The following is a 138,393-nucleotide window of genomic DNA, read 5'->3' as shown; positions in this document are numbered from 1 at the left end:
GGTGCCGGTTTCACCCATTCTCAGTGTGCTCTCTCCACAAAGGAAGAAGATTCAGTGAGGGGTTCAGACCACAGTCAGACCCTCACTGAAATAATACAGATGACAAACACACCTTTCATCACTGGAAGTCCTGGCTGCTAGGCTAGTTGCATTCTCCACATGCACCATCGTATTTACAATCCGCCTCTCTTCATGCGGAACAGACATGCCCAACAGACCCACCAGCCCTGGCAGCCTCGGAGTCTTCCTTTCCCATGTGAATCCTCGAATAAACATACCTTCCCAGGTTCACATGCTCGTGCAGCAACTTCCACCTGCCACCCACATTGTCTCTGGGACTTGCTTTGACCCATGAGCCTTAGCAACTACAGCACAAACATGCCTGGTCCGTCTGTGCACGCCGGGGCTGCATACCGGGGCGTTCTCTCCTCGCCCACTCCCTCCTGGGAGTCAGTCTCCATGTTGTAAGAAACTCAGGCTGGACACTGAAGTTGAGAGGGGACAAGGACAGAGACCGGGGTTTCTTTACAGAGTCTACCCCAATCGAGCTCCCAGCTGCGGGGGACCTCGATAGAACCCAGTCAACCCACAGAATCACAAGAAGGAATAAACTGCTGTTGTTTTGGGCACCTGGGTGGCTCAGTTGGTTAAGCGACTGCCTTCAGCTCAGTTTGTGATCCCAGACCCCTGGATTGGATCGGGTCCCATGTCCGGCTCCCTGCTCAGTGGGGAGTTGGCTTCTCTCTCTGCCCCTCCCCCTCTTGCGCACCCCCCCTCTTGCACACTTGGCGTACTTGCACACTCATTCACTCAAATAAATGAAATCTTAAAAAAAAAAAAAACAGAGCTGTTATTTTATCTCCTAAGCCAAGGGATGGGGTGGCTTGTTATACAGAAATAGATCATTAAATTAGTGCCTCCTTACTGGTGGTTTTAAAGGTCCCTCTGTATCTTCTATATGAGAGCAGATATGGAACAGGGAAATTCAGGCTTAAAATAACACCCACTGATTAATGGTTCTACCACTAACTCATGCAGAGCTCCTTACTTAGCCAGTTAGTCCTTTTGTTTCTCTAATAAATGAGGACAATAGCAACCAATCCGATACACGCTCCCCATGGGAGGTATGAGGTTAGAAGAGATGTATTCAATTTTCCATTCATAACATTGGTCAGGAGAAGATTTAGGCAGGTTACAGTAATAGGTAAAATATTTTACATGCTCAATATGTGAAGGTCGCTCATAAATTTCAGTTCTCTCTTATAAACCCATTCTGTTTCCTGAGCTCCTCTACCAACATCTGTGTAAGAAAATTTTGAACTGTTTTATCTAAATAATTCTTTTTTTGTCAATAGATGCAACTTCATTGTCTTTATTTCAGTTATCTCAACAAATCATTTATCTTTAATGTTATTTTTAAGGATTATATAATTATTTCATTTCCCATTACAAAGTAGTATTTTTTTTCTTTTTTTTTATTTATTTTCAGTGTAACAGTATTTATTGTTTTTGCAGCACACCCAGTGCTCCATGCAATCCGTGCCCTAATACCCACCACCTGGTTCCCCCAATAATAATTGATTCCCTCCACTTTTTCCCTTTTGATACAGAAACCCCTGACTTTCAACAACAGGCAATCGGTTTTGAGGATAAAGGTGAGGTGGTTTCAATTAAGGCCTGGTGACACAGGACACAGGAGAGTATCTAACTCTCGGTGAGCCCTCGGCAATACGATCTTAATAATTATTGAAGGTTGTTACAAAGGCAATTATTACTCACCCAATGGCCCCAACCTCACTTTCATCCCTTAGATCCTGAATAAAATGACAAAGGAAGTAAATTTTGTGGATCAAATATACGGGTTGGAAATCCCCTTATCTGTCTGGTTGAGAGCAGGAAGAGGCAACCAGAGCCTGTGTCCAGCCCTTCCAGCTCTGTGATCTGTCCAGAGATGTCATTACAGAATGACAAGTAGTAAGCTGAGGGAGAAACAAGAAGATCAAAGCGGAGGGAGACGTCTGGGGTTCGGTAACTTGGTGTCGGTGTGATTTCTCTGAATGTTTACCAAGAAAACACTTGCTAAATAAGTAAGGCAAGCCAAACTTGTTCCATTGTTCCTGCTGGGGGTGATGATGTTTTAGGTGTCAGAGTTCTAAGTTCCTAAAAAACACCTCTTTAGACAGTGGAACAGACTCAAAGTGGAACTGAGCCTCCACCGGCTGGGTCAGCTATGTTCTAAATCCATGACAAGCAGGAGTAGTCAGGCTTCCTGATGTCCACGGTAAACCATCAGTTTTGATATTTACTCCTGAAGCACACGACTTTCTCTTCCACCAGCCACGTACAATACAGCACTTGTCTTAAGTTAAGCCCTAACCGATGATTATCCAGCATCTGTCAAGGTATGACTGAGGCCCGCGCCACTCCCAAAAGCTTCTGTGCTAAGGGCTATTCTCAAATGTCTAAGTCCCTTTTGTGCTTTCAGTTTAAACCCTCCAAAGCAGTGTGCTTGGACTATCAGAACCCACACCCTTTTGAAAATGCTTTCCACAGTCACAGCCACCGGACCCAAATGAACATTACCCTTCCCACTGTTGGAGGGAGAGGAAATGCTAGAAACAGCTCTGCAAAAATGGAGCCTGTTTCTGCAAAACTAGGCAAATACGGAAAATAGTCCCATTGCCATTTTTACTACATTTTCTCCCCAGTTCAGGCCAAATCCTAATCAGAAACCACTCTGTTAAGGTAATGGGAGAGAACGCGGTCTTGGGAAGAGAGATTGAGGCCCTTGGGTGTGATCACTGCGTTCCCTCCCTTTGGGGACCTCCCCGAGATGCAAAATCATAACAAAGCTGCTTATGGTGCAGAATAAAGAGAGACAGGAGATTTGCATGTTTAATGATATCAAGGTAAGAAAAGATTTCTACCATGTCACATGATGGGTGTTTTCGCCAATGGGACCAGAAATAGTCGGTAACTCTACCCTCACGAGGGATGACCTAAGACTTCAGCAGCCAGCTACATCCCGGGGGGGCCTGCCAACGCTGCACACATCTGACTATGACAGCCACTGACTGCTGTGTTCTGAACATTCCCAAAGAAAACGAATACAGAGGCGCCAGTGATCTGGGGAGCACTGAACTAACCTCCGGGCCATGAGTATGGTCAGGAGAATGGCCCCCAAGGATGCCCATTCACATCCTACACTTTAGATCCTGGGATGGGGTGCGTTATGCAGCAAAGCAGAACTGAGGTTGCAAATGGAATTAAAATTGTTAACCCATGGACCTTGACAGGGAGAAATTACCCTGACTCTCCAAATCATATAATATACATAACCCATATAATAATAAGGGTCCCAAAGTGGGGGGTGGGAGAGAAGAAGAGGTGGCAGAGTGTCAGTGGGATGCCCTCGAAGAAAGACTTGACCAGCCATGGCTGGCTTTGAAAGTGGGGGAGGCTCTGAGCCAAGGAATGGAGGCAGGCTCGAGAGCCAAGGGAAGCAAGAAGATGGCTCCCTGAGAGTCTCCAGGAAGGAACGCAGGCCTGTCATCACATTGACTGCAGCCCAGCCAGACCCATTTCAGATTTCTCACTTCCACAACTGTAAGGTAAGAAATCCAATCATGTTAAGCCACTAAGTTTGTGGGATTCGCTGCAGTCGCGAATGGAAACTCACAGAAGGCATCACATTTGGAAGTATCTGTGGGACCCTCGGGAGGCGAATGAATGGAAAAGGGATATTCTGCTCTGGAACGCAGCTTCCCCTTAGATGACAGACATCAGGTTGGAGATCAACATCAGGTTCTCGACCACATGCCTCTTCCACACGCGGACTGGGTCTCCTCGGGACTCAGTTGTACTGGCAGGACTGCAGGGGGGAAACTGGTTGGCTGAGCTGGCCTGATCAACAAGGATTCTAAAAATGGCTCTAGATTCACATAGCTGCTCATGCTCATCTGAAGCAAAAACTTCTTGCATGAAAAGAGTCAAGGGCCAGACGCCCTGGACGCATGATCCCTGACTTTCACACAAATCTTATTTCGTTGTGTCAGTCCAACTCAGCACACCACCTTCAGAAGCTCAATTCCACCTTCCCCTTCGGAGGGAGTTGGCCCAGGGCCCTCCCCACCCATGGCCAGCCCCCAACAGTCCCTGCAGCATCTCCATTCCAGAGTCAGCCTGTGCAACTGCTGGAGTAATTCTTGTTTTGCTCTTATTACATAAAAATGAGTGGAAATGAAAAATAAAGGTGCTATCATCCATATAAAGCATAAGGCTGACAAAAATTAGTAGGGCTGAAGACAAGAGCCATTGGGGGCCAGTCATATGTAAATCACCTAGGCAGCCTACTGTGAGAGAGGTGAACAGAACTGGGCAACAAGACCTATCAGAGCAGACACTGACTGAGCAGCTCACATTTGCAGCCCCATCAGACCACTGAGGCAGGAGCCGGGCCTATTCCCTTTATAGATTCTCAAGTTTAGACACAGAAATCTAAGTTGTTTAAGGAATCACAACCAGTAAGTGACAGAGCTAAGATTCAAGTTCAAAGGGTCTGACTCTGGAGCTCAGCCCTCTCCTCCCGGGCCCTTCCACCACACCATCCCCTCCCTGATGTCAGGGGCCTCTCTAACCTCATCCTTTCCCTGACCTTCTCCCCTCCTCTAGGTCATCTCCTGCTCCTCTCCCTGCACTACTTTAGTCTTGTCCACACTGGCCTCCAGGACATAACAGACACTTGCTCTGCCTCAAGGTCTTTGCGCCTGCTGTTTCCCCTTCAGAACACTTTCCTCTCAGATACTAGTCATTCTCTCACCTCCCTCGGGTCTTGGAAATGTCGCCATGAAGCATTCCCTGACCCCTTCTAAAGGGACTGGGGCTCTGTCCATGTATCCTGGGAAGGCAAGCAGGGTGTGGTTGAAGAGAAACTTCCGGGTCCTCTGAGCTGGGATTAGGCTGCCAGTGGAGGCCAAGGACGGTGAGCTGGGTATCAGCAGCAGTAATTTTAGCTGCTCTCTTCACAGCACAGTGGTTGAATGTTCGGTGGATACGAGAGGCAAGGCCTGGCCACAGAGGCACCATGGGGAATGAGGGCAACAGGCCCATCCTTTCCTAGATGACCAGGAGCCCTTCACCCTTGAGGCTTAAGGGCGGAAGCATGATGACATCTGGCCTCTCAGAATGGTCCTGCCATCAGCGCCACATTCCCTGGGGTAAGGGCCACATTCTGGTGGTGTGATGAGAAGGCTGACCGCAAGTTCACATATACCGCACGGGCACTCCCTAGCCCTCAGGGACCGAGACGTCTGAGCCTTGCTGGCCTTGCTGGCCTTGCTGATAAAGCTGGCGAGGCTCATGGCCTAATCCCTTCCATCACCTTTAGAGATCTCAGACACTGACCCCACATGTGCCCATGGATTCTCATTCAGGATTCAAGTAGCCTGGAAAGAAAAGCAGTACTTTCACACATAAGGAAACTGAGGCTCAGATCTAGTGACCTACCCATCATCACACTCTAAGTGCTTCTCTGGGCCCCCGTGTTTGGCTCCAAGAACAGCATTCCTGCCAGGGACACACGTGGGCCACCAGCACACAATCCACTACAGACCCAGAGTCGGAGAGGGCTTATGTCAGACTGTGACCCCCAATTCTCAAAACCCCATATTCAGGAAGCGTTTAACGTTGGTCAGGGATGTTTCCCCAAACGCCTCTGGTGGCTGCCATGACGCTTCCCAACCAGGCTGCTTTTGATGCGGCTAAGCTTTTATTCACTCCCACTGACATTCCTTGGTAGAAAAAGCAAGTGCAGTTATATCCATAGGTCAGAATTTATTTCATACCACCTCACTTATAGCATCTTCAAGGTCAACATTCTACTCAACATCATTTACACTTGAAAACAGAGATGCACAACTTGGTAAGGCACCAGGTTACGACAGCCTGGGAAGAAGACCTTGCCTTCGTTTTGGCTCATGTCATACCTGGATGGCTTCTCCTGAAGTCTGTCAAGCACAGAGAATAATATTGCAAAGGGCTCATTGCCACATACTTGGTAAAAAGTGATAAAACAGGTTGGGAGTCTATTGGTTTTTTCAATTATGACTGGCCTACACTGTAGGAGGTGAGCTAGAGTGGCGTTTCCTAAAGCACCACTCATAAAACTGTCTGCAAAACCAAGCTGCAAGTTTAACAGTGTTTGCACCTTGAAGTGAATCAACTTCATGTTTAACTCAAGCACATACTTTTAAGAACTTTTCTGCCCAATCACACAAAGAAAGATAAATGGAGGAAAGCCTCAAGTACAACCAATCATACCTTTACTAGTCTAGAAAATGCAGCAACATGCTAAAAATGGCTGTGTTTAAAGGTCAACCCTCTAGATTTTTTGCGCTAATGGTACGGGGTTCTATCGAGTTGGGTTAAAAATAAACCACTTAAGTAACGCTTAACATAGGCATGTTCCCTGCCAGCTTTCCCCCAGTGGCCCACCCCACGGGGGGACCAACAGCAGCCCCATATGCTGTCGCGTGCATGAAATGTCTTTCAAGTCTTGTGTTCTATCTTAAAAATTAATTTGCATGGTACTCCATGACCTTTGCTTAAATACAAAAGTACTATTTATTTATTTATTTATTTAAGACTTTATTTATTTATATGGCAGAGAGAAATCACAAGCAGGCAGAGAGGCAGGCAGAGAGAGAGAGGAGGAAGCAGGCTCCCCACTGAGCAGAGAGCCCAATGCGGGACTCGATCCCAGGACCCTGAGATCATGACCTGAGCCGAAGGCAGCGGCTTAACCCACTGAGCCACCCAGGCGCCCCACAAAAGTACTATTTAAAATTACTCACCCAGTAGCTCTCCCGCCACTCCTATCGCTGCACCCAGAGCAGGCAGAGCCCAGCCTGGGAAGCAGGTGAGCCGGGCAGCCCAGCTTAGCATCTGTTTGGAGCATTTCGGCACATGACGTCATCTTACTCACTCAGGCTAGAACTAGACGCTTCGGGAAACTAGGATGGCTAGCCGAAGAAAAATAAATAGTGACCAATACAAGTATTTTTGTTTTTCAACAGAGAAACCAGTTAATTTTATTTACTAACAGAAATCAAAGAAGCCCCGAACTCAATCTTTTACTTCTTCTATAGGAAAACACAAATTTGCTTTTTTAAATATAAAAAAGACAACACAAGACCGACAGAAAGGTAAGACTTCTATCCACCGGCTCTACGGAAGTTTCCCTAGTTGCCAAGTTGATTTTGGTAACTCTGCTTGACCCAGCGCAACCAGACGTTGTAAGTCACAGGTTAAGTCACCTTTTGGCATCTCAGAATCACAGCGGTCATGAAGTAAAGAAAAACTTACTCTGCTGATAGGGGATTTTTTTTTCTCTGAAAGATGAAGCCCTAGAAACTGTCACCTTGAAGAACACAAATGTTTCACAAGTACATGGTTTCCTGGCTGTCCCCCAGCAAGGAGGCAGCCAAGAAGGGGAGCTGTGATCCCCCGCCCCCTGGGGGGCCCTCTGACTCCTAGCCCTGGTCTCTGCCAGGTCCTTCAAAGGCATCTGTGGCTTTAACTGGTGGTTTTAACAGGTTTCAAGAGACATTCAGGTTTAAAACGGGTTTTAAGAGATGTTCGTGTTTTAAGATGGTCTCAAAACTGTGTCAAGGTATACTTAAAATCATATCTGAAAGGGATACAATCAGAAAGAGATCTGTTCAAAAAAGTAAGAAAAAGAGGAAGCTGAGCTTCCCTTACATCTGTTTTTGTGGCTGGGTTTTTTTCATTAACTGTTTAAAAGTCTGAATCAGCAGCAAATACAGCCATATGCATGTATGTGTGTGTGTGTGTGTGTGTGTGTGTACATTTCAGCTGACTTAAGGGGAAAAAAGTATACCTTGTCTCTTAAAATGCTTGCTGCAGGCCTTTCAAGCATGTCCACATCCCTGCAGGTGGGCTAAGTTAAACAGTATGGAAGTTTTAAGACAATTCCGATAGATGTTCCCTAGTGTTCTAACCACCAGGGATTCAGGCAGTTTGGTGCACGCACACAAACAAGCAAATATCACATTCTGATCTCAACACGAGTCACTCCCCACAGGAAACATAAGAGCTTCTAATACTTGCTTTACTCCACAAGGCATGTTGGCTATGTTAGTATGATGTCAACACGACTGGTCTAAGAATGAAAAATCCCAACGAACAACTTTTTCTTTCTGGTGTATCCAGTGCCAGAGTCCAGTAGCACATTCTCTGCAGGTTGATATTCAATTGGAAGCAATCAGGTATTCACCTATGACAAAAGTGACTGGTTTGAGGTCTTGGAGGCAGAGGTCTCTCTTTTTTTTTCCCCCCTCAGATTTTAGTTCCTTAAAAAAGTTTTTTAAAAGTGTGTGGAGTCTCAGAGCTAAGAGTGATTTTCACCATAGTTGGCCAGGGGCCGTAACGCACTCACAGGAAGGAGCCCTTGGTCAAGGGACGAGGGTTAACCACACCATTTTCTTCTTGTGTTCTTCGGTCCATTATAACACAGCAAAAAAAAAAAAAAAAAAGATTTCATTCTTGACACCCAGATTTGAGGCATCTTTTTCAAATTAGATATAAATTAATGCAGAGGTCTAGAGCTCTATGTTTCCAGAGTTAACAAAAAATGCTCCACTAAAAAAAAAAAAAAAAATGCTCCACTGACTTCAAAAACATCTTGCGTAATTAATGATTAGCTCGTCCCTAAGCTCAAACACACAAGAATATCAAAGACAAGAGAGAAGACATAAATTGAGACTCCAGCTATGATACACACGCGTGCACACACACACACGCATACACACACGCATACACACACGTGCGTGCGCACGTTGTCTCTACGGCTCCTACACGATGACAGGGGTCCTTCAGCTAATATAGCTTCTACCGCGGACGCCGTCTAAGTCCACCCGTCAGGTGCCCGGCCGGCATCATACGAAACAGCAGTACTTTTTCCACCAGGACTTGGAGAGGTTTTTCATTTTGTCTGGAGTCCTGCTTTTGGACTTCTTTGGCTGCTGCTGAGTGTCCGAGTACTGGATACCTGCGACGATGGCAGCATCAAAGACCTCCTTGAGGTTTTTCTGAGTCAAGGCTGAACACTCAATGTAAGAGGCAGCTTTGATTTCCTCGGCACACAGCTTGGCCGCCTCTTCGGGCACTGGCTTCTCTTTGCATTTGTCCAGCTCGATGAGGACCTTGACGTCTTCTCGGAGATCCGACTGAGTCCCCACGAGGATGATGGGGGCTTTGGGACAGTGGCATCGAATCTCTGGCACCCACTTCTCACTGACGTTCTGGAAGGAGGAGGGGCTCACCACACTGAAGCACAGAAGAAAGATGTCCGTGTTGGTGTAGCAAAGAGGCCTGAGTTTGTCGAACTCATCCTGCAACCAATCAGAGCAGCCGAGAGTTACCTCTTCAATCGAATCTCATCGGCAAAGAGACCACTTTACTGTTTTTTCTTGAAAGGGTCTGCCAGGTCCGATTATGGAGGGACAGGCCAGGGCCTCAGAAGGCGATGCTGCTGCTTACCTGTGCAGGGCTCCTGCACCGCCAGGCCCCCAAACCTGTCCCAGGCGTTCGACATTTGCACCAGTGCCACGGCCCTCTGGCAACTTACCACAGAAAAAGCACTGATAGTAGGTGAATTATGAAAATCAAATTTCCTTTCTCGAGGCTTCAGCTTAGAGTAACCTAGCTTTACTCTTCCAAATCTGGAATCTAGCTACTCTTCTAAAATCAAGGCAGCAGTCACAAGGATCCCCAAGTCTCCGTCTGACCCCAGATCCCCAGACTAACCCAGCTCTCTCTTGAAGAATCCAGCCCTGCCTGTCCTCACGGCAGCCTTGTCCCATCTGCACCACACACACTTAGGGCAGGCACAGACCACTGAATGATGTCAATCAGACACAAGGACAGACCCAGAATTGGAGCTGACAACCTCTGATGGGCTTCTCCTTGGCAGTGCAGAGAGCCTATGCCTCTCAAAGTCACCTAAGACAATGTGACTTGCAATGTCACATTGGCTGACACATTCTCATTCTTGCTCGATATACCTCTTTGTTTTTGCTTGATCTCTTGTTCTCCCTCCTTTCTTCTTTTGTGAACTTCCTTTCCCTTCTTTTTTCCCCGCAAATAGCAGGGGCCTCCATGCAGCGTGCTTTGGGCTGATAAAGGACCCAAGAACGGGCATACCCACCCTACTCTGGGTATCGAGAACTGGATGGAATAATGACAGTTCATCCTAACAACGAAGCATCATTTTGCTAAATACCTGCCAAGGTCATCCACTCAACAGAGATGCATGCTGGCCTCTGGGCACTGTGTAGGCCCTGGGGATTTGGCCACAGACAGACAAACCTGCTGTCCTCAGTCCCTGTAGGAATGTGTGTCTCCAAATCAGCATTTCTTCATAGTCGCCTACCATGACCCAATCATTGAACTGAAAGTTTTCACTCAACTCTCTCATAGGAAAATATTTACATCATCTCATCCCTATTTAAAATTTCTATCAGGGACTAGGGGGAACTGGTTGGCTCAGTCAGAAGACATACTATGCTTGATCTCAAGGTTGTGAGTTCAAGCCCTACATCAGGTACAAATATTATTTTTTAAAAAGTTAAAAAATAAAACTTTTAGGGGCATCTGGGTGGCTCAATGGGTTAAAGACTCTGCCTTTGGCTCAGGTCATGATCCCAGGGTCTTGGGATCCAGCCCCACATCAGGCTCTCTGCTCAGTGGGGAGCCTGCTTCCCCCTCTCTCTCTGCCTGCCTCTCTGCCTACTTGTGATCTCTGTCAAATAAATAAATAAAACCTTTAAAATTAAATAAATAAAATAAAACTTTAAAAAAATAAAAAATGAATAAAGTAAAATATAATTTCTACCTGTGGGTGCCAGCCTCACACAAGTGTCCTATGACAGGTATCTTCCTAATGACATGAAAAAGTGGAATGTCATCCAGGTCTCAGAACACCATTGGCATACTCTGATCATTTACCAACTCCTAGTTAAGTGCAGAGGATTCTGCATCTGTGGCTGTTCTGCAGGTACAAAGGAAACCTGGATCTGTTTTACTTGAAGGCATTTTCTTTCTTGGAGGCTCCGTTTTTCCACTGTACAGTAACAACGGACTAACAGCACTAAAGTCAACCAGCTCAAAGGCTCAGGTGTTTTGTCTATGCCACTTGTCAGACTTCGATGCACAATGGTTAAAAAGATAGTGCCAACTTCGTGCTGAAAGAATCAACACAGAAACTCCACCAGGTCAATGATGGCCCAGCAAAGAAGATCTTGCTATAAAACATTGCCTCTGTTCTCTGAGGCCTCAGAGAAAGCACAAAACCGAGCCCTGCGGAAGGTCAACTCCCTCGGGCAGCAGCAGCTCACTGTTGGAAGCCAGTCACCCTTGGCCCTGCCCAGCGAGCTAGGGTTACATTACCAATAAAAAAAAAAAGGCAAGCTCAGGGGCTGGGCCTTGTGACAGGGCTTTGGAAATCAGGCTCCCTGGACCTCTAAGATTCTGGCTAAAGGGTTCAGGGAGCCCAGCAGAAATCAAGCCGTCCTCCTCACTGCCTGACCAGAAACCTTAGCTATTTGCTGAAATCAACACAGCAAGCACGTGCATGACAAGGCCCACTGGAATGTCCCCTCCAGGAGAGGTATTCTGTGGCCCAGGGATCAGCAGGCACCTGCCAGGTCTGTGGGGACGACATACGGAATTCAGTCAGGGACAGGGCATGGCAGACAAGCCACTGGATGGTAGTGTTGGTCAAGCTCCAATATGAGTTTTTGGTTTTTTTAGCATGGATTTTTCCAAGTGCCTCATGGGTCAAAAGGTGGAAGAATTTTCAGCTTCTCCTGGCAATGCCATAGTCACCTTCTCCTATTTCAGTGATGGTCCCCTTCTCTTATGCCAAAGGTATGTTCTCCAAGTCCTCAGTCTCTGATCTATTTTCACTTGAGTAAGACTGTGAGTCCAGTGTTAAAAACTCCTTTTAAAATTTTCTGGGCTCACCTACCTCCCTAACAAGAAAACCTAAAGGCACAAAAAGCAATTTCTAGTGTGTATGTGTGTGTGTGTGTGTACACACACACACACACACACACACACGGAAGCTCGGAGCAATTTCTAGTTTATACACACACACACATATATATGGAAGTTCAGAGCAAGAATATGGCTCTACTGGCTATATTTAAATATATATGTATATATAAATATATATATATTTATATAAATATAAAAATAAAATAAATATAAATATATATGTATATATATATTATAAAATATAATAAATATAAATGAATATAATATATAAACATATATAAGTATAAATATTTACATATATATATTTAAATATAGCCAGTAGAGCCATATTCTTGCTCTGATCTTCCATCTGAAATCTGCAATTGGGCCCCAGTGAGGACTACCTGTGCTCATGCTCCCCTGGAGCTGGAAACAAGTTACAAAAGTCACTTTAAGCCCACAAGGCTATCCAGAGGACTGCCCAGAGACTGCCCGGAGGAGGAGGGTGTTTCACTGAGTGAGTCAACATTAGGGAAATATAACAGGTGTCCAATCAAGTCCCTTAAAAGGCTGTTTATCAGATCTGGGCTAAGGAATAAGGAAGGTAGGAAAGAACTACTACTCTGACTGGCTTTGCTATTAGTCGAAATAAGTCCTAATGGATACTTGGGGAGTAGAGGAAAAAAACAATCTTATCTTACCAGTTGTATACTTTTCATAGTTCTTGAAATTGGTTTATTCATTCATTACATAGTAAGGTATACTTTACTAATACAGCAGTTTAAAAATACAGTAAAACTCAATGAGAACATCACCAGGAGGCCAGAAGAATAATTTCCAAATAAACTAAAACTTAACAACTTGCACCAAAGTCCTTTTATTTCCCTATTATAAACTTTTTTCATGGAAGTATCTCCAAAATTCTTCCTGTGCTTCCCAACTTTTAAACAGACCATCTTAAGGAAAAAATCGAACTCTGCCTCAATAATTCAGGATCATTTCCACAAAGTTTTTCTGGTGATAGTCCTATGCCCTTTCAAAATGGCCCAGTGGTTTTTCTCCCAGACCCTGTCTTGCACCCCAAGTCCACACTGCCTTCCTCCTTATGGCACTTCCCTGCTTTCTTTCACAAGTTCTACCAACTGGCTTATGTTCCCTACAAACTTTAAGTCTCCTGAGGGGCAGGCCAGGGCATAAGGTGGCATTCCCCAGGACCCAGCACTCCATTACATGTCTGCATTATAAACCCTGATTTAGCCCTGCTCAGTGCCAGGCACCATGCAGGCCCTAGGCCTCGAAGCCCAAATCAGGAAGCCATGTCTGTGACAGGAGTCAACCACTAACAGGGGAACCCCCATTCATGGGCAGGGTATGCACTGATCTGCCTGCTTCTTCTCTCAAGGGTCCCCAGGAACCATGCCTCCTGGGCTTCCTGTCCACGGTCTTATTCTTGGGCTGCTCAGCTACCCCTTCTTGCATTAGCAGGAACACCTACATTTATCGACAGGGGACTCTGACCTCATTTCCAAGATCAGAAAGTCAGACACGTGGTAGGAAAAAGATTCTTACTTTATACAAAGCAGTTAAGTTTTCATAACAAATACCAGAAGGGTATTCGGAAAGATTCCATATTAGAAGAGCAGTGTTCTTTTTAAGTTTTCCCTCCCACAGGCAGGAAGATACACAGTGTGTTTGCTTTTCTCTGCTGCCGCTGAAGGGGCAAGTGGAGATGCTCCGGGACAGAGGGGACAGGACACGCAAGGCCACCACTCACCGCCAAACCAGCACGGAGATGGGCACCAAAGCTTCCCAGTCTTGTGGCACCTTGAGTTCTGAGAAATAAACCTGTGAATTTGCTATCCCAGGGTAGGGAAGCCATCTGGATGAGACGCTTGGGAATCCTGGAAAGCCGGCTTTTTACACACAGACGGCCACGTGACAATGCCTCAGAAAGTGAGGTGGCTTCACGCGCCTACAGAGGGCCCCTCCACATTTGCTCTAACTCTAGTGCGGACAGGAAAGACTCCATGCTGACCAACTGACAAACTCAAGACACGGCACCCTGGGTTCTCCCAGAGAACAAGGAAACCTCAGCGACCAGCACCGTGCCAGGGGACAATTGGCCAATGAGGAGTCCTTGGAGCTCATCAGGGCACACCCCAGGACCCATCCCTCCCTGGGTGAGTCATCCAAGTGCCTGACCCTTGAGACAAGATTTGGAGAGACTGCGTCCAGGCTCATTCACTCCCCCGGCTCAGGGAGCTTCAACCACTCCTTCTCTGCTTCAAAGGAAGGGGGTGGCCCTAGTGATTCCAACCACGGCTTAGGGAGGGAAATAGTTACCCAGTGACATCAATCCATTTCTCTTGCAGGTGGACGGGGTGGGGGGCAGGTGCCTGGATGGTGCAGTTGGCTGAGTGTCTGGCTCCTGATTTCAGCTCAGGGTCATGATCTCAGGGTTCTGGGATTGACCCCCATGTCCAGCTCCATGCTCACTGTGGGGTCTGCTTAAGATTCTCTCTCCCTCTCCCTCTGCCCCCCCCACCATGCTCTTTTTCTCTCTCTCTCTAAAATAAATAAATAAAATCTTTTTTTAAAAAAAACTCCATCTTTTTCTTGAGTAAATTTAATAGTTTTCTTGTTGACCTCTAATAAAATGATCCTAATCACCAGCTTACTTTGAGAAATGAACACAAAGCATCATTGACACTCTTTAATAAAAACAAGGCAGTAATTAAGATCAGAAACTCCTTTAAGAACTCCTGATCTTGACCTTGTTGTCCCCCAGTCCTGACCATGCAAAGCTGAGCCAAAAGCTGCTTTAGGAGCTCAGAGCTCTCGCCCCCTGCCCACCACCCTCTGAGAAGGGCAGGGCTGGAACCACTTCATGAGGCTTTAGAACAACCCAGTTATGGATGGAGGTTATTCTGAGGCCTCTCAAAGGCCACTTCCCTTCCCAGCACTGAGCCATGATGAGCCACTAACCTGTCCAGCCGTGTCGCAGAGCTGGAGTCTCACAGGCCGCCCATCCACAGACACCACAGCTGAAAAACAAGACAAAAATAAGGATCAGGGGGTGTCTTTTAACCCCTTTCAGGAAAATAATGGTTTCAGCTGCAACTACCCTTCAGCTATTCTGGGTCCCCTCATGAATTAAAGACTTGCCTAAAACAAGGAGACCCCCATGGAGGCATTTTTGTTTACAAACCCTCCAGGACTAGCAATTCACTGCCTGGCTAGGGTTGAAGCTGCAATCCCTGAGCCGTTTGAGGGCGCACCCCAGAAAGGCCTACCCTTTTTGCCCAGCCCCGGAAGATTTATTTTCCTATCACACTTGTTTCAAAAAGCCTAAAAACAACACGGGGGGGGTGTAAATAGGAACCAATCTTGCCGTTTTAATTCAGTGGAAAACCTCACAAATAATTCTGTTTTCCCTTGGGAAACGTTCCAAGACTTCATGGTTTATGATAAAATTGTAGCTTGTTTTGAGAACATGAGCAACACAGGCTGCCTGCATTGTCCTGTTTATAGAAGAGGGCACTGCTTATCTCACAGTGTCAGCTCAAAGGGAGGATTAACACAGAAAAGAAAGCCTGCCCACCTTTCCACTGGGATGGGGTAAGGGGCAGAGGCCTGCATCTGGGCACAGCCTGGAGGTTTCTAGTTGAATTAATCACGCAGGTGGGTCTCAGCACAACTTTCTAAGTGGCTTTTAATATTTACACTAGTCAGCTGGGAGGGGGAAAAAAAAAAACTGCGTGGAAACCCATTAGTGTAGCAGTTTCATGAAGGGTACCTTAGACACAGTGGAAGAAAGCAAGCCCTTGCCATGGGATTTTCGAGGTCAAGAAGTTGGGTTTGTGTTTTGTTTTTTTTTTTTGTTTTTTTTTTTTTTTTGGTTCTTTAAGAGCAAGACAGAGTGCTTCGCATTAGCCTCTGTGGGTTTTAACTTTAGGAAATTTCAAAAAGACCTGAAAAATCCTTTATCTTTGTTTCCACCAACCAAAAAATAACAGCACACCATACATAAGAGCTGTAAACAGCTCAGAGAGACTCGGAAAAGACAGTAAGAATCAGAAACGGAGCCAATGGGGGACATGGAAGTGGGAGCACGGGAGGGGGACCCAGAAGAAATCGCGTGTACTCTCCAGCTGGAATCCAAACCTGAGCCCTGGGTGCTGTTCTCACTAAATCAACTATTTCCTGCCCTCTCTGTGGCTCTTCAAAGCGGAGACGCCCCCTGTGAGGGAAGCCACGGAAAGGAAAAGCACTGGCTCTCAGGGGCCCCAGGTAATGGCACCTGCGGGGCACCTTCCCACTGAAACTCGGCAGCGGCGCCAGCAACGACGACCTGACGAAACTTTCCTACGCAGCCCACTGACCGGGCCACCTGAACTCCACCTGATTGTTACTAAATTGCCGTCTCGTTTCTTTCCGCACAGGCTCTGGTCTCCCGTCCCCCGCCCCCTCCGCCGGGCTCCGGTCCCGGGATTCCCGTTGCCCCGCGCTCCCTCGGGTGGCCCCGCGCGCGGCCCGTCCCCGAGGCTCGGGAAAGGTCCTGCGCTCCGCGCCGGGTCCGCGTCCCACAGCCGGAACCCGGCCGACCCCGCAGCCTCCTCGGGGACCCGCGACCCCCGCGCCGCGCTCCCTCCTCGCGGCGCCCCGGCCCTCGGCTCCGCGCCGGCCGACTCTGCGGCCACGCGCCCCCGCGCCGGGAGCGCCACCCGGCCCGGCTCACCCGAGAAGTTGTCGAAGGCGGTGGGGATGTACTCGGTGGGGTAGCCGTTGGTGGTGTAGCTCACCACCAGGCTGGTCTTGCCCACAGCGCCGTCGCCGACAAGCACGCACTTGACGCCGCGCCCCTCGGCACCGCCCGCGCGCCCCCGGCCCCCCGGCGCCCCGGGCCCGCGCCCCCCGCGCGCCCCGCGCTCCCGGCGCGGCGGAACCGGCGGCGCCTCGCAGCTGCCGGGGAATGCGGGGTCCCTCTGCTGCGGGGGCATCGGGGCGCGCGCTCGGGCGTGCAGGCGCGGGCGAGCAGGGCCCGACCCCACCGCCCCTCCGTCCCGGAGCCCTCCGGGAGGGAAGAGCTGTCACCGGGCGCTGTGGCCGCGGGCCGGGACCCCGAGAGCCGCGCTTCCAGGCCGCACGCTCCCAGACAAAGGCGGTCGGGGACGGTCGCGGCTCCGGGCTCGGGCGGCGCCACCTGGCTCTGCTCAGCGCGGGCAGAGGACTGCGGGCCGAGCGCCGTGGAGCTCGAGCGCTCGGTCTCCTCCCGGCTTCCCGGCGACACTATGCGTGGGGGGCGGGCGGGGAGGGGAAAGAGGCGGGGCCGGCCCATCCGCTCCGTCCCCGCGCCGAGGCCACAGCGCCCCCAGCCTGCGCGCCGGGCCCCTGCAGCCCCGGGCGGGAGGCGGTGCTACGCGGGACTAGAGGGGAGCGCGGACGGCGGCTGCGGGCGGTCGCAAGGGCAGCGGACGCCCGCTCCGGGGAAGGACCCCAAACACCCGTCCTGGGGCGTGGCGCCTGGAGGAGCTGGGTGGCCGAGGGCGGCATCCCCACCCCCACCCCCAGCGCCGGGACCGACTCCACCGCCAGTTCCGCCTTGTTGCGCCCACGCGGGCAGGGAAGCCTGAGCTTCCTCCTGCTCCCCTCGCTCCCCGCCTCCTCTTCTCGGTCGCAGCCTGTGCTCCGGGGCCCCTTGCTGACCAGAGTGCTCCACCCAAGGGGAAACGAAGTGTGCTGGGGACGTGTCTGCAGGAGACTGAATTAAAAGGCAACTTTTAAAGTCGGCCTACAGCCCGTCCTGTGATTTTTCTGCTAAAATAATTTATCTGCTATCATCTGGGAGCACAATGATGTCAGGTCCAGTGTTAATGCTCGTTTGGTTTGCCATGAGCCAGCAAATTAATTTATAGAACAAATTTCTTCTTTTCCTTAAATAAATTTGGTGACATTAATATTAATGGAGCGGGGTCGGGAATTCCATTTACTTCTGACTTCTTCCTCTCTGCCTTCCTCCTACATTTAGCAAACAGTCCATTCAGAAGACAGTGAAGCCTCTCTAGGTCTAGTTGGTCTCATCGGGGTTCACAGTGTGGTTTGAGAAGCAGCACATATTACTAACTTGAATACTAATGCTAAACAACAGTAGCAGTAACAGCAATAGCCAATACATCTTGAGCCTTTATGGGCCAGACACTTTGCTGTAAGCATTCTGCCTGAACTAATTCCTCTTGTCTTAACATTACTTATATCCATTTTGCAGATGAGAAAATCTCAGGCACGGACAAATTGAAAAAGTGCTCAGGGTTCACCAACACATAAAGTGGCAGTGACAAGATGCAAACCCAAATAGTCTAGCTCCAGAGATCCAGTTCTTTTTCTTTTCTTTTCTTTTCTTTTTTCTTCCAGTTTTTAATTTAAATTCCAGTTAGTTAACATACAGTGTAAAAACACACACACACACACATACAGTGTAATATTACTTTCAGATGTAGAATTTAGTGATCAGAGACTAAGCTCTTAACTGATTTCCTGAAAGCAAAAATAAGCTGGTGTGATAAACTCAGTCTTGGAAGTATGACCACGTGGGAATGGGGAAGTCAATTTATCAAGAGGCTAGGTACATGAACTCAGGGCCCCTCACTTGCAGAGAGCCCCTTCCAAGGCCCTAAGGGCCCTGGCAATGTGAATTGTAAATTTTGCAAAATAACATTTTTAAAATATTTTTCATTTATTTATTTGAGAGAGCAAGAGCACGAGCAACAGAGAAGAACAGAGGGGGAGGGAGAAGCAGACTCCCAAAGGGATCTGCTTTCTGGGATCCCAAATCCGGGCTCCAAAGGACCCTGAGATTATGACCTGAGCTAAAGGCAGATGCTTAACTGACTGAACCACATGGGTGCCCCAAAATAACATATTTTGATCACTACCAGTTAAGTCCATTGTCTCAACTCTAACTCCCCATTATACTGAGCAGCTTTGAAGTGGCTGTGAACTTTTTAATCAAGGAAAGTGAAGTTGGAGACATATTTTGTTTGTGATTAATGGACACAGAGCCAGGATGAGGGTGAGGTAAGGAAAGTACCAAGGGAGCAAAATTTAGGGAGGCCAACCTTGCATTTGCATGACCTTAAAAATGGGTATCCTTTTATGTTTTAGCCCTCAGGCCCCTGGCTAGCTCTGACCCCATGGGATATATTTATGTGGTTTGATAGTTCCTATGTATAACGTTATTCCTAGCCGTCCAGCAGTACAAAGGGCTACCAATGACACACCTACACCGTCTGTCGGGTTGGTGTCCACCTGAACAGTCCTCCCTTCCCCAGCACTAGAAGCATTCCAGTAGCAAAGGAGTAACAACAGGTTTTGAGATGGACAGAGCTAGAAGCTAGTCTGTGGCAATTTTTTACATCATAAAACACCGTCTTGGGAGTGTTGAGTCCTAGAGAGCCTTTGAATCTCTCCACTACACCCCATCAAAATGGGAGTTCTCTCCTATCAGGAATGTACTCTAAATGCAGCACAGATGATTACAAATGCATCATACCTTTCTGGAGGAAATCACATTAAATAGAATAGATAGGATTTCCTATGTCTGTGAGGACAAAAACCTGTACCGGGATCGCAAACAGCAAGTTCACCTGCAACGTGTAGTACATTCCCATTCCTCTGTGGAAGATATATCACCTAATTACAAAAGTGAAGGGTATGCTGGTAGTGGGGAAAAGGGGAGATGTTGCTCAAGGGGCACAAAGTTTCAGTTACACAAGATAAGTTAAGTTCCACAGATCTCCTGTACAACTATGTAACTATAATTAACAACATTGTATCATATACTTGAAATTTGCTAAGAGGGTAGAGCTTCAATTTCTCGCCACAGGCACCACACCAGGGTAACTGTGTGAGATGATGAATGATGTTAATTGCCTTGATGGGGGTGAATATTTCACAATGTATCTATGTATCAAATTATCAGGTTGTATACCTTAGATATACACAATTTTTAATTGTCAACTCTACCTCAGTAAAATTGGAAGAAAAGGATATGCAGCTAAAAAATGTTGGAAAACAGTGTGGGGAGGTATGTCAGACAGTTTATTAAAATGTTTTCTTGTGAGGGGCACCTGGGTGGCTCAGTGGGTTAAAGCCTCTGCCTTTGGCTTAGGCCATGATCCCAGGGTCCTGGGATCAAGCCCCACATCGGGGTCTCTGCTTGGCAGGGAGCCTGCTTCCCTTCCTCCCTCTCTGCCTAGTTATAATCTCTGTCTGTCAAATAAATAAATAAATAATCTTTAAAAAAATGTTTTCTTGTGGATTTTTCTTGAAGTTTATGGTATATGTTGACCTTTTAAGATTTATAGTTTGTGATGCATTTCTCTTTTCAAATAAATATTTATTTTTATACCTAATTTTCTAATAGGTTATTTTTTCTCTAAAGAAGGCCCTCAAATTTAGTAAGATTTAGGCTATACAAAATTTTGCTCTACCCCTACATCTGGCCATATGTTAGTTTTTGTATCCTATAGCCCGTTAAAAAAAAAAAAAAAAAAAAAAAGGTTTTATTCAATTTATTTAAACTGAAAAAAAATTCACCCTTTTCTCCCAACCCACCCCACCCCCACCTCTTGCAACCACCAATCTGTTTTCTGTATCTGTGAACTTGTTTGTTTTTTGTTTGTTTGGGTTTGTTTGTTTGTTTGTTTAGATTCCACATCTAAGTGAGATCACACAATATTTGTCTTTCACTGTCTGACTTATTTCACTTAGCAAAATGCCCTCTAAGTCCACCCATGCTGTCACAAAGATTTCATTCTTTCTGACCGCTGAGTAATATTTAATTGTGTGTATATATGACACATTTCTTTTTTTTTAAGATTTTATGTATTTATTTGACAGAGAGAAATCACAAGTAGATGGAGAGGCAGGCAGAGAGAGAGAGGGACGCAGGCTCCCTGCAGAGCAGAGAGCCCGATGCGGGACTCGATCCTAGGACCCTGAGCCGAAGGCAGCGGCTTAACCCACTGAGCCACCCAGGCGCCCGGATATGACACATTTTCTTTATCCATTCACTCACCAAGGGACACCTAACTTGCTTCCATGTCTCAATTATTATAAATAATGCCGCAATGAATATGGAGACACAGTTATCTTTTTGCACTGTGTTTTCATTTTCTTTGGATAAACACTCACCAGTAAGATTGCCAGATATATGGAAGTTCTATAATTTTTTGAGGGAACTCTGTATTGATTTCATAATGGCTGCACCAAGGCAGCTCCTTCCAAGTGGTGACTCAAGGATCCAATGTGCTTGCATCTTATAACTTTACCAACTTTGCCAGAACTTTGCCAACTTTGCATCTTATAACTTTGCCATCTTATAACTTTGCCATGGGGACACATGGTTCCCAGGAAAGACAATAAGGAGGGTGCTTTGTCTTGGATTCAACTCCCAGAGCTTACAGCTCTCCGTTTGTACCATGCATTTCTGGGCATGTACCCGTGCATGCAATAGCCATTTTATAAGAACTCAAAACTGGAAACAATCTAAGTGTTAAAACTGTAAAATGGATGAGTTGATTTTGGAATTTATGTTACACTATTCAGCCAAGAAAATGAATGAACTGCAGATAAATACAACACTAACAAACCTCACTAACATAATGAGGAGTGAAAGAAGCCAGATACAAAAAAGCATAAACTATCTGATTTGATGTATAAAAGGTTAAAAGCAAGAAAAACTAAACAGTACTAGATGTCAGGGTAATTGAGGATTATTGTTACATTTGGGAAGGAGAAGGGCCATAGGGGTTTCTGATGTTCAGGTATGTTCTGAGTGGTGGTTACACAGGTGTTCACTTTACACTAATTAATTATACCATTTATTTGTTTTATTCCCTTTAATGTATTTCATTATATTATAATGATTGAAAATATTCAAACCTGAGACACCCAGGGTGGCTCAGATGGTTATCTGCCTTCTGCTCAGGTCATGATCTCTGAGTCCTGGAGTTGAGTCCCACATCAGACTCCCTGCTCTGAGCCCTGCTTTGCAGGGAGTCTGCTTCTCCCTCTCACTCTGCCTCTCCCCCTGCTTGTGCTCTCTCTCTCTCTCTGTGTCTGTATCTTTCTCAAATGAATAAACAGAATCTTAAAAATATATATATTTACACCTACAAATTGTAGGTGTAATAAGACTGACAGTTATTTGCATTTTCAAAAACTGTTTGCTTTAGCCTGGCACGGTGCTTCTACATATCGTAGACCTTTTGAATGAAATAGCAAACTCTTATAGGAAAATTTCAATGTGGTTTGATTGGCCGAAACCCTATTTATACAAAACTTTTGCACATAGCATGAAGTACTACTGTACATTATTTACATCCCTAATAGTTATTTTTAATAAAGGCGTCATCTTCTACCAGTGCTGTTTGTGGGTGTTTTTGTATTTTTAACAAACTGAACTGGTCCAGCAGGATTGTTGTGAAAGAGGTGAATGGCATTTTATAGACATAAGTTCCTGGAGGGAAATGAGAGCACCAGGAAGGGCTAGAGGGATGACAGGCAACTTGGCACCAAGAGCTTCCTAGAGAAGAAAGGCTGGAAGAGCCACCTGTGTCCTAAACAGATGCCACGCAAGGCAGGCTGAGATATGCCACAGGCACCTTTCCCCCCACTTGGTCTTGGTTTCTCTTCCTCTTTAAAACCCCCAGTTCTGGGTCTTCCCAGCTGTTGCAACTCTGCCATTGATGAGCAACACCAATTCCCTCAGACCTAGGGCAACATTCTGGATTTGCCCTCCCAGCTGTTCTGACCCTCTAGGTAGAAAAAGCCTCCTTCCCAGACCTTTGCAGCAACTGATACACTTCCACCTTGCCTCCACAAACACATATCACAGAGCCTCCCCAGGTCAAACATTTTCCAGCTGTCCAAATCCTTAGAAATGATAAGAACTCTTTAGAAACTCCTCTTAGCTATTGCAAAACCTTGACCTCCTCTAATTTTTTTTATTTTTTATAAACATGTATTTTTATGACATCCTCTAATTTTTTAGCCACCCCGAAGATAAGAACTGACCATGTCACCATTTCCCGACAAGTGTAATCACCCAGGCCAGCAATTCTGAAATAAAAGGACTGTCCTATTGTGAATTTAAAACTACTTTTTATCTATTCATTAAATTAATTCCATAAACATTGATTGAGTCCCTTTGTTAACTTAAGGACTTGATCAAATATTTTGATCAAGTATTATATGTGATATTATAATATATATTATATGTATGGTATATTAAATATTATATATCTTTAATATATGGTACATTATATTATATACTATATAAAATATATATTTTATACATCATATAAAATTATATATTATGTTTATTGTAATATATGATCAAATATTTTGTTTTAAAATTTTTTCTGTAATTCTAAAATTTCATTAATTCAGATGGCTTTCTAATCAGTCAAAATTGGAAAGTTTTAAGTCACATTAAAAATATTTTAGGGGTTGGGTCACCTGGGTGGCTCAGTGGATTAAAGTCCCTGCCTTTGGCTCAGGTCATGATCCCAGGGTCCTGGGATGGAGCCCCATATTAGGCTCTCTGCTCAGCGGGGAGCCTGCTTCCTCCTCTGTCTCTGCCTGCCTCTCTGCCTACTTGTGATCTCTGTCCATCACATAAATAAATAAAATTTTTAAAAAAATATTTTAGGGGCATCTGGGTGGCTCAGTCAGTTAAACTTAGGACTTTGCCTCAGGCCATGATCTCAGGGTCCTGGAATGGAGCCCATCCATGGGCTCTGTGCTCAGTGAGGGGTCTACTTGTCCCTCTGACCCTTCCCTCCTGCTTGTGCTCCCTCCTCTCAAATAAAAAATAAATTTTTTACAAAAATGTATTTTATAGAGTTATCCCTGTCTGGAGAGCCCTTTCCACTAATTAAATCTTTACCTAATTAAATCATAAGGTTCTTTGTAGGTACAGCTCGAGGTGTTGCTATAATTCTGGCCTCTGAGCTCACCACCTTGGGAAGAGCCTTCCTTGGTATTCTCATCCCTCACAGATAGCTCTTAGCTCCCACGGGCTCCACAGACATAAAGGGCAAAGAAAGGTGCACAGTTTCACTGGGAAGGATTCCAAATCTGACTCCCAGAGCTCTGCACCTGCCCAAGCATAGCAGTGAACCGGATTTGGGGAGAACTAGGTGAGAAAGGCTTCTGGGCTCTTCCTTCCTAGGAATACAGACTGGGCCCAGTTGCTGTTGGGAATCTCCTTTCTAAAGAATTTGAACTCTGCCCTTAGGGACTTGAGAATGCAGAGTGAATTCCTATCACATATCCTAAGGGAGTGTCTTCAAAGTCATCAATCTGAAATAACCCAAAAGATGGATAGGAGCAGCAGGAAGGATTTGACTGATTAAAAATATTAGTTTTCTTTTCCCTTAATCCTTATAATGGTAGTCCTGAGAGTTCAAAAGCAACTAAAATAAAATAAAATGAAATCAAATAAAATGCAGAGAAAGACTATCAAAGAAGAAGAGACTCAAAAACTACCAACCAAAAATGGGTAACTTTGCTTTGTTCCGGGAAAGGAAATGAAGGCAATCAATTTGGTTTGGTGGACTTTGGTCTCTATCTGCTGAATGCTTCCATGTATCAAGGGGTATATTTAATGTCTAAAAGAATGGAGATCAACCTAGTGAAGGAAGAGCCTCCAAATCATACATATTTGATAGAAATGAAAACTTTACCTTATCTTCAGAGGGAACTTCAAAAACAACACCCACTAGATTTAGATGAATTCAAAGGGAATTTTCTCAAGCCACCATGGGTGTATCCTTTCTTCCCAGGCAGTTGGGACTTTCCTATCTAAGAGAAATTGCATAGGTGGAATTGCATTAATTCGCTCATGTAGCAAGTATTTATCAAGCACCCACTGCATGCAAGGCTTATAGTGGTTGAGGATATGTCAATCAGCACAAGAGACACAAACCACTCCTTCACAGAGCTGCAACCAAAATAGGTGAATTGTGTATCATGTCAGAGGATGAGAAGCACCGTAGAGGTGGAAAAACAGGGAAAGGGAATGGGACGGGGAGTGTTTTAATCAGGTAGTCAGAAAATGCCTCACACAGGTTATATCTGAGCAGACTTTGAAGGATGGATGTCACTAAGTGTTTGGGTGTCTGGGGAAGGAACATTTTATCGTGTGAGTCATAGTGAGCTAGTTTGAGTCATCATGGAATGGGGAAGGAGAATTCTAGGCAAAGGAACAACAAAGAGCAAAACCCCTGCTACCAGGGACTCTGTCAGCCGGACAGAGAAGCAGCAAGGAGCTTCATGTGCCTAGGAAAATGTTAGCGATCATCTTCCATGACCAGGACATAGAAGAAATGAAAAAAGGGAAACACACATGGGCCATAGTAGATGTGGTATCAAGTCTGCATGAGCCTGGGAGCTCCTGGAACTGAGATGGGTAGTAGCCTCATCTGACTTAGGCTCCCAGGACCCCTGGGGCTACAGATGAAAAGCAACTGTCAAAGGCAAAGGGAGTGGGGAGACCAATTAGGAGATGAAGGACTTGACCAGAAGTGCAGAGGCAGTGGAGGGAAGGTTTTGGACATGCCTTGAACGTAGGGCCAGCATGATCTTCCTGGTGCATTGGGTCTTGGGTTTGAGGGTACACAAGGAGGCAAGACAATTTCAAGGATCATAGCCTGATGAACTGAAGTTGTCATTAACTAAGATAAGGAGACTCCATGTGGCTGGTTCAAGGAGAAAGATTAGGAATTTGATTTGTACCTATGACGTTGAGTTGCTTATGAGATGTCCGAGCACACATATTAAGTAGACTGTTGAATATGTAAGGCTGGAGTTCAGAGAGAAGTGCTGTCTAGAGATGTTGGAGAGTTTCAACAGCACATGGATGAAGGATAAGAGGGCATTAGGCAATCAATTTGGTTTGGTGGTTTTTTTTTTTAAAAAAAAAAAAAGATGAATTTTAAAAGCTATAAATATTAAGTAAGACCAAATACCAGAAGCTGGGAAGGGAGAAATGGAAAAGTAAATGCTAAGGGCACCACCTACATGAGTAAGAGCTTATCTACATGGGTGCCTACCATCTCCTTGCATGGGAAATCATTTGGCCCCTTTTGAATTTGAAACACTCCTTGTCTCCTTTATTTATAAGGTGGCCAATAATAAACACAATATGGCACTGTGGCTACCTACCCTATTTACAATCTAATTGCTTCATTGATTTCTGGTTCTGGGTTGAATGTCAGGGAAGGAAGGGATTACCAACTTTGAGACAAAGTCTGGGCCAATCATGGGGGAGTGTCCTCAACACACAGCCTGGAACCAAACAGTCTGCTTTTCTTTGTCCAGCACACCCGCTGGATCAGCACATTGATCTGGTTGTTCCAGTAAACAGACCTGCCCAGAGTTCATTCTGCCTGATAAAATCCATGTGCGTTCCAAGCTCATTAAAGGCATGGCAATAGGGAGTTTGGGGCTCCACTTTCACTAAAAATGAAACTCCAGTCAACATGTTTGTTTATCTTGGGAACAAAAATGTTCTCTTGGATCCTCTGAAATGTGTGAAGCTTTTATAGTCATGTTTTGGAAACAAGGTAACAAATTCTCATAGTCCATAGTGGAAGTTGGAAACCATGGAGGCATCCGTTACTTGCTCTGCAAAGGACTGTGGAGAACATTTGGGTGGCAGGGGATGGAGGGATGTAAAGTTACTTCATTAGTGGGGAGCAATAGTTACTATTTATTATTTCCCCAGAGCATGTTCTGTTGGGGGTGGGGTGCAGGAGACAGCTTTCTGGTCAGATGAACCCACATTTGAGCCCAATAGTGTCACACACCTGTGCACGTCATTTTACTTCTCCAACTTTGAATCCCCTGGTTTGTGAAATGTGTGGATTATTTTGCTGGAGTTGCTATAACAAAGTACCACAGACTGGGCGACTTCAATAACAGGAATATATTTTCTCACAGATCTGGAGGCTAGAGGGCCAAGATCAAGGTATCAACAGAGTTATTCCTTCAGAGGCTTCTCGACTCCCCTCTGGCTGTTTCTTCCTGTCTTCACATGGTCTTCCCTTTGCACCTGCCCTTGTCCTCCTCTCCTCTTCTTGTAAGGACAATAATTGTATTGGATTAGGGCTCTCCCTAATGACCTCATTTCCTCTAGTTACCTCTTTAAAGAACTTATCTTCAAATACTGTCACATTCTGAGGTGCATGGGGTTAGGGCTTCAGCATATGAATTTGGGAGACACAATCCAGCCCATAACAATGCGGACAATCTACTTGTAGACAGTATTATATTCTGTTTTGAGTATATATTATATATACATAACAACATATATTATCTTACTGAGAATTATGTCTGATAATCAAAGCTCTGTCTTTTAACTGGTTTTTTTGTGTACACAAAAAATTTTTTTTTGCTTAAGTACCCACAATCTACTAGGAAGCCTCACTATTACAATGTAACACCAGAATAGATGTTTACAAAAGCAGACTTAAGTCTAACTTTTGTAAGGTATGGTAATATTTTAATGTAATTTTCTTTAGGGTTACTTCAGGTGTCCTTTGGAACAATAAGGCTCTTCTCAAAAGACACAATAACTGGGGCACCTGGATGGCTCAGTCAGTTAAACATCTGACTCTTGGTTTTGGATTAGGTCATGATCTCAGCAGCATGAGAAGAGGCCCATATCAAGCTTCATGCTGGGCATGGAGGCTGCTTAAGATTCTCTCTCCCTTTCTCCTTCTGCCCCTAACACCCCTCCCCCTGCCCTCTTGCACTCTCTCTCTCTCTCTCTCTCAAAACAAAACAAAGCAAAGCAGAAACTAATAGCCAAAGTTTCTTGGTGAGGCATTAGAGGAGAGAGTACTATCATTTTAAGAAAAATTAGGATAAATCATTTTTTGGAGATGTGATCCAAAGGGCATAAACAGACTGGTCAACCTGAAAAATTTAGTTGCAGTTTTACCATTTGTTAACTGTGTGACTTTCATTCCCAGCAAATTTTAGCTCCCTTCTCTTTGACTAGTGTGGTAACTTGCTCCAGAGGCACAGTATTGTGATAATGATTTTTGGGAAACATATAATTTTATGAATTAAAAATTCAACAATTTTGTTTTTTCTCTAGCGAATCAAGGCATAAAGTAAGCGATCAATAAATATTGGGTGGATAGATAAGTAAAATAATACAAGACCTATGAAGATTTTTTTGAGTCTTACTTGACCTAAACTCTAGCCAAATACTGACATCACACATGAGGCCAGCAGGAGATCTCACTCCTCCCCCTGCTACTCTCCCTTATCCCCTCAAAGTAGATGCTGTGGAACTGATGCTATTAAAGGCTATATTTTGGAGTTTCTGGCTGGATCAGTTGGAAGAACATGCAACTCTTGATCTCAGGGTTGTGAGTTTGAGCCCCACTTTGGGTGCAGAAATTATATACGTATGTACCTACATACGTACATAAAGTTATACTTCGTTTTAAAATCACGCTGCCTTTTGTTCTCTTAGCCACCTAGCTGAAGCTGATTTAGGTTGGCCTTGCTACCAGGTCTGGTATAATGCTTGCTCCCTCTCAAAACCTGCTTCCCCATCTAGTAAAAGACTCAATCCCAGAGCACAGTGGGTTAAAGCCTCTGCCTTCCGCTCCGGTCATGATCCCAGGGTCAAGCCCCGCATTGGGCTCTCTGCTCGGCAGGGAACCTGCTTCCTCCTCTCTGTCTGCCTGCCTTTCTGCCTACTTGTGATCTCTGTCAAATAAATAAAATCTTAAAAAGAAAAAAGACTCAATCACTCTCACATTAGGCTTCCAAGGTCTTCTGCAGTATGGTCATTCCTGGGGCATGTCCCAGGAAGAGATGTTCACATCCCACTACGACCATTCTAATCTTCCCCAAGTATACTTTAGTTTCTAGGTTTCCGGTAAGAAAGGCAGTTTTCTAACATCTCCCAAATATTCTACATCTGAGATTTAAGACCCCTTTGCATATTCTGCCCTTCCCTCCACTCCTAATGTTCCCTAAGACCATCTAATACTTGTCCCAAGCCATTTCTTCATCCAATTGATAAGTCATTTCTTACTTTCAATGAAGTGCAGCTTGTTCTACACTCTCCTAAGCTGGGACCTGGCATAACTTCTTGTGGTAGTTGGTCCCCAGTGGTGTCACACTCTGTGCAGTCCTTTCCCACACTGAGTAGGGATGACTCATAGTCATACTATTCATAGGCTATTGCAGAAATGAAGGAGTGTCTTACACTGTCTTACAAAACTGGCTACCATGTCATGACAGCACCAAGCAGACACACAGAGAGGGCCACATGACAAAGAATGGCGGCCTCCTGTCAACAACCATGGGAGTGCACCATCTTAAAATCAAGGAAACCTTCTGAAGACTGCAGCCTCAGCCAATACCTCAACCACAATCTCACAAGCAAGAATCATCCAACTAAGCTGCTCCCAAATTCTTGTCCTTAGACTAGGAGATAATAAATGTTTTAAGCTATGTTCTGGGTTAATTTGTTAGCTGGCAATAGATAACTGGTAAACCTCTTAAACTGCTTCAGGCCTTAACCATCTGTCCTTGAAACTTATTTGCATCACCCTGACATTTCCTCATGTCTAGAAGAAAACTCTTGACTGTTTCTGTTTCAAAGTTCTGTTTCCTCTTAGCCCATTTATTAGAAACTCGTGAATGCATAAACATTTTTGTAGAAGGTGAGGGAGCCCGCTGTACTTCACTGTCCCAGGTTCATGTGTCAATTTTTATGTAAATGACCTCAAGAAAATGGTCTTTGGGAATACCATTTTTTGAATGCCAAATCACCTTTACTGTAGTATACAGTCAATATTTTACATATAGAATAAGAACAAACATAATTTCACAAAGGAAGTCCATCCAGGTGAAATGATCTATAGGGGGACCCCTGGATGGCTCAGTGGGTTAAGCCTCTGCCTTCAGCTTGGGTCGTGATCTCAGGGTCCTGGGATCCAGCTCCGCATTGGGCTCTCTGCTCAGCGGGAAACCTGTTTCCCCCCTCTCTCTGCCTGCCTCTCTGTCTGCTTGTGATCTTTCTCTCTCTCAGTCAAATAAATAAAATCTTTTTTAAAAACGGGGAAAAAAAAAAAGAAAAGATCTATAGGTATGTCCTATGTTCAGACATGACACTATCCTGTTAATCAAATGTGTTCATGAGGGGCTTGGAGTGATCCTGATCCTTCACTTGTCTCTTCTTCTCTTTTTTTTTTTTTGTCAGAGAGAGAGCGAGCGAGAGTGAGCACAGGCAGACAGAGTGGAAGGCAGAGTCAGAGGGAGAAGCAGGCTCCCCGCGGAGCAAGGAGCCCGATGCGGGACTCGATCCCAGGACGCTGGGATCATGACCTGAGCCGAAGGCAGCTGCTTAACCAACTGAGCCACCCAGGCGTCCCACTTGTCTCTTCTTCTGATCCAGAATAAATTTTTTCAATAACTCGCTGGATTCAAGGGTGCTGTGTTGGGTCCCAGAACACAAAATGGACTACACTGACAAGAGACTAGGACACTTCTCTCATTAATGGAGATTGCTGGCCAGCAAGCAAATATCATTTCCGATAAGATCATTTCACTAAAGTTGATCTCAACTTTCTCCTATACCAAGATGCCAGAAGGCATGTGTCCAGCATCATTCTATAACAGTAGCTCACCTTGGCAAAGGTTTTTCACAATAATGGATCAGGGTGGTAAATGATAAAGATACCCTTCTCCCTACTCTACCTGGCCCCCTCCATGATGGAACTAAATATATCCTCAGGGGGTATATGGTCACAGGTGGCAGATATGCTCCCTAACCTCTAGGAATCTGCACTGGAGTGATGCTAAATACCACAGGGGCCCAGAGGCAGAAAGAGGTCATTTCAGTTCTGAGGAAGCTGCTGCTTATACAGACTGAGTTCTGAGACCCTCTGCCTCTGTCCTTGTGAAGTGCTCTGTGCTTTTCGGCAGACAGGTGACCGACCCACAATGTTATTACAAGAACAAAGAACAAGGGGAGTGATTCCAGGCATCCTTTCAAAGTAGGTATATCAAAAATACCCTTTTAGATGGTTTTAAAGATGTGAAATGTTTTGTTCTTCTAAAATCCTCCTGGGGAAAGACAATGCTTTTGTTTCAGTGTCATGAAAAGCCTAACCCTTAACTCTAGTTCTTTCCATCGCTGTTGCAGACTCCAATAGCACGTCCTCAGCACAGGACCCCTAATGGGCCACAGGCCAGCCATGTGAAAGTACCTGCTTTCAAGCTTTCTAATCCCAAGATATGAAAATAAAAAGTAACTCACTTGGGGCGCCTGGGTGGCTCAGTGGATTAAAGCCTCTGCCTTTGGCTCAGGTCATGATCCCAGGGTCCTGGGATGCAGCCCCCCATCAGGCTCTCTGCTCAATGGGGATCCTGCTTCCCTCTCATTCTCTGCCTGCCTCTCTGCCTACTTGTGATCTGTCTGTCAAATAAATAATAAAAAAAACTCTTTAGGGAAAAAAAGTAACTCACTTATTCAAAAGTTAAAAACCTGAAATGTGTGCCTGAATAGGATATGAAGCCCTCCCTATCTTTCATGATATTCCCTCACAATGGATTTCAGACAACACCTGTGTGAAAAAGAATTTACAGTTGAACTGGAAAAAAAAGTTTTTACGTGTATAATAATAACTAATTTCCATTACTCTGGAGTATAAAATATAAAAATAAATATAGATGGATCTGTAGACTCATTTAATATATACTTATTGACTGCCAGCAGTATGATAGCTGCTGTATTAAGTGCTGAAGGGTTCAACAGTGAACAAAACTAACATGGTCCTTTTGTTCATGAATAAATATGGACAATAAACAGTCATACAGGGGCACCTGGGTGGCTCAGTAGATTAAAACCTCTGCCATTGGCTCAAGTCATGATCCCAGGGTCCTTGGATTGAGCCCCGCATCTGGGTCCCTGCTCAGCGGGGAGTCTGCTTCCTCCTCTCTCTCTGCCTACCTCTCTGCCTACTTATGGTCTCTGTCAAGTAAATAAATAAAAATCTTAAAAAGAAAAATCCAGACAATATTATACTACAAATGTTGAATATCATTAAACATGTGTTAAAGAGTATTAAATGTTAGGAAAGAAAGATACATGGTGACAGTTCCTGGCTTTCTTATTTACAACAGCTTCCCTAATACATGACCTCATGGTTGGCACAGAGTAGAAGCTTACTGTGTATACAGTAATGGGTTTGATGGGTTTGTATATTATTCATGAAGAATTTATAATAGATAGAAAGCTTAAACTGTGGAGGAGAGTCAGGGAAAGGTATGACATATAAATACTAATGAGAAAGGTAAAGCTGGAATTACCCACATGAAGTGGATGGGATACAGAAAAGCATTGCAGAAAGAAAGTTAAATGGGCTTTAAGAAAGTCTACACAGTTTTTTTTAAGGTTTTACTTTCATTCCAGTTACCATACAGTGCAACCTTAGTTTCATTTGTATAATATGGTGATTCAACACTTCCAAACAACACCTTGTCCTCAATTATCATGAGCACTCGGTGTTATGTGTAAGTGTGAATCACTAAATTCTACTCCTGAAACCAGTATCATGCTATATGTTAACTAACTAGAATTTAAATAAAAATTTGGAATGAAAAAACATATAATTAATTACTAAAAGAAACCAAGTATACTTGGAAAAATAGCTAATTCTCCATTTAAATTTTAAATGTTTCAATTTTGAGTGTCTGGGTGGCTCAGTCAGTTAGGTGTCTACTTTTGGTTCAAGTCATGTTCCTGGTGTCCTGGGTTCGAGCCCTACACTGGGCACCCTGCTCCATGGAGAATCTGCTTCTTCCTCTTCCTCTGCGCCTCCCCATCCCACTCATACTCTTACTCTCTCTCGTGCTCTCCCTCTCTCTCTCTCAAATAAATAAAAAAATCATTAACAAATAACAACAACAAAAATGTTTCAGTTCATGAGGACTGATGGAGGAAGATGGGTGGGGGATGGGCTAAATGGCTAGATGGGTGATGGGTATTAAAAAGAGCACCTGTTGTGATGAACACTAGATGTTATAAGTGATAAGTGATCGATCTACTCCATAAACCAATATACGTTAACTAACAAAATTTAAAACCTAAATTTAAAAATTTTTTTTTAATTTTTTCTAAATTTTAAAAAAGTAAAATGAATGTTTCAGTTAAAACATTTTCACAAAAAGCTATTTAAGAAAATATGGCAAATGTGGATAATTATTAAGTCTAGGTGATGAGTATACAACAATTCCTTATTTGTTATTCAGCATATTTTTTAAGCTTTTCTTTAAAACATTAAAAATAAAATATAATACCATCCATAACAACAAAAATAATAACAATGGATTCTTGTGTACATATGATACATTTTCTTACTTAAAAGTTGAAGAAATTGTGTGTATTAAACATAGACTCTCTCTGTGCCAATGTTAACTCATCTCCAAGAAAAATTTTATGTGCCCACAAAACCTACCTCAAAAACTATCTTGAACTTTATAGTTCTTACTCTAAGAGTATTTCTAGTCAGAGTATTTTTTCCTATTACTCAAACAGAATAAAGAGGAAATTATTCTTCCAAAAGTAAGAGATCTAACTATCTAAATTTGGAACCCCTGAGCAGGTTATACTTCTTATCTGAATGTGGGAATGCAGAAGCCCAGAAAGTAACAAAAAAAAAAAATAAATGCAGAAAATAGATCCTTTTCTTTATGATGGGTTTTGCCTAGATTTCAAATCTGTAACAAATTTGTATAGGGTGAGATTTTCTCTTTACCTGTGCTCAAAAGACCTAACCCAGTGCCTGACCCTCAGAGACCTCAATATAGTCTCAGGCTTGCTCAGCCATGGCCTGGAGCTTGAGGGGGAGGCTGTACTGACCATGGGCAGGGTGTCACCCAGACTCCAAAATTAGTGGATCAGTGACAGTGACACTGGACTGGAGTTTCAACTTCTCAGGTGGCCAAGGCTGAATTAGAGGAAATGTCTCTATCTGCTTGTCTATGAGCGCTAGTAGGAGCATGACCTAGTCTATGAACTTCACCTAGGACATTTGAAGATCTTCTGACATTCTTCACCTTAGGAGGTAAGCTCCATGTCCCAGCCCCTTGGAACTGGACATATTTTTCAGTCTTGACTACAGAATATACTAAAATGGTCCACATGACAAGTTCTAGGTTCAGGTCTTAAGACACTGGCAGCTTCTACTTTGTTTCTTGGAACATTTGCTCAGGAGGAAACCAGAAACCATATAAAAAATGCAACTACCCTAGATCCCCCAGAAAACCCAAACTAGCCATGTTAAGGAGTTATATAAAAGGGTCAGTGCCTGGAAACTCCTACTGTTGTGGTGATCCCAACTCCATGCCAGACACATGAGGGAAGAAGCCCTGATCCCTGCAGCTACCTGAGAGACTCCAGGAAGAACTACCACATTCATACCCATTAGTATGGCTACTCTGAGAGAAAGAGAGAAAGAAAGAAATACACAAACAAATGGAGAAAGAAGTTAAAGAAAGGGATGAAGGAAAAAAGGAAGGAAGGAAGGAAGGAAAATAAATTTTTTGAAACTGAAAATAGCAGGTGCTGGTGAGAATATGGAGAAATTACAACCAAGGTGCCTGCTGGTGGGAATGTAAAATGGTTCAGCTGCTGTGGAAAATAGTATGGTGAGTCTTCAAAAAATTTAAGCATAGAGTTACCATATCAGCCAGTAATTCCACTCCTAGGTATTACCCAAAAGAACTGAAAGCGGAGACTCCAATAAATATTTGTACACCAATATGCACAGCAGAATGATTTACAATAGCCAGAAGGTGGAAACAACCCAAAGGCCTATCAAAAGATGAACAGAGAGACAAAATGAGGTATAGTCCTACAATGGAATATTATTCAGCCTTAGAAAGGAAGGAAATTCTGAACCCTGAGACAACATGGATGAAACTTGAAGATGAAAGGAAATACTCCAGTCACTAAAGGACAAATATTGTGTGATTCCACTTATATGAGGTACCTAGACTAACGAAATTCAAAGAGACAGAAAGAATTGGGGTCACAAGTGGCTCAGAGGAGGAGGAATAGGGAGCCATTGCTTAATGAGGACAGAGTTCTGTTTAGAAAGGTGACAAAGTTCTGGAGATGGATGCTGGATTCACACACAGAGTGTGTGAATGTACTTAATGCCACTGAACTCTACACTCGAGAATGATTAAAATAGTAAATTTTATGTCATGCACATTTTACTACAATAAAAAAAAGGAAACAACCCTAGGACTGTGAGAGATGATTAATCATTGTTTTAATCTATTAAATATGGTAAGAAGACCTATCATTGTTGCTGTTATATAAATCAAGCACAGACTGCCAATCCATTTCATTCCTAAGGGCATTGTGACCCATTAGCCTCCCTCAAATATGCTGCGGTTCAAAACATCCTGATTACTACTTAGTCCCAACTAGTCATAAAAGTCACCTGCTCAGGAGGCCTTTTGGAGGTTTCATACCGCCACTGGGTCTCAGTCTCCCTGGGACTTCATGCCCCTCACTGCGGTTCTGCCTGGGATCTTGCCCCCCTCTCTGAAATCAGAGAATGTGTCTCAATGGTAGCATTTCCCAGCAATCTTGGCCCCAAGGGACAGCAACTACAGAGCTCTTCAAGGATATTGCTGTCTCCCTCACCGACACATTCCTCAACATCTTAACTAAGGGGTGTCCTCTGGGTCCCCAGGCAGATGCAGCAGGGGGGTACAAGTCAACACAGTAAGCCTCTTCTAGCATTTCTATCTCCCTATCTCCCTGTCCATTAGGTTCCTCCCTCTCACGATGCCAGGAAAGTATTTAGCGTCTCGGCCTTGCTGACAGTTGGTCAATCATGCAAACAGCTCCTGAACTTCCCCCTGATAATCCAAAGCACACATCCCATCCACACCCTGTACCAGCTCCAGAGGCCGGGATGGCAGGCCTTCATCTGTGTCTCTACACCTACCTCTCTTTAGAAAAGGAAACAAATGGAAATAAAATGAAGGGGTTTTTTTGCCTTACACAAGATAAAACTTCATGGCAGAATATACAACTTGATCTTCTGGGAGAGGACTGAAGCTGGAAGTAAATATGAACGTGTTGACACATTTCTGTGTTTTAAAAAGGCTTGATCACTGTTGCCATGGCTTTTGAAAGACAAGAACGTGATGTGGAAGAAGACAGACAAAAGGTCTGTTTTCATTGCATCCAATTGTGCGGCATTTTCACTGGTCCTGGCAGTTCTATGACTGGCAATATGATCCCACGCCAGCCTGGGGTCCTTACAGCATCTAGTCAGTGTTTGTGGGAATACAGACACCCAGAATATATAGAACTAAGAATGAAAACTTCAAGGGGATTTTTGGCTCCCCCTCATTTCTTAAGAGTTATTATTTCTCACGTGCCAACTTCTTTCAGTTATTAATCTCATCAATATCAGTCATTATTTTTAGCATACAATGAAAATAATCAAAAATAAAATCTAAAAACATGTGAGTCAGACAATAAACTATTAAGAGGAGAAAGATAGGAAGTAAAGAAAAGAACACAAGGGAAGGAAATAGAAAAGAAGACAAGCCTAATCAAAATGAGTTTTTAGATATGAGCAAATAATATATCATGAAACACCTTCCTTCCACAGGGAGGGAAAAAAACACTTAGTAGGAATTTTCTCATCAGTTTTCCCAACCATCATGGTGCAGCTGTCTGCTAATGAATAAGAAGTGGTAAAAAAAAAAAAAAAAAAAAAAAAAAAAAAGAGAGAGAGAAAGAGAGAAACCAAGAAAGAAACTACAGAGCACAAACATGGTTTACCAGAGGGGAAGGGGTGGGGTGATGGGTGAAAAGGGGGATAGTTGAAATAGATAATGGGAATAAAGAGTGCACTTCTTGTGATGAGAGCACTGTGTGATGCATGGAATTGTTGAATCACTCTATTTTATACCTGAGACTAATATAACACTGTATGTTACCTATACTGGAATTAAAATGAAATTAAATTTAAAAGAAATGGAAAAAGCAAAAACAAACAAACAAACAAACAAACCACAGGGCCTAATAATTTGGCACTTTACTAAGCACTCATTTCCTCAGATGTGAATCAGCCCCAGAATATATGTTTCTAAAAAACTGTCCTTTTTAAAAACATATTTGTATAGCTTTCTATACAAAGTACATGAAATAATGCAGAAAATTTGAGAAATAAAGACAAGCAAGGGAAAACATTAACCCTGTTGCAACCTCTAACAAAACCACTGTAGTTTTTATAAAACAGCCATTATTGTTATTACTATTTTTATTATTCTTATTATTCTCTATGATCTTAGATTCCAGTGTCTGCTCTTGGCACATCCCTTACTTTTATTTATTACAACATATACTTCTCCTATTACTTCTATACATTTCTGAGAAACCAAAATGCAAAATAATTATCATAATACTGCAACTCACAACTAAGACAAAATAAATTAAAAAGAGGAGCTTCTGGGGAAGATGGCAGAATAGGAAGACCCTGAGTTCATTTCCTATCATGGATACAACAAGGCAATACTCACATCAGAGCAAATAACCCAGAAAATGACCTGAAGATTGGCACAAAAAACTCCACAACTAAGGGTGAGAAGAGACCACATCAAAGAGGGTAGGAAGGACAAAGATGCAGTCAGGGCTAAATGGACCTGATGACTGTCCCAGAGAAGGAGGAACACTGTGAGCCTGGGAAAAGGACAAAAATAGACCCCAACACCAGGGAGCCCACACAAGGAATATGAATCCCCATAACATTTGGTTTTGAACACCAGCAGGGCCAAATTTCATGAGTTCTTACAACCAGAGGGACTTAAAACTTGGAATTTTAAAAATCAGCAGGTTCAGGGGCCCTGGGAGGCTCAGTGGGTTAAGCCTCTGCTTCAGCTCAGGTCTGCTTGATCTCAGGGTCCTGGGATCAAGCCCTGAGTTGGGCTCTCTGCTCAGCAGGGAGTCTGCTTTCTACTCTCTCTTCCTGCCTCTCTGCCTACTTGTGATCTCTGCCTGTCAAATAAATAAATAAAATCTTTAAAAAAAAAAAAAAATCAGCAGGTTCCACTCTGGGATAGTTGCGAAGGTGAGGGGAAACTGAGTCCCTACCCTTAAAAAGCACAAAAACAGTTGTTATTTCCCTCCCCTCCCCCTATCATAAACACACAGCCACCTGCAGGAACCAGTGCATGGACCACCCTGCTAACACTGCATCTCCCACCCTCATGCACTTTGTGGATCCGCCCCTCCAATAGGTCCCTGGCTAGAACCCATCCGTCGTCATGTCACAAGCTTGGCAGTTCACAGGTAGCCCCAACAGGGGCCAGCAACGTGCCAAAGTAACTCCTGCCCTACCAAGAGGGAAAGAAAACCACACAAACCAGTAAGACTGCAATGGGCTACAGGAAGACAGTGGTCTGACTGCAGGCCCCACCCAACAATGAAAGCTTTCCAGAGGACCCCTCAGTTCAGTGCTACTGCATCTCTGGCAAATGCCCAGTCTGATTCAGCTCAAGCCTAGTGTGGCCCCAGACTGGTCCAAACACTGGAAGAAGGAGAAGAATGGATCTGTGACTAGGAGGACAGAGTAATGGAAAGCAATTAAACTGAGAAGATGAAAGAAAAAAAAACAATACAAAATGAGAATGGACTTAGGGAACTCAGCCACACCACAAAGTGTAATAACATTTGCATCACAGGAATACCAGAAGGAGATTTCCCCTGCTTGCTCTCTCTCCCTCTGCCTTTCTCTCCAATAAATAAATGAAATATTTTAAATAAACAAATAAAAATAAAAAGTTCTTGCACAGCAAAGGAAATAATCAGTACAACTAAAAGACAACCTACTGACAGGGATATTTATAAATATTATATTTAACAAGGAGTTGGTATCCAAAATATATAAAGAAATTACATAATGCAACACCAAAAAACAAATAATCCATTTAAAAATGGGCAGAAGATATGAACAGACATATCGCCAAAGAAGAGACCCACATGACCCAACAAACACATGAAAAGGTGCTCAACATCACTCATCATCAGGGAAATGCACATCAAACCTACAAGGAGACAAGGAGATATCACCTTATACTTGTCAGAATGACTAAAATCAAAAACACAAAAATAAATAAATAAATAAATAAACAAACAAACAAACCTGGGGGCTGTAATGTGGCGCATGGTAACTATAGTTAATAATACCATGTAGGATATTTGAAAGTTGCCAAGAGAGTAAACATTAAAAGTTCTCACCACAAGAAAAGCATGTTCATAACCAGGTAATCATGACGGATGTTAACCAGTCTTATTGTGGTGATCATTTTGCAATAGATGCAAATAGTAAATTATTATTTCTATCACCAGAAACTAATATAATGTATGATAATTATATTGTAATAAACAAATATTTAAAAATTATCTTTGGGGGTGCCTGGGTGGCTCAGTGGGTTAACCATCTGGCTTCAGCTTGGGTCATGATCTCAGGCTCCTGGGATGGAGCCCTGCATCAGGCTCCCTGCTTGGTGGAGAGTCTGCTTCTCCTGCTCCCTTTGACCCTCCTCCCCACTGTTCTCTCTCTGTCACAAATAAATAAATAAAATCTTTTTAAAAAAATCATCTTGGTTTAGCTTCACAGCTGTCCATGTGACAAGTCAAATTTAATTAAGTTGAAGTAGGGATGTGACTTCTATATTTGAGCTAGACAAGAGTGTCTTTTCCCTTAAATGTTTCTTAATATCTTCCTTATGACAATTTGAGCCAATTAAATTTTATCTGGGGATCAAATTAAAATTCTGAGGTGCTTTAAGTTTGCCAGCCTAGGAAGCCACTGCTCAGGGCAGACAGACAGGATGAGGCCAGTTCCCACGGAGTGAATACTGCCACCACACGTAATCCAAGTTACGAGTGAACACAAATTGTAAATGAAAATACCTTCCCTTTGGGGTGCCTGGGTGGCCTGGTCAGTTGGTTAACCATCTGCCTTCCGCTCACGTCATGATCCCAGGGTTCTGGGATCAAGCCCCATGTTGGGTTCTCTGCTCAGCGGGGGCCTGCTTCTCCCTCTTTCTTCCACTTCCCCTGGTTGTGCTCGCTCTCTCTCTGTCAAATAAATAAATAAAATCTTAAACCTATTTTGTTTTTATTGAAAAGCTTTGATTCACCATTTTCTTTTTTAAGTCATGGATTGATTATCCCATAAGGTTAGTTATTGCTGAAGAGAAAGATTGTTTATCTTGGTGAACTTCCCTTATTTAACAAGGCCATGCCTGAACTCTCTCTACTGAAAGCCAAGTAGGACTTACATTAGTAATTTGGGGGCATCTGTTAGATGTGTCCTAGGGGTGTTGCCACAAAGTTATCTATAAATCATATTTTTGTGAATACAATTATATATAATAACATATAAAGTGAGCTTGATATTTTAAAGGAGTTGTTGAACAAAAATTTCAACAATACTCTTGTTATATAAACACTCTGTTCCTAATTGCTTTGCTTTTGAAGTTTTGATTTTTAAAAATATCAGATTTTTATTAATCAGGCACATCCACAAATGTAGTAAAAACTGATTTCAGAATCACCAGGAAAAAACAAAACAAAACAGAGAAGCAACAACTGCAACACAAGAAGCTGAAGACTAAACAAGAAATGAAAATCTCTAATCTCTGGGCCCAAGTAGATTCTTCGTTGGGTACAGGGGAGGGGAGGGGATGAGGGGCAGGTGAAATGACAAAGTTTTCTCTTTTTTAAAGATTGTATTTATTTATTTGAGAGAGAGAGAGTGAGAGAGATCATGAGGGGGAGAAGGTCAGAGGAAGAAGTAGACTCCCTGCAGAGCTGGGAGCCGGATGTGGGACTTCATCCCAGAATGTGACCTGAACTGAAGGCAGTTGCTTAACCAACTAAGCCACCCCGATGCTCCAAGACAAAGTTTTCTATGATATTTTGATCTGGGGTAGCAGTAGCATGTGGATAATTATATAATAAAAGATTTCATATAGTCGTTGAGTAGTTAACATTTTTTAACTTTTAATAATAACCATTGCAGGGGCACCTGGGTGGCTCAGTTGTTAAGCGTCTGCTTCTGCTCAGGTCATGATCCTGGGGTGCTGGAATCAAGCCCCGCATCAGGCTCCCTACTCTATGGGAAGCCTGCTTTCTCCCTCTTCCACTCCCCCTCCTTGTGTTCCCTCTCACACTGTGTCTCACCCTGTCAAATAAATACATAAAATTTTAAATAATAATAATAATAATGACCATTGTAGGGTGATTTTTTTGTGTTATATAGAAATATATATTATAATTCTTTTCCAGGTATCTGTGGGCTTTAGTTCTACTAATTTGCTAATCTCGGGTCTTCAGTGCTCACTTGTTACCAGGATCTCAACTAAGAACATTTATCATGTGGTTCAGTTGTCATAACCTTTCTGAAAGTGTCTGTGCAAGACATTTACACTTTGCTCCTTCATAATTACAGCCTAAACTTTTTATGGTTAAAAGCAACCACAGGACTTTTGAAGATCTTATGAAATCAAAAGGAAGTTTGTGATAGCATTGAACTTGCTTTTACTTCATATAATCTAACCATTCCCAAATACAATAAACTCTAGATTATGTGATTAAATACTTCCACCTCAGTTTTTTTTTCAACTTTCCTATTGACTTAGCTAACATTTGGAATTGTTACCTTGGTGAGAAGGCATAGCAGGAACTAGATTTATAGCTCTACTGTCTGGGTCAAATTTTATCAGCCAACTCTTCACAGATACTGAAAACTTTGAAAAATTACAGCCTGGAAAATATATGTCCACATGAAAACCTTCACAAGGATATTTAAGGCAACTTACTCATATTGCCAAGACTTGAGGCAACCAAGATATCCTTCAGTAGGCAAACGGATAAATAAACTGTGGTCCATCTAGACAATGGAACATTGTTCAACACTAAAAGGAAGTGAGCTATCAAACCATGAAAAGACATGGAAGAAACCTAAATGCATATTGTCAAAAGAAGCCAGTCTGAAAAGTCTACATACTCTGTGATCCTAACAATAATCACATTCTGGAAAAGGCAACTATGGTGACAATTAAAAAAACAAATTAGTGATTTCCAGGGATTGGTAGGAGTGAGAGATAAATGGAGCACAGAGGATTTTTATAGTATGATACTATAATGGCAGTAACACGCCATTACACGTTTACCATAGAATGTACAACACCAAGAGTGTATGTAATGTAACCATGGTCTTCAGTTGATAATAATGTGTCCATGCAGATTTACCAATTGTAACAAATGTCCCCCTCCAGTGGGGGCTGCTGGTAGTGGTAAAGCTGTGCGTGTGGAAGGCAGGGGGCATATGGGAAATATACTGTCTGATCAGTTCTGCTGGGAATTTAAAACTACTTTAAAAAATAAAATATATTTTTTTAAAAAATGTAGTTTGGGGTGCCTGGGTGGCTTAGTCAGTTAAGTATCTGACTCTTGGTTTCAGCTCAGGTTAAGATCTCAGGGTCATGAGATTGAGTCCCATACCAAGCAGGAACTCAGCAGCATCAGCTTGAGATTCTCTCCCTCTGCCTCTTCCCTGTGTGTGCTCTCTCCTTCACCCTCAAATAAATAAGAGATAAGGTATTTTTTTTAAGTTTTGCCTAAATTGTCACAGTAAATCTAGTTTTCTTCACAACCAAAATTTTACAAGTGATTTAAATCACTTTCTTCATGTCTCCCTCCTTCAGTGCCAGTGAGCAAAAATGACACAAGCCAATGTCCCCCCTCCTATGCTTCCCTGCTTCCTCATGAGCAAAGTGTCTCACTTAAATAACAGAAAATCAGTTGTATGTACTCTCTTTCTTATTAGTCAGCAGGGTATCTTTTCTTAAATTCTCCTTCACTTTTTGATCCTGATTATCAAACCCCCAAAAATTAGAAACTTGGGATTTTAAGAGCAGATCCTGCTGCCAGTGCCTTGTTTAATGCATCTGTGGTTGCATGATATATGCTAGCCATTGGAAGGCACTACACTCATAAATCAAGAGTTCCAGGCTTTTCTGTAGCTGATCTGCTAAAAAAGTACAAGTGCTCGTGGTGGTTTGGATTACTAAACACCACAGCTGTCACATAATGTAGGAATAAAGCTGCCACTGGAGCTCTGAAACTGAAATTCAGAAATATATTTATTTATTTAAATATATATGTGCTGCAAGTATGCAATTATTATATTTCATATTTTTATACATAAACATCACTTTTAAAATTATTTTTATTAACATATAATGTATTATTTGCTGCAGGGTACAGGTCTGTGAATCATCAGGCTTACACATTTCACAGCACTCATCATAGCACATAGTCTCCCCAGTGTCCATAACCCAGCCATCCTATCCCTTCCCTTCCATTTGCCAGCAACCCTCAGTTTGTTTTCTGAGATAAAGAGTCTCTTATGGTTTGTCTCCCACCCATCTTGTTTCATTTTTTCCTTCCCTACCACCCACAACCCCCTGCCTTACCTTTCAAATTCCTCATATCAGAGAGATCATATGATAATTATCTTTCTCTGACTTATTTAATTCAGTTAATACCCTCTAGTTCTATCCACATCATTGCAAATGGCAGGATTTCATTTCTTTTGATGGCTGCATAGTATTCCATTGTATATATAGATACAGATTCTTTGTCTCTTTAGTTAGGTTTATTCCTAAGTATCTTATGGTTTTGGGTGCAATTGTAAATGGAATTGACTCCTTAATTTCTCTTTCTTCTGTCTTTCTGTTGATATATAGAAATGCAACTTATTTATGTGCATTGATTTTATATCCTGACACTTTACTGAATTCCTGTATGAATTCTAGCAGTTTTGGGATGAAGTCTTTGGAGCTTTCCACATAAAATATCATATCCTATGCAAAGAGTGAGAGTTTGACTTCTTCTTTTCCAATGCAAATGTCTTTTATTCATTTTTGTTGTCTGATTGCTGAGGTTAGGACTTCTAGTATTATGTTGAATAGCAGCAGAGATAGTGGACATCCCTGCCATGTTCCTGAACTTAGGGGGAAAGCTCTCAGTTTTTCCCCCATTGAGAATGATATTCACTGTGGGTTTTTCATAGATTGCTTTGATAATATTGAGGTATGTACCCTCTATTCCTACACTATGAAGAGTTTTGATCAAGAAAGGATGCTGTACTTTATCAAATGCCTTTTCTGCATCTATTGAGAGAATCATATGGGTTCTTTTTCTTTCTTTAATTAATGTATTGTATCACACTGATTGATTTGCAGATATTGACTCAACCTTGCAGTCAGGAATAAATCCCACTTGGTCATGGTGAATAATCCTTTTAATGTACTGTTGGATCCTATTGGCTAGTATTTGGATGAGAATTTTTGCATCCGTGTTCATTAAGGATATTGGTCTGTAATTCTCCTTTTTGATGGGGTCTTTGTCTGGTTTGGGGATCGAGGTAATGCTGACCTCATAAAATGAGTCTGGAAATTTTCCTTCCATTTCTATTTTTTTTAATAGTTTCAGGAGAATAGGTATTAATTCTTCTTTAAATGTTTGGTAGAATTCCCCTGAGAACCTGTCTGGCTCTGGGCTCCTGTTTGTTGAGAGATTTTTGATGACTGCTTCAATCTCCTTATTAGTTATGGGTCTGTTCAGGTTTTCTATTTCTTCCTGGTTCAGGTTTGGTAGTTTATATGTCTCTAGGAATGCATCCATTTCTTCCTGATTGTCAAATTTTCTGGCATATAGTTGCTAATTATATGTTCTTATAATTGTTTGTATTTCTTTGGTGTTGATTGTGATCTCTACTCTTTCATTCATGATTTTATTAATTTGGGTCCTTTCTCCTTTCTTTTTGATAAGTCTGGCCAGGGGTTTATCAATTCTTTCAAAGAACCATCTCCTAATTTTATTGATTTGTTCTACTGTTCTTCCGGTTTCTATTTCATTGATTTCTGCTCTGATCTTTATTATTTCTCTTCTCCTGCTGGGTTTAGACTTTCTTTGCTGTTCTTTCTCCAGCTCCTTTAGGTGTAGGGTTAGGTTGTGTACTTGAGACATTTCTTCTTTCTTGAGTAAGGCTTGTATTGCTATATGCTTTCCTCTCAGGACTGCCTTTGCTGTGTCCCAAAGATTTTGAACAGTTGTGGTTTCACTTTCATTTGTTTCCATGATTTTTTTCAATTCTTAATTTCCTGGTTGACCCATTCATTCTTTAGTAGGACACTCTTTAGCCTCCATGTATTTGAGCTCTTTCCAACTTTCCTCTTGTGATTGAGTTCTAGTTTCAGAGCATTGTGGTCTGAAAATATGCAGGAAATGATCCCAATCTTTTGATACTGCTTGAGACCTGATTTGTGACCCAGATGTGATCTATTCTGGAGAATGTTCCATGTGCACTAGAGAAGAATGTGTATTCTGTTGCTTTGGGGTGGAATGTTTTGAATATATCTGTGATGTCCATCTGGTCCAGTGTGTCATTTAAAGCCTTTATTTCCTTGTTGATCTTTTGCTTGGATGATCTGTCCATTTCAGTGAGGGGGTGGTAAAATCCCCTACTACTATTGTATTATTTTCAATGTATTTGACTTTGTTATTAATTGATTTATATAACTGGCTGCTCCCATGTTAGGGGCATAGATATTTAAAATTGTTGGATCTTCTTGTTGGACAGACACTTTAAGTATGATATAGTGTCCTTCCTCATCTCTTTGGCTTAAAGTCTAATTTATCTGATATAAAGATGCCACACCAGCTTTCTTTTGATGTCCATTAGCATAGTAAATTGTTTTCCACCACCTCACTTTAAATCTGGAGGTGTCTTTGGGTCTAAAATGAGTTTTTTGTAGACAGCATATTGATGGGTTTTGTTTTTTTATCCATTCGGATGACCTGTGTCTTTCGATTAGGGCATTTAGCCCATTTACATTCAGGGTAACTATTGAAAGATATGAATTTAGTGCCATTGTACTTCCTGTAAGGTGACTGTTACTGTATATTATCTCTTATCCTTTCTGGTCTATTACTTTTAAGCTCTCTCTTTGCTTAGAGGACCCATTTCAATATTTCCTATAGGGCTGGTTTGATCTTTGCAAATTCTTTTAATTTTTGTTTGTCTTGGAAGCTTTTTATCTCTCCTTCTGTTTTCAACAACAGCCTAGCTGAATATAGTATTCTTGGCTGCATATTTTTCTTGTTTAGTGCTCTGAATATATCATGGAGTCCTTTCTGGCCTGCCAGGTCTCTGTGGATAGGTCTGCTGCCAATCTAATATTTCTACCATTGTATGTTATAGACCTCTTGTCCCAAGCTGCTTTCAGGATTTTCTCTTTGTCACTGAGTCTTGTAATTTTTACTGTTAGATGATGGGTTGTGGACCTATTATTGATTTTGAAGAGGGTTCTCTGTGCCTCCTGGATTTTGATCTTTTTTTTCCCTTTGCCATATTAGGGAAATTATCCACTATAATTTGCTCCAATATACCTTCTGCTCCTCTCTCTCTCTCTTCTTCTCCTGGGTTCCCAATTATTCTAATATTGTTTCATCTTTTGGTATCACCTATCTCTCAAATTCTCCCCTCGTGGTCCAGTAGTTATTTGTCCCTCTTTTGCTTAGCTTCTTTACTTTCTGTCATTTGGTCTTCTATATCACTAATTCTCTCTTCTACCTCATTTATCCTAGCAGTGAAAGCCTCCATTTTTTATTGCACCTCATTAATATCTTTTTTTTTATTTCAACTTGATTAGATTTTAGTTCTTTTATTTCTCCAGAAAGGGATTTTATTTCTCCAGAAAGGGATTCTCTAATATCTTCCATGCCTTTTTCAAGCCCGGCTAACACTTTGATAATCATCATTATGAACTCTAGTTCTGATATATTACCAATGTATGTATTGATTAGGTCCCTAGCCATCAGTACTACCTCTTGTTCTTTTTTTGTGTGTGTGGCGAGTTTTCCCACCTTGTCATTTTATCCAGATAAGGATATATAAATGAGAGAATAAAATACTAAAAGGTTGGCAAAGACCCTGGAAAAATATATGCTAGCCAAATCAGTAGGGATCCAAAACCAGGGGGAGAAGAAAGGAGAAAATAAAAAATAAAAATTATATGTATATTAGACTGGTGAATAAATAGAGCCACCCACTTGATTTGGGGTATATTCTGGTCTCTTAGAAAAAATTACTTCCCAAAATTTTAAAGAAAGAAAAACTTATGCATATCTACAAAAATAAGGGTAAATACAATGAAAGGATGGAATATGACTGTAATGATGAAAATTTAAAAAGGTTATAAAAAAGGAATTGATAAAATAAGTTGTTGGAAAAAGAAAGAAAAAAGAGAAGAGAATGTGATCAGACTGGAGACTAGAACAAGGCCATGTGCTAGATTTAGGGTATATTTTGCTGCATTAGAAGAAATTGTATCCCAAAGTTTTAAAGAAAAAAAACCTATATGTATACAAAAAATAAGGTTAAATACAATGAAGGGATAAAATATGACTATAACAATGAAAATTTTAAAAGATCTTTTAAAAAGGTATTGATACGATAAAATAGTTTAAAAAACACTAAAAGAGGAAAGAGGAAAAGTTAAAAAATAGAATAAGAAAAAAATTTAACTTTGCAAGATTAAAGAGTCATGGGGAAAAGCCATGAATTCTATATGTTGCTTTGAAGTTCATCATCTCATTGACTGGTGAACTTGGTCTTGGCTGGATGTTCTTGCTGATCTTCTGGGGGAGGGGGCCTGTTGCCATGATTCTCAAATGTCTTAGCCTTGGGCAGAATTGCACCACCTTTGCCAGGGACCGGACTAAGTAATCTGCTCGAGTTTGCACTCCAGAGCTTTTGTTCCCTGAACACTTTCCCTATGGCTTTGGAGGACGGGAATGAAGATAGCAGCTTCCAAATATCACAACTGGAGGAGCCAAGAGCTCAGGCCCCACTCTTCAGTGTACCCTTAGAAAAAAGCAGTGAAGCCCTCCCGTGTTCCTGGTCTCCAGCAGCACTCTGTGCTCACCCAGTCTGTGACTGAGCATTTCTATCTCTGGTGCACAACCCTGTTTGGAGTCTCCAAACCCATCAGGTGCCTGCCATGCTTCTATACCACTCGTCCCAGAGGAGGAAGGTGAGTCTCTCCAGATCTGCCACTTGTGGGGTCCCTGCTCAAAGAGCAGTGGCCTGACTGTGCCACAGATCATGGTTTAAGGTAACCCTGAGCTGAAAGCTCACTCCTTGGCTCCATCTCCACAGCCAGCATCCCTGCTCCAATACCTGGGAGCTCCACCACCCTCAGGCACCCCCCACTCTTACTGTGACCCTATGGGTCCTGAGACCACACTGTCCCCACAGGACCTCCCCCCTTACCCCCCTCCCCTGCTAAGCCTCTGGAGCGATGTCCCCCTGTGGAGCAGACTTCTAAAAGTTCCAATTTTGTGCTCCACTGCTCCACCACTTGCCAGAAGCCTGCCCCTCCCCCTGCAGTCTCTCCTCCTGTATGTCACCTCGGATTCACTTAGCATGTCCTACCTTCTAGAAAGTGGTCGATTTTCCGTTCCTAGAATTGCTGCTCTACTTCTCTTCTATCTCCTGTCGAGTTTGTAGGTGTTCAGAATGGTTTGATAACTATCCAGCTGAACTCCTGTGACCTAATGATATTCCAGTCTCCTGCTCCACTGCCATCTTGCTTCCTCTCCTGTTCTTGTGTTCTTATTGGTAGGTTTTGACTTGGTGAGAGAGGTCACAGCCCCAGGCTCAATCCTGACTTAAAATTTAAGTGATAAATTTCAGTTTATGAAGTTAAGTTTATAAAATTTAAGTTCTGTAAAGCTGAAAAGTTAAATTTGTGCATATAGAAGTTTCTCTTTAATATGAAAAGTCATATTGAAATGAAGGTCCTAGATTTTCTGCTGTGTTTTCTAAAAGGTTTAGTGTAAGTATGTGAGTGCAGTCATTTCCATCCATTTAAGGACTTCTTTTAATGTATGTGTGTGTGCATACATGTGTGTTTACTTATATATGTCTACCCCCATATCATGGTAGTGTTGCTTTTAGTATACATTTATTGAAAAGAATTTGTAAGGACAGGGTGCCTGCATGGCTCAGTAGTTAAGAGGCTGCCTTCAGCTCAGGTGATGATCCCAGGGTTCTGGGATCGAGGCCCACATCAGGCTCCCTGCTTGGCGGGAAGCCTGCTTCTCCCTCTTCTGTTCACCCTGCTTGTGTTCCCTGTCTCTGTCAAGCAAATACATAATTATTTTTTTAAAAAAGAACTTATAAGAACAGATTTAAGTTTTGTTATTAAATAAATTTATATTTAATCATGAAAGGTATATTCTTTTGAAAAGGGAAAACAAATGCATGTCAAGTCACAGGGAGATGACCCCTTAGATGCCCAGTGTCCACAGGCAGTAATCACTACAGTAAGGTTGAAAGTGGGAGTTTCAAGAACCTTTTTGTCTACTCTTCTTTCTTGGTTGTCATATTCTTAATTTCACATTTTCTTATCGAAAAATAATAGTAAAACGTATCTTTGTTTCCTAAGAAGATGATACAACATCTATGCTGGGCATGAGGAAGGGGATCTCAACCAGGCAACTCATAGACTGTGCCAGAAAAATGTGGAACTGGCCGGTAAGTGGCCGTTCTTACTGCCTTGTAAGCCAGTCATTACATCAACATTTTTCTTTTTTCTTTTTTTTAAAAAAAGATTTTATTCATTTATTTGACAGAGATCACAAGTAGGCAGAGAGGCAGGCAGAGAGAGAGAGAAGGAAGCAGGCTCCCCGCTGATGCAGGGCTCGATCCCAGGACCCTGAGATCATGACCTGAGCTGGAGGCAGAGGTTTTGACCCACTGAGCCACCCAGGCACCCCATATCAACATTTTTCTAAAATTAGACCCATCCTACAGGAAAGGCTCATGTTGTCTTTCATAATTTTTCTGAGGCAGTGACTTTCTTGAGAGACATACTGAAGGGGTTAAATTTACTAAAAGAAATCTTTCCTTCCTTCCTTGTAATTGGCCCTGCACCTCCCCTTTCCAAGCGAGTGGGCAGAGTCTGCCAGAAAAGACCAAGATGGCTCTGTCCTAAGACTACTCAGCTTTGACCAGCAGTTTGCATTCCCACTGGGAATTTCTCCTCGACTTTGTCAGAAGGCCTGAGTTCCACTGTGCTGAATTCCTCCAGTGATCTTTTGTTTCTCTTACTCATTAGCACTCTGGATGCCTGCCCAGCAGTAGAGAGCCCAGCTCCTAGTTCGGTTCTGCTTAGGAGAGGGGGTAGTGGTAATGGTTGATGGCTGGTCCAATTTCTGACAAGGATGTTTCTTTAGATTTTGACTTCAACATCACTTTCTTCAGAGAGGCCTTCCCTGACTGCCCCAACTAGATCAGCACCCCTAACTGCCAGGTGACTCTATTTTACCTTGGTCCCTGCTCTTATCAGTACCTGCCATTAACTTATCGACTGGCTGACGCAGAAAGATCCTCTAGAGCAGAGACTTTGTTTACTCCCATTGTCAAGGGCAGTGCCAGGGCCCAGAAGGGGTTCTGACCAGTTAATTGCCATAGGCTAGCAGAGGGTTTCCAAAAGCAAGTAGTTACTTGAATTTTCATGTTTACCTTCTGTGGTGTTGCTTCATACACATCGCTCAGTAAGATTTTCAGTTTTAAGGATACAGAAGAGCGAATCCCATCCTTTAGGCACCACCCTGACTTTGGGAGAATTCTGGATGGAAATAAATTTCAAAATTAAGTTGTCAAGTTAAAATGTCTTTAACTTGTGTCCCCTTCAGCGGCACATATACCAAAATTGGAAGGATACACAGACAATAAGCATGGCCCTGTGCAAGGATGATATGCAAATTTGTGACACGTTTTATATTTTTAATAAAGCAAGAGGAAATCAGGGAGGACGATGAACCATCAGAGACTCTGAATCACAGGAAACAAACTAAGATTTGCTGAAGGGGCAGTGGCTGGGGGAATGGGGTAACTGGATGATAGACATTAACGAGAGCATGGGATGTAATGAGAGGTGGGTATTAGATAAGACTGACGTGTCACTGGGGCATCTGGGTGGCTCAGTGGGTTGAGACTTTGCCTTCAGCTCAGGTCATGATCTCAGGATCCTGGGATTGAGCCCCGCATTGGGCTCTCTGCTCAGCGGGGAGCCTGCTTCCCCTTCTCTCTACCTGCCTCTCTGCCTACTGTGATCTCTGTCAAATAAATAAATAAAAGCATTAAAAAAAATGTGCCACTGACCTCTACCTCTGAAACTAATCATACATTATATGTAAATTAATTGAATTTAAATTTGAATTTTTTTAAAAAATAAAATAAAATGTCGTTAGCTTTTAGGAAATTACACCCTTCCCTACTGAGCAGTCGTGCTATTATCATCAGCTCTAGGAGAAGCATCTGCAAGGCAGACATGACAATCTATAAGTCTAAGAACTGCAAGATTAAATCTAAGTTAAAATTTTACTCCAGCAAGGTAAGACCTTTTAGTTCTACCCTAATAACAACTAGTTCTACCCTAATAACAATTCCAAAGTTATGAATCAAAGATGGGGCCTAATGAAAGGGGGCAGACATCCTCTGTCTCTCAGTTAACTGCCTGGATGGCTATGCTGGCTCTCAGGGGGAAAAAAAACTAGGAGGTGACACCTTTCATTTTTCGAGTTAAACATTTTTTCTTAAAAAAAAAAAAAAACAGGGGAGGAGTCAAGATGGCGGAGAAGTAGCAGGCCAAGACTACTTCAGCTAGCAGGAGATCAGCTAGATAGCTTATCTAAAGATTGCAAACACCTGAAAATCCATCGGCAGATAGAAGAGAAGAAGAACAGCAATTCTGGAAACAGAAAAACAACCACTTTCTGAAAGGTGTTTTCTTTTTTTTTTCTTTCTTTTTTCTTTTTTTCTTTTTTTTTTTTTCTTTCTTTCTTCCTTTTTGAACCTCTTTTTATCCCCTTTCTCCCCCCTCACGATTTGGGATCTCTTCTAATTTGGTTAAAGCATATTTTCCTGGGGTTGTTGTCACCCTTTTAGTATTTTACTTGCCACTTCATATACTCTTCTCTGGACAAAATCACAAGACGGAAAAATTCAACACAAAAAAAAGAACAAGAGGCAGTACCAAAGGCTAGGGACCTAATCAATACAGACATTGGTAATATGTCAGATCTAGAGTTCAGAATGACAATTCTCAAGGTTCTAGCCGGGGTCGAAAAAGGCATGGAAGATATTAGAGAAACCCTCTCGAGAGATATAAAAGCCCTTTCTGGAGAAATAAAAGAACTAAAATCTAACCAAGTTGAAATCAAAATAGCTATTAATGAGGTGCAATCAAAAATGGAGGCTCTGACTGCTAGGATAAATGAGGCAGAAGAAAGAATTAGTGATATAGAAGACCAAATGACAGAGAATAAAGAAGCTGAGCAAAAGAGGGACAAACAGCTACTGGACCATGAGGGGAGAATTCGAGAGATAAGTGACACCATAAGACAAAACAACATTAGAATAATTGGGATTCCAGAAGAAGAAGAAAGAGAGAGGGGAGCAGAAGGTATACTAGAGAGAATTATTGGGGAGAATTTCCCCAATATGGCAAAGGGAACGAGCATCAAAATTCAGGAGGTTCAGAGAATGCCCCTCAAAATCAATAAGAATAGGCCCACACCCCATCACCTAATAGTAAAATTTACAAGTCTCAGTGACAAAGAGAAAATCCTGAAAGCAGCCCGGGAAAAGAAGTCTGTAACATACAATGGTAAAAATATTAGATTGGCAGCTGACTTATCCACAGAGACCTGGCAGGCCAGAAAGAGCTGGCATGATATTTTCAGAGCACTAAATGAGAAAAACATGCAGCCCAGAATACTATATCCAGCTAGGCTATCATTGAAAATAGAAGGAGAGATTAAAAGCTTTCAGGACAAACAACAACTGAAAGAATTTGCAAACACCAAACCAGCTCTACAGGAAATATTGAAAGGGGTCCTCTAAGCAAAGAGAGAGCCTACAAGTGGTAGATCAGAAAGGAACAGAGACCATATACAGTAACAGTCACCTTACAGGCAATACAATGGCACTAAATTCATATCTCTCAATAGTTACCCTGAATGTTAATGGACTAAATGCCCTCAAAAGACACAGGGTATCAGAATGGATAAAAAAACAAAACCCATCTATATGTTGCCTCCAAGAAACTCATTTTAAGCCCGAAGACACCTCCAGATTTAAAATGAGGGGGTGGAAAAGAATTTACCATGCTAATGGACATCAGAAGAAAGCAGGAGTGGCAATCCTTATATCAGATCAATTAGATTTTAAGCCAAAGACTATAATAAGAGATGAGGAAGGACACTATATCATACTCAAAGGGTCTGTCCAACAAGAAGATTTAACAATTTTAAATATCTATGCCCCCAACGTGGGAGCAGCCAACTATATAAACCAATTAATAACAAAATCAAAGAAACACATCAACAATAATACAATAATAGTAGGGGACTTTAACACTCCCCTCACTGAAATGGACAGATCATCCAAGCAAAAGATCAGCAAGGAAATAAAGGCCTTAAACGACACACTGGACCAGATGGACATCACAGATATATTCAGAACATTTCATCCCAAAGCAACAGAATACACATTCTTCTCTAGTGCACATGGAACATTCTCCAGAATAGATCACATCCTCGGTCCTAAATCAGGACTCAACCGGTATCAAAAAATTGGGATCATTCCCTGCATATTTTCAGACCACAATGCTCTAAAGCTAGAACTCAACCACAAAAGGAAGTTTGGAAAGAACCAAAATACATGGAGACTAAACAACATCCTTCTAAAGAATGAATGGGTCAACCGGGAAATTAAAGAAGAATTGAAAAAAATCATGGATACAAATGATAATGAAAATACAACGGTTCAAAATCTGTGGGACACAACAAAGGCAGTCCTGGGAGGAAAATATATAGCGGTACAAGCCTTTCTCAAGAAACAAGAAAGGTCTCAGGTACACAATCTAACCCTACACTTAAAGGAGCTGGAGAAAGAACAAGAAAGAAACCCTAAGCCTAGCAGGAGAAGAGAAATCATAAAGATCAGAGCAGAAATCAATGAAATAGAAACCAAAAAAACAATAGAACAAATCAACGAAAGTAGGAGCTGGTTCTTTGAAAGAATTAATAAAATTGATAAACCCCTGGCCCGACTTATCAAAAAGAAAAGAGAAAGGACCCAAATAAATAAAATCATGAATGAAAGAGGAGAGATCACAACTAACACCAAAGAAATACAAACTATTATAAGAACATACTATGAGCAACTCTACGGCAATAAATTTGACAATCTGGAAGAAATGGATGCATTCCTAGAAACATATAAACTACCACAACTGAACCAGGAAGAAATAGAAAGCCTGAACATACCCATAACCAGTAAGGAGATTGAAACAGTCATTAAAAATCTCCAAACAAACAAAAGCCCAGGGCCAGACAGCTTCCCGGGGGAATTCTACCAAACATTTAAAGAAGAACTAATTCCTATTCTCCTAAAACTGTTCCAAAAAATAGAAATGGAAGGAAAACTTCCAAACTCATTTTATGAGGCCAGCATCACCTTGATCCCAAAACCAGACAAGGATCCTACCAAAAAAGAGAGCTATAGACCAATATCCTTGATGAACACAGATGCGAAAATACTCAACAAAATACTAGCCAATAGGATTCAACAGTACATTAAAAAGATTATTCACCACGACCAAGTGGGATTTATTCCAGGGCTGCAAGGTTGGTTCAACATCCGCAAATCAGTCAATGTGATACAACACATCAATAAAAGTAAGAACAAGAACCATATGATACTCTCAATAGATGCTGAAAAAGCATTTGACAAAGTACAGCATCCCTTCCTGATCAAAACTCTTCAAAGTGTAGGGATAGAGGGCACATACCTCAATATCATCAAAGCCATCTATGAAAAACCCACCGCAAATATCATTCTCAATGGAGAAAAACTGAAAGCTTTTCCGCTAAGGTCAGGAACACGGCAGGGATGTCCATTATCACCACTGCTATTCAACATAGTACTAGAGGTCCTAGCCTCAGCAATCAGACAACAAAAGGAAATTAACGGCATCCAAATCGGCAAAGAAGAAGTCAAATTATCACTCTTTGCAGATGATATGATACTATATGTGGAAAACCCAAAAGACTCCACTCCAAAACTGCTAGAACTTATACAGGAATTCAGTAAAGTGTCAGGATATAAAATCAATGCACAGAAATCAGTTGCATTTCTCTACACCAACAGCAACACAGAAGAAAGGGAAATTAAGGAGTCAATCCCATTTACAATTGCACCCAAAACCATAAGATACCTAGGAATAAACCTAACCAAAGAGACACAGAATCTATACTCAGAAAACTATAAAGTACTCATGAAAGAAATTGAGGAAGACACAAAGAAATGGAAAAATGTTCCATGCTCCTGGATTGGAAGAATAAATATTGTGAAAATGTCTATGCTACCTAAAGCAATCTACACATTTAATGCAATTCCTATCAAAGTACCATCCATCTTTTTCAAAGAAATGGAACAAATAATTCTAAAATTTATATGGAACCAGAAAAGACCTCGAATAGCTAAAGGGATATTGAAAAAGAAAGCCAACGTTGGTGGCATCACAATGCCGGACTTCAAGCTCTATTACAAAGCTGTCATCATCAAGACAGCATGGTACTGGCACAAAAACAGACCCATAGATCAATGGAACAGAATAGAGAGCCCAGAAATAGACTCTCAACTCTATGGTCAACTAATCTTCGACAAAGCAGGAAAGAATGTCCAATGGATAAAAGACAGCCTCTTCAATAAATGGTGCTGGGAAAATTGGACAGCCACATGCAGAAAAATGAAATTGGACCATTTCCTTACACCACACATGAAAATAGACTCAAAATGGATGAAGGACCTCAATGTGCGAAAGGAATCCATCAAAATCCTTGAGGAGTACACAGGCAGCAACCTCTTCGACCTCAGCCGCAGCAACATCTTCCTAGGAACAACGCAAAAGGCAAGGGAAGCAAGGGCAAAAATGAACTATTGGGATTTCATCAAGATCAAAAGCTTTTGCACAGCAAAGGAAACAGTTAACAAAATCAAAAGACAACTGACAGAATGGGAGAAGATATTTGCAAACGACATATCAGATAAAGGACTAGTGTCCAGAATCTATAAAGAACTTAGCAAACTCAACACCCAAAGAACAAATAATCCAATCGAGAAATGGGCAGAGGACATGAACAGACATTTCTGCAAAGAAGACATCCAGATGGCCAACAGACACATGAAAAAGTGCTCCATATCACTCGGCATCAGGGAAATACAAATCAAAACCACAATGCGATATCACCTCACACCAGTCAGAATGGATAAAATTAACAAGTCAGGAAATGACAGATGCTGGCGAGGATGCGGAGAAAGGGGAACCCTCCTACACTGTTGGTGGGAATGCAAGCTGGTGCAACCTCTCTGGAAAACAGCATGGAGGTTCCTCAAAATGTTGAAAATAGAACTGCCCTATGACCCAGCAATTGCACTATTGGGTATTTACCCTAAAGATACAAACGTAGTGATCCAAAGGGGCACGTGTACTCGAATGTTTATAGCAGCAATGTCCACAATAGCCAAACTATGGAAAGAACCTAGATGTCCATCAACAGATGAATGGATCAAGAAGATGTGGTATATATACACAATGGAATACTATGCAGCCATCAAAAGAAATGAAATCTTGCCATTTGCAACAACATGGATGGAACTAGAGCGTATCATGCTTAGCGAAATAAGTCAAGCAGAGAAAGACAACTATCATATGATCTCCCTGATATGAGGAAGTGGTGATGCAACATGGGGGCTTAAGTGGGTAGGAGAAGAATAAATGAAAGAAGATGGGATTGGGAGGGAGACAAACCATAAGTGACTCTTAATCTCACAAAACAAACTGAGGGTTGCTGGGGGGAGGGGGGTTGGGAGAAGAGGGGTGGTATTATGGACATTGGGGAGGGTATGTGTTTTGGTGAGTGCTGTGAAGTGTGTAAACCTGGTGATTCACAGACCTGTACCCCTGGGGATAAAAATATATGTTTATAAAAAATAAAAAAATTATTAAAAAAATAAATAAATAAATTCATATGATGTTAAAGAAAAAAAAAAAAAAACAAAGCACGGGAGCTTTTAATACAAGAAACATAGATCACTAAAACTCTCTGGGCTGAGACGCTATCCCTGGCTCCATGCCAAGTTACCCAGGACAGCCCCTCCCAGGCCAGGACAATGGCTGGGAGGAAACTACCTGTCCCAGCACAGCTTGGAGGCCCACCCCCACCCCCACCCGCTTCTCCCCACCCATGAGAGCCACACCCGCAGCTCTTCAAGCAGCCCAAGGACCCTGCTCCATGGCAAGGTCAAGGTTTGGGGGTGGGCGGCTGGGGGGCTGTGGTTCTGCTGTCAGAGACCCAAGTCCATTGTGTTACCTGACTCCTATTTTGCTCCAAGGTCTAGGGAAAACTAGAGAAAGTACCTGTTGCCTCTCTCATCTCCGTCTATTTCCCCATGGACATGTCCTGGCCCCGCTTACTGCCCTCCAGTAATGCCCACTTCCTGCGCCAAGGTCTCACACACCAGCAAGGTACAGGCTCCTTAGTCTGTCCCTGCCACCGTCACTCCCAGACACACCCGATGCTTAGACTGGCCTGGGTTTCCAGGTTCCCTGACTGTGTCCTGTTTGGAATAGGACAGAAGGGCAGAAGGGGAGAAGAATGATCCTGTGTGGGTGGCTTCGAGGCTCAGGATCAGGCTGAAATAGACAGCAGGGAGGTCACGGTTATTCAGATGAGAAATGAGCACTCAGAAGCTGACCCAGTGCAGAGGTGTGGCTGCTGAGAAAAGGTGCGTGTCATGGATTCAGGGACAAACCTGATTTCAGAATGCTCCTGTGATGAGATTAAGTGAGGCAAATGAGGTAGGCATTGTGACACAGTGTTAGACTACCGTTGACCTTCTGAGAACAGTCTGGAGGATCACCTGCTTCCAGAGCTCAGTCAAACTCAGTAAACTTTACATAAAGGGCTTTGGGGGAGTGGTTACTGTATGAAACCCTCCCTGGTCAAATTAGTATGTGGCTCCTCTCTCCTGATTGGATTTGTACCATAAAGCTCAGATAGCCTCTGTTTTGTGAAAGAGAAAGAGAGGGAAAAGATGGAAAAAGAGAGAGTAAAGGAAGGTTTTTAAAAAACAGGTAAGAGACTATAAACAGCAAGAAAATAAAGGAAGGAAACAGAAAAATGAAACCGGTGCGTAGGTGTGGAAAAGGCAGTATTCCTGTTTGCTGTGGCTCTGAATCCCACCATCCCCACTCCCCACTGTCCTACTTCCTTATCTGCTCCTGAAAAGCAGCCAAGTCATTCAGAAGCCTGGCTAGGAAGTGGCTGAGGGAGTTGGTGCTGGCTTGCATTTTACCCAGCCGGTAGGGGGGTCCACCACCTGCCTCACATGGTCCTGGCCAACACGGAGCAGCACTGTCCCCTAGGCTTTCTGTAGAATTCTGGCCAGCATCTCTTTTGTAAAGTGCTAGCAGGTACCTGGGTGGCTCAGTGGTTAAGCCTTTGCCTTTGGCTCAGGTCATGGGCCCAGGGTCCTGGGATTGAGCCCTGCATCGGGCTCTCTGCTGAGTGGGGAGCCTGCTTCCCCCCCTCTCTCTCTCTGCCTACTTGTGATCTCTGTCTGTTAAGTAAATTAAAAAAAAAAAAATTTAAAGTGCTAGCTTAGAGTAAGGCACAGAGCTCCCCAGAGAGGACCACATGCTCTGACATTTGTTTGGAAATCACCATTTCTTAATTTATCATTCTTAAAATGATAAATTATAAGAAGAAAAGGGGGGGTGAAGCTTTATAACAAGAGAAGAGCTGCACAGACATGAGGCAGGAACCAGAAAGGGTATTGCTGTTTTAATAATCTGTGACTTGGGTAGCCCAAGATCCCCCCTCACAAAAAAAAATCTGCTCTTGGTAATGAAAAGCGAGCCAAGATCCAGATTCAACACAAGCACATTGGCCTTTACCAGTAAAATGTGTGTATGTTCAAAAACGTCCCCTACCCAATGTAGAGACTGGCATCTGTGTGGCATCACACTCACTTGCATGTGCTGAGGGCACTGGAATAGGGATGAACACAGTGAGAATCATTAGCTCTGGTGTGTAAATTTAGCATGGTTTGTAACCACCTCGAGGGCTTGTTAAACTCGGATAGTTGGGCTCTACGCATAGAGTTTCAGATTTAGGAGGTCTGGGGTGTGGTCTCAAAATTGCAGTTCTAGAAAGTTCCCTGGTGACATTAACCCCCTACTCTGAGAAGCCCTGGCCTCTCCTTATATGATGAGCTCACCAGCAGAAAGCTCGGGGACCTGAGCCAGAATGAGTGCAGATCCCCTGCAGCCCCTCACTGGTGGAATTACTTTAGAAAAATTGCTAACTCTGTAGCTGTAAATTGGGGTTGATGATAACGGTACCTAAAACCTGGGATTAATATAAGGGTGAAAGGAGTTAAAACAACGCAAAGTGTTTAGACCATGCTTGGCACATAGCAAGCACTTTCTAATTGTTCTTCTCAAATAAGAATGCAGGTCTTAGAGTCAGACAAATGGCTTTGACTTGGCTAGACTTAACTACTCTGAGCTTCAACTTTCTTATTGGTAAAAAAGGATAAAAATAACATCTGTCTTACCAGGTTTTTCATAAAGATTAAATAAGCTAATACACTGGTTATTCAATCTTGTCAAATGAACACGTATCCATACCCTTCAGGCCCTCCAGAGGTTTCTGCCCGCAAAGGTGTCGGCTCTGTGGGAAATGCTGCCCTCTGCTGGATAGCCATGCATTTTTGGAAATTAACTTGCCCCCTAGTCATGGAGCAAATAGCCAATCATCTTCAAAAAGTTTGTTCCCTGAACACATTTTTTTGGCTGCTGTGATCAAACATGATTGAATTAAATCACTCTCAGTAAATGGTTTTCCTCCTTTGGCAAAATAATGAGGCACCTGGCAACTTACTTGGGCTGTAGCCTCATTTCCAAGTTGTATTTTTATGGAGAAAATTGGCTGTTTAGAGACATTCCTGTTTGGATTTTCTGGTTTTCATGATTGTTGCTTTCCTGTGAGTTGAGAATATTGGGATGACTGCCTAGCCTAGCCATGTGCTGGATTCTTTCAGGGCCCCCGGAGTGGCTCAGCAGTAAGCAGCCCTTGAAGCACTGTAGTGTTATAACCATGTCCCTGTGATCAGCAACCCACCAAAGACGCCAGACAACACACCAATGAGCAAGTGTCCCTCTGTTCTGATGATGCTTTATTTATAGATGATGGGATTTGAATGTCTTTATTTTCACATGTTACAAAGTATCGTTCATCTTTGATGTTTCTCAGTCACTTAGAAAGTAAAAACCAGCAGCACCTGGGTGGTTCGTTGGGGAAAGCATCGGAAGCTTGATTTTTGCTCAGGTCATGATCTCAGGGTGGTGAGGTCAAGCCCCAGGCTGGGCTCTGTGCTGAACATGGAAACTGCTTAGGATTCTCTCTCTCCCTCTCCCTCTGTCTCTCCCCATCCCCCATCCCCACAAATAAATAAAATGGCTCAGTCAGTTAAGCTTCTGCCTTTGGCTCAGGTCATGATCTCCAGGTTCTCCCTGCTCAGCGGGGAGCCTTCTTCTCTCTCTCTCTCTCCCTCTATGCCTCCTCCCTACTAGTTCTCTCTCTCTCTCTGAAACAAACTTTTTTTAAAAAGTTTAAAAATTAATTAATTAGTTAATTAATTAAAAGCAAAAACCATATACCAAAACAAAGTGCCGGCCAGCTGGGGGTCTGCAGTCTGTACTTTGTCATCCACCAGAGTCCACCTACATCCTGATGAGCCCAGGCTGGTATGTGAAGTGGACAGGATGGTGATGCTATTCCTGCATTTTTTAGGTCCTTGAGGACAGCAGTAATCTCTGTGCTTTCCCTCAATATAGCATCTGCTCTCTTTGCCAGGGGTACATTTTTGAGCTTTCACTTGGCTACCATTTCTATGGTAAATTTCACCCCACAGGCCAAGGATCCAATCTAAACTAAGGATTTTGTGATTATAAGAGATATCTTTCTATAGTTTCTTTTCTTGTTTGTCTGGCTTTGGTATCAGGATGCTAGACTCATAGAATGAGTAAGGAATTGTTTACTTCTATTCAATCTTTTGAGAGAGTTTGAAAAGAACGGGTGTCACTTCCTCTAGAAATATTTGGTAGACCTTACCTGTGAAGCCATCAGATTCAGAAATTTTCTTTGTCAGGAGGCTTTTGGTTACTTATTCTATCTCCTTACTAGTTACAGGTCAGTTCAGATTTTCTTTGTGGTTCAGGTTTGGTAGGTATCCATCTCTAAGAATTTGTCTATTTTACCTAGATTACCCAATTTGTTGGCATATGATTGTTCATAGTACTCTCTTATAATCCTTTTTATTTCTGTATGATCAGTAGTAATGTCCCCTCCTTCATTTCTCTCTTCTTTTTTTTTTTTTTAAGATTTTATTATTTTATTTGACAGAGAGAAATCACAAGTAGATGGAGAGGTAGGCCGAGAGAGAGAGGGAAGCAGGCTCCCCACCGAGCAGAGAGCCCGATGCGGGACTCGATTCCAGGACCCTGAGATCATGACCTGAGCCGAAGGCAGCAGCTTAACCCACTGAGCCACCCAGGCGCCCCATTCATTTCTGATTTAAATAATTTGAGTCTTCTTTTCTCCCTCAATCAATCCAGCTAAACTTTGTCAATTTTGTTAATCTTTTTAAGAATCAACTTTAGAGGGGTGCCTGTGTGGCTCAGTGGGTTGGCACAGTGGGTTAAAGCCTCTGCCTTCAGCTCAGGTCATGGTCCCAGAGTCCTGGAATCAAGCCCCACATTGGGCTCTCTGCTCAGCAGGGAGCCTGCTTCCTCCTCTCTCTGTGCCTGCCTCTCTGCCTACTTGTGATGTCTGTCTGTCAAATAAATAAATAAAATCTTAAAAAAAAAATCAACTTTAGATCTCATTGATTGTCTCTATGGTTTAATGATTCTCTATTTTATGTATCTTGAGCCTAATCTTTAGTATTTCCTTCTTTGTGCTAGTTCTGGGTTTAATGTGCTCTTTTTCCAGATCCTTAGGTCATAAAGTTAGGCTATTGATAGGAGATCTTATTGAATGTGAGCATTTAAGGCTATAAACTTCCCTCTTCACACTGTTTTCACTGCATCTCATCACTATGTATGCTGTGTTTTCATTTTCATTCATCTCTAAGTATTTTCTGATTTCTAATTTCAATTTCTACTATAGCACTACTTCACTTCTGACATCAGATGTGGGGGAGTTTCCACACAACAAGCAATTCTGTGACACTAGCAGGTATCCTATAATCTAACTCAGTTCTGACACTATCTATCTGGAGATAGCATCAGATCCCACATGTTAAGGAACTAGTGCGACAAACTGTGCCCTCCCCTTCAGATGCCCATGCCAAGTCCAGGGTTGTTGTGACCTGTGCTTCTAGCCGACCGGCTATAGATTGGAGGGTACCACAAACCCTTCCTTAGGTTTATTTAATTTTGCTTGAGCAGGTCACAGAACTCTGGAACATGGTTTACTCGCTAGATCACCAGTTTACTATAAAAAGATATTGTTGTGAGGTGAACTGGAGAGACTCTGGGCCCTGAGGACTTAACCCAGCCAGATCCCAAGGAGTTGCTGAAGGTTCTTGGTCTTGTCACGAGAATGAATTCAAGGACAGACACACAGCACAGGGGATAAGTGACACAAATGGGAAAGTTTGTTAAAGCAGAAAGTACACTCTCAGGAGAAGAAAGCGGGCAAGCTTAAGAGAGCTGTATCCTAGGGGTCTGGGTTTCTGTCTTTTATCAGCAGCTGTTATCTAGGGGCAGAATATTCATAATTTGGGTCATGGAGGCAGGGTTTTGTGCTTTTCCTTCCTAATTTGGTCAAAAGTTTCCTGTCATGGCATCAGCCATCTTGAGCCTATCTGGTTTGATCCAGCTTCTTGGGGAGAGTTGCCAGGACAGGCCTCTGACCTTCCCAATAGTTGGATGATATCCTTGTTGCTGATCTCCAGGTATCCTATTAGAACTTAAATAAATGCCTACTCTAACAGAACAACTCAGAAATAGCCATATGGAGAAGATGCACAGGGCAAGGTACAAAGAAAGAGGCCCAGAGCTTCCGTACCCTCTCTGAGCGCCACTCTCCTTAGCTCTCCATAAGTTCACCAACCCTGAAACTCTCCAAACCCTGTCCTTGTGGGTTTCAAAGGCTTTATTACACGGGCATGACAGATTAGATCATTGTCAGTTGGGGATCGAGCTCACTTTCTATCCCCTCTCCCCTTCCCTTACCTCAGACTCTTAGTTTTGGCTCAGCTCATGAACTCAGGGTCCTGAGATCAAGCCCCACATGGGGCTACACACTCAGTGGGGAGTCTCCTGGAAATTCTCTCTCCCTCTCCCTCTGCCCATGCTCCCACTCTCTAAAATTAGTAGATTTTAATAAAAAAAAAAGATTTATTAAATCTTTACAAAATAAATTAATTAAAACGGAGTTAGGAGACCAGCAGAGGAGGCTCTCATGCCCTGCCACTTCTGCTCAGTTGCAGACCAACAAGAAAAATGTAACTTGCAAATGGTTGTTTTATTTCCTGAGCCAGAGAAAACTTTCCTGCCCCTCTCCCCCACACCTTACCAACCAACAGCCTAATCAATGCGAGATTGTCACAAAACAGCCAATGAAAAAGCATTTTACTTCGGATTCCCACTTTACTCCACTGGACTTCTTTTCAAATTTATTTTAAGATTTTATTTATTTATTTATTTATTTGTCAGAGAGACAGAGAGCCCACAAGCAGACACAGAGAGAGAAGGAGGCTCCCCACTAAGCAAGGAGCACTTGTGGGGTGGGACTGGATCCAAAGGCCCTGGGATCATGACCATGATGGGAGAAGGCAGCCGCTTAACCAACTGAGCCACCCAGGCATCCCTGGACTTTTCATTCATAACAGCACTCCCAAGGGCCCCTTCTTCCCCTATAAGAGCATTATCTCCTTTCTTCTGGGAACTTGTCTACGACTTCGCCATAACTAGCTTGTTCCAGACTGCAAATTCTCTGCTGCTTCAAATGAACCCATTTTTACTAGTAAAATAATTGGCAGTTTCATTTTTAAGGTTAACACTTGATTGTTCTAAAGTATGAATTTAGATCTACAACTTCAAGCTGACGGGTTAAAAGCTTTGTTTAAAAAAAATAAAAATAAAAGTAAAAAAATAAAATTCAAGGGCCCCCTGAGTGACTCAGTCAGTGAAGTGTCTGCCTTCAGATCAGACAGGTCCTGGGATGGAGCCTCACATGGAGCCCCACAAAGGAAACTCCAGGGAGCTGTACCAAATGGAAGGATTTTATAGGCAGAACAAGGAGGTTCTTAGTTAAAGAAACAATTGTTTGGGGCCCTGTCACCTTCCCTCAGGGGGAAGTGCAGGGGGTCTTATCATGCAGATTACCTCTCTAGTACCCACCAGGAAATCCCAGCCTAGTTTAAAATTCCCCCTAACCCCCAACCCCCCAACCCTCCCCACCTCCTCCGCAAGAGGCTGAAAACTGAGTTAGGGTTAAGTCTCGTAGTTTAAGTCTTATGGAGTTCGGATTGTTGTTTTTTTTTTTTTAATATTTTATTTCTTTATTTGACAGAGAGAGAGAGATCACAAGTAGGCAGAGAGGCAGGCAGAGAGCATGGAGGAAGCAGGCCTCCCGCCAAGCAGAGAGCCCGATGCGGGACTCCATCCCAGGACCCTGAGATCATGACCCGAGCCGAAGGCAGAGGCCTAACCCACTGAGCCAGTCAGGCGCCCCTGTTGTTTATTTTTAACCATTGTGAGAAAGTGCAGTGTTCATCCATTTTTTACTTGTTCACGCTTCAAAGTGCCTGTAAAGTGTCTTGTCATTTGGGGCTGTTTTAAAATATTGTGTATTCATAGAAAATATCAGTTATAGTAAAGCCAACAGATCAGGAGATGAATGCTGTGGAAAATATCATTTGTTTCTTACAGTACCCAAAAGGAGAGGGCATGCCACTGAGTGGGGGCCCCACAAGAAAGCACCAGGATAGAGGCAAAGACAGGACGGAAGTATAGACAAGAGTACTGTGGTCTCTGAACAAAAGCAAGGTATCAGGTCCAAAATGGAGTCACAGAATGGTCCTAGGCCCATGTCAGCAGAGACTTAATAACAGTTTTGGCTGTCCCAGAAATGGAATCTTACACAAGTCAGTCAGGAATCACCAGGTCAGCCCTAGGGAAGTCATCTGCCTGCTAGATCCCTGCCATCCCCTGAAGGAAAGTGACCTTGCTACACCAATCCACTTCTGCTAGTATGACTTCCTTATTCCTGCCCATAAAGATCTTTCATTTTATACAGCTCTTTGGAACTCCTTTCTGCTAGATAGGATGCTAACTGGCTTCATGAATTATTGACTAAAACCAATAAAATCTTTAAAAGTTATTCAGTTGGGTCCCTGGGCAGCTCAGTTGGTTAAGCCTCTGCGGTCAGCTCAGGTCATGATCCCAGAGTCCTGGGATAGAGTCCCACATCGGACTCCCAGCTCAATGGGAAGTCTGCTTCTCCCTTTGACCTCACCTCTCATGCTCTCTCACTCTGTCTCTCTATCTCCTCTCTCTCTCAAATACATAAATAAAATCTTTAAAAAAAATAAAAGTTATTCGATTAAATATGGGGTTTTTTAAGATTTGGGGGGGGCACCTGGATGTCTCAGTTGGTTAAGCAACGACCTTCAGCTCATCACTATCCTGGGATAGAGCCCCCATCCAGCTCCCTGCTCCTTGGGGAGCCTGCTTCCCCTTCTCCCTGTGCCTGATGCTCCCCTTGCTTGTGCTTTCTCTCTGTCTGTCTCTGTCAGATGAATAAATAAATAATCTTTTTTTAAAAACTCTTTTAAAAAAAAGTTTTGAAAAAAAATTTAAAATAAAAAGTTTTGGGGTTTTTCTTAGATTTTATTTATTTGTCAGAGAGAGTGAGAGAAAGCCAGCACAAGGGGGGGGGGGGAGTGGCAGGCAGAGAGAAGCAGGCTCCCCACTGAGCAAGGATTTCCCCCCCACACTCCTTCCCTCAGTGTCAGATTGGATCCCAGAACCCTGGGATCATGACCTGAGCTGAAAGCAGATGCTAAACAGACTAAGCCACCCAGGCCTCCCAGATTTTGTTTTTGTTTTAACAGAAGGAATATGCAAGGCAGAGTAACCAGGTTTAGGATCAGCTAATGAGTAATTTCAGGGGTCTGGGGCATAGGGCTTTCCCTGAGACCTCCTTTCATCTCCATAGGACTTATCCCTTCTGACATGCTGGGTTACATTTATTGTCTGTCTCCCCCTCCATGATGCCAGGCCCATTGACTGCTACTTAACAACAGTAGCTGCTCAGTTAGCATTTCTGAAGGAATGAATATGCCAGTTACTGTACTTAACCCAAGGAACCAACAATGATGAACATCATCAGGGCCCTTAACAGACATACCATCTATTTTGAGGTTACAGTTGCTTTTAAAGAAATTATTATGGAATCGTTCTGGTATATTGTTGTCATGAAACACCGATCTCAAAACTTTGTGGTTTAAAATAGTTTATCATTACCTTTCCTAGTTCTGCGTGTTGCCTCTGCTCAGCTGCGTGGTTCTTGCTTAGAGTTTCTCCTGCTACTGCCATCAAATGACAGCTGAAGCAGATGTCATCTAAAGGTTCAGCTGGACTAGGCATTCTAGACGGTTCCATCACACATTGACCCTGCTGCTGGAGCTCAGCGGATCATTTGACCAGAGTGTGTACATGAACTTTCCATGTAGCTCAGCCTTCTCACACCAGAGTCTGGATTCCCAGAGAGAGCAGCTGATAGAGCAAGAGGTCTAAGAGCAGTCAGAAGTTTCCAGTTCTCTTAAAAAACAGGCCCAGAACTGGCTTAAACATCACCTCCACCATTCTCTATTGGTCAAACCAGTCATAAACCAGACCAGATTTAGCAGGATGGAAGGAATAACCCTACCTCTTGAAGGGGAGGGGGTATCTTATGCATATGATAGGGGAGGGAATTGATGGTGGGTGTCAAGAAATCAGCCACAACAAAGATTCCACAAAGGATGCTATAGTCAATGTGGTGCTGAGTGCCAGGACCCAACACAATCTGGTTGTTTTCTGGGAGCTCACAGTCCAGCAGAGGGAAACAGATGGATAAAAATATCATTCTAGAACCTTGTACGAAGGAGTAACTGGTGTGAGGCTTGTCCTCAACATAAACACAGAAAACTGCACAAAATATGAAAAACAACTCCTTTTGGTCATTGGAAAACAGGTGGTGCAGGATAGTAGGGCAGATGGGGAAACCATCAGAGAGTCTGAGTCTGGAGTCTGAGACAATGTGGAAGAGTACCATTAAGGCGGCATCAGGATTTGGGTTTTTCTCTTAAGCTGGGGATCTGTGTGATTTTGTGCACAGGTATGAGGATGGTAAGTAAGCAGGAACAATTAAGTAATTGTTTCACTGTGTGCTCGCTTCACCTCAGAGTCTGTAAAACATAATTCTTGTTTTTATTTTCCTGCCTGGTTCGTATCACCCTGGATTATCTTGTATATTATCCTTTCCTTACGTTTGGTAATGCTTACGTTTTGGAAATGCTAACTGAGCAGCTACTGTTGTTAAGTAAGCAGCACAATTAGTGTCTGGCTTTTCAGGGCACAACCCAAAGGCTGGATAGGAAGAAGGTTTAGAACATTTCCAGTGAAGCCATCCAGGACATATCCCTGTCCACTCAAGGAGGGTCGTAGATTTGTCATGCATAGTTTGAGTGGGTTGCAGTAGGTGGGTGATCCTTAGTGTTAGACGCATAGAAGGTACTCATTTTTTTAAATGAAGACTAGAAAACTACAAAGCTGCAGGAACTGAGGAATGGAAGAATATGAATAGGGTAATGGTAGAGGAGAGCATCTTCCAAGTTCTAAAGTATAGAATAAGGTATTTGGGTCCTGGAAATGTTGACATCTCAGTTCCTGGCTCACTGAGTGGAGGGATTCAAAATGTCTGGAGCATTAGGGTTCTTAGAAACATGGGAGAAGATACTGGGAGGATGGGAAATGCCTTTTAGACACTTGGAATTGCACACCCACCCTTCTGACCTCAGCCCTGGCAGGTGGCACTTTATTATGGACTATCCCCAAATCAAGGCAGTTGCTTTCTCTAATTTTGTGTCTTTCTGATGACAATGAGACATTTCCAGAACAAGAGACTACAACTTGCAGCAAATTGTTTTTCTAACCCCTTCATTCTTGATCTGGGACAATGCTAAAGGACACATGGATGTGCCCACTATCCACTCAATGTTCACACACCCAATAACATTCATTGAGACTGTGTGGTCTGGACTGTTGTAGAAACTGTGGTATAATAGGGGAGAAGTAGGCAGTGGCCCCATGGCAAGCACGTGACACCCTGGGGAGGGAGCAAGGAAAATGTAAGGATAATATACAAGATAATCCAGGGTGATGTGAACCAGGCAGGAAAATAAACACAAGAATTATGTTTTACAGACTCTGAGGTGAAGCGAGCACACAGTGAAACAAGTACACTGTTCCAAGGAAGAAAATAGTAACTACAAAGGCCTCAAGGCCATGGTGCCTGCTGAGACTCTTCCTCTCCATTTGGACTGAAGCCTCTACATTGAACTCTGAACTTCATGGTGTCGGATTTCTAGATAATTAACTAAAGCTTGGGTCTTCAGACTCTTGAAATCAGCATATTCAGCTTCAGTGATTTAAAGCAAAACCACAGAGAAAGACAAATACCACTAAATATCACTCATATATGAAATTTAAGAAACAAAACAGATGGGCGCCTGGGTGGTTCAGTGGGTCAAGCTTCTGCCTTGAGCTCAGGCATGATCCCAGGGTCTTGGGATCAAGGCTGACATTGGGCTCTCAACTCAGCAGGGAGCCTGCTTCCTCCTCTATCTCTGCCTGAGTCTCTGCCTACTTGTAATTTCTCTGTCAAATAATTAAAATCGTTGAAAAAAGAAAAGAAACAAAACAGATAAACATAGAGGAAGATGAAAAAATAGAGAAGGAGGTAAGAGACCTGAACACTAGGTTGCAAGAGACAAAGTGAGTAAGGGGAGAGGTAACTGAATGATGTGAATTAAGGATAGATGTGATGTAAAAAATACTAGGTGTTATATGCAAATGATGAAATGCCAAATTCTATCCTTAAGCTAATAATTCACTATGCATTAACTAAAATGAATTTAAATACAGAATTTTAAAAATAACCTGGAGAGACACCTGAGTGGCTCAATGGATTAAAGCCTCTGCCTTCAACTCAGGTCATGGTCCCAGAGAACCTGCTTCCACCTCTCACTCTGCCTGCTTCTCTGCTACTTGTAATCTCTGTCTGTCAAAAAAAAAAAACCAAAATCTTAAAAAAATAAATAACCTGGAAACCATGAGATGTCCTTTAAGCAGGATGTATTAATTTTGTAACAGGAGGCAGAACAGTACTACCGAGAAGACAACCAAGGTTATACAACACAACACCTCAACACTTTGAAAACTCACAAAAGGAACAAAAACCTAAGGCCAAAAGGAACAAAAAGCATCAAAATTAACTATAATGTAGATAAAATAAATTCAAAAGGAAGAAATTTTAAAAATCATGACACTCTATTAGCAAATCAATTGCTATTTAAACCTACAAATTAAAGACAAAGCAGGTCTCCTTAAATACAAGACGAAAAATATCAGACGAAACTTTAAAGTCTCCACAATATATTGATAATTTCAAATACTCATTATTACCACTTAGGAACTGAAAAACGAAGAAAGTAAACAACTCCGAATTCAAATAAACTAACACAAAAAGAAAGACAAACTATACACTGGTTGTAAAACAGGAAAACAAGCATTCCAGATAATGACACACATTACTTGCAACAACAAAAAAAAGACAAACAAAAAATAAAAAATACAGGAAACAAAAGGAAAAAAGAGGACACTAAAAAGGAAAATGAAAAAAAGTAAGAGACCCTCCGCCTATATACACACTCCCTAAAAACACAAGATGCAGGGTAGGAAAGGAAACACAAAAGGAAACAAAACCACTCCCATTAGGTGCTCCTGTTCCTCCAACAGAACAGGATGAAAAAAATATTTGGGAGCCCACCAGAACCACCAGGCATCTAAGTTCATTCCACCCTGAACATCCAAGATTTCAGAAACTAAGCACAGGCGGGCCTGGTTAGTACTTGGATGGGAGACCGCCTGGGAATACCGGGTGCTGTAGGCTTTTTTTTCCGCCCCCAAACGCTTGTCTTTGGCCTTCCGATTTTCTCTCCCCCTTGGGCCCCCCTCCCTCTCCCTTGGCCGCCACCGCTGGGCGCCCTGGCCAACGCGGCGGCCTCCCAACAGTCCCTGAACGCCTCAGCCCCTGAGCCCGGTCCCCTCACGCCCCTGACCCCCTGACCCCTGTCCACCCCAGACCCAGCATCGCGGGCCCCTGGCCCCAAAAATGGCGGCCCGCTGCACGGGCGGCCGGCCACAAGCCAGCGTTTCCGCCTGCACGACACGAGGCCCACCCGCGCCTCAGCCGGCCTTGGGGGGCTGCTGGCAGGGCGGGGCAGTCTTGTAAGTGGGCTTTGGGACCAGAGGCAGGGAAAGGGGGACCGGGGTGAGGACCACGGCCATGGACGCGGGGAGGGGCGTGGGGGCCTACGGGCTGTGGGAGGAGGGCGGGGAGGCGCGGGGGGTGGGGGCCAGGGCCGAGGGTGTGGGGGGCAGGAGGCAGGAGCAGGCCTCGACCCCGGGCCTGGGCCACCTCTCCCAGGGCCTGTGCTCCCGAGGCCCTGGGCCCTGGATCCCCTAGCGAGGCCCTCGGGCTGCCCCCAGCCCCCAGGCCCACCGGCAGCCGACCCACCGCCCCCACCCCTCCCGGCGCCCCCGCGACCTGGGCCCCGCCACCCCCCGCCCCTTCTCCTCACGGGGCCTGGGCTCCGCTCCGGCCGGGAGGGCATTCATTCCCTTCCTTCTCCCCGACCAGCTCCCCTTGGCCCCTTGGGCCCCGCGCCCGGGCTCAGGTGCCCTTGACGCGAGATGGCCGACCGCCCTGGGCTTCCGGAGCCGTGGGCACCCGGCTCCACGCTGCGTCTCCCAGGCACAGCGAAGGCAACCGCGAGGCTGTCTCGCTCAGCAAGACCGGGGGGCCCCCCACACCGGGCCAAGAGAGGCCCCGGCCCCCCGCCTCACCCCACACCAGAGGACTAGACCAGAGGAAGAAACCCTGGCAGGCCCCCAGGCCAGACGGGGTGCTGGGCAGGAATGGGAGCGGAACGGGACTGCAGACACCAAAGCCGGGCCCAAGCAAGCCGGCCCTCCCTCCCGGGGCAGGTGGCAGGCCACCGCTGCCTCCTGGGTGTGTGGTGTCTTGTCCGAGTGTGTGTGCCTGTGTGTGTGTGTGTGTTTCTGTGCGCGTGAGTGGGTGTGTGAGCGTTGCGTGCACCCGTGTCTCCTACCGGGTCCCTGTCCGCATGCGGGTCAGGGTCACCGCGTCTGGCCTGGGGGCTGGGGTTGGGGGTGGAGGGTCTGAGGGGGGTCTGCGGGTTGGAGAGTCTGTCTCTGGGGCTCTGCGTTCTTGCCGTCTGTGCAGAGGTCCCTCCGTCTGTGTCTGTCCCTGTGTCTCCCTGGGTATCCGTGTGTCCGTGTAGGTGAGCCGGCCTGTCTGGGTCTCTCGGTCAGGGCCTGGAGCGGGTGGGTGGTCAGGGGAAGCGCGGTGGAGGTAGGGCCACGGGGCGGGGCTGCCGCTTCTGGGCTGGTGTGTGGCGTCGCCCGTCGCCCGCCCGTGTGTCCTCGTGGCCTCGGGTGGGGTGGAGAGGAGGGGAGAGCCGAGCGGAGCCGAGCCCAGCTGAGCAGAGCTGTGTGGAGGAGAGCAGAAGAGAGCAGAGGAGAGGAGAGGAGGGAAGGCCAGGTGGCCGGCTGGGCCCGGCCTAGGTCGCTGGGTGGGCGCTGGTGGTGTGGGGGGGGGGGGGGGCGGAGCACACCGTGCGCGGGGCGGGGGGGGGGGGGGGGTTGGGGTGGGGTGGGGGGGGGGGAGTGGGGGTGGGGGCCGAGGACGCACCCGGTTGCGGCCTGGGGAGGCACGCGATGGCGGGGCTGCGGAGCCCCGGGATGGGAGAGTGCCCCCTGACCCCGACAGACTTTGGCGTTGGGGGGGGCCCCCCTGGCGGGCGGGGCGGGGAGGCAGGCGCAAGGCCCAGGGCAGGCTGAGTGGGGAGCCCTGGCTAACTCCGGGGCCCGGGAAGCGCGCAGCAGGCTCATGGGGCGGCCAGCTGAAGCGGCAGGCGTCTACGGCCATACCACCCTGAACGCGCCCCGATCTCGTCTGATCTCGGAAGCTAAGCAGGGTCGGGCCTGGTTAGTACTTGGATGGGAGACCGCCTGGGAATACCGGGTGCTGTAGGCTTTTTTTTTTTCCGCCCCCAAACGCTTGTCTTTGGCCTTCCGATTTTCTCTCCCCCTTGGGCCCCCCCCTCCCTCTCCCTTGGCCGCCACCGCTGGGCGCCCTGGCCAACGCGGCGGCCTCCCCAACAGTCCCTGAACGCCCTCAGCCCCTGAGCCCGGTCCCCTCACGCCCCTGACCCCCTGACCCCTGGCCACCCCAGACCCAGCAGCGCGGGCCCCTGGCCCCAAAAAGGGCGGCCCGCTGCACGGGCGGCCGGCCACAAGCCAGCGTTTCCGCCTGCACGACACGAGGCCCACCCGCGCCTCAGCCGGCCTTGGGGGGCTGCTGGCAGGGCGGGGCAGTCTTGGAAGGGGGGCTTTGGGGCCAGAGGCAGGGAAAGGGGGACCGGGGTGAGGACCACGGCCATGGACGCGGGGAGGGGCGTGGCGGCCGACGGGCTGTGGGAGGAGGGCGGGGAGGCGCGGGAGGTGGGGGGCCGGGGCCGAGGGTGTGGGGGGCAGGAGGCAGGAGCAGGCCTCGACCCCGGGCCTGGGCCACCTCTCCCAGGGCCTGTGCTCCCGAGGCCCTGGGCCCTGGATCCCCTAGCGAGGCCCTCGGGCTGCCCCCAGCCCCCAGGCCCACCGGCAGCCGACCCACCCCCCCCACCCCTCCCGGCGCCCCCGGGACCGGGCCCCCCCCCCCCCCCCCCGCCCCTTCTCTCCACCCACCCACGGGCCTGGGCTCCGCTCCGGCCGGGAGGGCATTCATTCCCTTCCTTCTCCCCGACCAGCTCCCCTTGGCCCCTTGGGCCCCGCGCCCGGGCTCAGGTGCCCGGGACGCGAGATGGCCGACCGCCCTGGGCTTCCGGAGCCGTGGGCACCCGGCTCCACGCTGCGTCTCCCAGGCACAGCGAAGGCAACCGCGAGGCTGTCTCGCTCAGCAAGACCGGGGGGCGCCCCACACCGGACCAAAGAGAGGCCCCGGCCCCACGCCTCACCCCACACACCAGAGGACTAGACCAGAGGAAGAAACCCTGGCAGGCCCCCAGGCCAGACGGGGTGCTGGGCAGGAATGGGAGCGGAACGGGACTGCAGACACCAAAGCCGGGCCCAAGCAAGCCGGCCCTCCCTCCCGGGGCAGGTGGCAGGCCACCGCTGCCTCCTGGGTGTGTGGTGTCTTGTCCGAGTGTGTGTGCCTGTGTGTGTGTGTGTTTCTGTGCGCGTGAGTGGGTGTGTGAGCGTTGCGTGCACCCGTGTCTCCTACCGGGTCCCTGTCCGCATGCGGGTCAGGGTCACCGCGTCTGGCCTGGGGGCTGGGGTTGGGGGTGGAGGGTCTGAGGGGGGTCTGCGGGTTGGAGAGTCTGTCTCTGGGGCTCTGCGTTCTTGCCGTCTGTGCAGAGGTCCCTCCGTCTGTGTCTGTCCCTGTGTCTCCCTGGGTATCCGTGTGTGTCCGTGTAGGTGAGCCGGCCTGTCTGGGTCTCTCTCGGTCAGGGCCTGGAGCGGGTGGGTGGTCAGGGGAAGCGCGGTGGAGGTAGGGCCACGGGGCGGGGCTGCCGCTTCTGGGCTGGTGTGTGGCGTCGCCCGTCGCCCGCCCGTGTGTCCTCATGGCCTCGGGTGGGGTGGAGAGGAGGGGAGAGCCGAGCGGAGCCGAGCCCAGCTGAGCAGAGCTGTGTGGAGGAGAGCAGAAGAGAGCAGAGGAGAGGAGAGGAGGGAAGGCCAGGTGGCCGGCTGGGCCCGGCCTAGGTCGCTGGGTGGGCGCTGGTGGTGTGGGGGGGCGGGGGCGGAGCACACCGTGCGCGGGGCGGGGCGGGGGGGTTGGGGTGGGGTGTGGGGGAAGTGGGGGTGGGGGCCGAGGACGCACCCGGTTGCGGCCTGGGGAGGCACGCGATGGCGGGGCTGCGGAGCCCCGGGATGGGAGAGTGCCCCGACAGACTTTGGCGTTGGGGGGGGCCCCCCTGGCGGGCGGGGCGGGGAGGCAGGCGCAAGGCCCAGGGCAGGCTGAGTGGGGAGCCCTGGCTAACTCCGGGGCCCGGGAAGCGCGCAGCAGGCTCATGGGGCGGCCAGCTGAAGCGGCAGGCGTCTACGGCCATACCACCCTGAACGCGCCCGATCTCGTCTGATCTCGGAAGCTAAGCAGGGTCGGGCCTGGTTAGTACTTGGATGGGAGACCACCTGGGAATACCAGGTGCTGTAGGCTTTTTTTTTTTTTCGCCCCCAAAAACGCTTGTCTTTGGCCTTCCGATTTTCTCTCCCCCTTGGGCCCCCCTCCCTCTCCCTTGGCCGCCACCGCTGGGCGCCCTGGCCAACGCGGCGGCCTCCCAACAGTCCCTGAACGCCTCAGCCCCTGAGCCCGGTCCCCTCACGCCCCTGACCCCCTGACCCCTGCCTGGCCACCCCAGACCCAGCAGCGCGGGCCCCTGGCCCCAAAAAGGGCGGCCCGCTGCACGGGCGGCCGGCCACAAGCCAGCGTTTCCGCCTGCACGACACGAGGCCCACCCGCGCCTCAGCCTGCCTTGGGGGGTTGCTGGCAGGGCGGGGCAGTCTTGGAAGGGGGCTTTGGGGCCAGAGGCAGGGAAAGGGGGACCGGGGTGAGGACCACGGCCATGGACGCGGGGAGGGGCGTGGGGGCCGACGGGCTGTGGGAGGAGGGCGGGGAGGCGCGGGGGGTGGGGGGCCGGGGCCGAGGGTGTGGGGGGCAGGAGGCAGGAGCAGGCCTCGACCCCGGGCCTGGGCCACCTCTCCCAGGGCCTGTGCTCCCGAGGCCCTGGGCCCTGGATCCCCTAGCGAGGCCCTCGGGCTGCCCCCAGCCCCCAGGCCCACCGGCAGCCGACCCACCCCCCCCACCCCTCCCGGCGCCCCCGGGACCGGGCCCCCCCACCCCCCGCCGCTTCTCTCCACCCACGGGGCCTGGGCTCCGCTCCGGCCGGGAGGGCATTCATTCCCTTCCTTCTCCCCGACCCAGCTCCCCTTGGCCCCTTGGGGGCCCCGCGCCCGGGGCTCAGGTGCCCGGGACGCGAGATGGCCGACCGCCCTGGGCTTCCGGAGCCGTGGGCACCCGGCTCCACGCTGCGTCTCCCCCAGGCACAGCGAAGGCAACCGCGAGGCTGTCTCGCTCAGCAAGACCGGGGGCGCCCCCACACCGGGCCAAGAGAGGCCCCGGCCCCCCGCCAACACCCCACACCAGAGGACTAGACCAGAGGAAGAAACCCTGGCAGGCCCCCAGGCCAGACGGGGGTGCTGGGCAGGAATGGGAGCGGAACGGGACTGCAGACACCAAAGCCGGGCCCAAGCAAGCCGGCCCTCCCTCCCGGGGCAGGTGGCAGGCCACCGCTGCCTCCTGGGTGTGTGGTGTCTTGTCCGAGTGTGTGTGCCTGTGTGTGTGTGTGTTTCTGTGCGCGTGAGTGGGTGTGTGAGCGTTGCGTGCACCCGTGTCTCCTACCGGGTCCCTGTCCGCATGCGGGTCTGGGTCACCGCGTCTGTCCTGGGGGCTGGGGTTGGGGGTGGAGGGTCTGAGGGGGGTCTGCGGGTTGGAGAGTCTGTCTCTGGGGCTCTGCGTTCTTGCCGTCTGTGCAGAGGTCCCTCCGTCTGTGTCTGTCCCTGTGTCTCCCTGGGTATCCGTGGGTCCGTGTAGGTGAGCCGGCCTGTCTGGGTCTCTCGGTCAGGGCCTGGAGCGGGTGGGTGGTCAGGGGAAGCGCGGTGGAGGTAGGGCCACGGGGCGGGGCTGCCGCTTCTGGGCTGGTGTGTGGCGTCGCCCGTCGCCCGCCCGTGTGTCCTCGTGGCCTCGGGTGGGCTGGGAGCGAGGTGGGGTGGAGAGGAGGGGAGAGCCGAGCGGAGCCAAGCCCAGCTGAGCAGAGCTGTGTGGAGGAGAGCAGAAGAGAGCAGAGGAGAGGAGAGGAGGGAAGGCCAGGTGGCCGGCTGGGCCCGGCCTAGGTCGCTGGGTGGGCGCTGGTGGTGTGGGGGGGGCGGGGGGGCGGAGCACACCGTGCGCGGGGCGGGGGGGGGGGGGTTGGGGTGGGGGGGGGGGGGGTGGGGGTGGGGGCCGAGGACGCACCCGGTTGCGGCCTGGGGAGGCACGCGATGGCGGGGCTGCGGAGCCCCGGGATGGGAGAGTGCCCCCTGACAGACTTTGGCGTTGGGGGGGGGCCCCCCTGGCGGGCGGGGCGGGGAGGCAGGCGCAAGGCCCAGGGCAGGCTGAGTGGGGAGCCCTGGCTAACTCCGGGGCCCGGGAAAGCGCGCAGCAGGCTCATGGGGCGGCCAGCTGAAGCGGCAGGCGTCTACGGCCATACCACCCTGAACGCGCCCGATCTCGTCTGATCTCGGAAGCTAAGCAGGGTCGGGCCTGGTTAGTACTTGGATGGGAGACCGCCTGGGAATACCGGGTGCTGTAGGCTTTTTTTTTTTTCCGCCCCCAAACGCTTGTCTTTGGCCTTCCGATTTTCTCTCCCCCTTGGGCCCCCCCCTCCCTCTCCCTTGGCCGCCACCGCTGGGCGCCCTGGCCAACGCGGCGGCCTCCCAACAGTCCCTGAACGCCTCAGCCCCTGAGCCCGGTCCCCTCACGCCCCTGACCCCCCCTGACCCCTGCCTGGCCACCCCAGACCCAGCAGCGCGGGCCCCTGGCCCCAAAAAGGGCGGCCCGCTGCACGGGCGGGCCGGCCACAAGCCAGCGTTTCCGCCTGCACGACACGAGGCCCACCCGCGCCTCAGCCGGCCTTGGGGGGCTGCTGGCAGGGCGGGGCAGTCTTGGAAGGGGGCTTTGGGGCCAGAGGCAGGGAAAGGGGGACCGGGGTGAGGACCACGGCCATGGACGCGGGGAGGGGCGTGGGGGCCGACGGGCTGTGGGAGGAGGGCGGGGAGGCGCGGGGGGTGGGGGGGCCGGGGCCGAGGGTGTGGGGGGGCAGGAGGCAGGAGCAGGCCTCGACCCCGGGGCCTGGGCCACCTCTCCCAGGGCCTGTGCTCCCGAGGCCCTGGGCCCTGGATCCCCTAGCGAGGCCCTCGGGCTGCCCCCAGCACCCAGGCCCACCGGCAGCCGACCCACCCCCCCCACCCCTCCCGGCGCCCCCGGGACCGGGCCCCCCCACCCCCCGCCCCTTCTCTCCACCCACGGGGCCTGGGCTCCGCTCCGGCCGGGAGGGCATTCATTCCCTTCCTTCTCCCCGACCAGCTCCCCTTGGCCCCTTGGGCCCCGCGCCCGGGCTCAGGTGCCCGGGACGCGAGATGGCCGACCGCCCTGGGCTTCCGGAGCCGTGGGCACCCGGCTCCACGCTGCGTCTCCCAGGCACAGCGAAGGCAACCGCGAGGCTGTCTCGCTCAGCAAGACCGGGGGCGCCCCACACCGGGCCAAGAGAGGCCCCGGCCCCCCGCCTCACCCCACACCAGAGGACTAGACCAGAGGAAGAAACCCTGGCAGGCCCCCAGGCCAGACGGGGTGCTGGGCAGGAATGGGAGCGGAACGGGACTGCAGACACCAAAGCCGGGCCCAAGCAAGCCGGCCCTCCCTCCCGGGGCAGGTGGCAGGCCACCGCTGCCTCCTGGGTGTGTGGTGTCTTGTCCGAGTGTGTGTGCCTGTGTGTGTGTGTGTTTCTGTGCGCGTGAGTGGGTGTGTGAGCGTTGCGTGCACCCGTGTCTCCTACCGGGTCCCTGTCCGCATGCGGGTCAGGGTCACCGCGTCTGGCCTGGGGGCTGGGGTTGGGGGTGGAGGGTCTGAGGGGGGTCTGCGGGTTGGAGAGTCTGTCTCTGGGGCTCTGCGTTCTTGCCGTCTGTGCAGAGGTCCCTCCGTCTGTGTCTGTCCCTGTGTCTCCCCCTGGGTATCCGTGTGTCCGTGTAGGTGAGCCGGCCTGTCTGGGTCTCTCGGTCAGGGCCTGGAGCGGGTGGGTGGTCAGGGGAAGCGCGGTGGAGGTAGGGCCACGGGGCGGGGCTGCCGCTTCTGGGCTGGTGTGTGGCGTCGCCCGTCGCCCGCCCGTGTGTCCTCGTGGCCTCGGGTGGGGTGGAGGAGGAGGGGAGGGGGGGAGAGCCGAGCGGAGCCGAGCCCAGCTGAGCAGAGCTGTGTGGAGGAGAGCAGAAGAGAGCAGAGGAGAGGAGAGGAGGGAGGGAAGGCCAGGTGGCCGGCTGGGCCCGGCCTAGGTCGCTGGGTGGGCGCTGGTGGTGTGGGGGGGGGGGGGGCGGAGCACACCGTGCGCGGGGCGGGGGGGGGGGGGGGGGGGTGGGGTGTGTGGGGGGAGTGGGGGGGGGGGGGCCGAGGACGCACCCGGTTGCGGCCTGGGGAGGCACGCGATGGCGGGGCTGCGGAGCCCCGGGATGGGAGAGTGCCCCCTGACAGACTTTGGCGTTGGGGGGGGGGCCCCCTGGCGGGCGGGGCGGGGAGGCAGGCGCAAGGCCCAGGGCAGGCTGAGTGGGGAGCCCTGGCTAACTCCGGGGCCCGGGAAGCGCGCAGCAGGCTCATGGGGCGGCCAGCTGAAGCGGCAGGCTTCTACGGCCATACCACCCTGAACGCGCCCCGATCTCGTCTGATCTCGGAAGCTAAGCAGGGTCGGGCCTGGTTAGTACTTGGATGGGAGACCGCCTGGGAATACCGGGTGCTGTAGGCTTTTTTTTCCGCCCCCAAACGCTTGTCTTTGGCCTTCCGATTTTCTCTCCCCCCTTGGGCCCCCCTCCCTCTCCCTTGGCCGCCACCGCTGGGCGCCCTGGCCAACGCGGCGGCCCTCCCAACAGTCCCTGAACGCCTCAGCCCCTGAGCCCGGTCCCCTCACGCCCCTGACCCCCTGACCCCTGCCTGGCCACCCCAGACCCAGCAGCGCGGGCCCCTGGCCCCAAAAAGGGCGGCCCGCTGCACGGGCGGCCGGCCACAAGCCAGCGTTTCCGCCTGCACGACACGAGGCCCACCCGCGCCCTCAGCCGGCCTTGGGGGGGCTGCTGGCAGGGCGGGGCAGTCTTGGAAGGGGGCTTTGGGGCCAGAGGCAGGGAAAGGGGGACCGGGGTGAGGACCACGGCCATGGACGCGGGGAGGGGGCGTGGGGGCCGACGGGCTGTGGGAGGAGGGCGGGGAGGCGCGGGGGGGTGGGGGGGCCGGGGCCGAGGGTGTGGGGGGCAGGAGGCAGGAGCAGGCCTCGACCCCGGGCCTGGGCCACCTCTCCCAGGGCCTGTGCTCCCGAGGCCCTGGGCCCTGGATCCCCTAGCGAGGCCCTCGGGCTGCCCCCAGCCCCCAGGCCCACCGGCAGCCGGCCCCCCCCCCCCCACCCCCCCCGGCGCCCCCGGGACCGGGCCCCCCCACCCCCCGCCCCTTCTCTCCACCCACGGGGGGCCTGGGCTCCGCTCCGGCCGGGAGGGCATTCATTCCCTTCCTTCTCCCCGACCAGCTCCCCTTGGCCCCTTGGGCCCCGCGCCCCGGGCTCAGGTGCCCGGGACGCGAGATGGCCGACCGCCCTGGGCTTCCGGAGCCGTGGGCACCCGGCTCCACGCTGCGTCTCCCAGGCACAGCGAAGGCAACCGCGAGGCTGTCTCGCTCAGCAAGACCGGGGGCGCCCCACACCGGGCCAAGAGAGGCCCCGGCCCCCCGCCTCACCCCACACCAGAGGACTAGACCAGAGGAAGAAACCCTGGCAGGCCCCCAGGCCAGACGGGGTGCTGGGCAGGAATGGGAGCGGAACGGGACTGCAGACACCAAAGCCGGGCCCAAGCAAGCCGGCCCTCCCTCCCGGGGCAGGTGGCAGGCCACCGCTGCCTCCTGGGTGTGTGGTGTCTTGTCCGAGTGTGTGTGTGCCTGTGTGTGTGTGTGTTTCTGTGCGCGTGAGTGGGTGTGTGAGCGTTGCGTGCACCCGTGTCTCCTACCGGGTCCCTGTCCGCATGCGGGTCAGGGTCACCGCGTCTGGCCTGGGGGCTGGGGTTGGGGGTGGAGGGTCTGAGGGGGGTCTGCGGGTTGGAGAGTCTGTCTCTGGGGCTCTGCGTTCTTGCCGTCTGTGCAGAGGTCCCTCCGTCTGTGTCTGTCCCTGTGTCTCCCTGGGTATCCGTGTGTCCGTGTAGGTGAGCCGGCCTGTCTGGGTCTCTCGGTCAGGGCCTGGAGCGGGTGGGTGGTCAGGGGAAGCGCGGGTGGAGGTAGGGCCACGGGGCGGGGCTGCCGCTTCTGGGCTGGTGTGTGGCGTCGCCCGTCGCCCGCCCGTGTGTCCTCGTGGCCTCGGGTGGGCTGGGAGCGAGGTGGGGTGGAGAGGAGGGGAGAGCCGAGCGGAGCCGAGCCCAGCTGAGCAGAGCTGTGTGGAGGAGAGCAGAAGAGAGCAGAGCAGAGGAGAGGAGAGGAGGGAAGGGAGGGGGAAGGCCGGCTGGGCCCGGCCTAGGTCGCTGGGTGGGCGCTGGTGGTGTGGGGGGGGGCGGGGGCGGAGCACACCGTGCGCGGGGCGGGGGGGGGGGGGGGGGGTGGGGTGTGGGGGGGGAGTGGGGGGGTGGGGGGCCGAGGACGCACCCGGTTGCGGCCTGGGGAGGCACGCGATGGCGGGGCTGCGGAGCCCCGGGATGGGAGAGTGCCCCCTGACAGACTTTGGCGTTGGGGGGGGGGCCCCCCCTGGCGGGCGTGGCGGGGAGGCAGGCGCAAGGCCCAGGGCAGGCTGAGTGGGGAGCCCTGGCTAACTCCGGGGCCCGGGAAGCGCGCAGCAGGCTCATGGGGCGGCCAGCTGAAGCGGCAGGCGTCTACGGCCATACCACCCTGAACGCGCCCGATCTCGTCTGATCTCGGAAGCTAAGCAGGGTCGGGCCTGGTTAGTACTTGGATGGGAGACCGCCTGGGAATACCGGGTGCTGTAGGCTTTTTTTTCGCCCCCCAAACGCTTGTCTTTGGCCTTCCGATTTTCTCTCCCCCCTTGGGCCCCCCTCCCTCTCCCTTGGCCGCCACCGCTGGGCGCCCTGGCCAACGCGGCGGCCTCCCAACAGTCCCTGAACGCCTCAGCCCCTGAGCCCGGTCCCCTCACGCCCCTGACCCCCTGACCCCTGCCTGGCCACCCCAGACCCAGCAGCGCGGGGCCCCTGGCCCCAAAAAAGGGCGGCCCGCTGCACGGGCGGCCGGCCACAAGCCAGCGTTTCCGCCTGCACGACACGAGGCCCACCCGCGCCTCAGCCGGCCTTGGGGGGCTGCTGGCAGGGCGGGGCAGTCTTGGAAGGGGGCTTTGGGGCCAGAGGCAGGGAAAGGGGGACCGGGGTGAGGACCACGGCCATGGACGCGGGGAGGGGCGTGGGGGGCCGACGGGCTGTGGGAGGAGGGGCGGGGAGGCGCGGGGGGTGGGGGGCCGGGGCCGAGGGTGTGGGGGGGGCAGGAGGCAGGAGCAGGCCTCGACCCCGGGCCTGGGCCACCTCTCCCAGGGCCTGTGCTCCCGAGGCCCTGGGCCCTGGATCCCCTAGCGAGGCCCTCGGGCTGCCCCCAGCCCCCAGGCCCACCGGCAGCCGACCCACCCCCCCCACCCCTCCCGGCGCCCCCCGGGACCGGGCCCCCCCACACCCCCCGCCCCTTCTCTCCACCCACGGGGCCTGGGCTCCGCTCCGGCCGGGAGGGCATTCATTCCCTTCCTTCTCCCCGACCAGCTCCCCTTGGCCCCTTGGGCCCCCCGCGCCCGGGCTCAGGTGCCCGGGACGCGAGATGGCCGACCGCCCTGGGCTTCCGGAGCCGTGGGCACCCGGCTCCACGCTGCGTCTCCCAGGCACAGCGAAGGCAACCGCGAGGCTGTCTCGCTCAGCAAGACCGGGGGCGCCCCACACCGGGCCAAGAGAGGCCCCGGCCCCCCGCCTCACCCCACACCAGAGGACTAGACCAGAGGAAGAAACCCTGGCAGGCCCCCAGGCCAGACGGGGTGCTGGGCAGGAATGGGAGCGGAACGGGACTGCAGACACCAAAGCCGGGCCCAAGCAAGCCGGCCCTCCCTCCCGGGGCAGGTGGCAGGCCACCGCTGCCTCCTGGGTGTGTGGTGTCTCTTGTCCGAGTGTGTGTGCCTGTGTGTGTGTGTGTGTTCTGTGCGCGTGAGTGGGTGTGTGAGCGTTGCGTGCACCCGTGTCTCCTACCGGGTCCCTGTCCGCATGCGGGTCAGGGTCACCGCGTCTGGCCTGGGGGCTGGGGTTGGGGGTGGAGGGTCTGAGGGGGGTCTGCGGGTTGGAGAGTCTGTCTCTGGGGCTCTGCGTTCTTGCCGTCTGTGCAGAGGTCCCTCCGTCTGTGTCTGTCCCTGTGTCTCCCTGGGTATCCGTGTGTCCGTGTAGGTGAGCCGGCCTGTCTGGGTCTCTCGGTCAGGGCCTGGAGCGGGTGGGTGGTCAGGGGAAGCGCGGTGGAGGTAGGGCCACGGGGCGGGGCTGCCGCTTCTGGGCTGGTGTGTGGCGTCGCCCGTCGCCCGCCCGTGTGTCCTCGTGGCCTCGGGTGGGCTGGGAGCGAGGTGGGGTGGAGAGGAGGGGAGAGCCGAGCGGAGCCGAGCCCAGCTGAGCAGAGCTGTGTGGAGGAGAGCAGAAGAGAGCAGAGCAGAGGAGAGGAGAGGAGGGAAGGCCAGGTGGCCGGCTGGGCCCGGCCTAGGTCGCTGGGTGGGCGCTGGTGGTGTGGGGGGGCGGGGGCGGAGCACACCGTGCGGGGCGGGGGGGGGGGGGGGGGGGGGTGGGGGGGGGGGGGGGGGGGGGGGGGGGGGGGGGGGGGGGGGGGGGCCGAGGACGCACCCGGTTGCGGCCTGGGGAGGCACGCGATGGCGGGGCTGCGGAGCCCCGGGATGGGAGAGTGCCCCCTGACAGACTTTGGCGTTGGGGGGGGCCCCCCTGGCGGGCGTGGCGGGGAGGCAGGCGCAAGGCCCAGGGCAGGCTGAGTGGGGAGCCCTGGCTAACTCCGGGGCCCGGGAAGCGCGCAGCAGGCTCATGGGGCGGCCAGCTGAAGCGGCAGGCGTCTACGGCCATACCACCCTGAACGCGCCCGATCTCGTCTGATCTCGGAAGCTAAGCAGGGTCGGGCCTGGTTAGTACTTGGATGGGAGACCGCCTGGGAATACCGGGTGCTGTAGGCTTTTTTTTCCGCCCCCAAACGCTTGTCTTTGGCCTTCCGATTTTCTCTCCCCCTTGGGCCCCCCTCCCTCTCCCTTGGCCGCCACCGCTGGGCGCCCTGGCCAACGCGGCGGCCTCCCAACAGTCCCTGAACGCCTCAGCCCCTGAGCCCGGTCCCCTCACGCCCCTGACCCCCTGACCCCTGCCTGGCCACCCCAGACCCAGCAGCGCGGGCCCCTGGCCCCAAAAAGGGCGGCCCGCTGCACGGGCGGCCGGCCACAAGCCAGCGTTTCCGCCTGCACGACACGAGGCCCACCCGCGCCTCAGCCGGCCTTGGGGGGCTGCTGGCAGGGCGGGGCAGTCTTGGAAGGGGGCTTTGGGGCCAGAGGCAGGGAAAGGGGGACCGGGGTGAGGACCACGGCCATGGACGCGGGGAGGGGCGTGGGGGCCGACGGGCTGTGGGAGGAGGGCGGGGAGGCGCGGGGGGTGGGGGGGGGCCGGGGCCGAGGGTGTGGGGGGGGGCAGGAGGCAGGAGCAGGCCTCGACCCCGGGCCTGGGCCACCTCTCCCAGGGCCTGTGCTCCCGAGGCCCTGGGCCCTGGATCCCCTAGCGAGGCCCTCGGGCTGCCCCCAGCCCCCAGGCCCACCGGCAGCCGACCCACCCCCCCCACCCCTCCCGGCGCCCCCGGGACCGGGCCCCCCCACCCCCCGCCCCTTCTCTCCACCCACGGGGGCCTGGGCTCCGCTCCGGCCGGGAGGGCATTCATTCCCTTCCTTCTCCCCGACCAGCTCCCCTTGGCCCCTTGGGCCCCGCGCCCGGGCTCAGGTGCCCGGGACGCGAGATGGCCGACCGCCCTGGGCTTCCGGAGCCGTGGGCACCCGGCTCCACGCTGCGTCTCCCAGGCACAGCGAAGGCAACCGCGAGGCTGTCTCGCTCAGCAAGACCGGGGGCGCCCCACACCGGGCCAAGAGAGGCCCCGGCCCCCCGCCTCACCCCACACCAGAGGACTAGACCAGAGGAAGAAACCCTGGCAGGCCCCCAGGCCAGACGGGGTGCTGGGCAGGAATGGGAGCGGAACGGGACTGCAGACACCAAAGCCGGGCCCAAGCAAGCCGGCCCTCCCTCCCGGGGCAGGTGGCAGGCCACCGCTGCCTCCTGGGTGTGTGGTGTCTTGTCCGAGTGTGTGTGCCTGTGTGTGTGTGTGTTTCTGTGCGCGTGAGTGGGTGTGTGAGCGTTGCGTGCACCCGTGTCTCCTACCGGGTCCCTGTCCGCATGCGGGTCAGGGTCACCGCGTCTGGCCTGGGGGCTGGGGTTGGGGGGTGGAGGGTCTGAGGGGGGTCTGCGGGTTGGAGAGTCTGTCTCTGGGGCTCTGCGTTCTTGCCGTCTGTGCAGAGGTCCCTCCGTCTGTGTCTGTCCCTGTGTCTCCCTGGGTATCCGTGTGTCCGTGTAGGTGAGCCGGCCTGTCTGGGTCTCTCGGTCAGGGCCTGGAGCGGGTGGGTGGTCAGGGGAAGCGCGGTGGAGGTAGGGCCACGGGGCGGGGCTGCCGCTTCTGGGCTGGTGTGTGGCGTCGCCCGTCGCCCGCCCGTGTGTCCTCGTGGCCTCGGGTGGGCTGGGAGCGAGGTGGGGTGGAGAGGAGGGGAGAGCCGAGCGGAGCCGAGCCCAGCTGAGCAGAGCTGTGTGGAGGAGAGCAGAAGAGAGCAGAGCAGAGGAGAGGAGAGGAGGGAAGGCCAGGTGGCCGGCTGGGCCCGGCCTAGGTCGCTGGGTGGGGCGCTGGTGGTGTGGGGGGGGGGGGGGGGCGGAGCACACCGTGCGCGGGGGGGGGGGGGGGGGGGGGGGGTGGGGGGTGGGGTGGGGGGGGGGGGGGGGGGGGGGGGGCGAGGACGCACACCCGTTGCGGCCTGGGGAGGCACGCGATGGCGGGGCTGCGGAGCCCCGGGATGGGAGAGTGCCCCCTGACAGACTTTGGCGTTGGGGGGGGGCCCCCCTGGCGGGGGGGCGTGGCGGGGAGGCAGGCGCAAGGCCCAGGGCAGGCTGAGTGGGGAGCCCTGGCTAACTCCGGGGCCCGGGAAGCGCGCAGCAGGCTCATGGGGCGGCCAGCTGAAGCGGCAGGCGTCTACGGCCATACCACCCTGAACGCGCCCGATCTCGTCTGATCTCGGAAGCTAAGCAGGGTCGGGCCTGGTTAGTACTTGGATGGGAGACCGCCTGGGAATACCGGGTGCTGTAGGCTTTTTTTTTTTCGCCCCCAAACGCTTGTCTTTGGCCTTCCGATTTTCTCTCCCCCTTGGGCCCCCCCTCCCTCTCCCTTGGCCGCCACCGCTGGGCGCCCTGGCCAACGCGGCGGCCTCCCAACAGTCCCTGAACGCCTCAGCCCCTGAGCCCGGTCCCCTCACGCCCCTGACCCCCTGACCCCTGCCTGGCCACCCCAGACCCAGCAGCGCGGGCCCCCTGGCCCCAAAAAGGGCGGCCCGCTGCACGGGCGGCCGGCCACAAGCCAGCGTTTCCGCCTGCACGACACGAGGCCCACCCGCGCCTCAGCCGGCCTTGGGGGGCTGCTGGCAGGGCGGGGCAGTCTTGGAAGGGGGCTTTGGGGCCAGAGGCAGGGAAAGGGGGACCGGGGTGAGGACCACGGCCATGGACGCGGGGAGGGGCGTGGGGGCCGACGGGCTGTGGGAGGAGGGCGGGGAGGCGCGGGGGGTGGGGGGGGCCGGGGCCGAGGGGGGGGTGGGGTGGGGGGCAGGAGGCAGGAGCAGGCCTCGACCCCGGGCCTGGGCCACCTCTCCCAGGGCCTGTGCTCCCGAGGCCCTGGGCCCTGGATCCCCTAGCGAGGCCCTCGGGCTGCCCCCAGCCCCCAGGCCCACCGGCAGCCGACCCACCCCCCCCACCCCCCTCCCGGCGCCCCCGGGACCGGGCCCCCCCACCCCCCCCCCCCTTCTCTCCACCCACGGGGCCTGGGCTCCGCTCCGGCCGGGAGGGCATTCATTCCCTTCCTTCTCCCCGACCAGCTCCCCTTGGCCCCTTGGGCCCCGCGCCCGGGCTCAGGTGCCCGGGACGCGAGATGGCCGACCGCCCTGGGCTTCCGGAGCCGTGGGCACCCGGCTCCACGCTGCGTCTCCCAGGCACAGCGAAGGCAACCGCGAGGCTGTCTCGCTCAGCAAGACCGGGGGCGCCCCCCCACACCGGGCCAAGAGAGGCCCCGGCCCCCCCGCCTCACCCCACACCAGAGGACTAGACCAGAGGAAGAAACCCTGGCAGGCCCCCAGGCCAGACGGGGGGGCTGGGCAGGAATGGGAGCGGAACGGGACTGCAGACACCAAAGCCGGGCCCAAGCAAGCCGGCCCTCCCTCCCGGGGCAGGTGGCAGGCCACCGCTGCCTCCTGGGTGTGTGGTGTCTTGTCCGAGTGTGTGTGCCTGTGTGTGTGTGTGTTTCTGTGCGCGTGAGTGGGTGTGTGAGCGTTGCGTGCACCCGTGTCTCCTACCGGGTCCCTGTCCGCATGCGGGTCAGGGTCACCGCGTCTGGCCTGGGGGCTGGGGTTGGGGGGGGGGGGGGGGTCTGAGGGGGGTCTGCGGGTTGGAGAGTCTGTCTCTGGGGCTCTGCGTTCTTGCCGTCTGTGCAGAGGTCCCTCCGTCTGTGTCTGTCCCTGTGTCTCCCTGGGTATCCGTGTGTCCGTGTAGGTGAGCCGGCCTGTCTGGGTCTCTCGGTCAGGGCCTGGAGCGGGTGGGTGGGTCAGGGGGGGGGCGCGGTGGAGGTAGGGCCACGGGGCGGGGCTGCCGCTTCTGGGCTGGTGTGTGGCGTCGCCCGTCGCCCGCCCGTGTGTCCTCGTGGCCTCGGGTGGGCTGGGAGCGAGGGGGTGGGTGGAGAGGAGGGGAGAGCCGAGCGGAGCCGAGCCCAGCTGAGCAGAGCTGTGTGTGGAGGAGAGCAGAAGAGAGCAGAGCAGAGGAGAGGAGAGGAGGGAAGGCCAGGTGGCCGGCTGGGCCCGGCCTAGGTCGCTGGGGTGGGCGCTGGTGGTGTGGGGGGGGGGGGGGGCGGAGCACACCGTGCGCGGGGGGGGGGGGGGGGGGGGGGGGGGGGGTGTGGGGGGAGTGGGGGTGGGGGGGGGGGGGGGACGCACCCGGTTGCGGCCTGGGGAGGCACGCGATGGCGGGGCTGCGGAGCCCCGGGATGGGAGAGTGCCCCCTGACAGACTTTGGCGTTGGGGGGGGGCCCCCCTGGGGGGCGTGGCGGGGAGGCAGGCGCAAGGGGGGGGCAGGCTGAGTGGGGAGCCCTGGCTAACTCCGGGGCCCGGGGGGCGCGCAGCAGGCTCATGGGGCGGCCAGCTGAAGCGGCAGGCGTCTACGGCCATACCACCCTGAACGCGCCCGATCTCGTCTGATCTCGGAAGCTAAGCAGGGTCGGGCCTGGTTAGTACTTGGATGGGAGACCGCCTGGGAATACCGGGTGCTGTAGGCTTTTTTTTCCGCCCCCAAACGCTTGTCTTTGGCCTTCCGATTTTCTCTCCCCCCCCTTGGGCCCCCCCTCCCTCTCCCTTGGCCGCCACCGCTGGGCGCCCTGGCCAACGCGGCGGCCTCCCAACAGTCCCTGAACGCCTCAGCCCCTGAGCCCGGTCCCCTCACGCCCCTGACCCCCTGACCCCTGCCTGGGGGGGGGGGACCCAGCAGCGCGGGCCCCTGGCCCCAAAAAGGGCGGCCCGCTGCACGGGCGGCCGGCCACAAGCCAGCGTTTCCGCCTGCACGACACGAGGCCCACCCGCGCCTCAGCCGGCCTTGGGGGGCTGCTGGCAGGGCGGGGCAGTCTTGGAAGGGGGCTTTGGGGCCAGAGGCAGGGAAAGGGGGACCGGGGTGAGGACCACGGCCATGGACGCGGGGAGGGGCGTGGGGGCCGACGGGCTGTGGGAGGAGGGCGGGGAGGCGCGGGGGGTGGGGGGGGGGGGGGGGGGGGGGAGGGTGTGGGGGGGAGGAGGCAGGAGCAGGCCTCGACCCCGGGCCTGGGCCACCTCTCCCAGGGCCTGTGCTCCCGAGGCCCTGGGCCCTGGATCCCCTAGCGAGGCCCTCGGGCTGCCCCCAGCCCCCAGGCCCACCGGCAGCCGACCCACCCCCCCCACCCCTCCCGGCGCCCCCGGGACCGGGCCCCCCCACCCCCCGCCCCTTCTCTCCACCCACGGGGCCTGGGCTCCGCTCCGGCCGGGAGGGCATTCATTCCCTTCCTTCTCCCCGACCAGCTCCCCTTGGCCCCTTGGGCCCCGCGCCCCGGGCTCAGGTGCCCGGGACGCGAGATGGCCGACCGCCCTGGGCTTCCGGAGCCGTGGGCACCCGGCTCCACGCTGCGTCTCCCAGGCACAGCGAAGGCAACCGCGAGGCTGTCTCGCTCAGCAAGACCGGGGGCGCCCCACACACGGGCCAAGAGAGGCCCCGGCCCCCCGCCTCACCCCACACCAGAGGACTAGACCAGAGGAAGAAACCCTGGCAGGCCCCCAGGCCAGACGGGGTGCTGGGCAGGAATGGGAGCGGAACGGGACTGCAGACACCAAAGCCGGGCCCAAGCAAGCCGGCCCTCCCTCCCGGGGCAGGTGGCAGGCCACCGCTGCCTCCTGGGTGTGTGGTGTCTTGTCCGAGTGTGTGTGCCTGTGTGTGTGTGTGTTTTTCTGTGCGCGTGAGTGGGTGTGTGTGAGCGTTGCGTGCACCCGTGTCTCCTACCGGGGTCCCTGTCCGCATGCGGGTCAGGGTCACCGCGTCTGGCCTGGGGGCTGGGGTGGGGGGTGGAGGGTCTGAGGGGGGTCTGCGGGTTGGAGAGTCTGTCTCTGGGGCTCTGCGTTCTTGCCGTCTGTGCAGAGGTCCCTCCGTCTGTGTCTGTCCCTGTGTCTCCCTGGGTATCCGTGTGTCCGTGTAGGTGAGCCGGCCTGTCTGGGTCTCTCGGTCAGGGCCTGGAGCGGGTGGGTGGTCAGGGGAAGCGCGGTGGAGGTAGGGCCACGGGGCGGGGCTGCCGCTTCTGGGCTGGTGTGTGGCGTCGCCCGTCGCCCGCCCGTGTGTCCTCGTGGCCTCGGGTGGGCTGGGAGCGAGGTGGGGTGGAGAGGAGGGGAGAGCCGAGCGGAGCCGAGCCCAGCTGAGCAGAGCTGTGTGGAGGAGAGCAGAAGAGAGCAGAGCAGAGGAGAGGAGAGGAGGGAAGGCCAGGTGGCCGGCTGGGCCCGGCCTAGGTCGCTGGGTGGGCGCTGGTGGTGTGGGGGGGGGGGGGGGGCGGAGCACACCGTGCGCGGGGCGGGGGGGGGGGGGGGGGGGGGGGGGGGGGGGGGGGGTGGGGGGGGGGGGGGGGGCCGAGGACGCACCCGGTTGCGGCCTGGGGAGGCACGCGATGGCGGGGCTGCGGAGCCCCGGGATGGGAGAGTGCCCCCTGACAGACTTTGGCGTTGGGGGGGGGGCCCCCCTGGCGGGCGTGGCGGGGAGGCAGGCGCAAGGCCCAGGGCAGGCTGAGTGGGGAGCCCTGGCTAACTCCGGGGCCCGGGAAGCGCGCAGCAGGCTCATGGGGCGGCCAGCTGAAGCGGCAGGCGTCTACGGCCATACCACCCTGAACGCGCCCGATCTCGTCTGATCTCGGAAGCTAAGCAGGGTCGGGCCTGGTTAGTACTTGGATGGGAGACCGCCTGGGAATACCGGGTGCTGTAGGCTTTTTTTTCCGCCCCCAAACGCTTGTCTTTGGCCTTCCGATTTTCTCTCCCCCTTGGGCCCCCCCTCCCTCTCCCTTGGCCGCCACCGCTGGGCGCCCTGGCCAACGCGGCGGCCTCCCAACAGTCCCTGAACGCCTCAGCCCCTGAGCCCGGTCCCCCTCACGCCCCTGACCCCCTGACCCCTGCCTGGCCACCCCAGACCCAGCAGCGCGGGCCCCTGGCCCCAAAAAGGGCGGCCCGCTGCACGGGCGGCCGGCCACAAGCCAGCGTTTCCGCCTGCACGACACGAGGCCCACCCGCGCCTCAGCCGGCCTTGGGGGGCTGCTGCTGGCAGGGCGGGGCAGTCTTGGAAGGGGGCTTTGGGGCCAGAGGCAGGGAAAGGGGGGACCGGGGTGAGGACCACGGCCATGGACGCGGGGGGGGGCGTGGGGGCCGACGGGCTGTGGGAGGAGGGCGGGGAGGCGCGGGGGGGGGGGGGGGGGGCCGAGGGTGTGGGGGGGGGAGGAGGAGGCAGGAGCAGGCCTCGACCCCGGGCCTGGGCCACCTCTCCCCAGGGCCTGTGCTCCCGAGGCCCTGGGCCCTGGATCCCCTAGCGAGGCCCTCGGGCTGCCCCCAGCCCCCAGGCCCACCGGCAGCCGGCCCCCCCCCCCCCCCCCCCCCCCGGCGCCCCCGGGACCGGGCCCCCCCCCCCCCCCCCCCTCTCTCCACCCACGGGGCCTGGGCTCCGCTCCGGCCGGGAGGGCATTCATTCCCTTCCTTCTCCCCGACCAGCTCCCCTTGGCCCCTTGGGCCCCGCGCCCGGGCTCAGGTGCCCGGGACGCGAGATGGCCGACCGCCCTGGGGCTTCCGGAGCCGTGGGCAACCCCGGCTCCACGCTGCGTCTCCCAGGCACAGCGAAGGCAACCGCGAGGCTGTCTCGCTCAGCAAGACCGGGGGCGCCCCACACCGGGCCAAGAGAGGCCCCGGCCCCCCGCCTCACCCCACACCAGAGGACTAGACCAGAGGAAGAAACCCTGGCAGGCCCCCAGGCCAGACGGGGTGCTGGGCAGGAATGGGAGCGGAACGGGACTGCAGACACCAAAGCCGGGCCCAAGCAAGCCGGCCCTCCCTCCCGGGGCAGGTGGCAGGCCACCGCTGCCTCCTGGGTGTGTGGTGTCTTGTCCGAGTGTGTGTGCCTGTGTGTGTGTGTGTTTCTGTGCGCGTGAGTGGGTGTGTGAGCGTTGCGTGCACCCGTGTCTCCTACCGGGTCCCTGTCCGCATGCGGGTCAGGGTCACCGCGTCTGGCCTGGGGGCTGGGGTTGGGGGTGGAGGGTCTGAGGGGGGGTCTGCGGGTTGGAGAGTCTGTCTCTGGGGCTCTGCGTTCTTGCCGTCTGTGCAGAGGTCCCTCCGTCTGTGTCTGTCCCTGTGTCTCCCTGGGTATCCGTGTGTCCGTGTAGGTGAGCCGGCCTGTCTGGGTCTCTCGGTCAGGGCCTGGAGCGGGTGGGTGGTCAGGGGAAGCGCGGTGGAGGTAGGGCCACGGGGCGGGGCTGCCGCTTCTGGGCTGGTGTGTGGCGTCGCCCGTCGCCCGCCCGTGTGTCCTCGTGGCCTCGGGTGGGCTGGGAGCGAGGTGGGGGGGGAGAGGAGGGGAGAGCCGAGCGGAGCCGAGCCCAGCTGAGCAGAGCTGTGTGGAGGAGAGCAGAAGAGAGCAGAGCAGAGGAGAGGAGAGGAGGGAAGGCCAGGTGGCCGGCTGGGCCCGGCCTAGGTCGCTGGGTGGGCGCTGGTGGTGTGGGGGGGGGGGGGGGGCGGAGCACACCGTGCGCGGGGCGGGGGGGGGGGGGGGGGGGGGTGGGGTGGGGTGTGGGGGGGTGGGGGGGGGGGGCCGAGGACGCACCCGGTTGCGGCCTGGGGAGGCACGCGATGGCGGGGCTGCGGAGCCCCGGGATGGGAGAGTGCCCCCTGACAGACTTTGGCGTTGGGGGGGGCCCCCCTGGCGGGCGTGGCGGGGAGGCAGGCGCAAGGCCCAGGGGCAGGCTGAGTGGGGAGCCCTGGCTAACTCCGGGGCCCGGGAAGCGCGCAGCAGGCTCATGGGGCGGCCAGCTGAAGCGGCAGGCGTCTACGGCCATACCACCCTGAACGCGCCCGATCTCGTCTGATCTCGGAAGCTAAGCAGGGTCGGGCCTGGTTAGTACTTGGATGGGAGACCGCCTGGGAATACCGGGTGCTGTAGGCTTTTTTTTCCGCCCCCCAAACGCTTGTCTTTGGCCTTCCGATTTTCTCTCCCCCTTGGGGCCCCCCTCCCTCTCCCTTGGCCGCCACCGCTGGGCGCCCTGGCCAACGCGGCGGCCTCCCAACAGTCCCTGAACGCCTCAGCCCCTGAGCCCGGTCCCTCCCCTCACGCCCCTGACCCCCTGACCCCTGCCTGGCCACCCCAGACCCAGCAGCGCGGGCCCCTGGCCCCAAAAAGGGCGGCCCGCTGCACGGGCGGCCGGCCACAAGCCAGCCAGCGTTTCCGCCTGCACGACACGAGGCCCACCCGCGCCTCAGCCGGCCTTGGGGGGCTGCTGGCAGGGCGGGGCAGTCTTGGAAGGGGGCTTTGGGGCCAGAGGCAGGGAAAGGGGGACCGGGGTGAGGACCACGGCCATGGACGCGGGGAGGGGCGTGGGGGCCGACGGGCTGTGGGAGGAGGGCGGGGAGGCGCGGGGGGGGGGGGGGGGCCGGGGCCGAGGGTGTGGGGGGCAGGAGGCAGGAGCAGGCCTCGACCCCGGGCCTGGGCCACCTCTCCCAGGGCCTGTGCTCCCGAGGCCCTGGGCCCTGGATCCCCTAGCGAGGCCCTCGGGCTGCCCCCAGCCCCCAGGCCCACCGGCAGCCGGCCCCCCCCCCCCCCCCCCCCCCCGGCGCCCCCGGGCCCGGGCCCCCCCCCCCCCCCCCGCCCCCCCTTCTCTCCACCCACGGGGCCTGGGCTCCGCTCCGGCCGGGAGGGCATTCATTCCCTTCCTTCTCCCCGACCAGCTCCCCTTGGCCCCTTGGGCCCCGCGCCCGGGCTCAGGTGCCCGGGACGCGAGATGGCCGACCGCCCTGGGCTTCCGGAGCCGTGGGCACCCGGCTCCACGCTGCGTCTCCCAGGCACAGCGAAGGCAACCGCGAGGCTGTCTCGCTCAGCAAGACCGGGGGCGCCCCCCACACCGGGCCAAGAGAGGCCCCGGCCCCCCCCTCACCTCACCCCACACCAGAGGACTAGGACTAGACCAGAGGAAGAAACCCTGGCAGGCCCCCAGGCCAGACGGGGTGCTGGGCAGGAATGGGAGCGGAACGGGACTGCAGACACCAAAGCCGGGCCCAAGCAAGCCGGCCCTCCCTCCCGGGGCAGGTGGCAGGCCACCGCTGCCTCCTGGGTGTGTGGTGTCTTGTCCGAGTGTGTGTGCCTGTGTGTGTGTGTGTGTTTTTCTGTGCGCGTGAGTGGGTGTGTGAGCGTTGCGTGCACCCGTGTCTCCTACCGGGTCCCTGTCCGCATGCGGGTCAGGGTCACCGCGTCTGGCCTGGGGGCTGGGGTTGGGGGTGGAGGGTCTGAGGGGGGTCTGCGGGTTGGAGAGTCTGTCTCTGGGGCTCTGCGTTCTTGCCGTCTGTGCAGAGGTCCCTCCGTCTGTGTCTGTCCCTGTGTCTCCCTGGGTATCCGTGTGTCCGTGTAGGTGAGCCGGCCTGTCTGGGTCTCTCGGTCAGGGCCTGGAGCGGGGGTGGGTGGTCAGGGGAAGCGCGGTGGAGGTAGGGCCACGGGGCGGGGCTGCCGCTTCTGGGCTGGTGTGTGGCGTCGCCCGTCGCCCGCCCGTGTGTCCTCGTGGCCTCGGGTGGGCTGGGGAGCGAGGTGGGGTGGAGAGGAGGGGAGAGAGCCGAGCGGAGCCGAGCCCAGCTGAGCAGAGCTGTGTGGAGGAGAGCAGAAGAGAGCAGAGCAGAGGAGAGGAGAGGAGGGAAGGCCAGGTGGCCGGCTGGGCCCGGCCTAGGTCGCTGGGTGGGCGCTGGTGGTGTGGGGGGGCGGGGGCGGAGCACACCGTGCGCGGGGCGGGGGGGGGGGGGGGGGGGGGGGGGGGGGGGGGGGGGGGGGGGGGGGGGGGCGAGGACGCACCCGGTTGCGGCCTGGGGAGGCACGCGATGGCGGGGCTGCGGAGCCCCGGGATGGGAGAGTGCCCCCTGACAGACTTTGGCGTTGGGGGGGGCCCCCCTGGCGGGCGTGGCGGGGAGGCAGGCGCAAGGCCCAGGGCAGGCTGAGTGGGGAGCCCTGGCTAACTCCGGGGCCCGGGAAGCGCGCAGCAGGCTCATGGGGCGGCCAGCTGAAGCGGCAGGCGTCTACGGCCATACCACCCTGAACGCGCCCGATCTCGTCTGATCTCGGAAGCTAAGCAGGGTCGGGCCTGGTTAGTACTTGGATGGGAGACCGCCTGGGAATACCGGGTGCTGTAGGCTTTTTTTTTTTCGCCCCCAAACGCTTGTCTTTGGCCTTCCGATTTTCTCTCCCCCCTTGGGCCCCCCCTCCCTCTCCCTTGGCCGCCACCGCTGGGCGCCCTGGCCAACGCGGCGGCCCTCCCAACAGTCCCTGAACGCCTCAGCCCCTGAGCCCGGTCCCCTCACGCCCCTGACCCCCTGACCCCTGCCTGGCCACCCCAGACCCAGCAGCGCGGGCCCCTGGCCCCAAAAAGGGCGGCCCGCTGCACGGGCGGCCGGCCACAAGCCAGCGTTTCCGCCTGCACGACACGAGGCCCACCCGCGCCTCAGCCGGCCTTGGGGGGCTGCTGGCAGGGCGGGGCAGTCTTGGAAGGGGGCTTTGGGGCCAGAGGCAGGGAAAGGGGGACCGGGGTGAGGACCACGGCCATGGACGCGGGGGGGGGGGGGCGTGGGGGCCGACGGGCTGTGGGGAGGAGGGCGGGGAGGCGCGGGGGGTGGGGGGGGCCGGGGCCGAGGGTGTGGGGGGGGGGGGGGAGGCAGGAGCAGGCCTCGACCCCGGGCCTGGGCCACCTCTCCCAGGGCCTGTGCTCCCGAGGCCCTGGGCCCTGGATCCCCTAGCGAGGCCCTCGGGCTGCCCCCAGCCCCCAGGCCCACCGGCAGCCGACCCACCCCCCCCACCCCTCCCGGCGCCCCCGGGACCGGGCCCCCCCACCCCCCGCCCCTTCTCTCCACCCACGGGGCCTGGGCTCCGCTCCGGCCGGGAGGGCATTCATTCCCTTCCTTCTCCCCGACCAGCTCCCCTTGGCCCCTTGGGCCCCGCGCCCGGGCTCAGGTGCCCGGGACGCGAGATGGCCGACCGCCCTGGGCTTCCGGAGCCGTGGGCACCCGGCTCCACGCTGCGTCTCCCAGGCACAGCGAAGGCAACCGCGAGGCTGTCTCGCTCAGCAAGACCGGGGGGCGCCCCACACCGGGCCAAGAGAGGCCCCGGCCCCCCGCCTCACCCCACACCAGAGGACTAGACCAGAGGAAGAAACCCTGGCAGGCCCCCAGGCCAGACGGGGTGCTGGGCAGGAATGGGAGCGGAACGGGACTGCAGACACCAAAGCCGGGCCCAAGCAAGCCGGCCCTCCCTCCCGGGGCAGGTGGCAGGCCACCGCTGCCTCCTGGGTGTGTGGTGTCTTGTCCGAGTGTGTGTGCCTGTGTGTGTGTGTTTGTTTCTGTGCGCGTGAGTGGGTGTGTGAGCGTTGCGTGCACCCGTGTCTCCTACCGGGTCCCTGTCCGCATGCGGGTCAGGGTCACCGCGTCTGGCCTGGGGGCTGGGGTGGGGGTGGAGGGTCTGAGGGGGGTCTGCGGGTTGGAGAGTCTGTCTCTGGGGCTCTGCGTTCTTGCCGTCTGTGCAGAGGTCCCTCCGTCTGTGTCTGTCCCTGTGTCTCCCTGGGTATCCGTGTGTCCGTGTAGGTGAGCCGGCCTGTCTGGGTCTCTCGGTCAGGGCCTGGAGCGGGTGGGTGGTCAGGGGAAGCGCGGTGGAGGTAGGGCCACGGGGCGGGGCTGCCGCTTCTGGGCTGGTGTGTGGCGTCGCCCGTCGCCCGCCCGTGTGTCCTCGTGGCCTCGGGTGGGCTGGGAGCGAGGTGGGGTGGAGAGGAGGGGAGAGCCGAGCGGAGCCGAGCCCAGCTGAGCAGAGCTGTGTGGAGGAGAGCAGAAGAGAGAGAGCAGAGCAGAGGAGAGGAGAGGAGGGAAGGCCAGGTGGCCGGCTGGGCCCGGCCTAGGTCGCTGGGTGGGCGCTGGTGGTGTGGGGGGGGGGGGGGCGGAGCACACCGTGCGCGGGGCGGGGGGGGGGGGGGGGTGGGGGGGGGTGGGGGGGGGGTGGGGGGGGGGGGGGGGGGGGGGGAGGACGCACCCGGTTGCGGCCTGGGGAGGCACGCGATGGCGGGGCTGCGGAGCCCCGGGATGGGAGAGTGCCCCCTGACAGACTTTGGCGTTGGGGGGGGCCCCCCTGGCGGGCGGGGCGGGGAGGCAGGCGCAAGGCCCAGGGCAGGCTGAGTGGGGAGCCCTGGCTAACTCCGGGGCCCGGGAAGCGCGCAGCAGGCTCATGGGGCGGCCAGCTGAAGCGGCAGGGCGTCTACGGCCATACCACCCTGAACGCGCCCGATCTCGTCTGATCTCGGAAGCTAAGCAGGGTCGGGCCTGGTTAGTACTTGGATGGGAGACCGCCTGGGAATACCGGGTGCTGTAGGCTTTTTTTTTTTTTCGCCCCCAAACGCTTGTCTTTGGCCTTCCGATTTTCTCTCCCCCTTGGGCCCCCCTCCCTCTCCCTTGGCCGCCACCGCTGGGCGCCCTGGCCAACGCGGCGGCCTCCCAACAGTCCCTGAACGCCTCAGCCCCTGAGCCCGGTCCCCTCACGCCCCTGACCCCCTGACCCCTGCCTGGCCACCCCAGACCCAGCAGCGCGGGCCCCTGGCCCCAAAAAGGGCGGCCCGCTGCACGGGCGGCCGGCCACAAGCCAGCGTTTCCGCCTGCACGACACGAGGCCCACCCGCGCCTCAGCCGGCCTTGGGGGGCTGCTGGCAGGGCGGGGCAGTCTTGGAAGGGGGCTTTGGGGCCAGAGGCAGGGAAAGGGGGACCGGGGTGAGGACCACGGCCATGGACGCGGGGAGGGGCGTGGGGGCCGACGGGCTGTGGGAGGAGGGCGGGGAGGCGCGGGGGGGGGGGGGGGGGGGGCGAGGGTGTGTGGGGGGCAGGAGGCAGGAGCAGGCCTCGACCCCGGGCCTGGGCCACCTCTCCCAGGGCCTGTGCTCCCGAGGCCCTGGGCCCTGGATCCCCTAGCGAGGCCCTCGGGCTGCCCCCAGCCCCCAGGCCCACCGGCAGCCGACCCACCCCCCCCCCACCCCTCCCGGCGCCCCCCCGGGGACCGCCCCCCCCCCACCCCCGCCCCTTCTCTCCACCCACGGGGCCTGGGCTCCGCTCCGGCCGGGAGGGCATTCATTCCCTTCCTTCTCCCCGACCAGCTCCCCTTGGCCCCTTGGGCCCCGCGCCCGGGCTCAGGTGCCCGGGGACGCGAGATGGCCGACCGCCCCCTGGCTTCCGGAGCCGTGGGCACCCGGGCTCCACGCTGCGTCTCCCAGGCACAGCGAAGGCAACCGCGAGGCTGTCTCGCTCAGCAAGACCGGGGGCGCCCCACACCGGGCCAAGAGAGGCCCCGGCCCCCCGCCTCACCCCACACCAGAGGACTAGACCAGAGGAAGAAACCCTGGCAGGCCCCCAGGCCAGACGGGGTGCTGGGCAGGAATGGGAGCGGAACGGGACTGCAGACACCAAAGCCGGGCCCAAGCAAGCCGGCCCTCCCTCCCGGGGCAGGTGGCAGGCCACCGCTGCCTCCTGGGTGTGTGGTGTCTTGTCCGAGTGTGTGTGCCTGTGTGTGTGTGTGTGTTTCTGTGCGCGTGAGTGGGTGTGTGAGCGTTGCGTGCACCCGTGTCTCCTACCGGGTCCCTGTCCGCATGCGGGTCAGGGTCACCGCGTCTGGCCTGGGGGCTGGGGTTGGGGGGTGGAGGGTCTGAGGGGGGTCTGCGGGTTGGAGAGTCTGTCTCTGGGGCTCTGCGTTCTTGCCGTCTGTGCAGAGGTCCCTCCGTCTGTGTCTGTCCCTGTGTCTCCCTGGGTATCCGTGTGTCCGTGTAGGTGAGCCGGCCTGTCTGGGTCTCTCGGTCAGGGCCTGGAGCGGGTGGGTGGTCAGGGGAAGCGCGGTGGAGGTAGGGCCACGGGGCGGGGCTGCCGCTTCTGGGCTGGTGTGTGGCGTCGCCCGTCGCCCGCCCGTGTGTCCTCGTGGCCTCGGGTGGGCTGGGAGCGAGGTGGGGTGGAGAGGAGGAGGGGAGAGCCGAGCGGAGCCGAGCCCAGCTGAGCAGAGCTGTGTGGAGGAGAGCAGAAGAGAGCAGAGCAGAGGAGAGGAGAGGAGGGAAGGCCAGGTGGCCGGCTGGGCCCGGCCTAGGTCGCTGGGTGGGCGCTGGTGGTGTGGGGGGGGGGGGGCGGGGGCGGAGCACACCGTGGGCGCGGGGGGGGGGGGGGGGGGGGGGGGGGGGGGGGGGGTGTGGGGTGGGGGGAGTGGGGGGGGGGGGGGGCGAGGACGCACCCGGTTGCGGCCTGGGGAGGCACGCGATGGCGGGGCTGCGGAGCCCCGGGATGGGAGAGTGCCCCCTGACAGACTTTGGCGTTGGGGGGGGGCCCCCCTGGCGGGCGTGGCGGGGAGGCAGGCGCAAGGCCCAGGGCAGGCTGAGTGGGGAGCCCTGGCTAACTCCGGGGCCCGGGAAGCGCGCAGCAGGCTCATGGGGCGGCCAGCTGAAGCGGCAGGCGTCTACGGCCATACCACCCTGAACGCGCCCGATCTCGTCTGATCTCGGAAGCTAAGCAGGGTCGGGCCTGGTTAGTACTTGGATGGGAGACCGCCTGGGAATACCGGGTGCTGTAGGCTTTTTTTTTTTTCGCCCCCCCAAACGCTTGTCTTTGGCCTTCCGATTTTCTCTCCCCCTTGGGCCCCCCTCCCTCTCCCTTGGCCGCCACCGCTGGGCGCCCTGGCCAACGCGGCGGCCTCCCAACAGTCCCTGAACGCCTCAGCCCCTGAGCCCGGTCCCCTCACGCCCCTGACCCCCCCCCTGACCCCTGCCTGGCCACCCCAGACCCAGCAGCGCGGGCCCCTGGCCCCAAAAAGGGCGGCCCGCTGCACGGGCGGCCGGCCACAAGCCAGCGTTTCCGCCTGCACGACACGAGGCCCACCCGCGCCTCAGCCGGCCTTGGGGGGCTGCTGGCAGGGCGGGGCAGTCTTGGAAGGGGGCTTTGGGGCCAGAGGCAGGGAAAGGGGGGGACGGGGTGAGGACCACGGCCATGGACGCGGGGAGGGGCGTGGGGGCCGACGGGCTGTGGGAGGAGGGCGGGGAGGCGCGGGGGGGTGGGGGGCCGGGGCCGAGGGTGTGGGGGGGGCAGGAGGCAGGAGCAGGCCTCGACCCCGGGCCTGGGCCACCTCTCCCAGGGCCTGTGCTCCCGAGGCCCTGGGCCCTGGATCCCCTAGCGAGGCCCTCGGGCTGCCCCCAGCCCCCAGGCCCACCGGCAGCCGACCCACCCCCCCCACCCCTCCCGGCGCCCCCCGGGACCGGGCCCCCCCCCCCCCCCCCCCTTCTCTCCCACCCACGGGGCCTGGGCTCCGCTCCGGCCGGGAGGGCATTCATTCCCTTCCTTCTCCCCGACCAGCTCCCCTTGGCCCCTTGGGCCCCGCGCCCGGGCTCAGGTGCCCGGGACGCGAGATGGCCGACCGCCCCTGGGCTTCCGGAGCCGTGGGCACCCGGCTCCACGCTGCGTCTCCCAGGCACAGCGAAGGCAACCGCGAGGCTGTCTCGCTCAGCAAGACCGGGGGCGCCCCACACACCGGGCCAAGAGAGGGCCCCGGGCCCCCGCCTCACCCCACACCAGAGGACTAGACCAGAGGAAGAAACCCTGGCAGGCCCCCAGGCCAGACGGGGTGCTGGGCAGGAATGGGAGCGGAACGGGACTGCAGACACCAAAGCCGGGGGCCCCAAGCAAGCCGGCCCTCCCTCCCGGGGCAGGTGGCAGGCCACCGCTGCCTCCTGGGTGTGTGGTGTCTTGTCCGAGTGTGTGTGCCTGTGTGTGTGTGTGTTTCTGTGCGCGTGAGTGGGTGTGTGAGCGTTGCGTGCACCCGTGTCTCCTACCGGGTCCCTGTCCGCATGCGGGTCAGGGTCACCGCGTCTGGCCTGGGGGCTGGGGTTGGGGGTGGAGGGTCTGAGGGGGGTCTGCGGGTTGGAGAGTCTGTCTCTGGGGCTCTGCGTTCTTGCCGTCTGTGCAGAGGTCCCTCCGTCTGTGTCTGTCCCTGTGTCTCCCTGGGTATCCGTGTGTCCGTGTAGGTGAGCCGGCCTGTCTGGGTCTCTCGGTCAGGGCCTGGAGCGGGTGGGTGGTCAGGGGAAGCGCGGTGGAGGTAGGGCCACGGGGCGGGGCTGCCGCTTCTGGGCTGGTGTGTGGCGTCGCCCGTCGCCCGCCCGTGTGTCCTCGTGGCCTCGGGTGGGCTGGGAGCGAGGTGGGGTGGAGAGGAGAGGAGGGGAGAGCCGAGCGGAGCCGAGCCCAGCTGAGCAGAGCTGTGTGGAGGAGAGCAGAAGAGAGCAGAGCAGAGGAGAGGAGAGGAGGGAAGGCCAGGTGGCCGGCTGGGCCCGGCCTAGGTCGCTGGGTGGGCGCTGGTGGTGGGGGGGGGGGGGGGGGGCGGAGCACACCGTGCGCGGGGGGGGGGGGGGGGGGGGGGGGGTGGGGGTGGGGGGGGTGGGGGGGGGGGGGGGGGGGGGCGAGGACGCACCCGGTTGCGGCCTGGGGAGGCACGCGATGGCGGGGCTGCGGAGCCCCGGGATGGGAGAGTGCCCCCTGACAGACTTTGGCGTTGGGGGGGGGGGCCCCCTGGCGGGCGTGGGCGGGGAGGCAGGCGCAAGGCCCAGGGCAGGCTGAGTGGGGAGCCCTGGCTAACTCCGGGGCCCGGGAAGCGCGCAGCAGGCTCATGGGGCGGCCAGCTGAAGCGGCAGGCGTCTACGGCCATACCACCCTGAACGCGCCCGATCTCGTCTGATCTCGGAAGCTAAGCAGGGTCGGGCCTGGTTAGTACTTGGGATGGGAGACCGCCTGGGAATACCGGGTGCTGTAGGCTTTTTTTTTCGCCCCCAAACGCTTGTCTTTGGCCTTCCGATTTTCTCTCCCCCTTGGGCCCCCCTCCCTCTCCCTTGGCCGCCACCGCTGGGCGCCCTGGCCAACGCGGCGGCCTCCCAACAGTCCCTGAACGCCTCAGCCCCTGAGCCCGGTCCCCTCACGCCCCTGACCCCCTGACCCCTGCCTGGCCACCCCAGACCCAGCAGCGCGGGCCCCCCCTGGCCCAAAAAAGGGCGGCCCGCTGCACGGGCGGCCGGCCGGCACAGCCAGCGTTTCCGCCTGCACGACACGAGGCCCACCCGCGCCTCAGCCGGCCTTGGGGGGCTGCTGGCAGGGCGGGGCAGTCTTGGAAGGGGGCTTTGGGGCCAGAGGCAGGGAAAGGGGGGGACCGGGGTGAGGACCACGGCCATGGACGCGGGGAGGGGCGTGGGGGGCCGACGGGCTGTGGGAGGAGGGGGGGAGGCGCGGGGGGTGGGGGGGCGGGGCCGAGGGGTGTGGGGGGGGGCAGGAGGCAGGAGCAGGCCTCGACCCCGGGCCTGGGCCACCTCTCCCAGGGCCTGTGCTCCCGAGGCCCTGGGCCCTGGATCCCCTAGCGAGGCCCTCGGGCTGCCCCCAGCCCCCAGGCCCACCGGCAGCCGACCCACCCCCCCCCCCACCCCTCCCGGCGCCCCCGGGACCGGGCCCCCCCACCCCCCCCCCCTTCTCTCCACCCACGGGGCCTGGGCTCCGCTCCGGCCGGGAGGGGCATTCATTCCCTTCCTTCTCCCCGACCAGCTCCCCTTGGCCCCTTGGGCCCCGCGCCCGGGCTCAGGTGCCCGGGACGCGAGATGGCCGACCGCCCTGGGCTTCCGGAGCCGTGGGCACCCGGCTCCACGCTGCGTCTCCCAGGCACAGCGAAGGCAACCGCGAGGCTGTCTCGCTCAGCAAGACCGGGGGCGCCCCCACACCGGGCCAAGAGAGGCCCCGGCCCCCCCCCGCCTCACCCCACACCAGAGGACTAGACCAGAGGAAGAAACCCTGGCAGGCCCCCAGGCCAGACGGGGTGCTGGGCAGGAATGGGAGCGGAACGGGACTGCAGACACCAAAGCCGGGCCCAAGCAAGCCGGCCCTCCCTCCCGGGGCAGGTGGCAGGCCACCGCTGCCTCCTGGGTGTGTGGTGTCTTGTCCGAGTGTGTGTGCCTGTGTGTGTGTGTGTTTTTCTGTGCGCGTGAGTGGGTGTGTGAGCGTTGCGTGCACCCGTGTCTCCTACCGGGTCCCTGTCCGCATGCGGGTCAGGGTCACCGCGTCTGGCCTGGGGGCTGGGGTTGGGGGTGGAGGGTCTGAGGGGGGTCTGCGGGTTGGAGAGTCTGTCTCTGGGGCTCTGCGTTCTTGCCGTCTGTGCAGAGGTCCCTCCGTCTGTGTCTGTCCCTGTGTCTCCCTGGGTATCCGTGTGTCCGTGTAGGTGAGCCGGCCTGTCTGGGTCTCTCGGTCAGGGCCTGGAGCGGGTGGGTGGTCAGGGGAAGCGCGGTGGAGGTAGGGCCACGGGGCGGGGCTGCCGCTTCTGGGCTGGTGTGTGGCGTCGCCCGTCGCCCGCCCGTGTGTCCTCGTGGCCTCGGGTGGGCTGGGAGCGAGGTGGGGTGGAGAGGAGGGGGGAGAGCCGAGCGGAGCCGAGCCCAGCTGAGCAGAGCTGTGTGGAGGAGAGCAGAAGAGAGCAGAGCAGAGGAGAGGAGAGGAGGGAAGGCCAGGTGGCCGGCTGGGCCCGGCCTAGGTCGCTGGGTGGGCGCTGGTGGTGTGGGGGGGGGGGGGGGGGCGGAGCACACCGTGCGCGGGGCGGGGGGGGGGGGGGGGGGGGTGGGTGTGGGGGGGGGGTGGGGGGGGGGGGGGGCGAGGACGCACCCGGTTGCGGCCTGGGGAGGCACGCGATGGCGGGGCTGCGGAGCCCCGGGATGGGAGAGTGCCCCCTGACAGACTTTGGCGTTGGGGGGGGCCCCCCTGGCGGGCGTGGCGGGGAGGCAGGCGCAAGGCCCAGGGCAGGCTGAGTGGGGAGCCCTGGCTAACTCCGGGGCCCGGGAAGCGCGCAGCAGGCTCATGGGGCGGCCAGCTGAAGCGGCAGGCGTCTACGGCCATACCACCCTGAACGCGCCCGATCTCGTCTGATCTCGGAAGCTAAGCAGGGTCGGGCCTGGTTAGTACTTGGATGGGAGACCGCCTGGGAATACCGGGTGCTGTAGGCTTTTTTTTCCGCCCCCAAACGCTTGTCTTTGGCCTTCCGATTTTCTCTCCCCCTTGGGCCCCCCTCCCTCTCCCTTGGCCGCCACCGCTGGGCGCCCTGGCCAACGCGGCGGCCTCCCAACAGTCCCTGAACGCCTCAGCCCCTGAGCCCGGTCCCCTCACGCCCCTGACCCCCTGACCCCTGCCTGGCCACCCCAGACCCAGCAGCGCGGGGGCCCTGGCCCCAAAAAGGGCGGCCCGCTGCACGGGCGGCCGGCCACAAGCCAGCGTTTCCGCCTGCACGACACGAGGCCCACCCGCGCCTCAGCCGGCCTTGGGGGGCTGCTGGCAGGGCGGGGCAGTCTTGGAAGGGGGCTTTGGGGCCAGAGGCAGGGAAAGGGGGACCGGGGTGAGGACCACGGCCATGGACGCGGGGAGGGGCGTGGGGGGGGCGACGGGCTGTGGGAGGAGGGCGGGGAGGCGCGGGGGGGGGGGGGGGGCCGGGGGCCGAGGGTGTGGGGGGCAGGAGGCAGGAGCAGGCCTCGACCCCGGGCCTGGGCCACCTCTCCCAGGGCCTGTGCTCCCGAGGCCCTGGGCCCTGGATCCCCTAGCGAGGCCCTCGGGCTGCCCCCAGCCCCCAGGCCCACCGGCAGCCGACCCACCCCCCCCCCCCCTCCCGGCGCCCCCGGGACCGGGCCCCCCCACCCCCGCCCCCCCTTCTCTCCCACCCACGGGGCCTGGGCTCCGCTCCGGCCGGGAGGGCATTCATTCCCTTCCTTCTCCCCGACCAGCTCCCCTTGGCCCCTTGGGCCCCGCGCCCGGGCTCAGGTGCCCGGGACGCGAGATGGCCGACCGCCCTGGGCTTCCGGAGCCGTGGGCACCCGGCTCCACGCTGCGTCTCCCAGGCACAGCGAAGGCAACCGCGAGGCTGTCTCGCTCAGCAAGACCGGGGGCGCCCCACACCGGGCCAAGAGAGGCCCCGGCCCCCCCGCCTCACCCCCACACCAGAGGACTAGACCAGAGGAAGAAACCCTGGCAGGCCCCCAGGCCAGACGGGGTGCTGGGCAGGAATGGGAGCGGAACGGGACTGCAGACACCAAAGCCGGGCCCAAGCAAGCCGGCCCTCCCTCCCGGGGCAGGTGGCAGGCCACCGCTGCCTCCTGGGTGTGTGGTGTCTTGTCCGAGTGTGTGTGCCTGTGTGTGTGTGTGTGTTTTCTGTGCGCGTGAGTGGGTGTGTGTGAGCGTTGCGTGCACCCGTGTCTCCTACCGGGTCCCTGTCCGCATGCGGGTCAGGGTCACCGCGTCTGGCCTGGGGGCTGGGGTTGGGGGTGGGAGGGTCTGAGGGGGGTCTGCGGGTTGGAGAGTCTGTCTCTGGGGCTCTGCGTTCTTGCCGTCTGTGCAGAGGTCCCTCCGTCTGTGTCTGTCCCTGTGTCTCCCTGGGTATCCGTGTGTCCGTGTAGGTGAGCCGGCCTGTCTGGGTCTCTCGGTCAGGGCCTGGAGCGGGTGGGTGGTCAGGGGAAGCGCGGTGGAGGTAGGGGCCACGGGGCGGGGGGGCTGCCGCTTCTGGGCTGGTGTGTGGCGTCGCGCCCGTCGCCCGCCCGTGTGTCCTCGTGGCCTCGGGTGGGCTGGGAGCGAGGTGGGGTGGAGAGGAGGGGGGGAGAGCCGAGCGGAGCCGAGCCCAGCTGAGCAGAGCTGTGTGGAGGAGAGCAGAGAAGAGAGCAGAGCAGAGGAGAGGAGAGGAGGGAAGGCCAGGTGGCCGGCTGGGCCCGGCCTAGGTCGCTGGGTGGGCGCTGGTGGTGTGGGGGGGGGGGGGCGGAGCAGCACACCGTGCGCGGGGCGGGGGGGGGGGGGGGGGGGGGGGGGGGGTGTGGGGGGAGTGGGGGGGGGGGGCCGAGGACGCACCCGGTTTGCGGCCTGGGGAGGCACGCGATGGCGGGGCTGCGGAGCCCCGGGATGGGAGAGTGCCCCCTGACAGACTTTGGCGTTGGGGGGGGCCCCCCTGGCGGGCGTGGCGGGGAGGCAGGCGCAAGGCCCAGGGCAGGCTGAGTGGGGAGCCCTGGCTAACTCCGGGGCCCGGGAAGCGCGCAGCAGGCTCATGGGGCGGCCAGCTGAAGCGGCAGGCGTCTACGGCCATACCACCCTGAACGCGCCCGATCTCGTCTGATCTCGGAAGCTAAGCAGGGTCGGGCCTGGTTAGTACTTGGATGGGAGACCGCCTGGGAATACCGGGTGCTGTAGGCTTTTTTTTTCCGCCCCCAAACGCTTGTCTTTGGCCTTCCGATTTTCTCTCCCCCTTGGGCCCCCCTCCCTCTCCCTTGGCCGCCACCGCTGGGCGCCCTGGCCAACGCGGCGGCCTCCCAACAGTCCCTGAACGCCTCAGCCCCTGAGCCCGGTCCCCTCACGCCCCTGACCCCCTGACCCCTGCCTGGCCACCCCAGACCCAGCAGCGCGGGCCCCTGGCCCCAAAAAGGGCGGCCCGCTGCACGGGCGGCCGGCCACAAGCCAGCGTTTCCGCCTGCACGACACGAGGCCCACCCGCGCCTCAGCCGGCCTTGGGGGGCTGCTGGCAGGGCGGGGCAGTCTTGGAAGGGGGCTTTGGGGCCAGAGGCAGGGAAAGGGGGACCGGGGTGAGGACCACGGCCATGGACGCGGGGAGGGGCGTGGGGGCCGACGGGCTGTGGGAGGAGGGCGGGGAGGCGCGGGGGGGGGGGGGGGCCGGGGCCGAGGGTGTGGGGGGGGCAGGAGGCAGGAGCAGGCCTCGACCCCGGGCCTGGGCCACCTCTCCCAGGGCCTGTGCTCCCGAGGCCCTGGGCCCTGGATCCCCTAGCGAGGCCCTCGGGCTGCCCCCAGCCCCCAGGCCCACCGGCAGCCGACCCACCCCCCCCCCCCCCTCCCGGCGCCCCCGGGACCGGGCCCCCCCACCCCCCGCCCCTTCTCTCCACCCACGGGGCCTGGGCTCCGCTCCGGCCGGGAGGGCATTCATTCCCTTCCTTCTCCCCGACCAGCTCCCCTTGGCCCCTTGGGCCCCGCGCCCGGGCTCAGGTGCCCGGGACGCGAGATGGCCGACCGCCCTGGGCTTCCGGAGCCGTGGGCACCCGGCTCCACGCTGCGTCTCCCAGGCACAGCGAAGGCAACCGCGAGGCTGTCTCGCTCAGCAAGACCGGGGGCGCCCCACACCGGGCCAAGAGAGGCCCCGGCCCCCCCCCCTCACCCCACACCAGAGGACTAGACCAGAGGAAGAAACCCTGGCAGGCCCCCAGGCCAGACGGGGTGCTGGGCAGGAATGGGAGCGGAACGGGACTGCAGACACCAAAGCCGGGCCCAAGCAAGCCGGCCCTCCCTCCCGGGGCAGGTGGCAGGCCACCGCTGCCTCCTGGGTGTGTGGTGTCTTGTCCGAGTGTGTGTGCCTGTGTGTGTGTGTGTTTCTGTGCGCGTGAGTGGGTGTGTGAGCGTTGCGTGCACCCGTGTCTCCTACCGGGTCCCTGTCCGCATGCGGGTCAGGGTCACCGCGTCTGGCCTGGGGGCTGGGGTTGGGGGTGGAGGGTCTGAGGGGGGTCTGCGGGTTGGAGAGTCTGTCTCTGGGGCTCTGCGTTCTTGCCGTCTGTGCAGAGGTCCCTCCGTCTGTGTCTGTCCCTGTGTCTCCCTGGGTATCCGTGTGTCCGTGTAGGTGAGCCGGCCTGTCTGGGTCTCTCGGTCAGGGCCTGGAGCGGGTGGGTGGTCAGGGGAAGCGCGGTGGAGGTAGGGCCACGGGGCGGGGCTGCCGCTTCTGGGCTGGTGTGTGGCGTCGCCCGTCGCCCGCCCGTGTGTCCTCGTGGCCTCGGGTGGGCTGGGAGCGAGGTGGGGTGGAGAGGAGGGGAGAGCCGAGCGGAGCCGAGCCCAGCTGAGCAGAGCTGTGTGGAGGAGAGCAGAAGAGAGCAGAGCAGAGGAGAGGAGAGGAGGGAAGGCCAGGTGGCCGGCTGGGCCCGGCCTAGGTCGCTGGGTGGGCGCTGGTGGTGTGGGGGGGGGCGGGGGGGCGGAGCACACCGTGCGCGGGGCGGGGGGGGGGGGGGGGGGGGGGGGGGGGGTGTGGGGGGAGTGGGGGTGGGGGGGGAGAGGACGCACCCGGTTGCGGCCTGGGGAGGCACGCGATGGCGGGGCTGCGGAGCCCCGGGATGGGAGAGTGCCCCCTGACAGACTTTGGCGTTGGGGGGGGCCCCCCCCTGGCGGGCGTGGCGGGGAGGCAGGCGCAAGGCCCAGGGCAGGCTGAGTGGGGAGCCCTGGCTAACTCCGGGGCCCGGGAAGCGCGCAGCAGGCTCATGGGGCGGCCAGCTGAAGCGGCAGGCGTCTACGGCCATACCACCCTGAACGCGCCCGATCTCGTCTGATCTCGGAAGCTAAGCAGGGTCGGGCCTGGTTAGTACTTGGATGGGAGACCGCCTGGGAATACCGGGTGCTGTAGGCTTTTTTTTCCGCCCCCAAACGCTTGTCTTTGGCCTTCCGATTTTCTCTCCCCCTTGGGCCCCCCTCCCTCTCCCTTGGCCGCCACCGCTGGGCGCCCTGGCCAACGCGGCGGCCTCCCAACAGTCCCTGAACGCCTCAGCCCCTGAGCCCGGTCCCCTCACGCCCCTGACCCCCTGACCCCTGCCTGGCCACCCCAGACCCAGCAGCGCGGGGGCCCCTGGCCCCAAAAAGGGCGGCCCGCTGCACGGGCGGCCGGCCACAAGCCAGCGTTTCCGCCTGCACGACACGAGGCCCACCCGCGCCTCAGCCGGCCTTGGGGGGCTGCTGGCAGGGCGGGGCAGTCTTGGAAGGGGGCTTTGGGGCCAGAGGCAGGGAAAGGGGGACCGGGGTGAGGACCACGGCCATGGACGCGGGGAGGGGCGTGGGGGCCGACGGGCTGTGGGAGGAGGGCGGGGAGGCGCGGGGGGTGGGGGGCCGGGGCCGAGGGTGTGGGGGGCAGGAGGCAGGAGCAGGCCTCGACCCCGGGCCTGGGCCACCTCTCCCAGGGCCTGTGCTCCCGAGGCCCTGGGCCCTGGATCCCCTAGCGAGGCCCTCGGGCTGCCCCCAGCCCCCAGGCCCACCGGCAGCCGACCCACCCCCCCCACCCCTCCCGGCGCCCCCGGGACCGGGCCCCCCCACCCCCCGCCCCTTCTCTCCACCCACGGGGCCTGGGCTCCGCTCCGGCCGGGAGGGCATTCATTCCCTTCCTTCTCCCCGACCAGCTCCCCTTGGCCCCTTGGGCCCCGCGCCCGGGCTCAGGTGCCCGGGACGCGAGATGGCCGACCGCCCTGGGCTTCCGGAGCCGTGGGCACCCGGCTCCACGCTGCGTCTCCCAGGCACAGCGAAGGCAACCGCGAGGCTGTCTCGCTCAGCAAGACCGGGGGCGCCCCACACCGGGCCAAGAGAGGCCCCGGCCCCCCGCCTCACCCCACACCAGAGGACTAGACCAGAGGAAGAAACCCTGGCAGGCCCCCAGGCCAGACGGGGTGCTGGGCAGGAATGGGAGCGGAACGGGACTGCAGACACCAAAGCCGGGCCCAAGCAAGCCGGCCCTCCCTCCCGGGGCAGGTGGCAGGCCACCGCTGCCTCCTGGGTGTGTGGTGTCTTGTCCGAGTGTGTGTGCCTGTGTGTGTGTGTGTTTCTGTGTGCGTGCGCGTGAGTGGGTGTGTGAGCGTTGCGTGCACCCGTGTCTCCTACCGGGTCCCTGTCCGCATGCGGGTCAGGGTCACCGCGTCTGGCCTGGGGGCTGGGGTTGGGGGTGGAGGGTCTGAGGGGGGTCTGCGGGTTGGAGAGTCTGTCTCTGGGGCTCTGCGTTCTTGCCGTCTGTGCAGAGGTCCCTCCGTCTGTGTCTGTCCCTGTGTCTCCCTGGGTATCCGTGTGTCCGTGTAGGTGAGCCGGCCTGTCTGGGTCTCTCGGTCAGGGCCTGGAGCGGGTGGGTGGTCAGGGGAAGCGCGGTGGAGGTAGGGCCACGGGGCGGGGCTGCCGCTTCTGGGCTGGTGTGTGGCGTCGCCCGTCGCCCGCCCGTGTGTCCTCGTGGCCTCGGGTGGGCTGGGAGCGAGGTGGGGTGGAGAGGAGGGGGGAGAGCCGAGCGGAGCCGAGCCCAGCTGAGCAGAGCTGTGTGGAGGAGAGCAGAAGAGAGCAGAGCAGAGGAGAGGAGAGAGAGGGAAGGCCAGGTGGCCGGCTGGGCCCGGCCTAGGTCGCTGGGTGGGCGCTGGTGGTGTGGGGGGGGGGGGGGGGCGGAGCACACACCGTGCGCGGGGCGGGGGGGGGGGGGGGGGGGGGGGGGGGGGGGGGGTGTGGGGGGGGGTGGGGGGGGGGGCCGAGGACGCACCCGGTTGCGGCCTGGGGAGGCACGCGATGGCGGGGCTGCGGAGCCCCGGGATGGGAGAGTGCCCCCCTGACAGACTTTGGCGTTGGGGGGGGCCCCCCTGGCGGGCGTGGCGGGGGAGGCAGGCGCAAGGCCCAGGGCAGGCTGAGTGGGGAGCCCTGGCTAACTCCGGGGCCCGGGAAGCGCGCAGCAGGCTCATGGGGCGGCCAGCTGAAGCGGCAGGCGTCTACGGCCATACCACCCTGAACGCGCCCGATCTCGTCTGATCTCGGAAGCTAAGCAGGGTCGGGCCTGGTTAGTACTTGGATGGGAGACCGCCTGGGAATACCGGGTGCTGTAGGCTTTTTTTTCCGCCCCCAAACGCTTGTCTTTGGCCTTCCGATTTTCTCTCCCCCTTGGGCCCCCCTCCCTCTCCCTTGGCCGCCACCGCTGGGCGCCCTGGCCAACGCGGCGGCCTCCCAACAGTCCCTGAACGCCTCAGCCCCTGAGCCCGGTCCCCTCACGCCCCTGACCCCCTGACCCCTGCCTGGCCACCCCAGACCCAGCAGCGCGGGCCCCTGGCCCCAAAAAGGGCGGCCCGCTGCACGGGCGGCCGGCCACAAGCCAGCGTTTCCGCCTGCACGACACGAGGCCCACCCGCGCCTCAGCCGGCCTTGGGGGGCTGCTGGCAGGGCGGGGCAGTCTTGGAAGGGGGCTTTGGGGCCAGAGGCAGGGAAAGGGGGACCGGGGTGAGGACCACGGCCATGGACGCGGGGGGTGGGGCGTGGGGGCCGACGGGCTGTGGGAGGTGGGCGGGGAGGCGCGGGGGGGGGGGGGGGCCGGGGCCGAGGGTGTGGGGGGCAGGAGGCAGGAGCAGGCCTCGACCCCGGGCCTGGGCCACCTCTCCCAGGGCCTGTGCTCCCGAGGCCCTGGGCCCTGGATCCCCTAGCGAGGCCCTCGGGCTGCCCCCAGCCCCCAGGCCCACCGGCAGCCGACCCACCCCCCCCACCCCTCCCGGCGCCCCCGGGACCCGGGCCCCCCCCCCCCCCCCCCCCTTTCTCTCCCACCCACGGGGCCTGGGCTCCGCTCCGGCCGGGAGGGCATTCATTCCCTTCCTTCTCCCCGACCAGCTCCCCTTGGCCCCTTGGGCCCCGCGCCCGGGCTCAGGTGCCCGGGACGCGAGATGGCCGACCGCCCTGGGCTTCCGGAGCCGTGGGCACCCGGCTCCACGCTGCGTCTCCCAGGCACAGCGAAGGCAACCGCGAGGCTGTCTCGCTCAGCAAGACCGGGGGCGCCCCACACCGGGCCAAGAGAGGCCCCGGCCCCCCGCCTCACCCCACACCAGAGGACTAGACCAGAGGAAGAAACCCTGGCAGGCCCCCAGGCCAGACGGGGTGCTGGGCAGGAATGGGAGCGGAACGGGACTGCAGACACCAAAGCCGGGCCCAAGCAAGCCGGCCCTCCCTCCCGGGGCAGGTGGCAGGCCACCGCTGCCTCCTGGGTGTGTGGTGTCTTGTCCGAGTGTGTGTGCCTGTGTGTGTGTGTGTTTCTGTGCGCGCGTGAGTGGGTGTGTGAGCGTTGCGTGCACCCGTGTCTCCTACCGGGTCCCTGTCCGCATGCGGGTCAGGGTCACCGCGTCTGGCCTGGGGGCTGGGGTTGGGGGTGGAGGGTCTGAGGGGGGTCTGCGGGTTGGAGAGTCTGTCTCTGGGGCTCTGCGTTCTTGCCGTCTGTGCAGAGGTCCCTCCGTCTGTGTCTGTCCCTGTGTCTCCCTGGGTATCCGTGTGTCCGTGTAGGTGAGCCGGCCTGTCTGGGTCTCTCGGTCAGGGCCTGGAGCGGGTGGGTGGTCAGGGGAAGCGCGGTGGAGGTAGGGCCACGGGGCGGGGCTGCCGCTTCTGGGCTGGTGTGTGGCGTCGCCCGTCGCCCGCCCGTGTGTCCTCGTGGCCTCGGGTGGGCTGGGAGCGAGGTGGGGTGGAGAGGAGGGGAGAGCCGAGCGGAGCCGAGCCCAGCTGAGCAGAGCTGTGTGGAGGAGAGCAGAAGAGAGCAGAGCAGAGGAGAGGAGAGGAGGGAAGGCCAGGTGGCCGGCTGGGCCCGGCCTAGGTCGCTGGGTGGGCGCTGGTGGTGTGGGGGGGCGGGGGCGGAGCACACCGTGCGCGGGGCGGGGGGGGGGGGGGGGGGGGGGGGTGTGGGGGGGGGGGGGGGGGGGGGGGGGGCCGAGGACGCACCCGGTTGCGGCCTGGGGAGGCACGCGATGGCGGGGCTGCGGAGCCCCGGGATGGGAGAGTGCCCCCTGACAGACTTTGGCGTTGGGGGGGGGCCCCCCTGGCGGGCGTGGCGGGGAGGCAGGCGCAAGGCCCAGGGCAGGCTGAGTGGGGAGCCCTGGCTAACTCCGGGGCCCGGGAAGCGCGCGCAGCAGGCTCATGGGGCGGCCAGCTGAAGCGGCAGGCGTCTACGGCCATACCACCCTGAACGCGCCCGATCTCGTCTGATCTCGGAAGCTAAGCAGGGTCGGGCCTGGTTAGTACTTGGATGGGAGACCGCCTGGGAATACCGGGTGCTGTAGGCTTTTTTTTTCCGCCCCCCCAACGCTTGTCTTTGGCCTTCCGATTTTCTCTCCCCCTTGGGCCCCCCTCCCTCTCCCTTGGCCGCCACCGCTGGGCGCCCTGGCCAACGCGGCGGCCTCCCAACAGTCCCTGAACGCCTCAGCCCCTGAGCCCGGTCCCCTCACGCCCCTGACCCCCTGACCCCTGCCTGGCCACCCCAGACCCAGCAGCGCGGGCCCCTGGCCCCAAAAAGGGCGGCCCGCTGCACGGGCGGCCGGCCACAAGCCAGCGTTTCCGCCTGCACGACACGAGGCCCACCCGCGCCTCAGCCGGCCTTGGGGGGCTGCTGGCAGGGCGGGGCAGTCTTGGAAGGGGGCTTTGGGGCCAGAGGCAGGGAAAGGGGGACCGGGGTGAGGACCACGGCCATGGACGCGGGGAGGGGCGTGGGGGCCGACGGGCTGTGGGAGGAGGGCGGGGAGGCGCGGGGGGTGGGGGGCCGGGGCCGAGGGTGTGGGGGGCAGGAGGCAGGAGCAGGCCTCGACCCCGGGCCTGGGCCACCTCTCCCAGGGCCTGTGCTCCCGAGGCCCTGGGCCCTGGATCCCCTAGCGAGGCCCTCGGGCTGCCCCCAGCCCCCAGGCCCACCGGCAGCCGACCCACCCCCCCCCCCTCCCGGCGCCCCCGGGACCGGGCCCCCCCCCCCCCCCCGCCCCTTCTCTCCACCCACGGGGCCTGGGCTCCGCTCCGGCCGGGAGGGCATTCATTCCCTTCCTTCTCCCCGACCAGCTCCCCTTGGCCCCTTGGGCCCCGCGCCCGGGCTCAGGTGCCCGGGACGCGAGATGGCCGACCGCCCTGGGCTTCCGGAGCCGTGGGCACCCGGCTCCACGCTGCGTCTCCCAGGCACAGCGAAGGCAACCGCGAGGCTGTCTCGCTCAGCAAGACCGGGGGCGCCCCCACACCGGGCCCAAGAGAGGCCCCGGCCCCCCCGCCTCACCCCACACCAGAGGACTAGACCAGAGGAAGAAACCCCCTGGCAGGCCCCCAGGCCAGACGGGGTGCTGGGCAGGAATGGGAGCGGAACGGGACTGCAGACACCAAAGCCGGGCCCAAGCAAGCCGGCCCTCCCTCCCGGGGCAGGTGGCAGGCCACCGCTGCCTCCTGGGTGTGTGGTGTCTTGTCCGAGTGTGTGTGCCCTGTGTGTGTGTGTGTTTCTGTGCGCGTGAGTGGGTGTGTGAGCGTTGCGTGCACCCGTGTCTCCTACCGGGTCCCTGTCCGCATGCGGGTCAGGGTCACCGCGTCTGGCCTGGGGGCTGGGGTTGGGGGTGGAGGGTCTGAGGGGGGTCTGCGGGTTGGAGAGTCTGTCTCTGGGGCTCTGCGTTCTTGCCGTCTGTGCAGAGGTCCCTCCGTCTGTGTCTGTCCCTGTGTCTCCCTGGGTATCCGTGTGTCCGTGTAGGTGAGCCGGCCTGTCTGGGTCTCTCGGTCAGGGCCTGGAGCGGGTGGGTGGTCAGGGGAAGCGCGGTGGAGGTAGGGCCACGGGGCGGGGCTGCCGCTTCTGGGCTGGTGTGTGGCGTCGCCCGTCGCCCGCCCGTGTGTCCTCGTGGCCTCGGGTGGGCTGGGAGCGAGGTGGGGTGGAGAGGAGGGGAGAGCCGAGCGGAGCCGAGCCCAGCTGAGCAGAGCTGTGTGGAGGAGAGCAGAAGAGAGCAGAGCAGAGGAGAGGAGAGGAGGGAAGGCCAGGTGGCCGGCTGGGCCCGGCCTAGGTCGCTGGGTGGGCGCTGGTGGTGTGGGGGGGGGGGGGGGGGGAGCACACCGTGCGCGGGGCGGGGGGGGGGGGGGGGGGGTGGGGTGGGGGGGGGGGAGTGGGGGGGGGGGCCGAGGACGCACCCGGTTGCGGCCTGGGGAGGCACGCGATGGCGGGGCTGCGGAGCCCCGGGATGGGAGAGTGCCCCGACAGACTTTGGCGTTGGGGGGGGCCCCCCTGGCGGGCGTGGCGGGGAGGCAGGCGCAAGGCCCAGGGCAGGGGCAGGCTGAGTGGGGAGCCCTGGCTAACTCCGGGGCCCGGGAAGCGCGCAGCAGGCTCATGGGGCGGCCAGCTGAAGCGGCAGGCGTCTACGGCCCATACCACCCTGAACGCGCCCGATCTCGTCTGATCTCGGAAGCTAAGCAGGGTCGGGCCTGGTTAGTACTTGGATGGGAGACCGCCTGGGAATACCGGGTGCTGTAGGCTTTTTTTTTTTTTTTCCGCCCCCAAACGCTTGTCTTTGGCCTTCCGATTTTCTCTCCCCCTTGGGCCCCCCTCCCTCTCCCTTGGCCGCCACCGCTGGGCGCCCTGGCCAACGCGGCGGCCTCCCAACAGTCCCTGAACGCCTCAGCCCCTGAGCCCGGTCCCCTCACGCCCCTGACCCCCTGACCCCTGCCTGGCCACCCCAGACCCAGCAGCGCGGGCCCCTGGCCCCAAAAAGGGCGGCCCGCTGCACGGGCGGCCGGCCACAAGCCAGCGTTTCCGCCTGCACGACACGAGGCCCACCCGCGCCTCAGCCGGCCTTGGGGGGCTGCTGGCAGGGCGGGGCAGTCTTGGAAGGGGGCTTTGGGGCCAGAGGCAGGGAAAGGGGGACCGGGGTGAGGACCACGGCCATGGACGCGGGGAGGGGCGTGGGGGCCGACGGGCTGTGGGGGGGGGGGGGGGGGGCGGCGCGGGGGGTGGGGGGCCGGGGCCGAGGGTGTGGGGGGCAGGAGGCAGGAGCAGGCCTCGACCCCGGGCCTGGGCCACCTCTCCCAGGGCCTGTGCTCCCGAGGCCCTGGGCCCTGGATCCCCTAGCGAGGCCCTCGGGCTGCCCCCAGCCCCCAGGCCCACCGGCAGCCGACCCCCCCCCCCCCCCCCCCCCCGGCGCCCCCGGGGACCGGGCCCCCCCACCCCCCGCCCCTTCTCTCCACCCACGGGGCCTGGGCTCCGCTCCGGCCGGGAGGGCATTCATTCCCTTCCTTCTCCCCGACCAGCTCCCCTTGGCCCCTTGGGCCCCGCGCCCGGGCTCAGGTGCCCGGGACGCGAGATGGCCGACCGCCCTGGGCTTCCGGAGCCGTGGGCACCCGGCTCCACGCTGCGTCTCCCAGGCACAGCGAAGGCAACCGCGAGGCTGTCTCGCTCAGCAAGACCGGGGGGCGCCCCACACCGGGCCAAGAGAGGCCCCGGCCCCCCGCCTCACCCCCACACCAGAGGACTAGACCAGAGGAAGAAACCCTGGCAGGCCCCCAGGCCAGACGGGGTGCTGGGCAGGAATGGGAGCGGAACGGGACTGCAGACACCAAAGCCGGGCCCAAGCAAGCCGGCCCTCCCTCCCGGGGCAGGTGGCAGGCCACCGCTGCCTCCTGGGTGTGTGGTGTCTTGTCCGAGTGTGTGTGCCTGTGTGTGTGTGTGTTTCTGTGCGCGTGAGTGGGTGTGTGAGCGTTGCGTGCACCCGTGTCTCCTACCGGGTCCCTGTCCGCATGCGGGTCAGGGTCACCGCGTCTGGCCTGGGGGCTGGGGTTGGGGGTGGAGGGTCTGAGGGGGGTCTGCGGGTTGGAGAGTCTGTCTCTGGGGCTCTGCGTTCTTGCCGTCTGTGCAGAGGTCCCTCCGTCTGTGTCTGTCCCTGTGTCTCCCTGGGTATCCGTGTGTCCGTGTAGGTGAGCCGGCCTGTCTGGGTCTCTCGGTCAGGGCCTGGAGCGGGTGGGTGGTCAGGGGAAGCGCGGTGGAGGTAGGGCCACGGGGCGGGGCTGCCGCTTCTGGGCTGGTGTGTGGCGTCGCCCGTCGCCCGCCCGTGTGTCCTCGTGGCCTCGGGTGGGCTGGGAGCGAGGTGGGGTGGAGAGGAGGGGAGAGCCGAGCGGAGCCGAGCCCAGCTGAGCAGAGCTGTGTGGAGGAGAGCAGAAGAGAGCAGAGCAGAGGAGAGGAGAGGAGGGAAGGCCAGGTGGCCGGCTGGGCCCGGCCTAGGTCGCTGGGTGGGCGCTGGTGGTGTGGGGGGGCGGGGGCGGAGCACACCGTGCGCGGGGCGGGGGGGGGGGGGGGGTTGGGGTGGGGTGTGGGGGGGAGTGGGGGTGGGGGGCCGAGGACGCACCCGGTTGCGGCCTGGGGAGGCACGCGATGGCGGGGCTGCGGAGCCCCCCGGGATGGGAGAGTGCCCCCTGACAGACTTTGGCGTTGGGGGGGGCCCCCCTGGCGGGCGTGGCGGGGAGGCAGGCGCAAGGCCCAGGGCAGGCTGAGTGGGGAGCCCTGGCTAACTCCGGGGCCCGGGAAGCGCGCAGCAGGCTCATGGGGCGGCCAGCTGAAGCGGCAGGCGTCTACGGCCATACCACCCTGAACGCGCCCGATCTCGTCTGATCTCGGAAGCTAAGCAGGGTCGGGCCTGGTTAGTACTTGGATGGGAGACCGCCTGGGAATACCGGGTGCTGTAGGCTTTTTTTTCCGCCCCCAAACGCTTGTCTTTGGCCTTCCGATTTTCTCTCCCCCTTGGGCCCCCCTCCCTCTCCCTTGGCCGCCACCGCTGGGCGCCCTGGCCAACGCGGCGGCCTCCCAACAGTCCCTGAACGCCTCAGCCCCTGAGCCCGGTCCCCTCACGCCCCTGACCCCCTGACCCCTGCCTGGCCACCCCAGACCCAGCAGCGCGGGCCCCTGGCCCCAAAAAGGGCGGCCCGCTGCACGGGCGGCCGGCCACAAGCCAGCGTTTCCGCCTGCACGACACGAGGCCCACCCGCGCCTCAGCCGGCCTTGGGGGGCTGCTGGCAGGGCGGGGCAGTCTTGGAAGGGGGCTTTGGGGCCAGAGGCAGGGAAAGGGGGACCGGGGTGAGGACCACGGCCATGGACGCGGGGGGAGGGGCGTGGGGGCCGACGGGCTGTGGGAGGAGGGCGGGGAGGCGCGGGGGGGGGGGGGGGCCGGGGCCGAGGGTGTGGGGGGGGAGGGAGGCAGGAGCAGGCCTCGACCCCGGGCCTGGGCCACCTCTCCCAGGGCCTGTGCTCCCGAGGCCCTGGGCCCTGGATCCCCTAGCGAGGCCCTCGGGCTGCCCCCAGCCCCCAGGCCCACCGGCAGCCGACCCACCCCCCCCCCCCCCCCCCCCGGCGCCCCCCGGGACCGGGCCCCCCCCCCCCCCCCCTTCTTCTCTCCACCCACGGGGCCTGGGCTCCGCTCCGGCCGGGAGGGCATTCATTCCCTTCCTTCTCCCCGACCAGCTCCCCTTGGCCCCTTGGGCCCCGCGCCCGGGCTCAGGTGCCCGGGACGCGCGAGATGGCCGACCGCCCTGGGCTTCCGGAGCCGTGGGCACCCGGCTCCACGCTGCGTCTCCCAGGCACAGCGAAGGCAACCGCGAGGCTGTCTCGCTCAGCAAGACCGGGGGCGCCCCACACCGGGCCAAGAGAGGCCCCGGCCCCCCGCCTCACCCCACACCAGAGGACTAGACCAGAGGAAGAAACCCTGGCAGGCCCCCAGGCCAGACGGGGTGCTGGGCAGGAATGGGAGCGGAACGGGACTGCAGACACCAAAGCCGGGCCCAAGCAAGCCGGCCCTCCCTCCCGGGGCAGGTGGCAGGCCACCGCTGCCTCCTGGGTGTGTGGTGTCTTGTCCGAGTGTGTGTGCCTGTGTGTGTGTGTGTTTCTGTGCGCGTGAGTGGGTGTGTGAGCGTTGCGTGCACCCGTGTCTCCTACCGGGTCCCTGTCCGCATGCGGGTCAGGGTCACCGCGTCTGGCCTGGGGGCTGGGGTTGGGGGTGGAGGGTCTGAGGGGGGTCTGCGGGTTGGAGAGTCTGTCTCTGGGGCTCTGCGTTCTTGCCGTCTGTGCAGAGGTCCCTCCGTCTGTGTCTGTCCCTGTGTCTCCCTGGGTATCCGTGTGTCCGTGTAGGTGAGCCGGCCTGTCTGGGTCTCTCGGTCAGGGCCTGGAGCGGGTGGGTGGTCAGGGGAAGCGCGGTGGAGGTAGGGCCACGGGGCGGGGGCTGCCGCTTCTGGGCTGGTGTGTGTGGCGTCGCCCGTCGCCCGCCCGTGTGTCCTCGTGGCCTCGGGTGGGCTGGGAGCGAGGTGGGGTGGAGAGGAGGGGAGAGCCGAGCGGAGCCGAGCCCAGCTGAGCAGAGCTGTGTGGAGGAGAGCAGAAGAGAGCAGAGGAGAGGAGAGGAGGGAAGGCCAGGTGGCCGGCTGGGCCCGGCCTAGGTCGCTGGGTGGGCGCTGGTGGTGTGGGGGGGGGGGGGGCGGAGCACACCGTGCGCGGGGCGGGGGGGGGGGGGGGGGTTGGGTGGGGTGTTGGGGGGGAGTGGGGGTGGGGGCCGAGGACGCACCCGGTTGCGGCCTGGGGAGGCACGCGATGGCGGGGCTGCGGAGCCCCGGGATGGGAGAGTGCCCCCCTGACAGACTTTGGCGTTGGGGGGGGCCCCCCTGGCGGGGGGCGGGGAGGGGGAGGCAGGCGCAAGGCCCAGGGCAGGCTGAGTGGGGAGCCCTGGCTAACTCCGGGGCCCGGGAAGCGCGCAGCAGGCTCATGGGGCGGCCAGCTGAAGCGGCAGGCGTCTACGGCCATACCACCCTGAACGCGCCCGATCTCGTCTGATCTCGGAAGCTAAGCAGGGTCGGGCCTGGTTAGTACTTGGATGGGAGACCGCCTGGGAATACCGGGTGCTGTAGGCTTTTTTTTCCGCCCCCAAACGCTTGTCTTTGGCCTTCCGATTTTCTCTCCCCCTTGGGCCCCCCTCCCTCTCCCTTGGCCGCCACCGCTGGGCGCCCTGGCCAACGCGGCGGCCTCCCAACAGTCCCTGAACGCCTCAGCCCCTGAGCCCGGTCCCCTCACGCCCCTGACCCCCTGACCCCTGCCTGGCCACCCCAGACCCAGCAGCGCGGGCCCCTGGCCCCAAAAAGGGCGGCCCGCTGCACGGGCGGCCGGCCACAAGCCAGCGTTTCCGCCTGCACACGACACGAGGCCCACCCGCGCCTCAGCCGGCCTTGGGGGGCTGCTGGCAGGGCGGGGCAGTCTTGGAAGGGGGCTTTGGGGCCAGAGGCAGGGAAAGGGGGACCGGGGTGAGGACCACGGCCATGGACGCGGGGAGGGGCGTGGGGGCCGACGGGCTGTGGGAGGAGGGCGGGGAGGCGCGGGGGGGGGGGGGGGCCGGGGCCCGGGGGGGGGGGGGGGCAGGAGGCAGGAGCAGGCCTCGACCCCGGGCCTGGGCCACCTCTCCCAGGGCCTGTGCTCCCGAGGCCCTGGGCCCTGGATCCCCTAGCGAGGCCCTCGGGCTGCCCCCAGCCCCCAGGCCCACCGGCAGCCGACCCACCCCCCCCACCCCTCCCGGCGCCCCCGGGACCGGGCCCCCCCACCCCCCGCCCCTTCTCTCCACCCACGGGGCCTGGGCTCCGCTCCGGCCGGGAGGGCATTCATTCCCTTCCTTCTCCCCGACCAGCTCCCCTTGGCCCCTTGGGCCCCGCGCCCGGGCTCAGGTGCCCGGGACGCGAGATGGCCGACCGCCCTGGGCTTCCGGAGCCGTGGGCACCCGGCTCCACGCTGCGTCTCCCAGGGCACAGCGAAGGCAACCGCGAGGCTGTCTCGCTCAGCAAGACCGGGGGCGCCCCACACCGGGCCAAGAGAGGCCCCGGCCCCCCGCCTCACCCCACACCAGAGGACTAGACCAGAGGAAGAAACCCTGGCAGGCCCCCAGGCCAGACGGGGTGCTGGGCAGGAATGGGAGCGGAACGGGACTGCAGACACCAAAGCCGGGCCCAAGCAAGCCGGCCCTCCCTCCCGGGGCAGGTGGCAGGCCACCGCTGCCTCCTGGGTGTGTGGTGTCTTGTCCGTGTGTGTGTGCCTGTGTGTGTGTGTGTGTTTCTGTGCGCGTGAGTGGGTGTGTGAGCGTTGCGTGCACCCGTGTCTCCTACCGGGTCCCTGTCCGCATGCGGGTCAGGGTCACCGCGTCTGGCCTGGGGGCTGGGGTTGGGGGTGGAGGGTCTGAGGGGGGTCTGCGGGTTGGAGAGTCTGTCTCTGGGGCTCTGCGTTCTTGCCGTCTGTGCAGAGGTCCCTCCGTCTGTGTCTGTCCCTGTGTCTCCCTGGGTATCCGTGTGTCCGTGTAGGTGAGCCGGCCTGTCTGGGTCTCTCGGTCAGGGCCTGGAGCGGGTGGGTGGTCAGGGGAAGCGCGGTGGAGGTAGGGGCCACGGGGCGGGGCTGCCGCTTCTGGGCTGGTGTGTGGCGTCGCCCGTCGCCCGCCCGTGTGTCCTCGTGGCCTCGGGTGGGCTGGGAGCGAGGTGGGGTGGAGAGGAGGGGAGAGCCGAGCGGAGCCGAGCCCAGCTGAGCAGAGCTGTGTGGAGGAGAGCAGAAGAGAGCAGAGGAGAGGAGAGGAGGGAAGGCCAGGTGGCCGGCTGGGCCCGGCCTAGGTCGCTGGGTGGGCGCTGGTGGTGTGGGGGGGCGGGGGCGGAGCACACCGTGCGCGGGGCGGGGGGGGGGGGGTTGGGGTGGGGTGTGGGGGGAGTGGGGGTGGGGGCCGAGGACGCACCCGGTTGCGGCCTGGGGAGGCACGCGATGGCGGGGCTGCGGAGCCCCGGGATGGGAGAGTGCCCCCTGACAGACTTTGGCGTTGGGGGGGGCCCCCCTGGCGGGCGGGGCGGGGAGGCAGGCGCAAGGCCCAGGGCAGGCTGAGTGGGGAGCCCTGGCTAACTCCGGGGCCCGGGAAGCGCGCAGCAGGCTCATGGGGCGGCCAGCTGAAGCGGCAGGCGTCTACGGCCATACCACCCTGAACGCGCCCGATCTCGTCTGATCTCGGAAGCTAAGCAGGGTCGGGCCTGGTTAGTACTTGGATGGGAGACCGCCTGGGAATACCGGGTGCTGTAGGCTTTTTTTTCCGCCCCCAAACGCTTGTCTTTGGCCTTCCGATTTTCTCTCCCCCTTGGGCCCCCCTCCCTCTCCCTTGGCCGCCACCGCTGGGCGCCCTGGCCAACTCAGCGGCCTCCCAACAGTCCCTGAACGCCTCAGCAGCATAACAGGATAACGAATAGCGAAAATCTGTGTTTAACCCTGCTGTTTCTGGCTTCTGTATAATAATGCTTCTAATGCTTTGCTAAGAAATGAAAAATTGCTTAAACCCTCAGCTCTAAGGAGCGGGAGGCTGGCTGAGGACAAAGCGAAAGCTGGCGCCTTGCACCCCCCCCCTTCACCCACTCCCCTTGGTAACATGTGTGACATTTCACAGGCACCCCTGACTGCCCTACAAGAAGAGCAAATGGTTATCTTGCAGAGATCACAGTCCTGCAAGGCAGGAGTCTCTCTTGGTTTACAAATGTCCTTGAGATTTACAACAAAGAAGTAGCCTTATCAATAGCTCAATTTCCAAAGACACATAACTCAGTTTCTCAAGCCCTAACGTCACCCTCCCCTCCATAAAAAACCGAAGGAGATGGAGGTAGAAGGAAAAGTAAATAAAGTTAAATTTCTTTTAAGACCTAAATCTCACTAACAAGGACATTTGATAGCAGGAATGTAACATTCCACCAGGAGACTCCCAATTGTCTTTATGTTAGTGCCTCATTAGAGGGAAAGTGGCCTTGGCTTGATAGTAACCAGGCCTTCAATATCCTGATAGTGCTTTCATTTGCATGCGTGGGCTAATCGGCCAGTTCTGCTTCTGTAAGATTGCTTTGTCTGCTTTCGCGCGCTGTCCCCTGACCCAATTCACTGACGCCAAGTATGCCTGTTCAAACTGTCAACCAATCAGCTCAGCCCCACCCGAAACTTGTTTGTACCTGTCTATAAAAATCCTGCACTACCCCAGCCGGGTGTGCTCGGTTAGCTGGAGCTGCCGACCACCCGCCGGTACCTGCGTGACAATAAACCTCTTGCTGTTTGCATCCAGTGGCAGTGTTGGATTCTTGGGTAAGGGGATCCGCGGGTCTTTCATTTGGAGGTTCCACCGAGATCATCGGACTCCTGCCCACGGATCCAACTGACTCCCACCAGGAGGTAAGCTGGCCAGCATTCTTGTCTCCTGTCTCATGTTCTTGTTTGTATCCAGTCTCGTGTTCTCGTTTGTAGGCCTCTGTTTTGCCTATGCTTCGGTAGCATAGGACTGTACAACAGCGTGCGTTGTTGGTCTGTATTCTGTAGGCAGCTTGAGAAGGAGCTGACGAGCTCGGACTTCTCCCCTGCCAACCCTGGGGGACGCTCCAGGGTGTCGAGGGGCCCAATTTTTTGGGGCCCCTCATCTGTCCGAGGGTTATATCCGTCTGTCCGTTCCAGAGGTGCCTCGGCTCTGGACGGAGTCTGTCCACCGCAGGGAGACCTCGAGGCTCCCTGGGCCGGTGGAAACCATTCTTTCGGTAGTATACCGAAATCGCGCAGCGACCTATTTGTTAATTGTTTTGTGCGTTCTACTCGTTGTCCTTGGTGTTTTCTTTGATTCTAAAATGGGGCTTCTCCCTCACTCACTTCCCATGTAAATGGCTATTACTGGAGCCAACTGGGGTTGGCCTAACTCGAGACAGAGACCATAAGGAATCTTCCCAAGCAGCTGCCGAAACTCTCTTTGTTTCGGGGAAGTTTCCCTGTGTTCTCTGGCCGACTTGGACTGCTTAACCCCTCCCCCCTTGCTGGTGGGAAAGCATGGCGTCTGCTCCTCTGTTGGGGCTTATGAGCTCCAAAACCGGGAATCCTTTCTCTGCCTCCTGGCAGCACTTTGTTTCTTCTGTTTCCCCCTTCTCCTGTTTCTGTGCACCAGCGTGCATGCAGCCTGCATGACTAGCCTCTAGATCATGCACCATGGCTCCTTCTCTCTTCACTGTCAAGGAGCAAGAAGAACACCTCCCCACTCCAGATCTTCCCACGCATGTCTCAGGTAAACATTCAAAGTGGAGTGGGTCCAGGTGGAACGTAAATCAGTATTGGAACTAAGTTAAGATTGTTGGTTTAATTAAGATAAGACGTGTCTTTGAAGTTACAGCAGTAATCTATCAAAGTTTACTGAAGATCAAATAAGCTTGTGTTACTTGTTAAAATTTGTTAGCAAAGGAATGACTAAACTGATGGTTAATTGTCTGTCTCAAAGTTCTAATGGGTAATTGCTGAAATAGCTTTCAAAGTCTTTGGTAACCTGAAAGTTTTAAAGTTTTGCTTGGATGACAAATGGAATTAAATTGTGGACATCTAGGTCTTAACCAAACAGGATAAAATGCTGTCATTAATTACTGAATGTAGGTTTGTGCTTTTGACTTCTTACTGCAAAGAAACTAAGAGTATTTAAATCTGTTGGTAAACTTGTTTGCCACTTAACTGATTCATAAATTTGCCACCTGAAGATTTCTGTTGTGTAACAGTTTACAATTCGTTAATAACTAAAGGTGTTTCTAAGAATACAAAGTTCTGCTTAGTGTAACTAAGACTGATGGAAATAAGGGAAACTCTATAGGAAAGTAGATGATAAGTAAGAAAGATTTAAGGAATGGGAATACATTTTGTTGAAGGGAAGGGAAGGTAATTTTGTCCTAAATGAGATGGTTGTTTGGAAGAAAATGGCTTGGGACAAAACCTGAATGCAAAGGAAAGTTGTAGAAGGTTTGTGAACGGAAATCTTCACAAAAGAAATTTTAGATATGGTCAGGACAGACTAAAAAAGAAAGAAGAACAGCCTCCAAGGTAATTTAGCACTCTCCTGACCTGCCTCCACACAGATTATACTTCCAAGTATAAGGGCCATTTGGCCTTGAGAGATTAAGGAAGCAGCCCAACCTTGAGGGACTGTGAAAACACCCTGTTACCATCCTCCATTGCCTGTAACCATAGAAACTCACTCTAATCTGTAAAGAATGAAAGGGGAGACTGATCACCTCCCATTAGCCAGAGATGCCCAGAAGGGGAGGGTATCCAACCTGTTTGAATCTGAAGAGTGCCTGACTGTGTGAATGTGTCTGTATGGCTCCACCACTTCGGCTACGGAGTCTGAGGGGGCTGCACCTTGAGTCTCGCGGGGCGTCATATGGCATAACGGTCATCTACTCCACGGAGTAGCCTGGTCCGGGGTTTATGCGGACAGGCCTTAGCTAAGACGCTCCTAAATTCCCGTAAGGGATGCAAACAGGACAGCAGGGGAAAGATCCCCCCCCTCCCTTGTCTGCGACATCATTCATGATAGGAGGGAAACCCAGAAAACTCCTATCTTAAGACTGCACACTTAGAAGTAAAATAAAAAAAAGGGAAAGACACTGATATAAAAAGCTGGTTTTCTTTCTGTTTAAAAGGGGCAAAGTTTTCTTAGCTAATTGATCTGTTAAAAAGTGTAAATGGTTTTCTCTTTGCCTGCCTGAAAAATTCAGTTCCTATGTTTTGTTTTATCAGGTGTTTAACATCCCTAATTATATTTAGGCATGTGTTTTTAAACTTTCTAAGGTTTTAGCAATTGTTGACAAGATTTAAACCAATGATAAACCTTGGGTTACATTTGGAAAAATGCTATAACTATTCTAGAGATTCTATGCACTTCCTAAAGTTTTAATGTTTTGAGAGATCATCGCTTGATATTATAATTATGGAAATGTTATATATCACAGAAATTGTAACCTGATTTTCTTGCAGCTAAATTGTAAACTCCTGTGTCTCTTTAGCTCTAACCATATCCATTCTGAGTTTTTGTCATTTATAATTGTTTTAATTCTCTTGTAAAATGAGTTTTATCTTCAAGGAGATTCCTATAAAGGACTTTCAGGACAAATACAGATATTTGATATACTTGAAAGTCCTAAAACTGAAATGGGTAAGAATTTCCAAAATGACTAAAGCCGCATTCACCAGATTTAGTAATATGGAACTAAATGAACTAAAAGATTATAGTGTTGTGTCTCTTAATGTTTTGTCTTGTTTTAGACATTGCTAGTTCTCTAATGTTTGCTCTTCCAGACTAGGGATACTTTTTCTTAAGTTATCTGTAACTTATAGAGATGTATAAGTGCTCATTTGTAAAAGTGCTCAAAGCATTCAAGCTTTTCTCTCTATATGAACCCTCTGAAACCAAAAGGTCTCAGTAAGCATTCTTCTATGGCAATCAGTCATTTGCATAAGTTCAATAAGAATCTGTTCTCCTTGTAACAGGACACCATTGGAAACTGGTTATTTTACCAAGGCTTTGACTGGAATGTCATATTTGAGAAAGATATGCATAAACTCAGATATGACCAGACAGCTTTAAGAAACTAAGGTTGACTTTATGAAACCTGGAACCATAAAGCCTCTTGGGACTGTTGGCCTGATACCTTGCTTACAGAGTTCCCAGCAGCCTCACCAGGTGAGTAAAGAATGTCACTCCTTGGTAGGTGCGGACACTCAGAAGAGGAACTCGCACAAATCAACAGGTATTGCAGGCATGCCTGATGGCAAGTACAGAGCTTGGCTTCTGGCCCGGAGAGGCTACTAAAAGTTCAACCTAGAGATTCCTTATAAGAAGTTCCAGCAAAGCAGACTCTAAAAGATCTATATGATCACACTCAACTGTTCTTGCTGAGCTTATGTAAATAATGGGCCAAGTTTGTTAAAACTGGACTTGTTTCACAAGTGAATTAGTCCTGATTTCGCTATCTCTGTAAATGAGGGTTATTTTAGAGAGAAAAATTCTTTTAGTAACACACCTTTATGGATGTTAAATTCTAGATTTGATTGTCTTTAAATGTTTACCTAAGCTAAACAATTTGAGGTAAACTTCAGAGAAGTTGTACAATAGCTTCTTTAGTTGATCTTACTGTTTTGTGGGGATATTCGCAGACCCCACGGCACATGATTAAACAACTGAAAAATGGGATTGATTCCCCTACAATTGTATAACTTAACTAACACCTTATGTGTGGCTGGGATAATGAAATTGCCTAAAAGCCAGCCTATTGCACTCCATAGGATTAACTATGGACTTGTGGAGACAATGGATGACCCCACTTTCTTTATGATTGGATTAAATGATCCATGGGGGACTCCCCTTATCTCTTGACAAGTTTTCTCACTTGCCAGTGATCCTCTGTAATCAGGATATTGTTAAGGCTGGACCACTCAAAGGTTGTCTTATTGGTTTCATCCCTTAGTCATATTTATCCTAGAGGCCACCTCTGTTGAGGTGCAATTGCAAATAGATGCTTTAGCTAAGCATGGAACAGCCCTCCTATAAAAGAGCCTCAAAGCTCACTATGGGACAGTCCTTGACTGTAATGATGTCACATCAGGTCCAGATTTGTCTCAGAAGCCAAAGGCCACCAATGGATGATGGAGGCCAACTTATTAAATACTGGGCTACATTAACAGATATGCCAGAAATAAAATTTGTCAAACTTTAAACCTAGTTACCTGTATGCCTGAACCTGACTACTGTACTTCTTTCTCTATAGAGCAAAAAGGTTATTGATCTTGCTTACTCTATTTGTCCAGATTTAAGATGCCCCTGTTAAAAATAGGAATGACAGTTGGTTTTCTGATGACAGTAGTTTTCATAGAAAGAATAAGAAAAGCTAGGTATGCCATAGTGCTCACTAGCACTTTGCAATTGCCAAAGCCTAAGAATAAACATTAACACTGACTCCAAATACGCTTTCTTGGTACTACATGCCCATGGAGCTATTTGGAAGGAAAGGGGATTGCTATCAAGCCATAACTCCCCAATCAAATATGGGCCTAAGTTCCAAAACCCTCCTTATCGCTATACTAAGGATGGCATATATCAGATCCGGGATACATATTTGTGGTTCACACCCACGATTGGACAGCTCAGTCAGAAGGCAGTTTTATGCTGGGAACAAAAGAATCATACGTAGGATACTTGGACAAATAACACACAGTATCGAGAACGGCTACCACTAGAAATGTGTTCCCAAATAATAGTACTCCAGGCAACTGAATGTTTTGCTACTGATTGGGTAAGGTGACCTGGCATTAGATGGCCAGCTCAAAACGAAACCCACTGGATATGTGGAACCAACCTGTGGCCCTGGCTTCCTCCAGGGTGGATAGGTCGCTGTACTTTAGGATTTGCCTGGATTCATGGGCGCATTACTAAAACCATTACAACTCCAGCTAATCTCCCCAACTTGAAACAAAGATGGACACAATCTGTTTTTAAATGGTATGATCACTTAGCATCCATCTTTGTTCCATCTGCGGGACTAGAGGATGTCATGTGGCATGTAGAAGCGCTTAATAAATATACTACAAAGGCCCTACAAGATCCTTCTTTCTCTTTAAGTGATTGGTTAAGTTCCTGGCTTGGAGGAGGGCTATGGCCAAATCTCCTTTTCGGGCTTCTCATTTTTATCACCTCATTAACCTTAATATGTTGCTTTGTTCAATGTTTCTCTACTTGGTGCCGAGACTCCATTGCTGCAATGACTTCACCATGACAGATGATCCTTGTCGCGTGAGAGGACGCCTCTTCACTGTCAGCGCTGGATTCGGCTGCCTCCGCCTTTCGTAACTCCCCTATACATTCCTCCACTGATCAATATTGACCCCAGTAGGTAGGGACAGCTCTACGCCCCTATTCAGCAGGAAGAAGTTACAGAAGATGAGACCTTCCACCTTCAACCACCTTAAAGATTTAAGAGTCAAAATTGTTCAGGGGGAAATGATGAAGGAGCAGGAGGCTGGCTGAGGATGGAGAAGGGGCTTTTGCCTTGCACCCCCTCTTCACCCTTCTCCACCGCGAAAACTGGTTCAACAGATTGCCTTGGCTTACTACTTTGTTGTCATCCATAACGGGCCCTCTCATCATTCTGTTATTAATTCTAACTTTTGGTCCTTATGTCTTAAACAGGTTAGTACAGTTCATTAAAGATCGCCTGTCTGTTCAGACTATGGTACTGACACAGCGATACCAACTCCTCAAACAAACAGAGCCCCGGACTAGTTCAATGCAAGGGCAGGACATGCAAGAACAAGACGAATGGATATAAGATTCTATCCATGATCAAGAAAAAGGGGGGAATGAAGGACCCCAGGTCAGAACTATAGTATAGCCTATAAGTTTTAACATTCTTTTTATGACCAGCTTATGCTAACTGAGAAACTGTAGCTAGCTGACGATAGATAAGGGAGTCAGCAAGCAGCATAACAGGATAACGAATAGCGAAAATCTGTGTTTAACCCGGCTGTTTCTGGCTTCTGTATAATAATGCTTCTAATGCTTTGCTAAGAAATGAAAAATTGCTTAAACCCTCAACTCTAAGGAGCGGGAGGCTGGCTGAGGACAAAGCGAAAGCTGGCGCCTTGCACCCCCCCCCTTCACCCACTCCCCTTGGTAACATGTGTGACATTTCACAGGCACCCCTGACTGCCCTACAAGAAGAGCAAATGGTTATCTTGCAGAGATCACAGTCCTGCAAGGCAGGAGTCTCTCTTGGTTTACAAATGTCCTTGAGATTTACAACAAAGAAGTAGCCTTATCAATAGCTCAATTTCCAAAGACACATAACTCAGTTTCTCAAGCCCTAACGTCACCCTCCCCTCCATAAAAAAACCGAAGGAGATGGAGGTAGAAGGAAAAGTAAATAAAGTTAAATTTCTTTTAAGACCTAAATCTCACTAACAAGGACATTTGATAGCAGGAATGTAACATTCCACCAGGAGACTCCCAATTGTCTTTATGTTAGTGCCTCATTAGAGGGAAAGTGGCCTTGGCTTGATAGTAACCAGGCCTTCAATATCCTGATAGTGCTTTCATTTGCATGCGTGGGCTAATCGGCCAGTTCTGCTTCTGTAAGATTGCTTTGTCTGCTTTCGCGCGCTGTCCCCTGACCCAATTCACTGACGCCAAGTATGCCTGTTCAAACTGTCAACCAATCAGCTCAGCCCCACCCGAAACTTGTTTGTACCTGTCTATAAAAATCCTGCACTACCCCAGCCGGGTGTGCTCGGTTAGCTGGAGCTGCCGACCACCCGCCGGTACCTGCGTGACAATAAACCTCTTGCTGTTTGCATCCAGTGGCAGTGTTGGATTCTTGGGTAAGGGGATCCGCGGGTCTTTCAACATCATCATCACTTGGAAGCTCATCGTCAGAGCTGAGGGATTTCAAGCCCCAACTCAAGCCCCCCGGAGCGGAGTCTGTTAGTGAATCAGGTACCCAGCTGATTGGTAAGTCACGCTGAGGTTTGACTAGTGCCCATTCCGATCTTTACTATCACGCATCAGATAGTAGTTCTAGTTCAATCCCAGCTACCTCGCTCTGTTCTTATAACACTGAATTTGTCTAGGGTTTGTAAAGGGTTTTTTTCTCCTCACCAATCCAACGAACCATGCTCCGGTACTTTGGAAAGCACTTATTTTTTTACACCTACGCTTGTTTGGTAGAAGAGAGGTGGAGGAAAGGGGGATTTTGACAAATTTGAAAGAGCAATGAATTTGACATTGCTCTTCACGGTAATGGGAACTTGGCCTAGTCATTGCAGCTCTGCCGGTTTCCGCCACCTGAAAGTCCTCAAGTCCCTTCCCACATGTAATGACTGTGCGCTTGTTCAAGTGTAGCAACAGGCATGTTTTTCAAGTCTTCAGTTACGTTCTTTGGAGCAGAGTTTCAGATATAAGCAATGTCATATCCTCCAGAGAAGGAGTTTTTCATTTGAAACAAAGACCATAAAGTCGTAGTTAGCGGCCAAGATGGGAACCCAGGTCTCAGCATTCAAACCCACAGTGCCAGTAAGTTCTCCAGAAATGTGTAAATCAAAAAGGGGTTCATAGAATCTTGGATTATGAGCAGCCAATCTCAAATGTTCCAGTTATCCATATTTTTTTATCAATTCTTCTTATACTCCAGAATTATTGAGTAAATATTTTCAATCATGAGATAAAATATTTTCAAGAAATCCCTAATAGGGATGTATGGTATATTTAGAAGTCATTAAGAAAATAGATCCTAACTTCTCATCATGAGGAAGAAAAATTTTTTTCTTCTTTGTTTTTTTTTTTTTGTATTTACAGGAGATGATGGATATTAATTAAATTTACAGCAGCGATCATTATTTTTTTCACAGTTTATGTAAGTCAGATCATTATGCCATACAGCTTAAACTTTCACAGTACTGTGTGATAATTATGTAACACTGTAAAAATAAATGAACAGTGAAGGAATAAATGAGTAAAAGAAACTTAACATGTCAAAAAGGACTTTCAAGTGGGGCGCCTGGGTGACTCAGTCAGTTGAACATCCAACTCTCCATTTAAGCTCAGATCATGATCTCAAGGTCATTAGATTGAGTCCCATGTTGGGCTCCATGCTTATCACGGAGATGGAGTCTGCTTGTCTCTCTCCTAACCTGCTCCTCCCCCTCGTCCCATCGGTCCTGCATGCTCAGTCTCTCTCACAAATACATAAATCATACTTTCAAGAAATTAAATGGAAATTTAAAAAAAAACATTGCACTTAATAGCATTACTAAGGGGAATAGCTGAATCACTCAACTTCATGGTCATCATTCCCACCAAAGGTAACGTAAATGGTATTTCCCAAAATATACTTTACACTGAACAAACCACATGCTTTTTCACTTTGCTCCATCCATGTTACAAATAATAATAAAATTCATTCTTTTTAAAATGATTACGAAAAATAACTCAGTGCTAGAATTTTTCTCGGGGACAAGGATGATGGTAAGGATGGAATGATACTGCACTGGGTGGCTCCGTTACTTATCAGGCATTTTAAACCGTAAAATATGGTTCTTATCCCTGGGGATGCCATACTGAGCCACATGGGATGTCCAGGGAACTTGTCAGCAGAAAAAGTGACAAGGACAGGAAGGCCTCATGCATTTTACCTATGAAAGTACAAGTGAGAAAACAAGAGGTAAGAGGAAGAAGGAATACTAATCGTTAACAAAGTTACAGTAAACTATTAATAAATGTTACCCAGAATACCGAGTTCTGACAAGGGACTATCAGTAGGGGGCAAGGACTGCAGAGAAGCAAACAGTCAGAAAGAGGAAGAAGCAGAAAACTATTTCTTTTCATAGGCTTTCATCCACAGTATAGGTTTTATAAGTTCTTAAGCCCAATCTGAATTGTTCTTGTTCTCTCAACACTAAATTGCGTAAAGTAGAACGCATTTAATGGAATGCTGGAGAATAAAATGTGAGTTATTAAAATATGGTATAGAAGACAGGCTAAGAGTGTTGCTCATATACTTTTGAAGAGAATGAGGTTTCAGGAGAAGTGTTTAAAATAAAATGACTAGTATATACATATAGCTAAATATATGTATATAGACATATCCAGAGAGAGAAAGAATCATTTAAAATATCAATACGGGGTGTCTGGGTGGCTCCATCGGTTAACGGTTCCCCTTTGGCTCAGGTCATTATCTTGGGGTCTTGGGAATAAGCCTGGAAATGGGCTCTCTGCTCAGCAGACAATCTGTTTCTCTCTATCTCTCTCTCAAATAAATAAATAAAATCTTTAACATATCAATGCCATCTATGATAGAGAGCAATTTAAAATATTTGAGTTACAAATAGTTTATTGAAGTAGAATACTTTCAACGTGATTTTTGTAACGAATAAATATTGGGTCACGACATAAATAACTACAGTTCATTTATAATGTGTTTTTAGGCTTTGTGCTTTTAGGTGTTATATAACATTCACACTGTGTTATATGAACCAATATACATACAGAAGGAATGAGGAAAGAATGTGGGAAAGGAGTGGAATTATTTATTTTTTTTTTAAACTGGGGTTTTTGTTTTCGTTTTTGTTTTATTACTACTTATTTAAATTGAGGTACAACTGAAATACAACATTATATTAGTTTCAGGTGTACAACATAATAATTTAATATCTGTATATATCACAGAATGGTTGTCACGTAAGTCTAGTTAACATCCACCACCACATGTGGTTACAGATTTCTTTCTTATGACAAGAACTTTTCTTTAAGGTTTTTTTTTTTTTATGTAAGTAATCTTTACACCCAACGTGGAGCTCGAACTCACCACCCTGAGATCAAGAGTCACATACCCCTCCGATTGAACTGGACAGGCACCCCCTTATAACAAAAGCTTTCAAGATCTACGCTCTTAGGAGCTTTCACATGTCAATACGGTGTCATCAACTATAGTCACCATGCTGTCTGTTATGTCCCCGTGACTTATTCATTTTGTAAGTGGAAGTTTGTACCTTTTGACTCCCTTCCTGCATTTTGCTTATCTCCCACCCCCCACCTCTGGCAATCACCAGTCTGTTCTCTGTATCTATGAACTTGTCTTTGTTGTTGTTGTTGTTATTGTTGTTTTAAGATTCCACATGTAAGTGAAACCATATACTGCACTTTCTTTATCCATTCGTCAGTCAGTGGACACTTAGGTGGCTCCCATGTCTTGGCTTTTGTAAGTAATGCTGTGAACATAATGCTGGATGTAAATATCTCATGCTTTTCTTCCCTTCAAATAAATACCTAGGAGTAAAATTACTGGATCATACAGTATTTCTACTTTTGATTATGTTAACGCTGTAGAATTTTCCATAGTGGCTGCACCAATTTAAATTCCCACCAACAGTGCACAAGTATTCCTTTTCTCCACATCCTCGCCAGCCCCTGTGACCTCTTATCAGTTTCTATCAGGTGTGAGGTGCCATTTTATTGTGGTCTTGATTTCCATCTCCATGATGAGTGAGGTTGAGCTGTACTGTATGTCTTTGGGAAAATGCTTATTCAGATCCTCTGGCCATTTTGCCATTGGATTCTGTGGGGGCTTTTTTCTATTTCATTTTCAAATAGGGAGCAGTGAAAAAGTGAACTCTATTGTGAAATATAGTCCAAAAGGCTTTTATAATGGAAGTTACTTTGGATCATCCTATGCAACTTGAGAAGTCATTTTACAAGGTTTTCATATTTGCAAATAATTATTAGGAGGAGTTTAGGACAGATATGCATGGAGAGCCAGCTGTGTGTTGTGAATATTTTGAAATGTAGTTACATAAGAGTAAATTAGCAAATATAAAATTATCCCCATGCTGTTCCTTTCCAATTGAGATCAAAGATGTAACCAAAACAATGACAGAACTGCAAAGATGATTTGAAAATTAAATTCCGTGATTTCTGCTTTTTCTTTCATTTATGTAAAACTAGCAATACTCCTCAAGAGACAAACACGACAAGGGCAATGATGACATTTTCTCTGTAAGTTATTTAATCAGTATATTGAATTTAATTGAGCTAGCTGATCTCTTTCTTCCATGAGCTTCCGGCCCTCCCAGTGTTGTAGAGATCTAACTCGACAGAGGTGAGCAGTACATTGATAACTGCTAGAAGAGTTTAAAGCAAATGCTGTCAGTTCTGTGTAATTTCTGTGTCTCACCACAATTAATTTCTATAGTCTATGCTGCCGTGATTAGTATGCCTTTATATTGGATCTTTTGTCACTCGTTAATTGTTCCCAGCCAGAGTACAAGCTCTTGAAAGGCCATGCTTTGTGCTTTTGACTTCTCTTATGCTTCACCATAGCACTGAGCACACAACAGGCCCCTAATACCACTTGATTGATCATTTGAAATGCAGGCAGCATGTGAGCGGAACAGTCAGTGGTTTACAAAAGCTGAAGTAGATAGTTTCCTGGTTATCCTGAAGAGCACATTTTATTCTATGTCAGAATCTCTTTGTTGAGAGCACCTGGAAAATTCTTGGTTAGAACCCAGCAGTCCAAATGTAAAGAAGCTAAAGAAATCATCCTTTTCTATGAAGGCTCTTGTCTGTTAAAGTCCTCTGGTTCCTTATTAAACCATCTCTGTGGTTTGAAAGCATTAAACAACACCATCTGCCATAGTGGCCACATCCCTGTAATGAGGAAATTTATCAAGATCTATTGAGTTCATAGGCATTTAAGCTTACATTTGTTCTTTGCCCAATGTGTAAAATCTTCTACTGGGCATGCTAAAAAACAAAACAAAACAAAAAGGCAAATGCCAAAACGCTCAACTTTTATGGGGCCCATCTAGCCTGGAGGTGATCTACAGAAAACATGACCCACAAGCCGCCTGGGTTCATTATGAAAAAAACTAAATACTCTCCAAACCACCTGTTTTTTACCTCATCTTTTATGCCTAAGGAATCCTATCCAGTGTGAATCGTGGGCCCTCTGCCATTATTACTCCCAAGGAAGAAATATAATTCCAAAGTTCTTACTAGTCTGTTCTTCTAAATCACTAAGGCTGTTAGAGACTTCGGAAATATTTTTATTTGGAAAATTTACTTTAAGCTCTAGCATGTTTCCTTCACTCTTTTAAAGAATAATGCGACATGACTCAAAAGAATCCAGATAAGTGGAAGGCATTTTAAAGTTAATTGCTCCATTTTATAAATTGCATTGCTTGAATTCAAGAGTAAAAGTCATTTCCTAGTTTTTGTCAGGTACCTCTTTCCCTGTGTTTCAGATGTCACTTCATTCATAAAGTCTACAAAGATTGAACAGTCTCATTGAACCAGCAGTTCTTTCTGGTAATTCCCTTTACTCTTGACTTTGCAAATTGAAATATATTTTATTGATCAGATGCATTAAGTTTTCAGGCACTCTCCAGCATATTCTACCTCACCAGCCCTTTAATAACACCTGCTTCAACATAAACAATGAGTGTCCTGGGATAAATCCTTGCCTTTCAGTAATGGCTTTGAAGTGGCCCAAATGCTCCCTAGTCCTCATACATTCCCAAGACATTTCTTATCACTTGAATAAAAAATTACAGAGGGGTATTTAGGCTTGAATTTGACCTGTTTTGATGAGCCTCTTCCTTGTGAAATCCATTCAGAAACCACATAACTCATTGTCTATCAAACATCTTTATGTAAGCTTCAGAAGAATTACTGTTTCCAAAACACTGCCTCCATTAAGCAAGAATTCCCTTCACTATACATAGACAAGGCAGACTGTGAATGAGATGAATGCACATTAGCTGAATATACCAATATGTCCTGTGAACCTAGTCAAGATTAATAGGTTTACTACCAGATGGACCATTTTACAGATTTGCAACACATAGCCAACACTCACCCATGCATGCATCAGCTTTATTGACAAATAAGCCATCTGGGTGGTTTGACCAGTGGGTGAAGTAAGAGATCAGCTCTTTTTACATTGTAACTAGCTTTTCTCCAACAACGAATAGAAAAATTTTTCAATACTAAAACACAAAAATTTTACAGTGAGCATCTCTAAACCCACATCCTACAGTCAGTAAGCATTGCTGCCACCCTACTTGCTGTAGTACATATCTGCATCTGTCCACCCAACATGCCATCATATTTATTCAAACATGATCCCCTAAATATTTCAGAAGACCCATTAATGTAACTAATTCTTTTTTTAAGATTTTATTTATTTATCTGATAGAGATCACAAGTAGGCAGAAAGGGAGGCAGAGAGAGAGGAGGAAGCAAGCTCCCTACTGAGCAGAGAGCCTGATGTGGGGCTCAATCCCAGGACCCTGGCATCATGACCTGAGCCAAAGGCAGAGGCTTTAACCCACTGAGCCACCCAGGTGCCTCAGTGTAACTCATTCTTATATAACCATTTCCAATAAGGCATCATTTCAGGTATCTTAAGTATCATAAGCTATTCACAATTTTCATCTAGTTAGTCTGACTTCTGCAAAGATCCAATATTCTCTCTTCTCTTTTTTGGCTTTAACCACTGCTCCCTTGGGCCTAAGGCTAATTGCCCTACAGCACACTGACTTGTGTATGCAGCCATGAATCAGTTTGAGGCCTTGAACCAAGGTGCTTAAAGCTGTGCAGGTAGTTTGAAATCCCTACCAGAAAAGACGGGTGATAGCCACAGAATATTATAAATCCTGAAAGCCAGGGTAGTTGATAGAGTGCCTCACACAGTGTCTGACACATAGATGGTACTCGATAAACATTTATGGATGGGAGAATGGAAGGATAGAAGAAGAGTGGGAGGGAGAGAAGGGGAAAGGGAGGAAAGGGATGCCATTAGCTAGGATCCTGAGTGAAGGCTCCTTGGAAGGGTTGACACGTACTTGAATGAGATTTCATGAAGAGAATAGACTCATCTCAGTAGGAAATTTTAAGCAAGCCCTCAGATATACATAATCTTCTTAACACATTGATTAAAAGTGGAGATGGCCAAAGAAGATTTGTATTCTTGGTGGTGGGAACTCGACTGGGGAAAGCTTCCAGAAGACAAAGTAGCATTCAAGAGTGTTTTTAAAACAGATGGTTTTGTAGGCGGCTGTTTCAAGGACTTAAGATTCAGATAACAGCTGCAGGGGTAGAGATGAGTGAGTGGCAAGTGTGGGACACACAGGAAGTTGCTAAAACCAAAAACAGATGCGTAACTTTAAGTCAGTGATCCCAGTATTTATAAGGAAGATGATCATGTCTCAACACACATTTTCTACAGAAAGAGCAAAAATAATGTTTTGACATTTCCATTTGGAACCAGAATCCTTCCTATTTAGACATGAACACAAAGTGCTTTCCCAAGTTGATTCATGATGATAGCCCAACATAATATTGGCATAATATTGGTGTGTTCCCCCAAAATTAGGAGGTGAGATTTATTGCTTCTGATGGTCAAAAATATTTAATAATCAAGAAAACTGTGTGTGCATGCATAATAAAAATCAAGATAGAAATAGAGCATGTTTCCTAAATTTATATTATAATTCCAAAAAATTCTAAAGTGACAGCCTGGGTGTGAGGAAACTGAACTAGGATGTGTCATTATCTTATTTATTTAAATCACTTTTAAATTATTCTAATTATTTAGCAGTGCCAGAGGCTCACTATAAGTGAAGTGCTTCTTCACTTGAAATGCTTCTATTTACTCTGTCTCTGACCATGGCCAGACCTGGAAGGCAGCTGGGTTAGCCTAGGGATGAGACAGCACCATCGGATATGAAGGGTAAAATAATGTATCAGCTGACAAAGGGCTTGTTCAGTTCCACATGGTCTTTAATCATGCCTCACCACTGCTGCTCTCTCTCTGAAGTCTTATGTGGAAGAACATGATCTGAACTTGCTTAGGATATTATCAGTGTGGTCCCTCAGGAAAATAGTCAGTTATGTGATACAGATGTTAATTAAAATGGCTTATCTTCTGGATATAAGGCTATAAATAACAAGTAGACATTATGCGGTTCACATTGCATCTGTCATAACTCTTCTTGTTTGCCAAAGAGCGAGATGACTTCAATTTAATTTGCCAAATGGCACACTGGCCATTTTATTAGATAGATCAGAAGCCCCAGCAGTTAAAAATCCTTGACCGGTTTTCAAGAACTCTCACAGCCTGGCATTGTGCTTTCACAATATTGCACAAGCAGGTGGTGTTCTTTAATCATACACATGAATGCATTCCCTCTTTGTATATATTGGATCATCCTTTACCTTTGCCACACTTCCCCCTCTGGAGCTGGCTCTGAGCTTTTATTGTCACTTCTCAAAGAGTAGCAGAAAGGAGTAACAAGAGGAGCGTTAGTGTGCAGTTGCTTCAGTGTGTGTTCTGAAATCAGACTGCCGAAAATTCTACTGTAGTTGTTCCATCAGCTGCCTCTGAAACCCACTGTGCATGTTGCCCAGCGGGCTCAGTCAGTGAAGCAGCTTCCCTCGGCTCGGGTCATGATCCCGGGGTACTGGAATGGAGCCTGCATCACATGGGCTCCCTGCTTAGTGGGGAGTCTTCTCCCTCTGCCCTCCAACCCGGCTCGTGCCCTCTCTCATTCTGCTGCCTGTCCCTCTCTCTCTAAAATAAATAAATGAATAAATCTTTAAGAAAGAAAGAAAAGAAACCCACAGGGAGTTACTTAACCTTCCTATGTCTGAGAAGTTTCATTTATAAAAACAGATAGTAACCGTAGTCACTTTATCTGGTCTTTTTAATGGATGTAAAGTTTCCATGACACATTAACCACTAACCATTTTAATTCAGT

At 53.6% G+C, this 138,393-nt stretch overlaps 2 protein-coding genes and 24 non-coding genes across 26 annotated transcripts; 25 read left to right on the top strand and 1 right to left on the bottom strand.

Moving 5' to 3' along the window:
• Window positions 1-7,056: 7,056 nt before the first annotated feature.
• On the bottom strand, window positions 7,057-17,360 carry RHOU (ras homolog family member U). The gene is made up of 3 exons (XM_045087084.1): window positions 16,793-17,360; window positions 15,040-15,098; window positions 7,057-9,410 (listed from the first exon to the last, which is right to left on the bottom strand). Exons 1-3 carry the CDS (start codon window positions 17,052-17,054, stop codon window positions 8,955-8,957), a joined length of 777 nt encoding a protein of 258 aa, XP_044943019.1. The 5' UTR covers window positions 17,055-17,360; the 3' UTR covers window positions 7,057-8,954.
• A 33,592-nt stretch (window positions 17,361-50,952) lies between these two features.
• LOC123393871 lies at window positions 50,953-51,058 on the top strand. The gene has a single exon (XR_006608677.1). It is a non-coding gene; the product is annotated as a U6 spliceosomal RNA (small nuclear RNA).
• Window positions 51,059-72,682: 21,624 nt separating this feature from the next.
• Window positions 72,683-72,802, top strand: LOC123393863. Its single transcript, XR_006608671.1, has one exon. It is a non-coding gene; the product is annotated as a 5S ribosomal RNA (ribosomal RNA).
• A 2,056-nt stretch (window positions 72,803-74,858) lies between these two features.
• Window positions 74,859-74,977, top strand: LOC123393847. Its single transcript, XR_006608655.1, has one exon. It is a non-coding gene; the product is annotated as a 5S ribosomal RNA (ribosomal RNA).
• A 2,075-nt stretch (window positions 74,978-77,052) lies between these two features.
• Window positions 77,053-77,171, top strand: LOC123393862. Its single transcript, XR_006608670.1, has one exon. It is a non-coding gene; the product is annotated as a 5S ribosomal RNA (ribosomal RNA).
• A 2,073-nt stretch (window positions 77,172-79,244) lies between these two features.
• LOC123393866 lies at window positions 79,245-79,364 on the top strand. The gene has a single exon (XR_006608674.1). It is a non-coding gene; the product is annotated as a 5S ribosomal RNA (ribosomal RNA).
• A 1,891-nt stretch (window positions 79,365-81,255) lies between these two features.
• LOC123393840 (collagen alpha-1(I) chain-like) lies at window positions 81,256-117,945 on the top strand. Its single transcript, XM_045087082.1, has 18 exons — window positions 81,256-81,287; window positions 81,768-81,958; window positions 83,980-84,107; window positions 86,190-86,379; window positions 90,619-90,749; window positions 92,831-93,023; window positions 95,055-95,243; window positions 97,269-97,457; window positions 99,497-99,629; window positions 101,711-101,843; window positions 103,923-104,112; window positions 106,142-106,274; window positions 108,341-108,531; window positions 110,550-110,738; window positions 112,751-112,939; window positions 114,954-115,142; window positions 117,148-117,336; window positions 117,758-117,945. Exons 1-18 carry the CDS (start codon window positions 81,256-81,258, stop codon window positions 117,943-117,945), a joined length of 2,967 nt encoding a protein of 988 aa, XP_044943017.1.
• On the top strand, window positions 81,452-81,570 carry LOC123393861. Its single transcript, XR_006608669.1, has one exon. It is a non-coding gene; the product is annotated as a 5S ribosomal RNA (ribosomal RNA).
• LOC123393860 lies at window positions 83,665-83,783 on the top strand. The gene has a single exon (XR_006608668.1). It is a non-coding gene; the product is annotated as a 5S ribosomal RNA (ribosomal RNA).
• Window positions 85,872-85,990, top strand: LOC123393859. Its single transcript, XR_006608667.1, has one exon. It is a non-coding gene; the product is annotated as a 5S ribosomal RNA (ribosomal RNA).
• LOC123393857 lies at window positions 88,092-88,210 on the top strand. The gene has a single exon (XR_006608665.1). It is a non-coding gene; the product is annotated as a 5S ribosomal RNA (ribosomal RNA).
• On the top strand, window positions 90,302-90,420 carry LOC123393856. The gene has a single exon (XR_006608664.1). It is a non-coding gene; the product is annotated as a 5S ribosomal RNA (ribosomal RNA).
• Window positions 92,510-92,628, top strand: LOC123393855. Its single transcript, XR_006608663.1, has one exon. It is a non-coding gene; the product is annotated as a 5S ribosomal RNA (ribosomal RNA).
• On the top strand, window positions 94,735-94,853 carry LOC123393854. Its single transcript, XR_006608662.1, has one exon. It is a non-coding gene; the product is annotated as a 5S ribosomal RNA (ribosomal RNA).
• Window positions 96,950-97,068, top strand: LOC123393853. Its single transcript, XR_006608661.1, has one exon. It is a non-coding gene; the product is annotated as a 5S ribosomal RNA (ribosomal RNA).
• LOC123393852 lies at window positions 99,173-99,291 on the top strand. Its single transcript, XR_006608660.1, has one exon. It is a non-coding gene; the product is annotated as a 5S ribosomal RNA (ribosomal RNA).
• LOC123393865 lies at window positions 101,395-101,514 on the top strand. The gene has a single exon (XR_006608673.1). It is a non-coding gene; the product is annotated as a 5S ribosomal RNA (ribosomal RNA).
• Window positions 103,608-103,726, top strand: LOC123393851. The gene has a single exon (XR_006608659.1). It is a non-coding gene; the product is annotated as a 5S ribosomal RNA (ribosomal RNA).
• On the top strand, window positions 105,826-105,944 carry LOC123393850. The gene has a single exon (XR_006608658.1). It is a non-coding gene; the product is annotated as a 5S ribosomal RNA (ribosomal RNA).
• LOC123393849 lies at window positions 108,026-108,144 on the top strand. Its single transcript, XR_006608657.1, has one exon. It is a non-coding gene; the product is annotated as a 5S ribosomal RNA (ribosomal RNA).
• Window positions 110,235-110,353, top strand: LOC123393848. Its single transcript, XR_006608656.1, has one exon. It is a non-coding gene; the product is annotated as a 5S ribosomal RNA (ribosomal RNA).
• On the top strand, window positions 112,434-112,552 carry LOC123393875. Its single transcript, XR_006608681.1, has one exon. It is a non-coding gene; the product is annotated as a 5S ribosomal RNA (ribosomal RNA).
• Window positions 114,631-114,750, top strand: LOC123393864. The gene has a single exon (XR_006608672.1). It is a non-coding gene; the product is annotated as a 5S ribosomal RNA (ribosomal RNA).
• LOC123393874 lies at window positions 116,833-116,951 on the top strand. The gene has a single exon (XR_006608680.1). It is a non-coding gene; the product is annotated as a 5S ribosomal RNA (ribosomal RNA).
• Window positions 117,946-119,034: 1,089 nt separating the features above from the next.
• Window positions 119,035-119,153, top strand: LOC123393869. Its single transcript, XR_006608676.1, has one exon. It is a non-coding gene; the product is annotated as a 5S ribosomal RNA (ribosomal RNA).
• A 2,066-nt stretch (window positions 119,154-121,219) lies between these two features.
• LOC123393858 lies at window positions 121,220-121,338 on the top strand. Its single transcript, XR_006608666.1, has one exon. It is a non-coding gene; the product is annotated as a 5S ribosomal RNA (ribosomal RNA).
• The last annotated feature ends 17,055 nt before the right edge of the window (window positions 121,339-138,393 follow it).

This window comes from Mustela putorius, unplaced genomic scaffold, assembly GCF_011764305.1.
Source record: "Mustela putorius furo isolate JIRA1106 unplaced genomic scaffold, ASM1176430v1.1 tig00001033_pilon_pilon_pilon, whole genome shotgun sequence".
NCBI classification, from domain to species: Eukaryota; Metazoa; Chordata; class Mammalia; order Carnivora; family Mustelidae; genus Mustela; species Mustela putorius.
Note: the sequence above shows the minus strand (reverse complement) of the source record. Positions and strands in the feature narration are given on the sequence as shown.

Excerpts from the sequence above, each read along its gene's own strand:
- RHOU (XM_045087084.1), bottom strand. The coding sequence starts at position 17,054 with ATGCCCCCGCAGCAGAGGGACCCCGCATTCCCCGGCAGCTGCGAGGCG. Across the intron at positions 15,099-16,792 it reads CGCCTTCGACAACTTCTCGG|CTGTGGTGTCTGTGGATGGG; the intron begins GTGAGCCGGGCC and ends CTTGTTTTTCAG. Across the intron at positions 9,411-15,039 it reads TCTGCGACACGGCTGGACAG|GATGAGTTCGACAAACTCAG; the intron begins GTTAGTGGCTCA and ends GATTGGTTGCAG.
- LOC123393840 (XM_045087082.1), top strand. The coding sequence starts at position 81,256 with ATGGCGGGGCTGCGGAGCCCCGGGATGGGAGA. Across the intron at positions 81,288-81,767 it reads CGGAGCCCCGGGATGGGAGA|ACCCAGCAGCGCGGGGCCCC; the intron begins GTGCCCCCTGAC and ends TGGCCACCCCAG. Across the intron at positions 84,108-86,189 it reads CCGGCCTTGGGGGGCTGCTG|ACCCAGCAGCGCGGGCCCCC; the intron begins GCAGGGCGGGGC and ends TGGCCACCCCAG.